The 144,179-nt window shown below is 39.0% G+C and overlaps 5 protein-coding genes across 23 annotated transcripts in view; 2 read left to right on the top strand and 3 right to left on the bottom strand.

The window, feature by feature from the left end:
• Nucleotides 1–64,565, top strand: part of MYPN (myopalladin) — a 73,427-nt gene extending 8,862 nt beyond the window's left edge. For 2 of the 4 annotated variants that reach the window (XM_031461205.2, XM_031461200.2), the window contains 18 exons: nt 18,069–18,244; nt 20,892–20,943; nt 24,046–24,160; nt 25,334–25,405; nt 31,560–31,701; nt 32,576–32,599; nt 35,223–35,339; nt 35,919–36,288; nt 42,538–43,128; nt 43,491–43,629; nt 51,564–51,785; nt 53,011–53,160; nt 54,062–54,144; nt 55,328–55,454; nt 56,655–56,862; nt 58,385–58,550; nt 59,809–59,942; nt 62,735–64,565. In XM_031461205.2, coding sequence (XP_031317065.1) covers nt 18,069–18,244; nt 20,892–20,943; nt 24,046–24,160; nt 25,334–25,405; nt 31,560–31,701; nt 32,576–32,599; nt 35,223–35,339; nt 35,919–36,288; nt 42,538–43,128; nt 43,491–43,629; nt 51,564–51,785; nt 53,011–53,160; nt 54,062–54,144; nt 55,328–55,454; nt 56,655–56,862; nt 58,385–58,550; nt 59,809–59,942; nt 62,735–62,904 — 3,058 coding nt within the window. In that variant the 3' untranslated portion in view covers nt 62,905–64,565. Of the gene's footprint in view, nt 1–2,662; nt 3,566–9,986; nt 10,041–18,068; nt 18,245–20,891; nt 20,944–24,045; nt 24,161–25,333; nt 25,406–31,559; nt 31,702–32,575; nt 32,600–35,222; nt 35,340–35,918; nt 36,289–42,537; nt 43,129–43,490; nt 43,630–51,563; nt 51,786–53,010; nt 53,161–54,061; nt 54,145–55,327; nt 55,455–56,654; nt 56,863–58,384; nt 58,551–59,808; nt 59,943–62,734 lie in introns of those variants that run through there. The other 2 variants (XM_010985799.3, XM_031461201.2) reach the window with 2 other exon arrangements.
• Nucleotides 64,566–72,604: 8,039 nt separating this feature from the next.
• ATOH7 (atonal bHLH transcription factor 7) lies at nt 72,605–95,353 on the bottom strand. Its single transcript, XM_031461215.2, has one exon. It carries the CDS (start codon nt 75,132–75,134, stop codon nt 74,676–74,678), a length of 459 nt encoding a protein of 152 aa, XP_031317075.1. The 5' UTR covers nt 75,135–95,353; the 3' UTR covers nt 72,605–74,675.
• A 516-nt stretch (nt 95,354–95,869) lies between these two features.
• Nucleotides 95,870–134,412, bottom strand: PBLD (phenazine biosynthesis like protein domain containing). 11 transcript variants are annotated; one of them, XM_064488119.1, is made up of 12 exons: nt 133,728–134,412; nt 129,231–129,269; nt 125,006–127,611; nt 121,329–121,457; nt 112,991–113,090; nt 112,529–112,627; nt 110,643–110,752; nt 110,526–110,555; nt 108,319–108,407; nt 107,874–108,052; nt 105,954–106,016; nt 95,870–104,544 (listed from the first exon to the last, which is right to left on the bottom strand). In XM_064488119.1, exons 4-12 carry the CDS (start codon nt 121,410–121,412, stop codon nt 104,432–104,434), a joined length of 867 nt encoding a protein of 288 aa, XP_064344189.1. In that variant the 5' UTR covers nt 121,413–121,457; nt 125,006–127,611; nt 129,231–129,269; nt 133,728–134,412; the 3' UTR covers nt 95,870–104,431. The 11 variants fall into 11 exon arrangements, 10 of the variants coding, with proteins under 10 accessions (XP_064344189.1, XP_064344190.1, XP_064344187.1 ...); XM_064488120.1 differs by having other exon boundaries at nt 134,091–134,412; XM_064488117.1 differs by lacking the exon at nt 133,728–134,412 and adding an exon at nt 133,077–133,287.
• Nucleotides 122,407–123,648, bottom strand: LOC105093877 (histone PARylation factor 1-like). Its single transcript, XM_010985807.3, is given in 3 exon segments — nt 122,407–122,928; nt 122,930–123,053; nt 123,056–123,648. Coding segments are annotated over 3 exon segments (1,029 nt in total). The 5' UTR covers nt 123,540–123,648; the 3' UTR covers nt 122,407–122,507.
• Nucleotides 133,379–143,483, top strand: HNRNPH3 (heterogeneous nuclear ribonucleoprotein H3). Of its 6 annotated transcripts, none has more exons than XM_010985803.3 (10): nt 133,379–133,538; nt 138,613–138,743; nt 139,257–139,395; nt 139,910–140,094; nt 140,552–140,638; nt 140,916–141,031; nt 142,050–142,185; nt 142,793–142,888; nt 142,966–143,058; nt 143,185–143,483. In XM_010985803.3, exons 2-10 carry the CDS (start codon nt 138,632–138,634, stop codon nt 143,259–143,261), a joined length of 1,041 nt encoding a protein of 346 aa, XP_010984105.1. In that variant the 5' UTR covers nt 133,379–133,538; nt 138,613–138,631; the 3' UTR covers nt 143,262–143,483. The 6 variants fall into 6 exon arrangements, with proteins under 6 accessions (XP_010984105.1, XP_010984107.1, XP_010984103.1 ...); XM_010985805.3 differs by having other exon boundaries at nt 133,389–133,538; nt 139,910–140,049; XM_010985801.3 differs by having other exon boundaries at nt 133,403–133,557.
• Nucleotides 143,484–144,179: the final 696 nt, after the last annotated feature.

Here is a 144,179-nt window from a genome sequence, read left to right as displayed (position 1 = left end):
CTTACTTTGGCCTGTAATTTTAAAAATAAATAAATAAACAACATTAGATTCAGTAGAAAATTCTAACGAACAAAAGAATTCAAAAGATATTTTTTGATCACTTTCTATGTGCTGTGTGTGTACAGAGATGACGGTGTACAAAACAACTGAGGTAGACAGAAAACTAAATAGCAAATACACTTTACTGTAAAAAATGCTGTGTTTAGGGGTTAGGACAGTGAGCCTTGGGAGCACATTGGAGAGGTACCCAACCCAGAGAAAAGAAGAAATCCCAGGGCCATGTCTGAGCTAAGAACTAAAGATCGTGGAAGACTTAGCTCAATAAGGTGGTGAAGGCAGATGGGGACAGGGAGCAGCCTGAGCAAACATACAAAGACCTGAAGGCAGCATGGTTTGTTCATGAGACTATGTATATTTCAATAAACTACAGATACACTGAATTAACTACAAATCTAGAGTTCAGTTTCTCTTCAAAGTGTATCCTTGGACCAAGTCATGTTACTATTTCTACTTCCAATTCTTACCATGTATGTGGCCATAGTTGTTAAACAATAATAATAATAGTAACTACCATATATTAAACCTTTACTAAACGCCAAGTACGTTTAATACCCTTCAACCTGAGATGGCTACTGTTATTATCCTTGTTTTACAAACAAGTAAACTGAGGCTTACAGAGATTAAGGAACTTTCTTGAGTTTATATAGCTAGGAAATGCCAGAACTAGGATTTGAACCAGATCTGTCTAACTCCAAAGTGTTAGGTAATAAATGCTACATTCAAACATTAAAGAAATCCGTAATTTTGAATACTTGAAATTTTTTATTATCATAATAATTTCACATGATCCTAAGCATCAGAACAGACACACATCTACCCTTAAGTTGGCTCCTTTTCTTTAAAAAAGAAAAAAAAATAGTTGTAGAGAGTAGTAATTACTTATATGAGTATTTTCTTCCCTATTTTCACCATAAATAAAAACTTTTTGACAGTTCTTCAACATTAACATCACCTTTACCTAAGCATTATTTCTTACTAACACCAGTTGAGTGCTTATTATAGTGGCTGGCCCTGTTTTAAGAGACTTGCATTCATAATGTTATTAATCCTCACTCCCCTGTAAAATAGATATTACTTGCATTTTATAAATGAGGAATCCAGAACTTAGAGAAGTAAAGTAATTTTCTCAAAGTCACACAACTGCTGGGATGAAGCCAAAATTTGAAAACAGATTTATCTGATTCTAAAGCTAATGCTCATCCCATGTTGCCTCAAGATAAAACTCATCTTAAAATAAAGAGAGACAAAGTTACATTAAACCACAAAATACAGTAATGTCCAACTAATAGAGAAAAGGCCATTCCGATTTATAAAGCACTTATTTGTGATATAAGTGAAGCTACATATAAAGAAAAGAAGAGGAGTAAACTGAAATAAATTTTGTCATAGGATGTTAAAAACAGAAATGATTTAGGAGATTACTTTCCTCTCTATCTTCCCAGCACAAGGCTCAGCTCACCACATAGTAGCCAAGAATGGCAAACAGTCTTCATTTTCATTACCATCTCTGATTGGCTGGTGGTGGCTGAAGGAGCAGGCAGTTAAAGTCAATGGGAAGAGTACTGTAATCAATTAGTTACATCTTTTAAGGAGGAGAGAGAAGAGTAATAGCCTATGTGTCACAAGTTTGCCATCCCTCTAGTAAATGTGTGAATGAACAAATGGGTATAATATTAATAAAATGAAACTGGTTTGTGTTACCAAAATTTCTAGTCTAGGAGACTTTGAACAAAAGTTACTGTACTATTTTTATGAGACTTTTAAAATTATTTATTTTGAATAAATACATTCTTATAATTATGCGTTAATATATAATTAATTATAATATATTATTATAATTACAATTTAAAAGAAAAGGGTATACAGTGAAAAAGATCCTGTCTTGCACCCCACTTCTTTGTCTCCCATATCCCCTATTCACCAATGTTAATTTAAGAGATTTTTTTTTTTTAAACCTAGGATCTAATTCACATCTTGGTAGAAATTAAAGTAATTATACTTTATTTGCAAAAGTGAAATCACTATAGTTTTCAAGAGTAGATTAAGCCTATAAGCAACACTGAATTTAAACAACTAATCTCTAGTCATAAAATAAAAGCATTATTTATTTTTATGAGGTAGATCAAGTTTATATTTTCAGTAAGTAGATGAGATTATGTTGTCAATATCTTTTAATTTCCATTATTTTCTTACATTCAAGATGAAGGGGAGAGGATGGAGAGCAAATCTCTGTGTATGAAAGCACTTTATAACTAAGAGCCTTTACAAAGTATTATCAAAATCACGTTTAGAGATTATATTTAATGGTACTATAGTTATAGCATAGCTTTCACAACTGAACTTGTATTTAACAAATTTAATAAAGTGATGATCACCCATGTTTCTATTTTCCATTTCAGGGAAACCTCATTCAGTTCCTCTCCACTCTATAATTTGAGAATAATCCTTAAATCTCTAAAGCAAATTTTGTGAAGTATCAAAACCAGGCATTTTTTATTTTAAGCTTTAAGTTCTTAAGTATCTATCATAGTGTAATAAACATAGATTTGTTATTCTGTAAAAATGATCCAAATTTTTTGTTATTATTGTTATTTTATGACAGCATGCAAGACGACAGCCTAGAAGCTTCTACTTCCATATCTCAGCTTCTAAGAGAGAGCTATTTAGCTGAAACTAGACATCAGGGAAATAATGAGAGGAGTCGAGCAGAGCCTTCCCCCAACCCTTTCCACTTTGGCAGTCCTTCTGGAGCTGCTGAAGGTGGAGGAGGCCATGATGACCTTCCAGACCTTTCAGCTTTTCTGAGCCAAGAAGAATTGGATGAAAGTGTCAATCTGGCAAGACTGGCAATCAGTTATGACTCTTTGGAGAGAGCAGATGAAGCTCAAGCTAGAAAACGTTTTTCTTCTGACCAGATGAAACACTCACCTAAATCAAGTTTTGACCCTAACTTCTGCCAGGATAACTCTCAAAGTTCTACCAACTCTAAAGAAAGCCTCCAGGAGGCAAAACGGCCACAGTATACTTCTGAAACCCAGTCCAAAAAAGTTTTCTTAAATAAGGCTGCCGACTTCATTGAAGAGCTGTCATCCCTTTTCAAAGCCCATAGCTCCAAAAAGATTAGACCTCGTGCCTGCAAAAACCACAAGAGTAAACTGGAATCTCAAAACAAAGTTATGCAGGAAAACAGCGCCAGTTTCTCAGAGCTATCAGAAAGAAGAGAAAGGTCTTCTGTTCCCATCCCTATCCCTACGGATACCAGGGATAATGAAGTGAATCATGCCCTTGAACAGCAGGAAGCCAAGAGGCGCGAGGCTGAGCAGGCTGCCAGTGAGGCAGCCGGTGGAGACACCTCGCCAGGGTCTTCTCCTTCATCTCTGTACTACGAAGAACCTCTGGGGCAACCTCCCCGGTTCACTCAAAAGTTACGAAGCAGAGAAGTTCCAGAAGGAACCAGAGTACAGTTGGATTGCATAGTGGTAGGAATTCCACCACCTCAAGTAAGGTAAAAATGTTCTGTTAGTAATCTTTGGTAATTACTTTCCATCTCCTGTGATTCTCCTAAGTTTATCTTTCAAGTATGTAGTTTCAAAAATTACATACTCCCTTTGAGAACAACAGAGTTTAAAGCAATATTGTCCAATAGAAATATAACAGTAGCCATACATGCAATTTAAAATTTTCTATGTGCTACATTTTTAAAAAATAAAAAGAACTGGGTAAAATTAATTTTTAGAGTATATTATTTAACCAGTATATTAAAATATTATTATTTCAACATATAATCAGTATAAACATTATTAATAAGATATTTTACATTTCTTTTGTCACACTAGAGCTTCAAAATCCAATATGAATCCTACACTTACAGCATATCTCAATGTGGATGCTAAATTTTCCTAGGAAATAGTTAATGTGCATTTGGATTTCAAAAAAAGTACAGTCAAAAAAATCAACTGGCATACCCGTTATTCCAAACATACCTAAAAGTTTCATAATAACTGAATTGAATATCAGATTTAAAATTTTAATTAGTTAAAATTAAATACAATTTAAAATTTAGCTCCTCAGTTGCACTAGCCAAATTTCAAGTGACCAATACCACATGTGGCTAAGGACCATGGTATTAGCACAGGTCTACAACCTGTCGTTTAAAAAAGAAAGTATTTATGATCTATATACGATGAATACCTGGGATATTTTTTATTTTTAAAGAAAGCCAAGTAATAGAATCAAATCTGATAGGACAAAGATAGAATAAAGCTGCAGCAAAGATCATTTTAAAGATTTATTTTATATTTATTATAAACTTTTTGATAACAACTTATTGAATACTATTCTCCCTAATGCCCAAGCCTTTCCCCAGTATGACTGATGAGTAAAGAGGATATTCATCCTTTATGTGCCTACCAGTAAGCTTTTCTGTGAAGCAAATAAAGCTTAAGCTTCAGGGCTCTTCACTTGCATAGGCTACCTCTGACTTTCGGTTCTAATTTTATCTTCTCTTCTGTGGGGCCTTTACACTTTTATGAGCTTCTGGCCTTAAAAAACCTGGATCCAACCTTAACCTCCAGGGTAACATTTGCTACCTCTTGTGTTACAATGTAGGAATATGTGAATAATGTGTTTGAAGTGCATTACTTTTGTAGAGAATTACCGGTATTTAGAGTCCTACACGAGCTATTTTCCCTTCCTAATCACCTAATTACTATTAGAATACTATTGAACATTTATTCTAGGTATATGAGCAGGGCCTCATCTTCTTTTTGCTAAATATTCATATTATAGGTCAGTAATAGTATTAGTATTAATAATAATATTTTTATTTATGTATACTTAATGATTCAAGGGATTCTAGTCCAGAAACGTACTCGTATATTGAATTTTGCTCTTTAGAGCCAACATAAGGCAGTATTAAACATTATTTCTACAATGGCATATACATTTTACTATCTAGTTATCCAATTGACCTCCTCAAGGACAGGGGTTCTACTATTCCACCTTTTTACCTTGAGCACCAAGCATAGCGTCTGGCCTATAGTAGTCATGCATAATATAGCAGTCACTAGATTATGAGTAAATAATACATAAAGAAACAGGAAAACAAGGAGGGAATGGGTATAGCTCAGTAGTAGAGCGCATGCTTAACATGCACAAGGTCCTGGGTTGTTCAATCCTCAGTACTTCCATTAAAAATAAAATTTTTTAAAAATTTTAAGTAAACAGAAGAAAAAAGAATACTTTTTTTCCCCTAAAGAATGAAACATGAAAACAAGAAACTCAACCTAGATTTAAATCAGGAGTGAGACAGTTGTCCTAAGATGTGGCAAAGGATTGGAACTGCACAACACAGGGCAGCATCTACCTTTCCATTCTATGCAGGCCTGATGACAGTCCCTAGGACTCTGGTCAGTAATGTTGGCAAGAAGGCATCGTAGCACCATGACAGATACCATTCAGTGGCATCTGGTCAGCCTAAATAAGCTGGTGAGCACTCAAGTTATGGCACATGTACAATTTAGTCAGATTAGTCCTGTCCATTCTATTAGTTTCTAAACAAAGACCGGACCCTTTCAAAAAAATTAGACCAGATCATACAAGACTTATCCTGTGCCTTCTTGACTGCAATCATCTCAAATATAAAAAAGACTTCGGTGCTCCCATGAGAAAAATCACACAGGAAGAACTACAAAATACCTATTCTCCAAAAAACAAAGTAATCTGGTGCTCATTCAAAAACTACTTAGCCAACCAATTAAATATTTACAGATTGACAAATTTAAAAGTGAAAGACATGTACACAGCTTCCATGTATCCATACTAATTTTATCTGGGAAGAATTTCTTTAGTGATAGAATTCATGTGTGTATCCCAACCATTGGTTTGGTGGCAGGAAATTAGCAGGTATTCACTAAGTATTTTCTGAATTTCCTGAGTGTAATCTTAATAAGGAAAACAGGATTTTCCAGATATACTATAAGCTGTCATTATTTTCCTAAGCACAGATTTATATATCTCTAATCATGAAGTAAATATTTATTTAGCTTTTACTCTGTGCTCAGCACTGTCATCAGTGCAGTGACAGAGACAATATAAAAATGTGTCCCTGCTCTCAAGGAGCTTGCAATCCAGGTAAAGAAATCATCTTAATTTTTATACTACAACCATAGGAAGTATGAGACTTCAGAGAAGGAATGGAGGACTAGAGAGGTCAAAAAAGACTTCAAAGAAAAAGAGGAGCTTTGGTTAATGCTTGAAGAGCAAGAAGAGTTTAGGTAGAAATATCATTCATTTATTCATTCAACAAATACCTACTAAAGTGATTCACTGAGAATACAAAACAATTGGTAGCTATTGGAGCTCAGGGACCTTGCTTCAACATCAAGTCTAAAACTATTTTAAGAGGGTGGCTCACAGTCTAATAGAGCCATCAGGCAGACATATAAGCAAAACATCACAATATTGTGTAATAAGGACTATAACAGAAGCATGTATAGGCTGCAACGGCAGCTCAAAGAAAGATGTGATTATTTTCCCTGAAGTTCAGGATGAAGGGATGAAGGAAGTGTTAACGCTGGAGATGCCACTTTAATTGAGGAAACTAAGAGTGGAAGAGGACAGCAAGTGGAAATGCCCAGAGACAAATGCTCTCAGGAAACTGCAGATACTTGGCTATATGAAGAACATGGTGAGGAAAGAGGAGAGAAAAGACATGAAATAGGCAGAAGGACGGGTCCTTTTAGGTCACGTCAACTCAACAAGTTTATATAAAAGTACAAATGCTGGAAAAGTAATAATATTTTTATATGACAGTGAGGAGACTGACCTAATTGGAAAGGAGAGTGGGGTCAGATGATTCTGAAGAGCCTTGAAAGCAAAGTAGAATAGTTTGGTTTCAAAACCAAGTGGAAAACATTCCGGCTGTGTGGAAGGTAGTGCCGATATGAAAGGGAACATTTAAAGCAGAGTTAGTCTGGAACAATGAGTTAGACCTAAACAGAATGGAGCCATGAGGCCATGGAAGGTATCCCAGGCATCAGATGCTCTGATCGGACTGGGGTCAAGGGCAGCGGGAAAGCAGAAAAAAGATATGAGACAGTAATATTTAAAAGAAAAGAAATGAAGCCGAACTTGGTGACTGACTAGATAGGAAGGATAAGTAAAAAAAAAAAAAAAAAAACCCACCCCACAAGTTTGAAGCTGGGTACGAGAGAGGACTCTGGGGTCACTGGCTAGGACCGAGAAAGTGGAGGAGGTAGATGATTTGATTCTGAGGAGATGGAGTGACCATATCCAATAGATAGTCAGAAATGCAGGACTGAAGGTCAAATGAAAGGCTAGTAGATCTGGAGACATTCCAAGGAATGCCCTGGACACTGGGCAATCTGGACACAATATCTCTGGAATTACAAAGGGACTATAAATACAGGTAACACTTGGAACTAATGTCTAGATGTCCTAGACTGGGGCAGGCTTTTCCAACCTTCTTTTGCCAGTAATTCCTCCTCCCACTTTTCTCCCCACAAAAAAAAATGTTAATGTTACCCCAATACATACTTTATACACACACACACACACACACACACACACACACACACACACACACATTTTTTAAAGTTAAAATTAGTGTTTTGGAGATTGAAGAGGGTTGGCGTGGATGGAGCCTGCAGGCCTGTTTGCTCACCACTGAAACTCCTAAGGCATCTTCATAGAACCCAGGAGCACAGATTTTGACTCAGAGAATTCCTTTAAAAATACAGTAAAGTAAAAATGAGACACTTTGGTTTGCCATATAGGAAACCAACAGTCAAAAATAAAAGTATCCTTTTTGCTATTTTTGCAAGAAAATGTAATAGGTATACCTGGCAACTGAGGTCTAATTTTTGTATCTGTGCCCTGTGCGTTCTCAGTGTTCTACCCATATTCTTGTAACCCTAGTTCAGCAAACTGAAAAATCCTTTTTGTGTACATTTCTTGCTTTCCAAGTTGATTGGGTAGAAAATGTTTTGTTTCGTAAGGATGGGATCCTATATCACTAAAGCTAGCGTTTCTGAAAGCTTGTTAATCTTGGACATAGCTTCATTGGAGGAGTTGAAGTACATTCATTCACGTGTTACCCACAGACGAAAGAGTCTGCAGGAATTCATAGCAAATGGTCATGATCCCTTTTTGTATCCTGACTCCAAATTCTTTTCCCAGGAATGTACAGCTGGGTCACACTAAGTATGTTTACTTATACACAACCCTCTGAAGCAGCAAAAATTTACCGTTAATAGATGTTGATGCCTGCTTTGGCTGTTAAGTTTTGCTATTGCTACTTCTGGACATTTGCCTGCAAGTGGTGTGTTGAGGAAATAAAAAGTAAATAAATTAATTATAAAGACAAAGGATATTTTAAATGATAGAGGGGAACTTTAAAATATTATAATTATATATAATATATAATGTAAATTTTTATATAAAGTTTAAAATATTATATTATTTAGGGGTTTTTTTCTTCTATCTTTTGGGAAAATCTAGATATCTTTATTTATTCATTCATACAACAAATACTAAGTGCCTCTTATGTGCAGTGTACTGTTAATAGGCAGTAAGATTAAAGCAGTCAACAAGAAAAATTCCCTGCCTTTAAAGATCTTAGAGTCTAGTAAAGAACACAAACAAAACTTCCACAATGATTACATAATTATAATTGTAATAAATGTTATAAAGCAGGATGCATAAAGTAAAGGGGCTAAACCTTGTGAATGAGTGTGGAAGGTTTTCCTGAAAAGTGGTATTTAAGCTGACACATAAAAGATGACTAGGAGTTAGCCCGGCAGAGCGAGGTTTAGGGAAAAGTGTTGCAGGGTGAGGGAATAGCAAATCTGAGATAGTAAGATAACTGTTGACTTTAAAGAACTGAAGGAACACCAGAACATAAAGAGTGAGGAGGAAATGGTTTGGGATAAGTCCAAGGATGGGGACAGAGTTCTAGATTTCAAGAGCCTTCTACAACAAGCTACTCAAAAAGGGTCCCTGGACCAACAGGTCAGCATCACCTGGAACTGCACATTCACAGGTTCTACCTTGGACCTACAGATATGGATCTCTGGTGAGGAGGCCCAGAAATGCGTATTTTAACAAACTTCTGTTTATTTCTGTGCTGAGAACTTTTGCAGTATCTTTGGAGACCTCACCCAGGGGAACTGTGACCCAGATGTCACAATCTCCAGTTAACATTCTAGCACCTGCTCCTCAGTCCTTCCTCCAACAGTACACCCCTCACAGCCTCTGTCTGTTGGCGTCACCTCACCCTAGCAGGCTCCTTTGAGGTGGAATCTGTTTTGAGGTGGAAAACCAGGCTAATTTCTGTACTGTCCAGTTGGCCCGTGGGAAAACCCACATTTCTGCCCTCACAAACTTTGGAAATGTAGGCTGCTTCCAATGCAGTCCTCCTTCCTTGCTCTTCTCTCTTTGGCAATGATAAATACCCTTTCAACCAAAAAATTCTGGAGGCAGGATTGGGTCTAAGCCTCTGTACCTCATCAAATTCAGGCGCTACAAGTCAAGATCCTGAAGGGATTCTGTCGAAGTCCCTGTCAGTTGCCTACCAACCTTCTCTAATCAGTCTCTCAACCTCCTCATATATACTACCAAAGTGGGCAAAGGATCACCAGACTGAATTTTCTAAATGCATTTTTATAAGTGCATTTTGAATAGATACTGAAGAATATTTATAAATATAGATATGGTATAAGAATAACAGCACAAACATCTGCAATGCTGATGTTACTATTATTTTTAAATCTAGTGTTTTCCTGATCTGTTCCTTCCTCCCTCCTCAGAGATAACTATTAGCTCAAATCTTGTGTTTCCTTTTTAAATTTTTCTTAACAATTTTTCTTCATAGTTTTACAACATGTCTTTATGTCCCTAAACAATATTGGTACAGAAGTATCTACTGGTGAAATGACACAAAATCCTGGATTTACATTAATGTAAGTCAAGGTGGGGAAAAGTAGAATATATAAAAGAAATACATTTGCCATTTGTTGATAATTTGTTGAAGTTAAGTGATGTGTGCATGGGGCTCATTATATAGTCTCTCTACTTTGTGTATGTTTCAAGTTTCCATAATAAATAGTTTTTTAAAATATTAGATTTTACATGTTACAAAATTTTTCTGAAAGTGGAATCATAATATACATATTTTTTCTGCTACTTGAATTTTTTTCTCTAAAAAGTATACCTATGATGTTGCATGTTAACTCTAATTCACTTATTTTCGTTGCTATATAGTATTTTACTGTAAGGCTAGAGGATTGTATTATTGATATACATTTGAGTTATTTTCAGGTTTTTTCCCTAATATGAACAATGTTATTATAAATGTCCTAATATATTCTCCTGGTACATGAGTAGGTCTAGGCATGGAATTGTTGGCAGAATATGTAGAACTTCAACTTTATCATAATACCAAATTATTTTCCAAAGGAACTGTTTTAATTTACATTCCCACCAACTCTGTATAAGGTTCTGGTTGTTCTACATTGTTGTCAATATGGATATTTTCAGATTTTAAAATTTTTGTTTATCTGCTGGGTATGAAAGTTTTTTTCTGTGTGTGATTTTACTTTTCATTTCCACAGTTACTAGTGAGGTTGAGAATTTTTTTAAATATGTTAATTGACCATTCAGGGTTCATTTTCTATGAAGGGCCTGCTTACATCTTTACTCATTTTTCTATCAGTCTGTTTTCTTATCGAATTGTAAGAGTTTTAAAAACATGATTAGGAGACTAATCACATGACACTGTATTATGAAAATATTCTCTCCCAGTTTGATTTGTCTTTCAATTTTCTTAATATTTTTTTAATTGAAGTATAGTTGATTTACAATGTTGTGTTAGTTTCAGGTGTACAGCATAGTGATTCAGCTTTATATATATATATTCTTTTTCAGATTCTATTTCATTATAGGTTATTATATAGTATCTTTTGATAATTACATATTTTTAACTTTAGTATCAAGTTGATTAAAGTTTCCTTTATGGTTTTGGTTTTTATAGTTTGTGTCTAGTTTATCAATAAGTTTCCACCTGGGAGAACTCAATAAATGTTAATAAAGTTTAAAGCATAGACATATCCTCCCTATTTGTACCCTCACACTCCCATGAGTGAAATATAGCCATTGGACGTGAAAACTTAAGTTTGTTAACTCAGTAGCAGTCAAACAGGACATACAAAACACTGAATTGTGTCACAAAGTCCAACAAAACTTTGAGTCCTGTTAGAAAATGTCTACCATTATCTTGCTGTCCAAAATACTCTAGTTGCATTCTGTATATGAAGAGTTACTCTGAACCTGAAGAGGTCAGTAAGTAAATATACTACCTTTTGGCTGTTTCAGGCCTCACACTCTTCACTTAAGACATCAGGCATCTAGTTAGTCCCCAAGCCTTCTTGAAAAATGAAAATGAAACAGACGAGGCTATAATAATCCTAATTTGAATTCATTCACTTAAAATCCATACAACAAACATTTTTTGGAATAGCTATGAATGTATCACACACTGTGCTAGGAACCAGATAAACAAGTGGTAATCTCTGCCCTGTGATGTTTATTGTCTAGTAGAGGAGAGAGATATTAAACAAGTAAACATATAAATAAACATACAATTAGAAGTGACATGTAGGTTCTGTGAAGTGAACAGGGTATTAGGAGAGGGAGTAACAGGAGGCAAGACAGGGACATTGGAAAGACTGGGGTAGGGTTAAAGAAAGGCTCTGAGTAATCACTGTCTTAATGAGCATTATTACTGATGAGTCAGAATAACACATTCAAATTACATTTAGAAGCTGTTAATGTGCTAAAACAATGACTCATAATATTTAGCCAAGTCATATTTTAGAAGAAATAGTAACCTAAGAGCAGAATGGTGATATGCAGCTGAAAAGTCCAGTTAAATCTGAAAAATGTGTCTCTTTAGTGTCTTCATTCCCAGGCTTGATAGCTAGCCAAATTAGCAGGTCTGGCGAGCTCTCCTTAGCACATTAAAGATGGGTCCTTCTTTATCATTTGGACCTGCCCATTTCCCCAGATCACTGACTCATTTCTGCTGAGCCATGAATCACGTCTGGCACCCACTGCCATTCTGTAAGCAGTTCTAAAAACATGCAGCTGAACAGGGTATTTCTGTGAAAGCATTCCCTAACATAGATGGAAGTTTGAGGAGAGTATGTTTTCTCCTTACCCTCAAAAGTCTTCAAAGTAGCTGGGTAAATTTTAATACCAGTGCATTATTTCTGAGTGGGTCATGGTGTTAAAGTAAGAGTGACGACGTTACTGGCTGTCCTTTGGGACTGGCTGAAGCCTCCTGGCCATCTGAGTAAGGACAAAAATGCTTTTGACAGAGAGTTTGGGCATTTGAAACATTTCACTTATCGCCTTCTGGCTGTCCAATTGCTCATAGATATTTCCACTCTCATTTTGGTAAGGAAGGGAAATGTTATCTAAAGAAATGAGATAACCTTATAATGTTTATATAAGGGAAGGTATTTGTTTTGAAATAGTTATTTATATTTGCCTTATCAAATTAATACAGGTACACTGTTTAAAAAGTCAAATAATATTAAAGAACAGCTCACTTTCAACTCTTTTTGCAGTTTCCTATTTATTTACCTCTAGATTTCTAAATAGCATGCCAGTGGTTCTCAAACTTCTTGCTCTCAGGACTCCTTTACAGTCTTAAAAGTTATTGAGGCCCAAAAGAGGTTTTGTCTATGTGAATCATACCTATAATTATCATCTTAAACTGAGAAATGCTTTATTTATTTACTTACTCATTTTAAAATAACAATAACAAACATGCTAACATAAATAATTTTATGAAAAATAACTGTATTTTCCCCAAAAAAATTTGAGTGAGAGGAATAGCATTGTTTTACATTTTTGCAAATCTCTTTAACGTCTGGCTTAACACAAGACAACTGGATTCTCATATCTGCTTCTGCATTTGGTTTGTTGTGATATGTTGTTTGGGTTGGAGTAAATTTTAAAAATCTGACATTACACAGATACATAGTTGGAAACAGGAGGAATATTTTAATAGCCTTTTCAAATAATGTGGCTATTCTTATCTGATACTACATCAAAATTCAGCTAGCAGTAGTTTCTTAAAGGTTAGTTGCAATGTGAAATCTGAGACCATACCAATGAACTGCTGTACCCTGCTATAATAAAATCCTTTGTCTTGAACTTTGAATGGATAGCATCACGTATCAGTCACCTGGAAAATAAGTAATACAGATCCTCCAAATGTTGACACATTTTACTACATAACATTTTAAAAATCGTATTTGTTAATATTGTTGATTTCATCAAAAATATCTCTTTAAGTATTGGGAAGCCCTAACCTCACTATGGGATCCACAAGTTTTCCCAAACTAATTTTTCCTTGAAAGCTCGAATTTTTTCATTGGCGACAAACGTTACCAGTTATTTTTACTTGAAACAACAGGCTTACCTCCTTCATGTTTGAGAAAACGTCTGCTGAATATATAAATCTGAATAACCATAATTTGTTCATTAAGTTAAGATTTCATGCATTAAGTGGCTAGCTCAACCTAAAAAAAAATCACACAACTGCTCCTCCATATTCAGTAGAAATGCTTTATGCTACTTCCCATTTCACTAACCCAGAATGTTTAAAAAAAGACATGAACTCAAGGCTGAGATTTAATAAAAGTAACAACTGTTACTGGTTCATCAAGGACCTTTTTAAATGACCCTGACTTTTTTTTTAACTGCTAGTGTGGTGGTGAAGAACACAATGACCACCAGTCAGTTTTATGCTGCAAAAGCACTAGCAATTTTACCCACTGTGGCTTTTGCACCATCAGTGCAAATGTTAACACAGTGAAAAGGCAAATAATATCTTACTATTATATGAAAAGTTTTGTCTTTACAGAAAGTGAAGAGAACTGCTGGAATATGCTTAATCCACTATTGGTGGTATGCTAATGTTAGCTATTTTCTATTGACTTCCTGTTCCAGAAGATGGTGGTTTAGCAACCCTTGGTTAAACTAGCACCTCTGTTGTCCCTTCATTGCCTCAGTATAGTCATATCACACTGTTGCTTAAAAAAATGTAATGTTTAAATTATTGCTGCTATGTACATATTATTTACTGCCAAGCCTAGTAGGGAAAAATGACTGTTGCCTTGCTTGTACAATTGTTTATTTTCACCTGGAGTTGATGACTGTCTTTTTGTTTGTTTTTGTGCTTGGTTCTGTGGTCCTATCATAAATTCATCTCAGGGCTCCAATACATTTGTAAAACATCTCCTAAATATTCTGTTCCGTGCAGTCAAACTATCAGGCCCCTTTGTTTTTCCCTGGAGAAATCCCTCAAGACCTTCTTCCTCTTGCTCCCATATGAAGCAACTGCTCATACAACCAGCAAATCAGCCTTCATCCTGGGGCATCTCCTAACTGCTCAGAAGGGAGGATAGGACCTGCTATGGGAATCTAAATGCTCATTTTCTAAACCTGAAGTTCTGTATCTCCTCCCCCATTGTTAGTTTCCATACCACCAAACATGTATCTCCAAATCCTGAAACTCGCTGGAGTTCAGCTGCACAAATTGCCTTCTCTCACTGACATCCCCAAGTAGGCATTTGATTTTCAGATTTTTCAGCTCTCCTGGCTTCTCCTTCTACTTTCCACCTTCCAAAAGTATTTGAGGTCTCAGGTCCCCCTTCCCATTCTTTTGGTCCTTGTGCTTATATACCTTTATAACCTTCCTTTATTCTCATTCTAGGGTCATTTCAGGAGGAGAGCAAAGATAAACACTTGTGTTCAATATGTCATGCTTGACTGGATGCTCAGTATTTGTAGTTGGAACCACACATGCTCTGAGTGTTTGTTGATACAGATCTTGGGGGTCTTGTTGAGATTTATGCTTTGGGAGATTTATGAACCCATTTCAGCAGCTGTATGTACTGCTGCTGCCATAACAGATCAAACACTGGCTTAGAATTTGATGAAGCAAATAATGAAATACTTACAAAATATTTACTAATTCTTTGCATCATTTGGTCTTTCAACAAATCCAACACATTTTCTGAGTACCTACTATGTGCCAGGGTGCTGTTGTAGGTGTGGGATTATATTGGTAAGATTGATAAGATCCTCTAATGGACTTTACAATACAGTATGGGGAACAAACAATAACAAAGTAAGCAAGTACATAAAATAATTTCAGATAATAACAAATGCTGTGAAGAGAACAAGAGGATAAGGTGATAGTGTCTGAGCATAAAGAAGTTACATTAGGAAGAGGACCAGGGATGGCCTCTCTGAGGAGGTGACATTTGAGCTAGGCCTGACTGATGAGAAGGGCCTATTTTTATAAAGACTGGGGGATGAGATGTCAGGAAGTACAAGAATCCTAATATAGAGAATAGCTTAATGTGTTCACAGAATAGAAAAAAAGACCAATGTGGTTGGAACATAGTGAAGGGAGAATGATGGGAGAAGGGATCCAGAAGTCAGAGCAGAACAGCAGGTTTGGATGTTAGCCCAAACAGAGGTGATAACTGAAACTATGGGATGAGATAAGATGCAGAGGAGTATGTGGAAGAGAGAATATAAGAGAACTGTACTAGGCAGTGTGGATGCTGCACGAGCTTGTAAGGCACCATCCCCATCTTCAAAGAACTTACAATTTAGTGAAATTGGTAAGACAAGACAGATTCCCCAAATAGAGACTAATAAAATACAGTGTATAATCAAGCCTTGCATGACATAATATAGGTTAAAAAAAAAAAAAAGTAAAGTAACAATCGTTGAGAATTGACGGTAAAAGGTGCTTCATGTAGGAGGTGGTATCTGAGCCAAACTGATGGATGAGTTGTATTTGCAGTAGCTGAAAGGCAAGGAAGAGAATCTCAGAGAATCTCACATGAGCAGAGGTTTGAATGTAGGGGTGAATATGACATATTTATGGAACAGCAGACAAAAGCCTGACTCTTCGGAAGTTGTTGAATAGGTGAGCATTCTTAAATGTGCTTTAGAATGTTGCTTTATAAATGGTGGGAGGGAGGGGTTAAAACACAGAGTGGTTAGATCTGAAATTATAAGAAAGATTAGCAATTGCCAGGACTCCTTAATTTTTGACATTGTATAATGGTAACAACTCCCCACCTAATTACTTTCTATTATGATGTTGATTAACAATTATTACTTTAAAAAAATGAAAACAATTATAAAAAGGGGTACACTGAGGCATCTCTTTTCTACCTGTCTTCTTCCATCTTATTTCCCCTCACCCCAATAGGTAGCCACTTTGATTTTCATTTCATTCTGTCCAGTTTTCTTTATGCAGACATGACTATATCTTGTTTCTCACCCTCTGTGTTAGTTTCCTAGGGCTACTATTACAAAGTACCATAAACTGGATGGCTTATAACAGAAATATACTGTCTCACAGTTCTGGAGTCTGGGTGTCCAGAACCAACGTGTCAGCAGGGTTGTGCTCCCTCTGAGATGCTGGGTAAACTCCTTCCTTGTGTCTTCCGGCTTCCAGTGGTGGCTGTCAGTCCTTGGCCCTCCTTGGCTTGCAGCTGCATCTCTCCAATCTCTGCCTGTGTTATCATGCCATTTTCCCTGTGTGTCTGTGTCTTCACATAAGGTTTTACTTTTCTTAAGGAACCTCATTCATATTGGACTAGGGCCCTCCCTAACAACTTCATCACAACTTGATTATATCTGCAAAGACCCTATTTCCAAATAAGGTCATATTCCCAAGTGCTGGGTGGAGGTTAGGACTTCCACATATCTTTTGGAGAGGAGGAAATTCAACCCATAGAACCCACATTTCTGATACAAAAGCTAACAATCTACAAGCACTATTTTGTGCCTTATTGTTAAAATTTTAACTATATATCTTGGGGTTCTTTCCATATTAGTACATAGTGATCTTTCACATGCTTTTCAGCACTGCATAGTGCTCTATTATGTGGCTGTACCACAGTTTATTCCATCAGTCTCCTAGTGATGGACACTGGGTTATTTTAAATCTTCTGCTCTTTGAATGAGTAACCTGTACTTTTGTCATTTTGTATTTATGCAAGTTTATCTACGTGATAGATTCCTACAACTGGGATTGTTGGGTCAAAGGACAAATGCATCTGTAATTTTGGCAGATAATGCCATATTCCTTTCACAGGGGTTGTACCATTTTACATTCCCACTAGCAATGTATGAGAATGGTAAACTTGAGACTTGCCAGTCTGTTACATGAGAGATCATATTTTCATTTAATTTTAATGTCTTTTTCTCTTATTATGCACCTTCACATTTAAAACATTATTTTAGGCATTATTTTGTGTAAACTTTTGGCAAAAAAACTGTATTGTAATGAAAATTTCTAATGTCAACCATATACGATTATAATAAAATACATAACCCATAAAAATATACTTAATCTAAGTTATTTGCCAGATTTGGGCCACTCTTGGGAAAACATGGCCCATCTCCTTTACTCTGATGACTCAAATAACAGAATAAAATAATTTTCATTTAGCTAGGTCCGAGGCAATTTATAGTAGGGAATGAGTGCTCAACTTCAACTTCACAAACCTTTAATATCCCTTAGATTATCTCCAAACAAGCTAAAGTAGCACTTACTTAAACGTAAACTATAGAAAGCAGTAAGTCTGTTTAGAAGAAGCCAAGTTCCACAGCAAAAAACCCTGCTCTCCGTGGCTGTATTTGCTGTCTCATCCATCTTCTCTCAGTCATACCAGTCTCAATAGGAGCTGCTTTCTAATTTCCTGAATAAAGCATCACTGTGATTTAAATACTGTCAGCTCCTCTCATTGTTACAATGAAATTACACCATAATATTGGCTTGTTTAATGTTTTGACTGTAAATTTGTCACAATTTTCTTCTTAGGAAACATCTGGAGCCATTTATGTTATCAATTCTCACATTTTAGTCATGCCAATATTCTTCCCTGTAGGTGGTACTGTGAAGGCAAGGAGCTTGAAAATTCCCCAGACATTCATATTGTCCAGGCAGGAAATCTGCACTCACTGACCATTGCTGAAGCCTTTGAAGAGGACACAGGACGCTATTCCTGCTTTGCTTCTAACATCTATGGGACAGATTCAACTTCTGCTGAGATTTACATAGAAGGTAAAGCAAAATACTCCTGGAGCACAGCACTTACTAGTAAGATATATAGTTATAATAAATAAATATTTATTGAGGGCCTATCTTCCACCTACTCTTCAGTGGGGATAATAGCAGTGAACCAAATAGGCAAAATTCCTAAGTTTATGGACAGAAGGAGTTTGCATCATAATTGGAGAGACAAAAAATAAATGAGGTAAATAAATAAAATATATAATGTGATAGGTACATGAAATGGTTCCGATCACCAATTTCAATCTGTGTGTGTGGTAGGGGAAGTGGTTCTCACACCACCAACAAGCAATTCTCCATGACACCAGTCTGGCGTCCTACAATTTAACTCTGTTCTGACCATCTACCAGGAGATAGTGTCAGATTCAACAAGTGACGGGCTCAGTCCTACAAGACTGCTCCCACCCCACTTCCGATGCCAATCACAAGTAATAGGTCCCAGATTACCCACAACTTCTGACTTGGCTACAAATTGGGAGGTTCTCACAAACCCCTCCTTGAATTCAATTAATTTGCTAGAGTTGCTCACAGAACTCAGGGAAACACTTATTTACATTTACCAGTTTACTAAAGGGTGTAATAACACAGATGAACAACCAGATGAAGAGATATATAGGGCGAGGTCTGGGAGGGTTCTGAGCACAGGAGTTCTGTCCCCACAGAGCTAGGGAGTGTCACCCTCGCCCCAGTGTGGCTGTGTTCATCAACCTAGAAGCTCTCAAATCCCCACACTATTGTGATTTTATGGAAGTGTCCTCACACAGCCATGATCAACTATTAACTCCATTTGTTGCCCTTCTCCCCTCTCTGGAGTATGAGGAGGTGGGGCTGAAAATTCCAAGCTTCTAGTCATGGCTTGGTCTTTTGAGTGACCAGCCCCTACCCAGGAGCCGTCCAGAGTCACCTCATTAGAACAAAGGATGCTCTTAGTGTTCTCATCACTTGGGAATTTACTAGCATTTTAGGAGCCCAGTGTCAGGGACAGGGTCAAAGACAAATATTTGAACAAGAGATGCTAATTATCAATCACTTAGTAAATCATAAGAGTTTTAGAAACTCTGTGCCAGGAACCAGGGGCAGAGACCAAAATATATGTTTTCTATTGTCTCACAGTATATATGAGCACTATAAAAAAGGCAGAAAGCAAGAAAAAGGGATAGAAGGTATGTGTATGCATGTGTATGTGTATGTGTGTGTGTGTGTGTGTGTGTGTGTGTGTGTATAGGCTACATTCTAGACAGGGTGGTCAGTGAAGATCTCACTCACCCAGTGACACTGAAATGAAGAACTGAAGGAAGTGAAGGAGTGAGCCACAAGATATTCAAGGGAAAACACTTTAGGCAGAGAATTCAGCAAGTGCAGTGGCCCTGAAGTAGAAGTGTGCCTGTCTTACGGTACAGAGATGAGCCAATGTGGCCATGTGGAGCAAACAAGGAAGAAAGTAACAGGTGAGGTCAGAAATTCAAGATGGGGTAGAGGTGGGAAGAGGTAGGTGAGCAGATCATGTAGGTCTTCGTAGGTCATTGCAAGCACCTGGCTTTTACTCTGAAAGAGAAGGTAAGCTTTGGAGGATTCTAAGCAGAGATGTGACATGATCTGCCTTAGCTTTTAACAAGGTCACTCTGGCTCTTGGCTGAAAATATACCACAGTTTTCAAGGGTAGAAGAAGGACAACCATTTGGGAGACTTGGAAAGGCATTTATATCAGCAACAAACGTATTTTGGGAAGAAATCAAATTATGTACCTTATATGTTGACCTAAGGTTTTGTTCCTATTTATCACATCCTCTTGAGATTTTTCTGTGAACCATTCTTTAGTACTTTTATTATCTATAATACTTTATGGATGCCTTGCTTTTAGCACTTAAATATTGTATTATTATGGTATAAAGACTGGAACTGTCTCCTTTATATCTCCAATACCTTATGTAGTACAAAGTACACAGTGGGTATTTAATAAACATTTATTGAATAGATGTATGGATAATGATAATAATAATGAATAATGAATGAATAGAAGTGTGTTACATGTTTTCATCCTCAAATTTTGGGGGTACAATAAATACTTCCAGATTTAGCTCTGTTATATCTTCCTGGAATTCACTATCTTGAGAAGTAAATCTGGGATCAAAACTCTGCTAACAGTGCTGAGATTGGATTGCTGATTTTTTTTTAGATTTGTGGCAACAGAGCCCCAAACACCCCCACTCCCAAGATGAAGTGTGACTTGTTAATATTAGGGCTGGGCGGAAGAGCATCCACCTACACCTACAATGTTTGGAATCCAATGTAATCCCTTCTTTTATTTAATGTGTGTAGGCCAAGAGCAAGAGGATTTATGGACACCACAAATTTCCATAAAGTCTCCTCTGTTAGTCTAAAGGCATCAGCAGGTGTTTTATGTACAAGAGCATTTGGAATTTGGGCCAGTTAATTTGAACTCTGTCACTAACTAGCCATGTGGCCTGAGCAAATACTTCAACTACTTGGGGTCTATTTTCTTATCTGTAAATTGGATGTTAGTTTAGGGAATCACTGAATTTATTTCTAGGTCTAAAATTCTATAGGTCCTCAAGCGCCTAGAAACCAGTTTAAGAAACTATCTTAAAAATTACATGTCTTGTTTTTATTTTTCCAGGGGTTTCTTCTTCTGACTCAGAAGGGGACCCTAATAAGGACGAGATGAATCGGTAATTCTAATTTTCTATCTTACAGCCTTAGCATCCTCAGAGTTGCTAACTGTTTAGGAGAACTTGAAGAGGGTGGCTCCAGGGCACAACCTCAAAAAAAAAAAAAAAATTGGGTGGAGCTGGACAAAAAACACTATGTCTTTTGCTTCTCTTGCTTAAAAGATTAATTTTAACATTCCCAACATTTGAAAAATGAAATATCACCCAAGAAATATCATACTTCAATCTACAGAGTAAAATCCTAATAACTCAGTGTTTCAAAAAAATTCATGTTTTCTGACTAAAAATAGTACCCACAATAACACACAATCTGGTGATCCTAAATTACATATACGAGTGACCTGGGCAAGTCATAACATCTTTTTGCTAAACAATTGTATTGAGTACTGAAAAAGTTACATCTATCCACTATTACTTTCCACAACCATTGGTTAAGCACCTACTCTACACCAGGCACTTCACTAGACACACGGGGTACTAAGAAAAATCAGATGCTTCCTGCCTTCCACAGCCTAGCAGAGGGAAACATATGCATAGCAAATATAGCAAAAGATGTATAGCATACATACAAACAGTGAGAGTAATAAAGTGTAATAGACTGTGATATAACCATGTGTAGGGTGTTAAGGACTTGGCACAAAGACTCTTTATTGGTTGAAAAGGGAAAGAGAGATCAGAAAAGGCTTAGCAGAGTTAGTGACCTTGAGCTGAGTCTTAAAACAACAGTAGGTAGACATCCCCAAACAAGGGGAAAAGGTATTTCAGGCAGAGAAGGCTGTGGACAGAAGGCATGGGAACTGGAAACAGACACAACAGCCATCCCTTGAGATTACTTGAAACAGATAGCAATATTTGGAAGTCTGGCTAAAGCGCTGTTAACTGTGTTTGCATATCCTGCCCTCCCCTACAGAGGCAACCTCTTTTAATGGCAGAAAAAACATCTTATTCAAAATCCTTTAGGTATGCCTACCTTAGAATGGTAATCTGCCTTTATCTTCTGTGCACATATGAAAATTCATAACCAGAGTAAACGATTTCTCTCTTTAACTCGCTTCCTTATCAACCTCATGTCTTCAGTTCTTTCCTACCTCTTTACACCAGTCTCCCCCTCACAGATGCTCCAACCTTTTTCTCTCTTTTCCAGTTTCCAGACTGCAACCAGTTACTCTCTAAAAGATAATTCTAATCTTATTTCCCTGACTTAAAAAAAAATCATTATTTACGGGAAAATAAAAATCAAACACAAAACCAACAACAACATTTTAAAAAATCCTAACATGGCACACAAAGCTTTATTCAATAGAGTGTCAACCGTGCTTTCCTGCCCTCTCCTTCTCCATCTCCTCATTCCACCTCAGGCTCTCTGCACTGCTGCCATCTCACTCAAACAATGTGCGGTTCACTTTCATTCCTTTGTTCAAGCTGTTCGCTTTGCTAGGAGTGCCCTATCTCTTCTACCTGGCAAACTCTTATTTATCCTTCAAAACCGAGTCAAGTTCTACACTAAACTCCTCCTCCACTGCACATTCATCACTCCTTCCTCAGAACTCTCATAACACAGATTGCAAACCTAATGGATATGAATTTGATATACAAACTTAAATAAGAAAGAAATAGCTCATTTGTAATCTACTTGTAGTAGTCAGGATTTAGCTCCACGTGTGTGTAACAGAGAACCAAAATAACAATAACTTAAATAAGACAAATATTTTTCTCATTTACATAAAAATATGAATTTGGCTGGTAAAACAGCTCCACATTCCACTGGGTTCCAGTCTGCTTTCAGCTTTCTGCTTCATCTCATTCTAAGATGTGACTTCATCTTCTTAGTCTAAAATTGGAGGGATAAAGGACATGCCCTACCCACCTTTTAAGGTCATCTCTCTTAAATCACATACATCACTATCCTTCATATCCCATGACCAGAAAATAGTCATTTGGCCACAGCTAGCTTAGATGACAGATGGGAAATGCAGTCTTTATTTGGAGCAGCCATGTAAAGAAATCAGGGATTCTGTTAACGTAGAAGAAGAAAACAGATGCTTCAGGAACACTGACAGCCTCTACATCATCACATAATTCTGCCCTGAGAACCTATCCTCCCTAGCTCTGGGGAAAAAATTCCATCAGTCATTACTGTGTGTCCCTTTTCCCCTCCACAGTTGTGCAAAGATCCCTGGGATACAAACATAAAGACAGAGACACAGATATAGATATAGCTTGATATTAAATACTGCTCTAAGCCTCTTACATGAATTATCTTATTTAACCCTCACAAAAACCCTATGAGGTGAGAATTATTAGTTTCGCATTTTAGAGATGAGGCAGGGGAGGTAACATCTAACACAAGAGAAGCCCATCCTGTCATGGGTCATCTATCCTCACAGGTTTAAGGGTAAGAGGCCCATGTCCCAGACTTCAAGGTCCCTTCAAATCTAGCGCTTTTTCCCTTCCTGACATGCTTGGATACTGATACCTTTAGCAAGAGTGGAAGCCTTTAACCAAAGGGTTGCCATCGCCTATGGACCCAGGTTCTCCCTCTTGTCAGGTTCTCCCTCTTGTCAGGTTCTCTGGCAAGACCCATGGACCGCTCTCTTCTCCAAAACAAAACTAAAATAAACTCCCTCCTGCAGCGTTTTCAAGAGTATTTCCTGGTTCTCCTGCCTGTCAAACAATCTCTCTAGTTTAATTTGCATAAACCTGAAGAGCTTGTTGACTCAGGCTATTTCTGCTTTTCGCCGTGCCAAAATCCCAGAAGCAAAGATTTATAAAGCCTGGCCCCTTACTTGAAATAGGGTAGGAGGAAAAATACAGAGGGCAACAACAAAACAAATCCCAAAAAATTTTTTGCACATACTCTGTCACAGCACTTGTCTTGAATCTCAATTAGCTGCAAACATGCAGGGAACTCAAGGACAGAACTGAGGTTTTATTTTCATGTTTACATTGCCTAACAAAGTGTGTAGCAAAGAAACCCTCAGTAAATGTTTGTGCAACATCAGTGAACAAAGATTTCTGTAAGCAGTGCTGAAAGCTTTGCTGAAAGAGTTTTCACGACAATGACAGGTCTGTTCTATAATGTGTATTTTAATCATTTCTCAGAATCCAGAAGCCAAAAGAGGTGTCATCCCCTCCCACTACTTCTGCAGCCATTCCTTCAGCAGCACCCCAAGCCCAGCATGTGGTGGCCCATCCCAGTGTGTCAACCATCCAGCAGGTACAAGAGTCAAAGTAAAACACAAGTGCTATGGACAGTGATAGGCAGGCACTGTGACCATGACTATCTTGTATGGCATGAGCGTGTTCTCCTCTGTTGCAGCTTCATAATGCTCTTGGGCAACATGCTTCTACAATCATGATAATCATTTTGTACTTCTGATGTATGATATCAGTGGTTCCCCTGGCTTTGGGAACATATTTTCTAACTTAATAGACAAATTTCACAGGAAAAAACACCCTACAAATTAGTCTCTGATATTCCAGCTTCATGAAGTGCATTGATTACATATACAATGAGCTGCCAGCTCTTACACTCGCCCAAGACACTGTATCATGATACTCAGTTTCATGGAACTATAAAAATTTTTTTACTTTCTAAGATAGAGCAACCATGAAATTAATTTTTAGAAAACATCAAAGGCTCTCATCCTTCAAGTTAACGATGATGATGATAATAATAATGATAATAGTACATGCTTGCTGTAAAAACATTTTAAAAATACAGAAAGTATATTAAGTAAAAACTTTAATCAAGGTTCTACTCCTCTGCCCCAACTCATTGGATGGAGGTACCTCCTGTTAGTTTCTAGCAGATAGTTCTGGACATCTTCTATGCATATATATATGTATGTATGTATGTATATATATACACATATACATATATTATGCATATACTTTAAAAATACAAAAATCATACTAATCTAAATATATTTGTAATGTGTCATTGATATACTTAAATACAAATATTGATATATATATAAAGATCTACAACCTCTTAAAAATTTAAGGAGAATTACTTACCTAATCATTTAGCAATGCAGAGGGGTCACATTTTAGTTCTAATTCAGTAGTTCTCAAACTGTGATCTGTAGAGCCTCAGGGCGTCTATGGAACCTCTTCTGGAAGTGAGGGTTCATTACATAGCTCTATGTGTGAGGGGGTGGGGATGGGCAGCACATATTTACAGCCACCATCACCTAGAAAGAAACACAATCAGTTCAGCACAAAATGTGAAGTCTGTGATTTATAGACTTAGAAAATGTCAGTCTTTGGTTAACTAATCTAAATTTCATACACCGAATTCTGTAGATTTGCTGTATCTATCTATCATCTATCTACCTACCTATTTGATCATCCTAGTGACAGTCTATTGTTGGTTCCTCTCTAACAGAGTCAGAGCCCTACCAACTATCTGCAAGGATTGGATGGAAAACCTATCATTGCAGCTCCTGTGTTTACAAAGGTAATCAAAATGTTACTTCTTTTTGTCATGGCATTAAACACACCACAATACTCAAAGTTGTAGGGTCCAAAATTTACTGACTTTATCTCAGGACTTGGATCTTTTATAAGTATAGTTTAGGGTTTCGGGGTTTTTTGGTAGTTGTTACCATGTCACTTCAGGTTCCAGATTTCTAATAACAGTTTGTGTAACAGACAAAGGAAATGCCATCCTCACTCACCACATTGATCTCTACGGCCACCCAACTGCTGTCAAATACAGCAGCCACACCGAGGGGTCAGGTGATACATTTCTAGGCACTTACAACTCCAAAGGTTTCTCCAGATGTCTTTGGTGCCCAAGGAGATGGAGTAAAATGCTCCTAGGAGGCTTAACATAAAGCCTCACTTGAGAACAAAGAGCTTTCTTTTTCTAATCCATGGTATCAACTATTGTGGTGGCATCAGATTCTGAGTTTCATAATCTTTGTATTTGGAACTGGAAATTTTCCTCAGGTACTGTCATTTACAAATAAAAACAAAACAAGGGAGGGCCAGAGAGATTAAGCAATTTACCCAACATCACAGAACTAGTTAGTGGCAGAATCAGGACTAGAAACAAGCTCTCCCAATCCTGTCTATTGTTCTTTCCCTTATATAATATAGATTTTGTTTATATAATGCCCAAGACAATAAATTCAAAGGGGAAAAACTGAGTCACATTGGATTTGTTTTGGTGTTATAAAGACCACATGGATGGAATCTACGCCTGCATTTACAGTTTATCCTTTGTATGAATACCAAACTTAAGCCCAAAGAGATTTTAGCCTCTCAGAAGTGTGCTTTAGTTTAAAGCAATGGCTCTCAATCAGGGTTAATTTTGTCCACCAAGGGACATTTGTCAATGTCTGGAGACATTTTTGATTGTCACAACTAGGGGTTATGCTGCTGGCATTCAGAGATACTGTTGAACATCCTGCAATACAAAGGATGACAGCCGCTGGCAACAAAGAATTATTCAGCCCAAACTGTCAATCAGTCCTGGGGCTAAAAAATTGTGGTTTAGCACAAAATGGCAAAAATGGTGTCTTTTCTGATGAGCACAGATCCTAAAGGAAGAGCTAAACCCACAATTTCCACAGAAACATCCATTTTAGGGAAGTTCCACCATTAGCTCAACCAAGATGGTTTTCCAAAATCAAGCAGAGTCTACAGTGAGACATGTTTATCCATAACCGTATCAGGTCAGCGAACATGTTTATGTGAAACAAGATGGCCTCTCAATTTTTCAGGTTTGTTGTTTCTTGTAACCTGCTTTTGGAATTTAAGTTTTGCTATTTTCAAAGACTCGAAGTAGGAAAGCAACATGTTTTGACTTGAATAACAGACTTTGATGAAGAGTTATAAGTGGACCTTTATGCGTGTATGCGTGTGTGTGTGTGTGTGTAACATAGCTAACAGAGCTACCTCTAATTGTCTCTTAGTTCACTGCTAAGTCACCTAGGCTTAAAACAGAGCTTTACGTGCCCAGAAATCAGGTACTTTGTCTTACCCATTTGTCACACTCTTTGTCAGACAGTGCTGACTCTTCAAAGGCAACTAAACCACAGAATAATTTATATCCAGTCCCCAACTGAAGTCTCCTCCTCTCTTCTCCAGACACCAGAGAGGTATCCTCATATCCCTCTACTCACTTTCAGATCTTTTTGGGTGCTCTGTCTTGCCTGCATCTGTATAGCCTGGCACATACCTTGGTACACAATTTAGCACAATGATAAAGCTGTTAACTTTTCTGTCTCTCCCAAGCACCTTGAAGGCTATCTCCAATATCTATATAGAAGTCCCTAAAGGTTATAATAGGTCCAAAGCCATTTTTATTATTCCAAAAAAGTCCAATAGAACTTTAACACTTATTCTTCACATTTAATTTTCGTGGACTTGGTTAGCAACAAGTTTAGCTGCTTCTGTGTGGTGACTGATTACTTCCTTCTAATTAGATGCTGTGATGTGCACATACATATATATATGCCTTTGATAAACAAAAATGGGGAAATGAATTAGTCATTAGTATATTTTGTTTGTTAGATAAATCTCCAAAAACATTAGATCCATGGTGGGAAAACAGTCCTAAGTACAAAGACCCAAACTATGATGAGGCTTTCTCATCAGAGAAGTGAAGTGTGTTTCTGCCTCCATAAATGGGATCGGAGTTGTTCAGACGCAGGGCACCAGGATAGGCTGTGGCTCAGATTCCAAAGGGACTTATCAGCAACGGTGTGCTTGCGTTAGTTTCCATGAGTGAGGGCAGGATTGAGGTCAAAGTCACTGCCAGTGTCATTAGAAAATTTCTGAGTCAGAGCCACTGATGATGGTAATCACGTGGCATGAGCCATGATAACTGATCATTGACATATGTTTGTTCAGGTTATTCCTGTCCATTTACCTCTTTAGGGACTTCTGGCATTCCAGTCCCTATGAATCACTTTCCATATTGCCCAACAAAACATTTCTTTGCCAATAATGGCAAGAAGCCGTTTTTTTAAAAAGCAATGATTAGAAAGCAGAGCTGTATTTAACTCCTTGTACTTCCTTTGGTGATAGGGAAGTACTGGTATTATCTTCCTTTTAAAGAAGGTTAAAATGAAAAGGAGGGTTGGCCAGCAAAACAGTGGTAGAGTTTGAGAGAAGCCTGGGGGTCCATATGCTAGTTCACCACTCTATTCATAGGTGATACTTTATGTTTTAAAATATTTTATGGAGATAAACTACCCTCCATCCTCTATACAGTATCAAAAACACTCTCACTCTGTTTAGGAGGGGTGGAGGGAATGGTACTCACACTTCTTGAGTGTGAAGGGAGGTAGATGATCAAATTAGAATCTTACTCCTATCACTGCTCCCACTCCAACAGCAGCTGCTCTGGCGGGCTTTCAAGGCTGCAGCAGGCCTGGCTCCAGCTGCTTCAGCAGTAATTTGAAGAGTGCAAGGGGGCAGGGGAAGTGAGAATTTGAAGAAAGGCACTTCATTATATAATAGCAGAGGCAGGAAACCCTGAAATAATCAAGCTGGTGGTCAGATTCAGATTTCTGAAGATTACATGGACCCCTCTTCCCAATCTGATAATTCCAGAGACTTTTCTGACTCAACTGTTGCACTGGGCACCCTGAACAATCTAGGGGTAAAAAAGGTCTTCAATCGAACAGTTCTTAATCAGGAAAAACTCCTCTGATCCAACTCCAGCTTAAAGCACTATACACATTCACTTTCAGCATCTCCCAAGGTGCAAAAATAATAACCAGATTTTAAAAAAAGAATTAAATGACAATATGAACCTTGTTGCTGACATCTTTTAACCAATAAGGGAGATAGATGCCTTTTCTCAAGGATGTCCCTGCATTATATTTGTGGGTATAGACCTACTAAACAAGAACTGTGTTATTCCAACTCACACAGCACCTGGCATAGTACTTTGTACAAGGCAGGCACATAGTAATATTTATTCTGTGGTGAATAACTTCTGTTTTAGCTAAGAAGGAATTATTAACTTTAATTGCTTTGTGGCTTCAGGGTGTCTTTAGGAGGAATAGAGGGGGAAAAATATCCAATATCAAATGGCCAGGGAAGACATGCTTCTCAAGACTCTGTGTTGTCAAGTCACCCTACAAAGAATATCTTCCCGGGTGATCAGTATGGTGATGACCATGACAAGAAAGATTTGCACTTGGGATACTGTTTACCTCAGGAGGTTGTAGGTTTTAGTTTTAGTAATTTTAGTTCAGATCCATAATTCCTAGTTAAGACTAACTTAATCTTTGCTAGCTGGGGAATGTTTCATGTCTTATTCATCTTCAAGAAAGTCTAGATGAGCATGATCAAGTCTGTATATAATGTGCCATTAGTAACAGCCTAAGACATACTGCTATGTTGACTATGGCCCCATCTATACCATGTGCATATGGTGTAACTGATTTGGACCTGACGTGGGCCAGTTTCTTCTCATGAGACTTTTGTAGGAAAGCACAGTTTTCAGCAACAACAACTATCATTGTTCTTCAAACTATAACTTTCAGCAAGCTTTTCTAAGTGGCTTGTACGATGACTCTTGGCAACTCCTTTACTGAGTATTGATGATATGTCGCACTGGAATGCCTCCATCTCATGTCACAGACAATTAGCAGGCATATTCTATAACTGTAGTATCTCAGGTATCTTGGCTGGACTCTCAAATACAACACAGGTCTCAGCCTTCAATGTCAAGCGAATAATTACAACCAACTAATGTTAATCTCAACTGTGAGTAACATATTCTCTCAAGAGGTCCTTTTGCAAGCAGGACCTTGGTGTAAGACTGAGAATTGGCGCATATATCTGAACTGCAAGCCATGTCAGAATGTATAGATTGACCTCATTCCCCTTATACCCATTTTAAAAATGTACCCATTAAAAAAATAAATATTTCATTTATTCAATCCCTTTGGCCACCACCACTTTTTTTTTTTTAAGTTTGCTTTGGTTTTCTAATTTGTTTGCCTCAAGAAGGAATAAAACTCCATTATGTATGAATCCCAGGGAGGTGTCTGACTGCCATTAAAGTTTTCAATAGGCCCCCAAACTGCCACTTTAGCAAAGAATTTGCTCAGATGTCAGGGTGGAGGGCATATTCACCAGTTTGCTGGGAACACCCAAGAGTCACTGATATTCCCTGCTTACTGAGAACATTCCATTCTTGTTACTGAAAGCTATTGTTTTGGTATAGACAAAGAATAAACAGGTTTTTAATCAAACAGTTTCTTATTACTTCAGAAACCACTCTGTGCAAGTCCCATTCTGAATTACTTCAGCAAAAAATTTGGGAATGCAAAAAAAAAAAAAAAGGATAAAACATTAACTTTGAACCATAGCGCCCCCTGGCTGTCACAATATCAACTTACACACCCTTCTGAGGTAAAAGTCTACCATAACTAAAGCCATGTGGTTATCCCCACCCCTGTATTCCTCAGACAAATGCCATAAACATGATAGGGCCATGCACAAAATACTGTAAATTGTTAAGACAAGAACTGTAAACAAGCACAAGATACATCTGTAAGAGTGAATGACAAAAGCAAAAAAACTATTGGCTTTCCCCTTCTCTGAAGCAAGAGCCAATATTTCCTAAATGTAGATCCCCAAACTGTAATAACACAAAGCCATGCAGGCTTGTTGCTAACAGTACTTATAAAGGAAGTTAATCATAACCTTTCCATGTTTATAATCTTTGGGCCAAAATAAAAAACAAAAATAAGCCTACACACATGCGAAAAGAGCATCTCATAATCAATTGAACTACCAACTACACAAATCAATGTGACTGACTTTAAGCTCACAAATCATGATGAGTGAAAGAAAAATGTGAGTTCCATTCTCTCATAGAGTCTATTATAGAACATACTGATATCTTACAATGGAAAGTGGTTTTTGTAAACTTTTGCGTGTGTGTGGAAGAGCATTTAACAATGCCTTCACAAAATTACAACATATTTTACCAGGACTTAAGACTTCACATGTGACTATGATTTTACAGAGACTGTCATTGTTTATCTCTCTCAACAGACCACTGAGGCTATACTGTAAAGAACACATAAGGAAAACAAAACAGCAAAATAAAAGTCAATTCCAGGACTACAGAATAGAGATAAGGCAAAGCCAAGAAAACAGTCAGTTACTTGGGCCACAGAGATGTTCCACCTTATGGAACACTCTTGTATGGAAAAAATAAATTACTCTTATGCTGAAAACACCTACTAGAATACTCACTGCAGATTTTTTAAATTGTTATTATTTCTGAAAACCAAATTCCACTTGGGAATCTTCTTAAATGAAGCAGAATTACTTTACCAAAAATTAGTATTTTTGCAACCTCAAAATGTTTTGGGCTAGTATTCAATAAATTTGTCTGGCACTGCAGCAGAGAAGAAAAGGAAGAAGACAGCGAGGAAAAAATTTCATATGGGCTCAGATAATTCTGTCTTCAAAAATAGATTCAATACATCCATAGAACTGAAGCTGCTGGAAATGGAAAAGATTTGGAGAAAATCCAAATATGGAGACAATGGTATCTTTTTCTAAAACTCAGCACTGGAAGTGGATTCCAACAATGTATACTTTTGGTTCTAACAATATTCTTCTCATTACAGATGTTACAGAATTTATCAGCCTCTGAGGGTCAGCTGGTTGTCTTTGAATGCAGAGTAAAAGGAGCTCCATCTCCTAAAGTTGAGTGGTATAGAGAAGGGACCTTGATAGAAGATTCCCCAGATTTTAGAATTTTACAGAAAAGTAAGTTGATGCTTTCAGATTATTTTCCTGATAATTAATTTTTATAAATTTATTTATTACACATTTATTTATTTTTATAACTTAACAACTGAAGTTGAAATTTATTTGCTTTTTTGTTAATTTGTTTCTGCCTATCACAAAATAGTAGTACTTGGATTGGTATGAAATATGAACCAATACTTATCAGGTCTAATAGCAGATCAGCAACAATAATATATTCCAAATACCATTCAAGTTGAGAAAAAAAATAGTTCTATCAGTGTAGAAGATTATAACTAAGTTTAACAACTACTTTCTGAGTGCCTGCAATTCCATAAACATTCACTGAGCACCTGTTTTCAGTCCCGTGAGGGCACTTTCAAGAATGCCAAAGAATTTTAAGATAAAGAACCTGCACCTGAGGAACCTGTCATCTATTCCTAGGACTCAATATTAGAAAACTTAGAGCAAGAGGTATATTCCGCATTATATTAGGATGTGAGAGCCTAGAGCCAAGAAGGATCTCTCAGTCTTCACAAACTTTTTTCCAAGTAGGCTGGATGGGTACAATAAAAATAAGTCATTCCTGAGTTCCAGCTAATTCAGTAACTTTTCCTCACCTAAGGTTTATGTCTCAAGTGGAATCCTGGTGTGTCCCAAGGTACAGCCACCTCATTTAGTCAACAGCGCTCTTGCTGCCCTTCTGTGACAACTATCCTGTTCCTGTCATAGTCACTGGTTCTTCAGTCATTTTACTTAACTTTTACAGATTAGCCTTGTCAAATCACTCATGAGTAAGCAAGAAACTATGAAACTCTACAGGAAGCTTCTGATGAAAATATCACCTCTCAGTAAAATAAATGCTCAGAATCTTTTAATTCTTTTTTTCTTTTAGAACCTCGGTCCATGGCAGAGCCAGGTAAAGATCATTTAAATTTAATTTCATTTGTATGTTAGCAGTGATTTGAAATATGTAATAAAACATATCAAAATTACACTGGTGTCAAGAAAGAGAAAAATTAAGTTTTGAAACGAAGATCCAAACCAACTCAAGCTATTACTGTAGGAGAAGGAAATGAGGGAAACATGTACAAATCTGAAATATATATTCAATATCTAATATGAGTGCAGGTAGTTCTGGGTTGTAGAGGAATATTTCATAGGGATATTTTCCCTCTTTCCTTGGCCCCTACTCATGACCTCCTTAAACTGGGCAGAGCAATTTCCATGATGCTAGATCAATTCCAATTCCACAGCCTGTGTCTCAAAACTTATGCATCAGATTTTTAAAATTCACATAATTAATAAAATGTCCATGGTGTTATTAGATTTGGTGGGGAGGATACTAAGATGACATGGAAGTGATGGTAGGTGAAGCTCTTACTTCTAGAAAATTCAGGTCACTCACAAACCACAGGATAAACACCTGAATTGCCTTTCTGTCATCACCCTGAAGAATCAGGTTGTATTTGTGCCCGTGGGTAAGAATGATGGTTTGGAATTTCACTATTATAATTCTTTCTTTTGAAAACTGAATGGAAAGGCATTCCAGATGTAGACATGAAACATCTATGTTACACAGCCCCACGTCAGGCCCTTGGGGATACAGTAAAGACCAGAGCAGTCTTACTCTAGCACTGCTTGTACTGGAGAAGCGTTTTTCCCATTGAAAATATTTCAGGCTTTTGCTACTTTCAACCAGAGCCGGCTTCTTCACTAGGCAGTCTCATACACAAAATAATTTCAGAAATAATTAAGAAATAATAATTTCAAAAGGGGCCCCGGCCCAAAACAAGCTCAAGCTTTATGATCTGAAATTTTAAATCCAGAGAGTTCTTCCTTCTGCCTATGATGTAAATACCCTTTGGAGACAGAATACTTTATCTTATCAGGCAGGTGTAGTGTAGTGTGAATGAACTGATCAGATCATTTTCTGACAGCAGACTGGTGAAAGATGTGCAAATGTTTGGGAAGAGGAACAGAGAGAAGGAAGCTTGGGCCAAGGGCTCAGAAAAAGGATAGAGGGGTACCAAAACCAAACTCTCCATCATTTAGGATTCTTTGGGAAGCAAATAAAGAAAATCTAACCAAAAGTGGCTTAAGCTCTAAGAAAAAATGTCTTTTGTCACATAGCAAGAGATGCTCTAAGAAATGGCAGTCTTGAGTTTGGTTAATTTAGCATCTCAGAGATCACCCCAGGGCCAACCTTCCCCCCCACCCCCACCCAATTCTGCCATCTTCAGAGTATCCTCTTAGGCTGGTTCTACTCATATAACCAAGACAGCTGCCAGAGTTTTGGGTATTACATGCAAATGACAATGTCCAGAGGCAAAAATAGGGATTAACACTCTTTTTTAATTCCCTTTAAAAAGTAAGGAAGACTTTCCCAAAAACTCCCCAGGAAACTTTCCCTAATATCTCATTGACCAGAATTGCACATCACATGCCACCACCGAGCAAAAATAGAGGTAGCATGACCAACCACGATTCACCACCTGAGGCTGGGAGAGGTCAGCTTGCCTTGGAGCTCATGACCACTCCATGCAGAGTGGACAAAGCCAGGATTCTATTAAGAAGGAGGGAGGTGGATGCAAATTTATTGAGCATGTACTCAACTCTGTCTGCCATGGCCTCCTGTCCAGTTTTCCTAGAAGTTATCCAGCGAATTCAGTTCAGTTATCATAAAACACCAGGATGCCAAGTTTCTCCTAAGAAACTATGCTTTTATTAGTTTTGTTTTTAATGTCAGGTATACTGAGTGATAGATGGAGGTTTACCCTACTGTCTTATACCTCTCTTCATTAGCTGTTGAGGAATATCTAACTACAATAATTTTAGGCTAGAATCATATGATTCTATCTGGGGAGTCACCTTTGTAGTGATTCAAAGGGGCTCATGCTATGTACCGGAGTGATCCATAAGAATTACCATAGTGTTACAAAAGAAAAAATGCACTTCACTCCTTTTTCACCCAGAATTTTAAGTTGCTCTTGCTCCGCCAATTACAATTAGCAAAGCAAAATATTTATTGTCCAGTTTTAAATTATGGCCTTCATTTAAAATTACCTCACTGCTAAAGTTCCCCATAGATATCAGTCACCAAAAAAAGATTTAAAAAGTTCCCCATGGAAATACTAAGAGATCTGAGTTTTAAAACTGTTTTATTAACCCCTTTTTATTTTACACAGACCTCCTTTTGCTTTAAATCCTAACTTATTTTTGTGATTTTTAAGCTCACTGTTTCTTGTTTCTATTTTTGTCATCTGTACTGATGACATAAAAAACAAATAATCTGCAAATCCGTAATATATAACATTATCATTAAATCCTCTTGTTGATTGTCTGCATGGAGTTGTTTTACATCCTTTGGCTCATTTAGTCTGCTAATCAGTCAATTCAATCAAATAATTATTTGGACTAATTATTCTCAAACAGTTAATACCATCAGCTTCTTAGATTGATTTTATAGAATCACCATCTAATATCAGAAAATTCCACTTCCAGAATTAAGTCAGTAACCATTCTGTTTTATTGGAATTTAGAAGAGATTTGTACTTTGGTCATTGCGGAGGTATTTGCAGAAGATTCTGGGTGCTTCACATGTACTGCAAGCAACAAATATGGCACCGTGTCAAGCATTGCACAGCTCGATGTAAGAGGTAAGGGCTCTTTAAATGCCAGAACAGTTTAGACTATGACTTTGAATATGAGTATGGAGAGTTTATATTATCCTTCTTTACTGCTTTTCATATGAAGCTAGCTTGGCTCTCCTAAAATTCTTTTAATTATTGAGGACAGCATTCTTGAACAGAATCCAATCTTCAATTTCTTTTTTAAAAAAAATTTTAATTTACATATAATTGATTTACGATGTGTTAGTTTCTGGTGTACAGCACCATGATTCAGTTTTTTATATATTCTTTTTCAATTTTTAATTTCTTATCACATTTATCACCACCACCTTAGTTATCCTGCTGTTTATTGTACTCCTTAAGAAAACATCTCCTTGGTCTTATATAAGCTTTTAATATTCTTTCCAAAATGGTCTTGGATTTTTTTTAGGTTTTTTTCCTGTATCCTTACCATCTTTTAATGTCCCCAGATTGTGTTTTCTGTTTTTGAGAAGCATTTCCCATGAGCACACTCACCTGGGTTGGATACAGGCCCCAACTCAGGGTTGCAAACATCTGTCTTGTTGAGTAAAGTTAACAGCTTAGGTCCTGGTATTGTCCTTTCAGGAAATGAAGACCTCAGAAATAATGGATCTCTTCACTCAGCCAACTCCACCACCAACCTAGCTATTACTGAGCAACAGCCAACCCCACCGAACCCAGAGCCTCCTTCTATGGAACCCCCTAAACCCAAACTGGAAGGGGTTCTGGTAAACCACAACGAGCCCCGGTCCAGCTCAAGGATTGGGCTCCGTGTGCACTTCAATCTGCCTGAAGATGACAAAGGAAGTGAAGCATCCTCTGAGGGTGGAATGGTGACCACCAACCAGACCAGGCCTGATTCTTTCCTGGAGAGATTCAATGGACAGTCAGCAAAAATCCCTGAGCCTTCCTCACCCATCAAAGAGCCACCTCCAGTTCTGGCCAAACCCAAACTGTAAGTAAAAATTGGAAGGGATAACCAAGAGTGCCTGTGACCTTCTCTGAGTCTGCCCTTCTTAAAAATGATGGAGCTGAAAAGGGAACTATAAAATGAGAAAATACACCTTAAATGCTTTGCAGATCACACATCCTTACATCAGTGTAAGTGCACTACGAATACCATCCTTACTATTCATAATCTACCTCCAAGAAATGTTTACACCTAAACTAGCTCAAAGAGATGTTTGTCTAACATTACAGGGCTCCAGGTAAAGCACTTCTACACTCTTCTTATAAAGCCCTTTCTTGTGTCTAATGAGCTTTACAGTCTGTAATTTCATCTTTCTGTTTCCCAGCTTCAACTTAAGTTTTGTAGTCATTATGGGAAAGATACTTAGCATTTTTTAGACAGTTCTTTGCTACGGCTAGATATGCTGCAGTAACCACAGTCGGTTGCATATAAATAGAATGGGATGAAAGAAGAAGGCAAAATATTAGCCTCACCTCAGGAGCCTGATGCAGTTGTCACCCTAATCCTCTGAAGAGTCATGTCGCCATATTTAATGTTCATCCACAGTAAAGCAAGCACAGAACATGATACTACTATTATGTTCTGTCTAATTCACACATCAAAGTGATAAAAATTACATGCATAATTACATAAACATTTAAATATCAACAATAAAATCTATGTTACTGGCATTCCCATCATGTGCTTCTCAGTGCTGACTATAAGATGTTTACTGGAAGCCATTCATGTTGTTTAGTATTATATTTTCCTCACTACTACATAAGGCAAGATTCTGGGCAGAAAATCAAAATGCTACAAAACATGCAAGTCACATCCAGAATACTTCTGTCCCCTTAAAGTTCTGCCAGTCACAGGAAACAGGAATCTACTTAAAGTAAAAATAAAGGAAGAGGTTATTGTAGGGATATAAGGAGGAATGGAAAATGAAATATAGCCAGGCCCTGCACAGAGAAGGAGGGCTAGGGGGTTGGGAGCTAGAACCACATACATGGTCAGTCTCGCCTCTGTCCACTGCTCATGCTCCATCTTGAGCACCTCCTTGCTTCCTCTTTGCATGTCCACTCCACTCTTCTTTCTTTGAAGACTCATCAGTTCATATCTGGCCCATCATGGCATGTCCTGTCACAATACGTGTCAGGTTCCACTGCTAACTAAATCAGTTCCCAACACCAATTAACCCAGCCTCGTCAGGTACGGAGGATTTATGTTTGGTGGGAAAAGAGTCAAATGGGTCAAATCAGAAATGTGTATGAAGGCAGTTCTCAGAGAAGGGAGTTGTGAAAACAGGTAACCTCAAATAATCAATTGCCTCCTCTGTAGGGCCTCCTCTTACCCAGGGGCTGTTTAGGGGCTAGTAGGTATGTCAGTTAGGATTAGGTTTAACTTCATATTGCAGACAGCACTAATGTGGATTAAACACGTGAGGGTTTATTTTTCTCTCAAATAATGGGCAGTCTGGGGCCATGATGATGGCTCCAAAGTCATCAAGTACCCAGTCTATCTTCTGCTCTGCCATCTTTAGCACTGGCTTCTGCTCCACCATCTTTAGCACTGGCTTCTGCTCCAGGTCCCCTCATGGTCCAAGACAGCTGATGGTGCCTAGTTATCACGTTTGTATTTCAAGCAGCAGAAAGGGCAAAGGGGTAGAAGCCCTGATATTTTTCTCCTTTACAGGAGCCTTCTTAGTACATACCCAAAATCTTCTTCTATTTCATTGGCCAGGACTTAGTCACATGCTATACTAACTACAAAGGAGGCTGGGAAATGTAGTCTTCAGCTGCATATGTTGCCTCCATGAATAAAATCGAGTTCCCTTACAAAGGGAAGAATTAAGTAGTCAGCCAGCAGTATCTACCAATGAACATAAAAATTCTTTCTACTAAATTATGTAGTGACACCCTCTAAAAATCCAGTCCTCAGCACTATATGAGTCTTTTTTTTTTTTTAACATGTTTTGCCTTTCTTAAATTTTTACTTAATTAGGTGAATATAGGTTTGTGTTAGCAGAGGTATGAATATGCAAGTATATGCTCCCCTCACCACACACACACATCCTTTGTGAATCCACATGCCTACTACCTTTTCTTACTGGTTTTAACCTTACTCGTTTTCACCTTTTAGGTTTTGCATTAAAATATACTGACTCTCTCAATAGTCTTGTCAAGGATACAGTTTTCTGCTTGTTCCTTTAACTTACCACTCATACGAAAAATAGATAAAATTCTTACAGATTTTAAAATTGCAACAGAAAGGGAAGCTGTCATTTTTAAACACTGTGCCATCAAAAAAATAATTGAGACTTCGAAATTTTCAACTTGAGTATTAAGCTTCCCAGAGAAGTGATTCTTCATCCTGGCTACACTCTAGAATAAAATGTGGAGATTTTACTGAAAAATATTTATGCCTTCCATCCCAACTGAACCAGAATCTCTCCACAGATTATTTTAATGTGCAGCCAGGTTGGAAACCACTGGTGTAAAGTTGGAGAAATTGAGTTACAAGCCTTTATCGCTCCACCCGGCCCCATACACACACTCCTCCACAGCCAGGGTGAAAAACAGAATTAACATTTAAAAAGAGGAAAGTATCAGACAAAAACCAGAATGTACTGGGAAAGCCTATGCTTTGGGGACAAGTGTTTAGAGCAGTGCTTCTCAGTCCTGGATGCACAAAAGAATCACCTAGAGCCTTGCTATTCAAAGCACTGGCATCACCTTGGAGGTTGATGGATCTGCTCTACTCCAGAGTACTGAATCAGAATCTCAGTGGGCTGGGCGGAGGGCAGAAATCTATGTTTTAACAAGCCCTCCAGAGGGTTCTGCGGCTCACTAAAGTTTAAGAATGACCTACATTTAAAAAGATAATAATAAGTATGCCTGGATCCTTTCTCAGGCCAATTGGCTCTCTGGCCAGCGGTACTTAAATGGGTGAGGTTTTTTGTCTCAAGCCCGCTGGGTGATCTAATGTGTAGCCAGCATGGTAATCACTGCAAAAAACACAACTGAAAGCTGATTGTAGAAACATATTTACCCAGAATTAGTTACTTTAATTCATGATGCGCTGGCAAATGTTTTAAACTACAGGCACAGGTGGGGAAGCCCTGATTTGTAGCATTTGCGAATTTCCTCCCACCATGGCTGACTTCAAACTACTAAAAAAAAAAAAAAAAAAAAAAGGCCATTGAACTGGGAATTGGGATGAGGTGTGCATAATCTGCTCTCTAGAGCCATCGAGAGCTGGCTCCAGCACACATTGCCCCAAACTGTTGTTGCCAAAACTGCTTTCAACAGTACTTGATACAGAATCCCAAATTGTCCTGCTGTGTTTGTCATTAAGCTTTAACATTTTACCTTGACCATTTAACATCACTAAGAAATTCTCCTGTATTCCAGAAACCACAACAAGAAACATCCTTAAAATTCTGAAACTCTAATTTTCATTCTTTCAAATCTCAAAATTGATATTTGTAGTTCAGAAACTGAAAAATGTAACAGCCACCATTTATTGATCACGTGTATGATTTAGGTGATTTATCTATCAATTCTCACAATGTTAAGAGATATTACTTATTCCTATTTTACTGATGAAGAAATTGGGGTCAGAAAAATCTAAAAACCACCCAAAACCACAAATAATACGATTGGCAGGATTAGGACCTAAGTCTGTCTGTCTGCAAAGCCCATATTCTTGAGCCTCGTGCTTAAGCTAAGTTGTGGCAAAAGAGAAGATATTTTCAGGTAACCTGATAGAGCTGATAATCTATAGAAAGAAAGCTTGGGTGTAAACCTGATTTCAGAAATCCTCACAGCAACAAGAAATAAGCAGCTAAGTTTATAGCATTTTACAACAGGCTGTTATTTTGAATGAGAGATGTTACTCAGGGTTTTATATGCTTTGTAATTAATCTTGCCTTCCTTTATTCTTTCACTGCACTTTGTACCTTCATTATTAAATAGTAAGTTTCACATGTTATCTGTAAATAACCACCGGTTATTTGTATTACATGTGTGTATAGTAAGATAGTTGAGCCCTGAATAGCTCATACTAACCCAGACATGTTTGTATCTCCTATACTACTTAGCAAGGTAAACACACAGAAGACTCAATAAAAGTTCACTGAATACTGGAATTGACACCTTATCCTGATGTAATGAATAAGCAAGCTGAAACAGCTGTTTTAAATCCCTTCTTAAACAAGAAACACTTTAATAAAAAAAAAAATTGTTTAACTGTCAAACAACGAGACATTATTCTCAAACGAATTCTTCCAGAATCTTAGGTAATCAAAACAAGTTGATGCTATACCTCATAAATCACTATGTTTAAGGTTTGTAACCCTCTACAATCCAATATACAGTATTGAATGATAAGGGCTAAGATGTCTTACTTGAAGTTAAAAGCCAGTTCTTAGTTTGCATTCAATGGGAACTAAAGGAAAACAGGACTCAATCAATACCAAGTGACCTCCTGGCCCCTTTTTTTCATCCTTATCTTTTTAAGAGTACTTAGCTTTCTTATATTACTTTCTTTACTTCCATAACCACAATAAAATACTTTTGCAATATTATCAGATTAAAATCTACTCAAACTACAATACAAACATGTCCTAAAAACCACATAGCATTGTTTTTATGCTACAGCAATCACAGAATGTGATCTACTAAATATGAGATCCATTAAAAACTTAAAGGTTTTGTATTTTCATGCCATTGAGAAAGTTAACACCTGCAGGAACAATGTTAATTAGATATGTTTTTCTAAGGGTAATCTAACAAAGGTATTTCTGCTTCTCTTGAATGCTGACCTTTTCATCTATGATGAAATGAAAGGGTTTAATTAATTTTTAATTATATTACTTTATTCTCTCAGTTTAAATACTTACTTCTAAAAAGAAGAAAGTTACTGTGTCAAGTAGCTAATAACCTCTAAATTCTCAGTTTAACTCAAGAGTTTTCAAAGCTGAACAAACGACTGCACATTATGTAGCATTTGACAGCAGTAATGAAAGTGGATATGGGCCTCTATTTTGTGAAGTTACTTTTCCATATTTTGTGTATCATAAATGTTAATGGAAGGAAGGAAAAAGGTCTTAAACTCCAAGAATTAAGAAAAATCAAGGTTTGAAGAAGCTTCTGGCTCAACTTTATTGCTGCTGGTGTTGATGTTCCTGATGACTGTGAAAACATAAAACTTTTCATTTTTAATAGATCTCATGTTCAGCAGATCACCTTCTATTTTTTCAAAGGACATGAAACCACGGTGGCCTTGAAGCACTGTGGTCTCACTTGTGGATCTTCCTAGGATTATTTATCCAAAAACAGTTTCTCCTACATAGCCAAGTTCGACAGCCCCGACAACTTTATGTACACATAACTTTTAGACATTTTCATTTTCTATTTTCTTTCTTAAAAAATAATTACCTGTTTTGTTAAGAAAAGTAAATAGACTGTGGGACTTAAGGCAAATCATATAATGCTTCTGTGACTCAGGTTTCTTGAAACAGAGAAAATGCTCCCAGTTTGATCTTTTTTAGGCACAAGAAAAGTCGAAGGCTATGTTTACAATTAGAGTTTCCATACAATCTATCATTCAAACCATGACATTTTCGAAAGTGAAAGACTATTAATAACTATGCCAGGAAAACAGGCAAAAGGCAGGACTGTCTAGAATGAATCGGGACACATGGTCACCTTATCTATAAAGCTTTGTTGTCAGAAGAGAATGAGAAACACCGAGACATATCCAGCTGTTTTTTTAAAGTTTGCTCTAAAATGAGGCAGAGTGAAGAATATAGCACATTCTTGGAGAACTCAGCCCCCTTCAGTAACTCACATCAGTATGTAGCTCAGTGCCTTCTGTCCCAAAGCATATACTATCTGCTCATCTCGGAACTCTGAGCACTTCCAACAAGAGGACCATAGTTTCTATTTCTTTTTTCTAACTTATAAACATTCTAAAATGGGGCTGCTACATTGCACAACTCCTGGGTCACAACACCTAGAACATGCCTCTTGGCATTGTGTACCATGGTGGCCTTTCCCTTCTTCCTGGCAATCAAACAGATTTAGAAAGGACAGACAACTCCCAAGGGACTGGCCGGCTGATTTCTGGAAACTCTGGTTTTGTGTTCTTAATCAGCATTTAGTTATAAACAGACTGTCTCTACATTTTCTGAAGGGTGAGGTGATGGTGATGAATTTCTCTTCTCTCTCCCTACTCTTGTTCCGTGCGCAGTGACTCCAGCCAGCTACAACAGCTTCACCACCAAGTCTTACTGGAACAACAGCAGCTGCACAACCCATCTCCTTCATCTCCTAAGGAGTTTCCTTTCAACATGAGTGTTTTGAACTCAACTGCTGCCCCAGCAGTGGCAATGTCTAGCAAGCAAGTGAAGGCCCCTTCATCACAGACATTCAGCTTGGCCCGGCCAAAGCATTTCTTCCCCTCCACGAGTACCACTGCAGCAACTGTGTCCCCTTCCAGCTCGCCAGTGTTCACCCTGAGCAACACTCCTCAAGCCATGCAGAGGACAATGAGCAAAGAAAGTCTCTTAATTTCTCATCCCTCTGCACAAACCAAATCTCTAGGAGGGGTTTCCATCCAAAATGAGCCACCCCCTCCAGGTCCCATAGAGCCAGCACAACCACCACTCACATTTTCCATCTCCAGCGGAAACCAGTTTCAGCCCCGCTGTGTGTCTCCAACTCCTGTCTCTCCCACCGGCCGGATTCAGAACCCAGTGGCTTTCCTCAGCTCCGTTCTGCCTTCTCTCCCTGCCATCCCACCCACCAATGCCATGGGGCTGCCGAGAAGTGCACCATCTGTGTAAGTGTCACTGAGATCTTCTTGATGTAAAAGATGCCATTTATGAAGGGACATAGGCATAGAATAGCTTGGTCGGGGACAGGACTCTCATTTAGTGCATTCCTAGAAAATCCTCTCTGTAATACAAAATAAATACTGAACACCTTAGGATAAAAGGGCATGATTCAATAGTTTAATTATTGAAAACACCTCTACAAACACAGATTCTCTGTGCAGTGCTCCATCTTTGCACAGAAGATGCCTTCCATAAATGCCTGATGATGCCTGGTGTCTGGTTGCCATTACACCCACTTTGATATCTAGGCCTCTGTACACTGGCCCGTGCTTTTCATGAGTAAGACAAGTGTGAATTTATTTTACAGGCCATCCCAGGGACTAATGAAGAAAAATACAAAGTCTTCCCAACCAGTAAATGATGATTACATTCGTGAAACTAAGAATGCAGTGATTCTAGATTTGGGGAAAAAGATGAATTTCAGCGATGTCAGATCAAACCAGCAGGTAAGGTTGTTGGGTTCAGAGGTTTACTGGAATTTCATTGTAAGGAATATAATTTTGCTTAATTCCATCCTCGGATGCCCAGGCCATCTGACCTCAGTGAAGCTGAAACTGCAGCCTTGGAAGGCAGAGTACAGACTGACCATGGGTCATGTAGGAAACTCGTCCACATGGATCCACAGTTCCTGATTAGCCCAGCAGTTAATTCAGCTTACTTGTTTACATGTGTTTACCTAGAATAGAGTATGTGAAAGGAGAGAGACTAAATAGTCTGTTTTCCATTCCAGCAATCCTCAGCTCAGTACTGGCAAACACCATCACATCTTTGAGCTATTTCAATATCTGAGACTTGAGGTGATCTAGACTTCAAGGAACTCTGGGTTTCCAAGCTGGCCTTTATCTGACTTCTTCAATCTAGTGTGCCTGGGGGTTTGCTCACCTCTCAATCCTTACATTAGGTTGAAGCATGTGAAACAGCCATTAGGCAATACCCTGTGATTCAACCTGTACAATGCCTTGCTTTCTAGTTAAGTGTTTACACTGAAGGAGAAAAAGGAAAGCCATAAGCATCACATAAAAGAATGACAGACTGAGTATTTGAGTCATTTATTTTTCTTTTCATAAGGTGGTTATTTTTTAAATGCAGATTTATATTTTACTAATCTAACTCTTGATTTATTTCCCAAGGTGGAACTGATAAAATATATTTTGAAATATAACATGAAATTTTAGTGAAAACTATATGCCAGGTATTGTGGATTTTGTGACATAAGTGATCCCTGGAAGCAAGGGTCCAGACTTCCCTGATCATTTGCTGTTTTCCTTCATGTTTCTGTCTCTTAATTCCAGTGGAGTCATTGATATACAGTATTGATATACAGATATATGTTGGACAATTTTTACTGAGTGGATTCTTTTGAATATGATGTTTAAAACCTTTTTAAAACTGATTTTAAGTTACTGACTTGAAGCAGGATATTTAAGCTTGCCATAATCAAGTATACTTTTCAGATATTATTTCATCAAATTACATATATTTCTGGGAGGCAAATACCCAGGCAACTACTCTTCTAGCGAAACTCAGGTACAGCTGGCAAACTGTCAGTGGTGGAACCAGATCTAGAGCCCAGGTCTCCAGGACACTTCCACATTTTCCCTGAAACTCTGCAGCCTTTTTCAGTTTTACGACAGTTACCTCCAAGCCCCATAAATGTTGCTCTGACTAGCACAGATTTATTTTCCTATAATACTGTCATCACAGTTGTGGTTGTTAATCCTTCTAAGTGTCACTGAAATCACAGCTGTATTCAGCCTATGTCCTTAACAACTCAGACAGGGAGCAATTAGAACCCTGTAAAAATGATACCAGGTCAGTACATAAGATGTTTGATTTTACTTTTATGCTTACCCTGTAAATAGATTCATGCTAATCCACTGATCAGCTCAGGGGAAAGTAGGGCTTTTCTCTTAATTACTGGAAGTGTAAGTACATATAAACATGAGCTTCCATGAGTGGAGTGCCATGAACCCAGTAGAAGTCTTTATTAAACCTCCATCGTGAATTAACTTCAGGGCTAAGAGTAGGAACTTGGAGTCTCAAAAAGCATCTCAGTCCTCTCCATCTGAGTATCTCTGACACTTGGCAGTGTTCTTTTGACAATTATCATTCTGGGAGTTACTATGGTATGTTAAAGACAGAATTGATCTTAGACAGCATTCTATGCCATGGATAATCAAAGCCAAGCTACATAAATGCAATTCAGGAAACTAAGGAGCAGGCTGGGATGGAATGCTTGCATTAGGTTGGCAGATGTTGACTCTGAGGAAGTTTTGAGAAAGAAATGATGACCACATTATAATACTGTTTTGTCCATTGCTGCCTTGGGAAATGACCGTGAAGAAGTCATGAAGAACTGCCTAGATGTATTGTGGCCTGTGGGTGAAGTTATAGAAGAAAATTTGCTTAGAAAAAGTGGGAAAACTTGTGTATTGACAGCTGGCTATATCTGCATTCTGGGGACACAGGAATCAAAGTAATCTGTTTCCTCACTCCCATATTAGCCTACGTATATGAAGGGGAAGCAAATGATTACTTCTGAAGAGTATGCATTTGTTTTGTTTTATTTTGCTTTGTCAACTTTTAGGTCCAGAAAGCTGGACTCTCTTGTCCCCAATTTAGTCCCAAGCAAATGAAGAGTAGGAACCATCCTAGAACATCTGTGTGGTTTAGCATTACCATACTATGCTGAGCATGAAAGTAAATCAAAGACCCTTGAACAATGAATATTACTGACTACAAACAATTCCCTCCCCAGAACTCAAACTTCTAAATTAATATTTTACTGGGTAGACTGCCCTAGGAGAACATTGCTAAGATTATGTTAGAGAATGTTTTGCCTTAAATGACTATTTTAGAAATGTATTTTCTTTGATATATATTTCTACCATTTTGTATTTGTTATATTTATATAGTGTTTAAGCTCTAATTCATTTTATATAACATTTCTAATTAGCAACTAACATTTGCTTATTGACTCAGAACTTTGTGTCATTCTTTCAGATGTTCGTATTTATTTTAAATGTTTAGCTTTCCAAACAGACAATGATTTCTAGACTTAAGGCTGCATCATTTCTTATCTTGAGGGGTATCATTCACCACCAATGGATCTTCATTGAACATCAATTGGTTTAGGTTATCAAGGTGAATCTGAGAGGTCAAAGGAGTCTAGGATCAAACAAAATGTAATAGAGCCTTTATAACCAATGATTCTAATTCACGTATGACTTAGCATGACATTTTGCACCCAGTAAATAGCTGGTAACTGTTAATGTCTAAATAAACACACACATATCTTTAAAGAAAAGAATTATATTTTCAAGTGGTATATTCTTCTGAAATAATTTTTTTAGCTTTTTGTTTTCTTTCACGGAACAACTGAAATTCTATGCAATTCATTTTCAAGTAAGGTCTTTAACTTAAGCCTGAAAAGGATGGGTCAAATGTCATTGATTTGCTTGCCATACTGGCCAGATTTACACAGAAAAATATTCTCTACTTTGAGCACAGACACCACCTACAAGTCACTGACAAAGAAATTCCTGCTTTCACTCACATGGGGACAAGGCAAGGGAAAATGGAGAACACAGCACAAATCCAGTCCTGGAAATTCAAAGTGCACAGACACCAACAGTGGACCAGTAGTACAACCTTTGTGCAGAACAGTGCAGAGAGCACCTTTAAATTTAACTTAAACATACTGCTTGTGTTTTGCAAATTTCCTTACAAAATCTGAATCCCATCAATCATAACTTGGAATGATAATCTTGATTTATGTGTAATAGGGGTAGCTATCCTTGGGATAACTCAACTCTTAGTTGCAAAACACTACAAACAACAACAACACATTAATTCCTGCTTTGGGGATGGTGTGCATCTTTGTTAACATCTCAGATGTAAAGATTCAGTGCTTTAGAAACAGGCCACATGCTCCTACCACACAGTTTTCATGGTTTCCTTGTTCCTGAGGTTCAGCTTCGCAAACATTTTCTGAAATCTTTCACGGAAACTCCTTGACCTACAGTATTCTTATTTTGTCGCTCATCTGCAATTTATACATCATATAACTGGTACATTAAACAATTATGTCTAAAAAGTAATCTTTTCTCCCTTTATCCCTTTAAATTTATCCAATGGGCCTTATTCTTCTCCTGTGCCTGGCAGTCTCAAATGTGAGGTAATCTCAAAACATTTTGACCACTTTTGGTTCGTATAAGGGTCTACGTTTACTTTGTTGCAAAATAAAATCTTGATCCATTAATACAAAACTTCTAGCCCTTGTAGTAACCAACACCCCAATCCTTATTCAAAAATAAGACACACACACACAAACACCCCCATTCACACCCTGTACCCACACCTCAGGGATGGCTGCAAATGGGAAACCTAAAGTCAGGAAGGAAGTATGGCCCAGCTTCTCTCTTTTTCACTTCCTCCTCCCCTACTTCACTAACTGCTGCTCCTTACTCCCTCCTTTCCCAGCCAGAGGGACAAAAACTGCCCCCCCCCACTGGCTTTGTCTCATATGTGGCCCATGTGTGCATGACAGGAACCATCACAGGTCCTCTTCCGACCTGACACATGCAGGAATGCAGGCTACTCAAGCAGCCTTCAGTGTGTCCACCAACAAAACCCACCCTGCTCCTCACTCTAGATTTCTTAGGTGGGAATCAAATACCAACCCACTGGAGGAACACAGTAAGCTCTACAAATGGGTCTATTTAATCTCCCTGAATAGACTGGAGGTGAAAGGCAGGTTCTCTGGGGCTAGAGGAGGAGGTAGGAGACTCACAGATATTAATGGCTCTCTCCAAAGTCACCTAACTAGATCTTCTCCTCTAAATCATCTAATCTGTTCTTAAGCATGTGCTTTGAAATTTCTGGAGGACACTTTGTCTCCCAACTCACTTGTCTTCTGATATCTAGCTCATCTTGGTAGAAACTTCCAGTTAAGATCTGGTTACAACTGTATCCTCAGTATGTAGTTACAAACAGTATATTTTAAATAACTCATTGAGTATCCTGTTTTCATCACCTCCCAATCTGTAGTATAGGTAAAACAATATATAACCGATAAGTGTACATTTGTAGCAAAATGAAATATACATATTTTCATCATATTGCTTCCACAGTTCCTTTGGTGAAGTCAATTCAAACATTTATGAATACCCTAAAATCAGGCCCCAACTTGGTAAAATCAAGTTCCTAAAATTAGTTGTTTGGAATACATGGAGACAACGTTTTATTTATATTCTTTGGTAAGCACTTAAAAGCCTTACATAGCACTCATTTGTTCCTGAAGTATAAATATAAGCCTAACTTACCACCATGTATAATAATACTTTTTCTGAAAAATTAGTTCATACTTCCAATATACAATTTCAGAATTTCATCTCCCCCCTATAAGAACTCTGCCAATGTAATTAGCCAGGAATTTGCCAGCCCTTGCTGGTCATGCAGTAGGAGAAGCTGAAGAAAAGGTGCCTTAGCTTGGAACAAGGACTCCACTAAAACAGTGGCTAGAAGAGGCATGGAATGGACTGGAATTTGGGGACTTAAATGAAAGAAGATGAGAAGTCATAGAAAGCTAAGACTTCCTACCACCCTCACAAAAAGCCTGGAGTGTCCTGAACTCTAGGATCTGTGTGTGAGGTTTGCAAACTACGTGAATTGTTCTTTCTAACTGTAACTTTAAAAATAATAAAGCTATTTAGCGCCTACCTCACATAGTAAAGGAATGAAATGACTCATTGGTTTTACTCCTAAGTGTCCAAAAGATAAACAAATTTGTTAAAACGAAAAATAATATCCATTTAGGAGCATGAATGCAATTCAATAAAGAAGACAAATATATTCCTTATGTGATTTTTTACTGTCAAGACTAGGAAACAGTTCAAATTTGTGCGACTATTTAACATATTTATGGAAAATACAGTCATTGTATAGCATTAGGCTGAATCACCTGAAATTGCTGGTATTCCACCATTTTTAACCCTCAAAAATGGCAATTGCATATAGTTCAACCTAATAGGTAGATAGTTGGAAGCTTTAAGTATTAACTTTTTTAAAACTCCTATAATGTAGAAAATAGTCTTAATATTTTCAAAACTAAATTAGGTTTCCAATTAGTGGAAGTGAACAATCTTTTACTTCAATTAGTTTGAATTATCTGATTAAAAACTAATAAGCTTCACTGGGGAGTAATCATATTTTCTACCCCAAAAGAGATGTTGGTTTATTTTGTTTGCCCAATCTGAGATGAGGCTGAGAGGGGAGATTTTAAATCGGTTCCAAGAAATTGAATCCAAAAAAATCTGGTTTCTGTGTTTCCTAAATTCCAGTTCTATACAAATTTAAGTGATAATATGTATAAGACAATAACTAGAGGATATGAGTAATATGATTTAGCAGCTTGTTAACATTTAAGTCCTGAACTCAATTATTATGCCTATGACTAGGGGCAGAAGCAAATCAGCCACGTGCTTCCAAATTCCATTTCAGGTGCATGTTAGTACTATCTCCATGGAGCCTACCTAAATTATAAAATTATGGTTAACTAGAGTCACAAGTTTAACTAATGGTCTCACCTTCACCCCAAAGCACATAGCTCCAGATTCCTCAAAGATGTAGCAGTGCTGGAACAAGTGATTGCCCCCAAGTCATTCATGTATTCTTTCATCCTTCAAATACTTATTGAGCACCTCCCATGAGACAGGTGCTCACTATTCCATGCACTGTAGATATAGTTGGAAGCAAGACAAATAAGATCTCTGCTCTTTTGATGCTAACATTCTAAGGCTTAGAGATATTCAATTATTCAATCAAAAAACAAGCAAACAAGAAAAGTACTAGATAGCAACCAGTGCTCTGTAGAGAATTAGACTGGGGAGCTACTCTAGATGAAGTGGCCTGGGAAGACTGCCGTGGGGAGGTGACATTTAAGCTTAAGAGAATAGGGCAGGAGGGGGAGTCAGAGGAATCCAGGATAAGTTCTAGATTTAGGTTAACTTAGTGTATTCAAAGTATGGTCTGAGACCTGCAAATTGTCATCTCTCCACATTGAGATAAGTACGTACAGAAATTGAAAGTAACCATTAAGACATTTCTATAGCATCTGACGGTGAAATTTTATGTCTATTGAATTTAGTAATTCTGCATGCCTTTTCTACTCATTTTTCTATCAATTCATTTTTATTTTATTTTACAAGAGTACAGGTTGGAAAACCTATTTTTAAAACCTGGTTTTCACCATAGGTAGTGTGAGAAATACTGGCTTAAGCACTTAACCAAGTGGATGAATAGTGGTGCCATTTCCTGAGATGAGGAAGAGCAGGGTAGGAGCAACTCCTCTGGGGGACAGAAATCAAGTGCATGCTGCTTGGACCATGCTAAGTTTGAGATGCCCATTAGATACCCAAGCCATGATGTAGATTAAGTTGTTTGTCATATGACTCTCGCGATGTCGAGCAGATCACTGGGTATATGAGTTGCAGGGAGAAATCAGGCTTAGAGACATGGATTTGGAGTCATCAGCATACAGAAAGTATCTGAAACTGTGAGATCAGATGATATCACCTAGAGCAGAGGAGCTAGCAAAGGAGACTGATAAGGATCGACTAGAGGAAGAGATCGAGAACCAGTATGGTGTCATGGAAACTAACAGAAGATAATGTTTCAAAAGGAGAAAGTAGCCACCTGTATCTAATGCTGCCTGAGAGGTCAGGTAAGGTAAGAACAGACAAGTGACAACTGGATTTGGCAAATCAGGAGACCCTGATTGTAGCAATCTCAGTGGAACAGTGAGAACACAAGCCTAACCAGAGTACACTAACAAGAGAATAGGCAACAAGGAAATGAGGCCATAACAATAGAAAGTTATTTCAAACAGTTTTGTTATGAGGGCAGCAGAGATACAGTGAAGTCACACATGGAGTCAAGGGAGATTTATTTAAGACAAGTTTTCCTCAAGTACGCAGATGGGAATGTCCAGTAGAGACAGGAAGTTGGTGATACAAGCATGTATCAGAATGCAGTTCAAAATAACTCTGCCAAAATACCACATAGGCAGTTCTACATTATTAGTAGCTATGGAAATTACATTCTGTTTTCATTCCATTCCCTACAAGATTGTCCTGGGGCTCCACGCGGAAGGTGAGGAATCAGGATTCACTAGGACAGTTTGGGATTATAGTACAGACACTGAAATCTCCTTTAGTGCTCCATGGTGAGGAACTGGAAATGAAACATGCCTGGTTTATTGAGGTTCCATCATGTAAATCTAACATTTGAATCTTAAAAAGTCTCATCCTCAAATTATACTGATGAACACATTCTTCCTCATCCATAGAAACTGAAACTGAAACATTTACCATTTTAACAGGAGTACAAAATTTCAAGCTTTGAGCAGAGGCTGATGAATGAAATAGAGTTTCGCTTGGAACGTACCCCTGTTGATGAATCAGACGATGAAATCCAACATGACGAGATCCCCACGGGCAAGTGTATTGCTCCCATCTTTGACAAAAGACTCAAGCACTTCCGGGTTACAGAAGGCTCTCCAGTCACATTCACCTGCAAAATTGTTGGGATACCTGTTCCAAAGGTAGGGGAAGATGACCAGCCAGTCAGCCAATCAACAGTGCAGAACTATAAAGAGCGCCTTCAAGAAAGTCTTATCAAAAAAAAAAAAAGAGAGAAAGAAAGTAAGAATGTCTTGTCAGACCTCTATGAAGTATCCACAGAGGGAATGAAAAACAATACCAAAAAACTAATTAAGCCCAGATAATTTGACTAAAAAGAGACAATCAGGAATAGGATCATGAAATAGTCAGGCAAGAAATAAATCAGACTACTTATGGGTAAGTTGACATTTTTATAAAAGTTTAAAATAAGTTTCTTAGTCATATCTTCTGTTTTGGGCTGTTGATTCTCTCAATCATCAAACTCACCAAACTGACATTTTTCTTCATATTTAACATTTACTGAATATCTACAGCACGCCTGTTGTACCAAGTCAGCTATATTTGTATCATTACTATCAGGTTGGTAAATGCCAAAAATGTCATATCGTTACCACTGGCTGCTGAAAAATCTTATGAGTCACCAGATTTTTTGGCAGTCAGCTGAGAGAAGGATTTACACCGGGTTTGTCTGCAGCAGGGAATCGCTCCACTCTTGTTTCACAGACATTAATGTGCTGTTAGCATGTATGATTAGGTAACCAGGAAATGTAGAGAAGGGCAGCTGCAACCAGTACTTTATCCCCCATCTTTGAGAGATCTCCTTGATACACACAGAAGTTAACATGAAAACTATGTATACTTAAATTTTAATCAGATGAGAAATTTATTAGCAAATGAATCTTGGCCTCGTTCTACTTGGTATAATAAACCATACTCTCCTTTCAAGTAAGGTGAGCTATTCTAGGCCCTGAGATCTGGGACTGCAGGAGACTTGAGCTTGTAAAAAAGGATAATGGGGAAAGTTCCAGACTCCTGGTTTTCATTAGTTTGCCTCTGAAAACACATCTGGTCCTTAGCGTGGCTTTTTAAGAAATTAAAAAGTACAGTAAAACTAGTCAAAAGCCTTATCTCAATCCTAAATTATATATCATTTTTTTACCTAAAAATTCTGTGTGTACTAGTAAGGAGCATATCACGCTGTCATTTATCATATGTTTTATAATTTTTTTCTAAGTGTTTTAGAAGGGATGGGTTCCTTGTTGTAGAGATGGCAATCCACCATTGCCTCTTCCTATTCTTCACATCTTTATACTCTAAAGATGTACAGAACGGTGTTAAATTCTCCTTGATTATTTTTCATCACAGGTTTACTGGTTCAAAGATGGAAAGCAGATTTCAAAGAGAAATGAGCGCTGCAAAATGAGGCGAGAAGGAGATGGGACATGTTCTCTGCACATCGACGCCACAACCAGTGATGATGATGGCAACTACACCATCATGGCTGCCAACCCCCAGGTGGAGATCAGGGCTCTGCGCTACACTGCACTCTGAGGAAGGAGCGGTTGATGTCATTGTGAATAAACCTTGAGAAGTGCGAGTTACTAAGGATAGCTGGGGAAAGTGAATGAGAAGCACTAAAATTGTGTGTAACTAGAGCACAGTATCACAACTTACAAGACCAGTCAGCTGCTGATGGGTCACTCAACCCTTCAGCCTTAGTCAGAGAACATCCGTAGTGTCTATACACTAAGTAAACGCCCCAGACCTATGAGACTAAATCTTGTGTTTATCAATTTACTGACTCTCTCAAAGAGCCTATAAATCATTCTGTCAAAGAATGATGTGTCATTTTCTGTTCTTTAAAGAATAAAATACTTCATAAAGACTTGTGACTACCCCCACTCACAAATTTTTATCAAAGCTGGAAAGCCATCATCTTTCGCTTTCCTTTTCTGAAGAGATGAAGACTTAAAATTCCCATTAAAGATATGACAGGATAAATGCCTTCAACTGCTATTAGAATAGGAGGTACAGAACTATAATTTCTACTCTCACCCACTCCTCCTATTAAAATGTTAATTTTGAAGATAATCTCTATAGAGGAAAGTATAAAAATACGTGGCCATGATCTCTGCATGTGCCTGCAGACATTAAGTGCACAAGAATTAAAATTTTTTACTTTTGTGCTCTGTTCATTCTCAGCTTAAAAATGAAAGTCATCACAATACTCTTAAAAATCCTTTCCCCTAGAATACTAAAAGTGGTTTAAGGAGTTTTATCATTTTCATTCTCCCCTCCAAAAAACCTCTCAATATTTAGCCAAAATTTCTCATAATGTTCCAATCCATAAAAATGTATATAAATGGGAAAATGTAGAATTCTTCTATTTTAATTTCATTCATTTTCTGTTTCTCAGGGGAGAATCAGCTGTTCTGGCCACTTGATGGTACAAGGTTTGCCCATTCGCAGTCGACTAACAGCTGCTGGTCCGTCTCACAGGTAAAGACAGTAAGAATCTCCTTTCTCTAGCCTCTCCCAAACATCCACCCACCACAATGAGCACTGAAGTACCGGATCAACAGACTGTTACTTAACATGTGGTCCTCCACCTGAAGCATCTGCATCACTTGGGAGCTTGTTGCAAATACAGAATTCCAAGCCCCACCCAGACCTACTGAATCAGAATCTACATTTTAATAAGATCTCCAGGTGACTCATAAGCACACTAAATTTAAGAAGCATTGGTCTACAGTACACTTTTAATGGTTCAAAATTTGTAACCATCAGTAGCACCTGTGCACAAAATATATAAATCTTTGAATTAAATTACCTTTACCTTTAAAAAAGAGAGACCATTAATGATTATATGTATACAAATCAAAAAAATATTTTTGCTGCTGTCGTCTACAACATAACAGTTGTCTCCAGCATAGCAAATGGCTTTCCTCTTCTGTGATTTTACTAATCACAGAAGAAAGAGCCTGGCTTTCTCTTGAGTCTTATGGTGCCACAAAGTCTTAGCAAAGCATTTTATAGTTGCTGACCTGGAAGAATTAAATGAGACTTAGCAAAGCAACAAAAATAGTGACCCATGTTTCAGATACAGCATTTCACCACCATTATAACTATACTTCTTAGTTTTTTTTCCCCTTCTTCAAGAACACCTGTTACTGTTGGTCAGTCTTAACCAGTCTAAGTTCATGATCATCTTTAATCGTCTGACATAATTTATTAGCCAGGTTAAATTTTATCACTCAGAGACACAGGGATTGCAGCTGCCTTGTTCTGGGTTATAAACAGGACTTCTCTTTTGGCTCTCATTTCAGGTTCAGATTGAATACTGATTTACTTGTTTATTTGGAAACTTTTGAACAACTGGTCAAACCCAAAGCAAGGGGAGCTGAACCACTTAACCCAGAATGACTTCAGAGAGAAAAAAACCTAAAGCCTGTTTATTTAATCACAGATCTCACAAGATAATCCTACAGTGTATGAGATGCTTAGTATTTTGTCTTTTACAACAGCTCCACATTATTATCTATTATTTCTTTATGGTCCAGCATACCCCTCCAAAAAAAAAAAAATCTTTTCTCCAAGCCCTATAGCCATGCCTAAATGCCTACTCCCATAAGTTTGGAAATTGGTTTCTATGTTTAATGCCCAAACATGCTTGCTGTTCTAGAGGAAGGTCCCGAGTGCAAGAAAGAGACAAAGAGCCCCTCCAGGAACGCTTTTTCCGACCACACTTCCTGCAGGCTCCTGGGGATATGGTAGCTCACGAGGGGCGCCTCTGTCGCCTGGATTGTAAGGTAGACTCTAGCACCCGTCCTTGGTTCCAGATTTGTTCATATTTTGTATTTGTTTGTTTGCACACACTTTCGTTTGTATTTGTTTTATGGGTTTTGTTTTGTTTGTTTTTCAGGGAAAGGGGGCTGGGGAAGAGAGAAAGATCACTATTTTTTTCACAAGGTTCTTTTGGACCATTTAATACCAAACAAAAGTATTTCATAAAAATTTTAAGTGTCAATAAAAATTACACTGCTATTGTATGAGGTTAACTCTGCACTGGTAAAGGACAACCAAAACGGTGATGAAATGTAGATGTTTTCCATATGATGCCTGGAAAGTCTTTATTATCATAAAGCCAAAAGGATGATTTTTGCATCCTTGAAGTGAACTGTGAAGTACAGCCTTTGAAAAAATTATAGTCTTGAAAAGATGGCTCCAAGGCACTTGATGAAAACAGAGGCTGGTTTCTCATAACTAATCAAATCTGTCACCTTTAGCTAGTCTACATTCTACTTCAGAATCTATGTTCAACTGAACAGCGTGGACATTTCTCAGTATGAACAGAAACTTAAGTTACCCCTTCTGCCCCAAAGATGTAGAATGCTATAGAAATTTAGATGCAAATTAGCAGCAGCTCCAGGTTAAGCATTTACAGAATCTGCTTCTCTAGGTGGTTTTTGCTCTCCCACCTGCTGTCTAATAACACTTGGGATTGATTGCTGACATATTCCACCCTAAACCCTAAAAGATACCAATGCCTGGGTCCCATCCACAAAGATTCTGATTCAATATAGTAAGTGGGCACCAGGATTGTCAAACACTCCTCTTGTAATTATGATACACAGCAAGCTTTGAGAACGCTGGTTTAATGTCTGTCCTTTTCTTGGCTCCCTCTTGCTTATTAGGCACGTAAGCAATGTATCATCTCTGAAACTGACACTGCAGGCCTATCTTATATAGTTAGCTTTTTAATTCTTATTTATTCTAATCCAGAATATAATCATGACCCAAATTGGAGTCAAAATACTATCTGATTTAAATTCATGCGGACATTCATCCAGATCCCTCTTACCCTGATGCTCCTGCAGAGAGGTTTGTCACCACTCCACATTCCCTCTCATTGTCCGTTTGGTGCCAGACCAGGATGAAGAATTCAGCCACCAGATAAATCTGCCTGTCATCAGTTTGTCATTTGCCTCAGCTGTCCTGTTGTTTATTAGGTGAGTGGCTTACCGCCCCCGGAGCTGACGTGGCTGCTCAATGGCCAGCCTGTGCTGCCAGACGCCTCCCACAAGATGCTGGTCAGGGAGACCGGAGTCCACTCTCTGCTCATTGACCCACTCACTCAACGTGATGCGGGGACCTACACCTGCGTTGCTACCAACAAAACCGGGCAGAATTCCTTTAGTCTGGAGCTCACTGTAGTAGGTAAGATTTGCTGCTGGGACCCCTAAACATAACTTCCTCCAAAGTTATTGCCCAAATATGCAGAGCCTGTGATATCACTCCTGAGTTCTTTGCCCCACCAAATCATACCTGTTTCTCCTACACGGTAGTAAGGGTCATGTTTCCTACATCGCTTTCAAAAACATATCAGTAAGCTAAAAACATAATATGGTACCTTGTGCATATCATGTATGCAATAAGTGGTGGTTATTGTAATAGTCAATTAATCAATTAATGAATCACTAACTAATTTACTATAGCTAATTCAGGTCACTTGCCATACAGCACACCACTCCTGGAACATACCAGGGTCTCCCCCATCCCAAGCATCCATGCCTTTGCATCAATGGTCCCTTTACCTGAAATGCCCTTCTTTGCCTAGCAACCTCCTACTCATTCTCTGAGGCTTACTTCAAATGTCACCACAAAGGCACAGTGAATCCACCAGGCACATCCTCTGCTGTCTCCACAGCACTTAGTAAAGAAGAGACTCTAAGAGCACTCACCGCCTTCTGTGTAAATATTTTCTTTTGCCTCCCTGAAGAGAGCTTCCCAGGTCAGAGATTCTGACTTGTTCTGTGTATCTCGGATGTCTGACTCAATGCCTGGAACACAGATGTTCAACAAATGTTGAATCGATAACTAAACAAATTAACCCTTACCCTATAAGATGATGTGCATAAAACACTGTTAATGCCTACAGATAAGGATGACAAGTCATCAGCACCTGGGAGGTGCCAGCTCCTCAGGGCAGTAGTTCAGCCAGAATTAGATTTCAGAACCTACAAAATCTAGTGCCAGGCTTTCTCCTGCTGTCTCCCTTGGATGGCCCCTGAACGAAGTCAGCGTGGCTTCAGAATGCTAATCCCCTCTCTAGGCTAGTAGCCGCTTTCTCATTCTATCTTTTTCTTTTTCTCACTCTTAATTCCTTCTCACTAACAGAACAGGAAAAGCCCATTCTGCAAGGACACTTTGATTGCAGCTTTTACTTTTTTCCCCTGCTATTTTGCTAAGTATTGACTCTGGAAACCCTGAGACATGAGGTATCTTTGCCTTAACTGGTTCTGTGGGGAAAAAAAGCCTTCTTAGGAAGCATAATTTTTTTTTAATAGTATACTTCTTTCAACTTTTCTGTAGCTATAAAAATTTTTCAAAATAAAAAGTTGAGGGGAAATGAACATATATTCTACAAAATGAACTCCTCTAAAAAACACAAAAAGATATACTTAGTATCTAAAATATATTATTTCTCAAAATTTACTGCTGAGCAATAAATAAAAACTCCCTTAATTCCACACCTATCATTTGCATCCCATGTGTGTCACCCAAATCCTTGAGTGTTGTTTCTCATAAAATAGGCAGAGACAGTTCCCTCATTTCTTTTTTAATCATTTCTGGAGCTTTTACCAAGGCAGTGATCTTCACTAAGAGAACTGTAATGAGTCTGAGGCACAGACCCCAAGGTATTTCCTACTCAAACTGTCACGGTCCTTCTCTTATTCAGCCAAAGAAGTGAAGAAAGCGCCTGTGATCCTGGAGAAACTGCAGAACAGTGGAGTTCCCGAAGGCCACCCAGTGAGACTGGAGTGCAGGGTGATAGGCATGCCTCCGCCCGTGTTCTACTGGAAGAAGGACAACGAGACCATCCCTTTCACCAGAGAGAGGATCAGGTACAGCCTCCACCCACGTCCAAGCTTGACGGGGAGGTGTGTGGGGCCGCGCAAATAAGTCTGCAGCCTTTTGAATCTGGCTTCCTTCACTTAACCTAACGTATTTGCGTTTCATCCATGTTACTGCGCGTATCAAAAATTTACTCCATTTTGTTGCTGAGTGGTAGTCCATTGCATAGATATCCCAGTTTTAAAACCTTAATTTTTAAGCTTGAAAAGCTACAAGGAATTTATAAAGATCGTGCATATTTTTTGGTCATGTGTCTTCAGTCATATTAGTACCCAGAAAACCTTCTGACAGTAAAAAGCTAAAATAAAATCAAGCAAAACAAAATTTTAAGGCAATACTCCTTCTCCATCCGTCACCATATGGCTGTTTTTCAAGTAACTTTAAGGATCCAGTTTCCTAAAGTGGGTGCCTTGCTTAATTTCTCGTAAACATCCTTAATTCTTTGCCATTTTGGTCTCATACCACAAAGGCAGCTTGTGTTCAGAAATTCCTACTGAGAATTATTTCTTCACAGTAAGCTGAATTTGTCCCAGAGGATGCTGGGGTTTGCAGAATTTTGGCATCTAAAAAGTCTATGTATATATAGGTCAGGATTTTTTTCTGGTAAAACATATACAAGAACAGAGAATATTCTTGAGTTAACACTTCAGTGTAAATTAATGAAATGTGTTAAACCCGGCCTGAAATTCTGGTGTAATTATCCAGGAGTGTAATATGCAGTCAAGGCTGAGAACTACTGATGTTGAGAAAACAGGAGAACATGCTGATTTGCCCCTGAGCTGCATTATGCTAAATGCTGCCATGCCCTGTTGTTTATATTAACAAATACCCTCTCCATGCTAACAGTTCATTTATCCCTGGACTCTTTTGGTCTACTCTCCCACAGCTTCTTAACAAAGTTCTTGTTGCAATGTCCAACCTGGTTTGGAAAAGAGATTCTTCTGGACTTTGGCTGTGACAAGTAGGGATGCCCTTGATAGAACAGTGGCAAAGGCAAGGTCTCAGCCACAGCTGTCAACTCTCATCTTGGCCTCACTACATTACCTGCTGTTCTTTTGTGATTTCTTTCCACCTTCAAGTTTGCCTCTGATGTGTGGTTAGAACTGAGTCCTCTTCCCTCCCCAACCAGGGTCTGGAAGGGAAGGGGGACGAGTGCACTGCTCAATTTGCCTGGGTTTCCCAGAGCCCTAAACTCAAGACTGTTTCTGCCCCCAGATACAATACAGATATATTCTTTCTTTCCTTCAGCATGCACCAGGACACAACTGGGTATGTCTGCCTCCTTATTCAGCCAGCAAAGAAATCAGATGCTGGATGGTACACATTGTCAGCCAAGAATGAAGCCGGCATCGTGTCGTGCACTGCCAGGTTGGATATATATGGTAGGTGTAATGGCATCAGTTGAACATCTGTGTGTGAGACGCAACTTAAAAATCTTTTTGAGGGGAAGGTGTAGCTCAAATGGTAGAGTGCATGCTTAGGATGCACGAGGTCCTAGGTTCAATCCACAGTACCTCCATTAAAAAAAAAAAAACAAACTAATAATAAATAAATAAATAAACCTAATGACCTATATCCCCCAATTTTTTTTTTTGAAGAATAGGTGTAGTATGTTTTCATAAATGAATTGATCAGATTATATTTTAGCACTTAAGAGATGGACTTTTAAAGTCATTTCATCCTAGTCACCTCAGGGCTTTTATATACTTTTCCATTTTACTATAAGGTTAATCGTCTTCCAAAAGAGGTCAATTTTTCTGGGCTTCTAATACTGGGAATTACAGCTAACTGCAGAGCGTTCCCAGGCTTGTACTTCTGATCACCCAGCATCTTCATGCCAACTCCTTACTGCCCTGGGTCACCCACTGGAACTCCCTCCCCACTGCCGGTCACTTCCTCAGCCATATAGCCACCCAGCAGAATTTTCCAGACCCTATTCATTTGTTAATTCATTCTACAAATATTTATTACCCCAATCCCAAAATCAGACTAATAATAGAAAGCTGTCCTAATAATAATATCAGATGATTTTAGTGACTTGTAATTTATGAAATGGTACCCTTAGATCCTCCCAAACCCAGGAGATTATGGTAATTGTTGTTACCCTCACTTAAATGCTGAAGAAACCTGGAGACTTAGGTTAATTGACCATAGCAGGAATGCAAATCCGGGTTTTTGCATGGCTCCGTTGAGCCATGTTTCTGATTTTCAAAAAGATTCACAAGTTAATCTTTACTAATGTATTTGTGTACTCTACTCCTCTCCCCTGTAATTTTGACATTAACTGGTATTTTTGGAGACATAGCCCCCAACCTGAAAGAGTAATCCTTTTTTTTTCTCCTTAAAAAAAAATATTGGTCAGCTTAATAAGTTTCTTATTCATTACTGGTTTAACACGATGCACCAGAATCACAAATAAGAGTAACTCTGCCTAGAATCTGAAGTCCCAGCTATCTCCAGGTGCACACCAGGTATCCCCTTTTCTGAGTACCGTAGAGAAGGGGCCTTCGCCTGACGTTTTCCCTAGGTAATATATTGCTTTCTGGTTATTTACCCTTATCCGTGGACTTGAAAAGAAACTGAGCTGTGAGAGAAGCTGACGCTAATGTACTTTCCCCTGGGAGAGTCCGAGGAGAGAGAGGCCGCTGACATGTTTTTTAATCTAGGCTAAACGCCTTAACTATTTCACTCACTTCACCATGTCAGAGGGAAATAGGTCTTCAACTAAGAAACTCAGGACCAATAAGCCCTGAAACGTCTTTCTAACTTCCAGTCTTGAGTGCCGGGTATGGCTGGTGCCGGGTATGGCTGGTCCCGGCTCACGCCCCGCTGGCTCCTGTCCCGATTCCGCAGCACGAACAACACGAGGCGGTGTTTCCTCAGCCGGGACAGGGCAGAGGGGGAGGGGACGGGGGCCTGGGGCTAAATTCAGCCATTTCCCCACCACCCCCCCCACCCGGCCCCTACTCCCACCCACCACCACCATTTCCTACTTGTCTGAGGAAGCGGGACGCTGGGCTCCCCTCTCTCCCCGAAAGGGGCGCTTCCAGCTGCACGAGGAGTCCGCGTCAGCCGTCGGAGCGCAGGGAAAGGTGAAGAGGCGGAGGGCCCCGGGGGGCGGGCGCGGGCGCGGGGAGGGGGGCTTGACGAGCTGCTCGCGGCTGCCTTGCTGAGTGCCTGTCTTTTGTGGAGTCCCTGGAAGGTGTGTCCCTTTCTGTAGCTTTCGAAATTTGACTTTATCAATTCACTCAGAGGTATTCAGACTCTGAAAAACTAAATCAAAATACTGAAATCAACAAAGGACCAATCCATAAATGGGAACGCTAACAGGATCCGTAGATCTTGAGGACCCAGAGCGTCAATGATCCCCACCTGGTGCTCCCTCTTCCCCACATCAAGGTCCTTGGAAACCTAAGGAGAAGACTGCTTGGTAATTTCTGAATCAGAGACAACACTCAGGACTGAGCAGTTTGGATGGGTATTTCATTCAGGTCATGTTCAAGCCTGAGGATCCTGTCTGCTAAAAACAGGATCTCCTTTGGACAGTGCTTGGTCAACATGGGCATCCTAATATCCTGAGATATTATAAAATCCTAAAATCCTGAAATATGGTTGATTGCACATAAGTTACTTTTCAGTCTTCTTGCTGTAACTCATTACAACGTGATTAGGGTGGTAGGTCAATAATGACTGTCTAGGGTGATTGGGGTGTGCGGTGGGTTCTGGTCAGAGGAATGAACTCATCTTTTAGCTTCCACTTCCACAGACTTTTTATCTCCACCTTTTGGGGTGCCCTCTCTTGAGAGCCTATCACCCTCTCTACAGTCCCCCTAGCAGACTCCATGCTAGGTCATAGAGGAGATAATTCTGAGAAATCACCCTAGCCACCCCACTCTTACTTCTTACAGTCCCAGATTTTACTGGATTAGAATCGTAGAGTTTAAAATTTGGGGTTAAATCACCAGCCCAATTTCTCTATTCCTGATAGGGAAGGAGAGACTTTATTGCCCTCTTCTACAAATGAGGCATTTCTTTTACAAATGACCCAGATATATTTCAATACTCTACCAAGACCCTGCAGAAAGTGTTGGAGTGAGGACAGAATGCAGCCCTGCGTGTACCTACCTACATTGTATTCCTTTTATCATAACACGTTATTTGGTCCATTTTCCAGCTCAGTGGCACCACCAGATCCCACCCCCCATGTCCCTCCGGCCCAGTGGCAGTCGCTACGGATCTCTCACCAGTAAAGGACTTGACATCTTCTCTGCTTTCTCCTCCATGGAAAGCACAATGGTGTATTCATGCTCTTCTCGGAGTGTAGTGGAGAGTGATGAACTTTAAAAATGTCTGGGTGCCTGCTGTGCAAGGGGGCGGACTGTGGAGGGGGAAGGAGGACGAGCCAGGTACCATAGTTTCCAAGCAGCTGGATTTGAGTACGTTCCCACACTGCTGGACCTGTGGCAAGGAGTGCTTTGCGTAAGTCAGCTGGGGACTCTTGCAGTCTCAGCAGGAGGAGAGATGTAGGGCTGTGCCTTTTAAAGATTCCAACAAAAATGTGAGAAGACGATATAGATGAACCAAATGTCATGCAGGTGACATCGACTGCTTTGGGGAAAAGCTAGCATGCTCCCCTGCCCCCTGCTGTGTTAGGGGTGTTTAGGCCACACTAGGAGCAATTAGGGGCCAGGTGCTTGGGTTGAGAGGAGTTAGATAGTAATGACCTTAGGTATCACTAACTCACCAAACAGTGCAAAGGAAAATGCAGGGTGGGGAGTAGAGGAGGTCTCCATCACATTTCACTGATGATTACAGCCATAGCAATAGTCTTGGTAGATTCATTAAATCAGCTTCTACTTAGCACTAGGAGAGCATGCCATAAACTCACGTATGTGGAGAAGCACTTTTGATTTGCTAATCCTGGGTGTACTGAGCCACATAAAAAGTATCCAAATGTCTTTGAGATAACAAAAAAAAAAAATCACTGAAACAATATTGCACAGTGTACTTATTCTATAGCCAAAACAGGGCCCCACTAGCCTGTCTGCACCATTTTCTTTTGGATACAATGGTGAGTGGTTTTTCTTTGTCTATCCCTAGATTCTAGAACTATAGGATTGTTAATAAACCAACCAGAAAGAAATTTTCTGCAGGGTCACTTTTAAAACTATTAGTTTCAATTGCCATTTGCAAAACACTCAGTCATCATCATCCTCTACCCACAGAATATTGACTCTCCCACTCCTCCCCTCTCCCCAGAAGTCTGGAAGTATATGAGGCAGTGAGGAAGGAAGAGATGCAAACATGGAAAGGAAGTGATGGGAGGGTGTTTTGTTTCGTTTTGTTTTGTTTTTTCATTTACCCGAGCAAAGCAGTGGTTGTGGAAGGAGAGATCTTTAATCGTTGTGAAATGCTTGGAGATCATTAGTCAAATTGCATTTTCTATACAGAAAATATTATGCTAACTGAGAAGGTGGGAGAAAGAGGGAATGTGCACCTTTATTCTAACCCACCCATTCAAAACCTCCCTCTCCACTTAAGGAGTTTTTAGACTTAAGTTCACTGTGCTATCCCAGTGCCTGGAAGAGTGCTTAGCACAAAGTAGACATTCAATAAATATTTGTTGGATAAATGAATCTTACATTAAAGAAATCTACAATGCATGCACCAGTCAAAAATTTGCCCTAGGAATGGTCAGCACAGCACAGTGAGCTCCAGATTTACCAGGGAAATGAATTGCAAAGTCTGTAACCAACTCCCTGTGCCCAAGTCTCTGGGGTTCTCTGAGCCAGGCACCCTCAGGTGGCATCTTACTCAAGTGAACAAATAGTAATTGCTTAGAAAGGCTTAAAATGTTCCCCACTTCAAGGCAAGGATTTCCAGGATAAAAATAAATGCATTCACTCAAAAAATCACTTGTGTGTCTACTCTGTATAAGATGCTACACTACAGTCTGTGGGCCATAGGCAGATTAAGACACAGTCCCTGCCTGCAGGGAGCTTACAATCTAGTGGGGGAAGTAAGATAAAAGACATGTCACATGCTGCTTCTTGGGGCAAAAAATCTATTATTTATCAAAGAGAAGTTTCTAGTGCTCCTCATCCTATATTTTTCATGACTCTAAAATTATCTTATTTTCAATCTTTATTTCTTAATTAAACAAAATATCATAGGTTACATCCTTAAAAAATAAAGATTTCAGGCAGTTATTTAGCAAAATTATTAGATTTTTTTCCTTTTGTGTGTATACAGGAACAATAGTAAAAGACTAGGCAATTGTAATGAAGTAGAATGCATTCCACATAGAATGTGTCCTGTAAAATGTTCTGTTTTCATATTGGCTTCTATTCACTAATCTCTTTATAACCAAAAACTCCAGGATTGCTTCCCCACAGTTGTACACCCAACCTCATCATTACATCTATTAATGTAAATTCTAGACCGTTCTCCCATGAAAGGATTTTCTTCATCTCGTTATGTCTTAGCTTTCTGAATACTTTTTAATCTTGAATGTTGTTTTACAGCATTCAACATAGAACTAGGATAAATATTTTATTTGGCCACTAGCTGGCACTGTCGAACCTAAACTATAGCAAGCTTCAAAATTCCTGGAATTTCAACTATTGGATTTTGTTAACAGCAGGGTTTCTCAACCTCAGCACTACTGACATTTGGGGCTGGATAACTCAATGTTGCGGCAGACTGTACTGAACACTATAGGATGTTTAGCAACATCCTTGGCTTGTGCCCACTGGGTGCCAGTAGCAGAGCAGCCCCTCCCCAAGTTGTGGCCACCCAAAATGTCCCCAGACATTGCCATATATTCCCTGGGAGGCAGGATTCCCTTTTGTTGAGAACTACTGTGTTGAATAAATCCAAATTCTATTGGAATTCAATTGCAGTGAGATATATGTATATAAGAAATTTTAGTTCCACTGGATATGTTTGGACTCAACATATCCAAAGTCAGATTCATCATCTTCACTTTCATAAACCACTCTTCATTCTAGTTTAATGATTCTATTAATGGCACCAATCACAGTCCTAATAATCCAAGTAAAGTGTATTCAAGTCGTTTTTTTGCTTTCTCTTTCCAGTCGATTGACAAATCATGTTATTTCTAACTCTATTATTTCTTTTATATTCAGGCGTTTCTTTCCATCCTCTTACAGTTCCCCAGTTCAGACTTTCAGTACTTTCTTAATTTCCCTCAATACTGCTGACTTCAACTATTATAAGAGACTTCTAACCAGTCTTTCTGCCTTTAGTCCTGCTTTTTCTCCCCACTAAAATCTAGCCTAGATCTCAGCATCAGATCATTCTTCCTGCTCCAATCATATCATTCCCCAATTTTCGAACCCCCAGTGGCTCCTTGGAGTCAACCCAGGTACCAGCTGTTCTGCTCTGTGGAATTCAAGGCTTGTTGCAATATGATCCCAAAGCTTTTCATCTGTTCCTCAGAAAACACACTCAGTTCACGAGCAAATTTAACACAGGCCTCTGCTTTCCAGCCACATGGCTCTGTTTTTGCCTCCACCTGAAAGGCTTTCTCCCCAATCTCCACCTATGGAAATCTTACCCATCCCTTAAAAGCCATCTCAAATGCTACTTTACTGCCTCTATGAAATATTTTCTGACCCCCACCCCCAGACCCTAATAAATATTCTATTTACTTTGAAACTTTATAGTAACATTTTTTAGTCTGGAAGAGAAGACTTTGTGTAATATTTCATATAAAACACAGCCTCTATATACCTGTGTCTCCCCTTGCACTAGCTCAGTCTTGTCTGCACTAGATTTTAGCTACTTGTTAGTATGGACTGTGTCAAAAGCTTGCCATGTGCCTTATACAGAGTAGGCATTCAATAAATATTTCTTGACCTAAATTGAAAATACTTTAAATTTCTAGGTAAGTCAGGATGTTTCTATATAAAGCAAATAGAGTCTAGTAGTGGCTCTTAACCTTGGCTGCACATAAGAATCTCCTAGGGGAGCTTTTAAAAATCCTGATGCCCAAGCCACAACCCCAAATCAGTAAGTCATAAGCTCTGGGGTTCCTTCATAGGCATCGGTATTTTCTTAAGCTTCCCAGGTAATCCCAATGAGCAATGAGATTAAGAGTCATTTTATTAACATGATTTGATCACAGAACTTACCCTAAAAGTTCCAAGGGATGCAGATAGCATAAGGCTGCAGCGTGGACATCGGTGAAGACTATCCTCCCTCCTTGTTGCACATGCAGTGCATGCCTGGAAAGTAGAAATCAACAAGCACTTTGGCCTTATTAGACCCTACTATTTTGCACTACACTCATTGGACATGTAGCATTCATGAAGCCCTCAGAGTTAGCTCAAAAACCTGCAAAAATTGACGGGGAAAGAGAGAAAGTTGGTGCAATTCTTCTGACTCTTTGCTTCAAAAAACCATACAGATCCCATAAGCACCCTTATTTTCAAACAAGTGAAGGGCTTTTTGTAACATGGTCAGTCATAGAAATGGGGATCAGAAGAAAAATGGAGAAAGAAAATGCACTATTAAAACCAAATTACCAAGCAGCCAATAGAAAGAAGCAAGACAACTTCCTCCTCCTCTTTCGTGTTTCTGATGTATCCCAGCTACACTGTCTATGGTCCTTTCTGCATCTTTCCCCTATTCCGTTTGTTTCTCCTGAGATGCCCTACGCTCCATGTTCTGTAATCCCCCGTGGAGTTACCCATCCCCTCTCACACCCCTCCCCACAGCCTGCCAGCACGCTTCATGCTCCAAATTGACCTAACTCCCATTTCATGCACCTTGGCTTGGTGTTCAGAAGAAAGCAGTCCAATTGAGCAAATCTGAATGCCTGTGAGTCTTTTAACTTCAGTTTAAAGCAGTTGCCTTCTTACTCCCATCAACTTCTAATTGATAGAATTGCTGGCAAGGAGGGAAAAATCAGGCTGTGAGGGGAGACCTAGAAAACTGACTGAGTCAGACACCCAAATTCTTTTTGTTGATCATAGCCTCCTCCTGTCCTCTTCCTCCCCACACACTCCTAAAGTACCTTCCAAGCTGAGATCTTGGCCTGAGTCTGTTTGTATATGGGCTATTTATAAGTTGGTTGTAAACTCAAAGGCAAATTTACTCATAATGACCTTTATTCAAGGTCCCTTCCAGGGTAACCTGGACTCAAAGTATTTCCATGATTGTTGAGTTGAAAAATCATTGTGCCTCCCTCACCAGTAAGATGAACAGTTCCTTAGATTGCAGCTGAGCTTTTTGAAGTCATTTTTACCACTAATTGCCTTTTCTTGTTTTAAGTGGATCAATATTTCAGAAAGTTAATTACTGAAGCATTGCTTGAAGAATGAGAAGCACCTTCTACACTTTGACAATGCAGTGGTCATCAGTATGCTAAAAAAAAAGTTGCTAATACCATGTTTTTTAAAAATCTGTGCGATGCAAAAAAAATTGCATATTTGTTAAAAATATGTTTGCCTCTTATTTCTGTGTAATTATATTAGTTAGCGTACTTGGTCTTATAGAATCATAAACAGGCTGCCTTTTACTATGTAAATAATGGGCACTTCAAACTCTGTAGAGCAATAGCCTTGAAATTGCAAGAAATAGAGAACAGACTTTTCAGTCCTCTGAGAGTTGAGCCATAAATGCTGAGAGTAAGCATAAAGAAAATGGCTGTACTGTGCAGGCATATAAACACTAATTTGCTAAAAGATTTAACATATAAGTGAATAGAAACTGTTGCCCTACTAATAAAAATTAAACTATTTTGACATTATTTGACAATAAATATTTTAAGGTTGAAATAAATGTGCACTTTTCTTTAAAATGCAGAAAACAGTGCTAGTTTCCAGGTTTAAAGATTGATTTCTGATAATGATTGAACCAATTTTTAATGTACAAATATGTATATGTGATACTTTAAAAGTGATTTTAAAAAATTATTCAAATTGTATAAATTACCACATGTTATAATCTGGTTAGATAAGATATCACTAGAGGAACAGAAAGATAACTGGGTTTTAGTCTTCCTAAAATATCCAGCAAATCCAATAAACTTCTCATAGTATGTTCTTTTACTTTCTAAGATAAAAGTTCATTCTGCCTCCTAACTGAAAACAGGGGCACATTAAAATGAGACTTTAAGATGGGAAAGATGAGGGAAAGGAGTCTTGACCAGTTTAGACTGTAAATTAATGGAGATACAAGTAAATTTTGCTACAATAGATAACAAAATAGTTTTAATACCCGCTAAAAAACATGAATTATTTTCATATAGTATGGTAAGAGTGAATTGCTTGATGTTCTAAAATTCCAAAGAACCTGATGTTTCTATACAGATTCAGTGAGTTACCTGCAAACTTGGCAGATTCTTATAGTTTCCCCACAATTAGTGGTGCAAAAATCCAGTGAACTATATATACTAGTATTGACAATAGCAATCACTACCAAAAGATTGATAAATGCACATGCACCTAGTATAAACGGTTTTACTGTGTATTTTAAGGAGAGTTAAAATGCTGAAATAATTCACATGAGATCATATGAGTGCATCTGCATTTTTTAAACACATATTGCATTTTTAAACACACTAACTTTTATTTCTTCAGTATTTTGATTTCAGAGATACCTTATCCTCTTTTCTGATTAGTTTGCTTACTTTTCCCAATCTTTAGCATCAAGTTTCATGACATATTCTTCTCTCTCACTATCTCCCTGTCAAGATAAAAATCTGTCAAATGTTTAATAGTATTTGGAGAGCTCCTTATTTCTAGGAATTCTCTGGTGAATTTCAATGGGGACTTTAATCATTCAGATGATTTTCAGACACGTTCTGTAATTTTTCTTAACTCTGGGATCTCTGTTTCTTTATCTGTAAAATAAGCAAAATATTTGAGACTTTCCCAGGATAGAAGGTAGGATAATTAAATATTTAAGAAGAGTTTACTATAGAGACCCTTTTAAAAAGTGGTAACAGAGTTTTTTTCATTCCAAAGAAAATATTAAAAATAAAAGTAAGTAGCTAATTTGTTTAAAAAGTTCACATTTCTTGCTTGTCCCACTACTTTGTGTTCCCTTAGAAGGGTAGTACACAATGGTGGAATTTCTTCTTCCAAGATGGTATATCGTTGGAAAAAACTTGGAGAAAAATCAAATAAATATCAAATAAATTCAAGAAATATCCTATCTGCTTTCTACAGGCAGATACCAAGGAAATTTATTTCAATATAAACAGAATAGCCTAAGGGAAATCTGACTCCCACATCTGTGACTGAAGCTAGTGGAAATAATGACTCCACAGTGCACAGAGAAATAGCAGGAGTTCCTGCGTTCCTTTCTGGCTTAAGCAGTTCAGGACAACTCCACTGTAATGTTCCAGGCTCTAATGAAGAAACGTTCCATGCTAGTATGTCAATGGCTTTATGTTGAAATGAATCAACCTTAGGATAACAGATAGACATGGGCCCTCAAAAATGAGCATATCCTTTGGTCTCTGTTTTCAAGTTCTTAGCTACATCAAGTCTGAATTTAACATCCATGATTCATTTCAGGCACAGGGACTGACAAAGGATGCATGTGTGCCCAAAGGCATTGCACTTACACACATACACACACGCACACACCCAAGCTAACTTAATTCAGTCAGAATCAAGTGACTTAAAGCTTTTCCTTTCTCTTCCTGCATGAGTTCTTTCCACTTGAAAACACACAAGGCCCCAGAAGCCTCACAAACATGATATGCTTCCATCTTAGGAAGCTTGAGTCAACTTATTTTCTTTTTCGGTTATTGAAATCCTAATGGAAAAATTATTATAGTAGCCATTTTGAAATGTGTGAACTATGTAAACTGTATATTTTGCCTCTATTACTAGAAAGCAATTACTGGATCTTGGCTTGTATTCCTTTTCTTCTGCATTGTGCATGTTAGATATTCTTTGGGACTGAAAACCAATGATTGCTTAAACCAAAATGTTTGTAAGCATTAACTGCGTCTTTCTTCAGAAAATATTTGGTACTGTATTCCAGTAGACCACATCATCTCCATGACACCTGATACTGTTTCCTAACTGTGCTTTCTTAAAGAGTTGTTGGTGGTTGTGTTTTGTTTTGAAACTTTGCAATTAGAAGATGAAAAATAAAAATTAAGAACCAGTATTTAATTCAACCTGGATGTTTTTAGAAAGCAATTTAGAGGATGTGATGGACTGTTTCTTTATGCATTAAATAAAATTTTATTTATTCTCAGTAAATTGTTGGATTTGTTTTTGTTTTGTGTTTTGGTCCCAGACTCTGTATGTGAGATGGGTAAGTTCTTGCTCTCAGTAGTTTTCTTTCAGCTTGGGTATTTTTTGGATACACTAGAAGTTCAAAATAGCAATCCAAAAACCCTGTGTCAATTCAATAAAACACTTGTTAAAACTTGCACCCTCTAGTAATTCATGACCAGAGAAGGAAATGGGTATACAGGTGAGAAACTTGGTCATATATTTATAGTCTTGTATGTGTTTTGAAATTCCTTTCACCACAAGCAGCAATAAGAGATACATTTAGTGACATCTAATCAGACAACAGAGCCAAATTCAGTCCAAAACAGCACTTTGCTTTTACTATAAGATGGCAAAATTTAAGTGAACTGAGCCTTAATTGTTGAATCCTAGACCACTATTAACCACAACCCAAAAACACTCCATCTGGCTTATATCCTGCATAAATTTTAGATCTTCGTTGTTATAAAGGTCACCTCATTAAGAAATTGGCAGTATTGGATATGAAGAAAGATAGCCTAGTCCTTCTTAAGATATGCAGATACAAAGAATGGAACATCAATATAATCAGCTTTTGGTAATGAGGTTAATGGTGTCATAATATATCTTATTTAAATAAGCAGTTCTCAACCCTAAGTTAGAATCACCAGGGGAGCATTTAAAAAATATCTATGTCTAGGCCTTACCTCAGCTCAGTTAAATCAATTCTTGAGCTGGAGGCCTCAGTTTTTTTGTTTGTTTGTTTTTTGTTTTTTGAGTAAAAGTAGATTTATTCAGAGAGATGTACACTCCACAGAGTCTCAGAAGGCAAGAGAAAGGCCACAAGGTGTGGAGTTGGGTGCTTAGTTTAAAGGAAAGGTAGATGAGTTTTAGTATATTTTACAGGACTCCCGATGTGTAAATTCTAATGAGCAGTCAGTGTCGAGAACCACTAGCTTAGATGGCATTTCTCCACCTTGATAGCCTGGTTCATTTGTATGCAGTTATTCAGACTTTTGACCCCAGGGTTTGGCCTCAACCTCCAGCTGGCACCTAGGAAGAGCCCACATATAGTAACTAATGGAACTCAAACCCTGCCTGGGATTGGGTCTTCTTTTATTATTAATGCCCCCTTAGTAGCCCTTATGGCACATATTTCTGATACTACACTGCTGAAGCATTCAGTTCTACGCTGCTCAGAATAACGTATTGATCAGTACATGTGTGTTCTTCCTGGCTGCCTCTGCAAGGACAATGATGATGTTGAGTAAGCCAGGCTATGCTTATGTACTTGATAATATTTGATGATTTACTGAGAAAAGGGAGCCCAGGTAAAAGAATATTTTTGAATTTCAACATGTCCTGTTGTCAAACTAGAAAGAACTCAGATTTTAAAAGGTGAACAATATAGAATATTGTTGCAACTTGTAGGTTGCTTGGTAATCTAAATTCTATTATGTAAAATAATATATGAATCTTAACTTCAAAATTATTTTACATTTGTATTATCCAAGTTCCTAATCTATAAACCATGATGGATTCCCTCAACATGCAGTTTGAGGAGTTTTATCAAAGACTGGATTTTATCGCTGACACCCATTTATTTTTCCCTCAAATATCTTTTAAGAAAAAAATAGTGCATCAAGTAGGGTGGAAAGCTTAGGAATTTGCTAAGAGCTAAATTGCTTCCAGAGATTTCCAAAACACAGAAATGGGCAGCTAAAGTGTAATATTTAATAGATTTCCACTCTTTTGGGGTAGTGGGGATGGGGAAAAGAGGCATGGAATTAGAATCCCATCACTGTAATTAAATTGTTTGTTTTATTAAGAAACTCCTGTTAATGACCAAAACAGAAATATTTATTTCATGTTTATCTCTGTTCTAGAAGCCACAGAGAAAAGTACAGTTCTCTTTTGCAAGGTATTTAGAGCCCAGAGAGAGGGATGCGCCCTACCTAAAGAAGGACTAACAATCTTAATGCATCTGTGAGACCTTCTCTAATTAACACAGCATTTAATTAAATTTTAGCACTGATTTCATTCATTCTACAAATTCTACAAACTTACTGGGGTTATTAATGAAGCATTTTAAGTCTAAGTAGACTATTGTTCTCCAAGAGTGAGGAAGACAGATACCCTGAGCATTGCCATAGCCCAAGCGCACACTGCAGAGTGGAGTGTGACCTGAAAGGGGTCTGGGCACAACATTGTGTCTTCTGAGAGCTGTTGATGTCAAGAGGTTAAACATTTTACTCTCTGATTTGCACTGAGGAAGCAAAGTCCTGAGTCCACCTCAGTTTCTTAATAACAGGTATCAGAAGGAAAGGGAAATTCAGCATTAGTCAGTCACTCAATGGATTTCCAGAGATACACTTGTGATTTTGTAAATTTTCGTTTATGGGTGGGGAAAGACACTGCCACTCACAAACCAAAAGGTTGTTGATAATTAGGGATAACAAAGAAATTAAAAATTTTAATGAGGACTCTACAGATAAATTGCAAAGTAGCTGTGTCTGATGTTAGGTGTTGGAATCATAACAAATGGGTGTGGGAAACATCACTGTTGTTTTTATTGACTCGTGAAAAGTTCCAAATGCACAGATAACTTAGGCCTCCTTTTTCTAATTATTAGCAAGACATTCTCCCAAATGCATGGAGTGCTGTTGACCACCAAGTAATTCTCTACATTACAGGCTTGGTGTATTCATTCAACAGCTAAGAAAATTTATAGAAGTAATTCAAACCAATACCATGTGTATTGTTTTGCTCCCTTCTTGATTAGCCTTGATGGTAGTGTAATCCCTATTGCTCAACTTGTACTGATTAAAAGAAAGTCACTTCCAAAAGTATTATTTTTTGTCTCAGTGTTAGTTCATATATATATAGGAACAAATATATATTTTGGGGGGTACTTGTAAAGATTGGTAGTTAGTAATCGGCTTAATAAGGAAAATAAAATCCTAAGGAACTGTGTATCTAGTTACTTAAAAGCAGAATATTCTTTCACTTAATTTAATCTTTTTTAGAAACCATGAAAAATATATCTATATTTCCACATTGATAGGGAAAACTTTCAGATTAATTACTTGTACTCTCATCAGCTTTTTTTGTTTGTTTGTTTGTTTTGTTTTTGATGAAGTAGTACAAAACAGTACATTTGCAAATTGGTGGGATTAAACACTCCGGTAAAAGTAAATACTTCACTATCATCACCCCCCACACAAATAGGCCTTTAGTGCCATCAGGAAACTAGCAGGGCACTTGGCATGAAATACAAACCTACATTTTAAATTACATTTTACAAAATCAATATTTTAATAATGTATACACAGTTTTGAAAAATACGGAGCACTCACGCCCATGTACACTCCAGAAAAAAGAAGTCTGACTACTTCATGCATGCACACACAATGCACTAAGCATAACTGCATTTACAAGACAGGAAAGCTGCTCGGTATAGAGCACACACAAGTAATAGATAACTGTTTAACTTCACCCTAGCAGGACAAACTTACAAAGTTTAAGAAAGCGATTATTTCTCTGAGGACTAAACCTGCAGTATAACCTAATCTTATTTTTCCTTAAGAATGTTTTCCCCCAAAGTAGTCCAGAAAAGGAGGATGGGACATTATTTTCAGCAATCAAAACCATTCCAAGAGCCCATCAATGAAATCTACAACATACTACAGAATTAAAAATAGAAAGCAATAAAATCATCCCCATAGGACTGGGGATGCGAATAAAAGTAAGCTGGAAATTTGCTAATTATACTCTAGGAATGCATCCTGGGCCACCGAAAGCCCAAGCGGCTACTTGGGAGAAGGCTCCCGAGCGCGATCTCTGGGCGTCCCATTCACGGCGGGGCCGCGCGCCCTAACTGGCCATCTGGAAAGGCTCGGGCTGGAAGCCGAAGAGCCTCTGGCCGTAGGGCTCGCTCTCTCCCGGCAGCTTCGCAACCGCGAAAGGAAGATAGTGGTCTCGGCCGAAGTGCTCACAGTGGAGACTGACCCAGTCCCGCTCGGAGCCGAATCGCTCGGCCTCAGCCAGGATGCGAGTCAGAGCCATGATGTAGCTCAGCGCCATCTGTAGGGTCTCGTACTTGGACAGCTTTTTATCCTGGCCCCACTGGGGAACCACCCTGCGGAGGCGGTCGAACGCCGTGTTGAGCCCCTGCATGCGGCGGCGTTCGCGCGCGTTGGCCGCGAGGCGCCTGCGCGCCGCGTTCTCCAACCGCCCCGCCCCGGCACACGTGCCCGCGCACTCGGCGCCGTCGGCACTCGGGGGCGCGGCACGCGCTCCCGCCTCCGGGTTGCTGGACTTGCAGGACTTCATCCCGGGCTGGAAGTAGGGAGGCGCCGAGCTCACTCGTCGGCTCAGGACCTGTGCGTGGTTTGGTGTATGCGCTGCTCTGCAACTTGGCTCTTCTTAGCAAATAAGTCATACACAAAGCAACCAGCGTGGAATCAAAGTTTCCAGTGGGGAGTGCGGGGCTCTGCCTTTTGTCCTACTGGATAACCAGATTGATGTTGCTTCACTTGCCAAAATTTAGGGGAAATAGAGACGCTGAAAAGAAAGTCATTTTCCAAACGTGAAGTTGAAAATGAAAAGGGAAACTTCTTGCAGCAGAATTGGTGTGGCTGGTTCGGGGAAGGTCTTTCAAGTCCTCTGGGAAAGCTGAGACTTCTTTCAGGAGGATGAAATCTTTCCCGAAGCTCAGATAGGCAAGGAGCGCTTTTTCCGCAGTAGCTGTCGGAGAGTGCTGGATGAATCTTTGAAGGAGGAGAATTTATAGCAGAGGGCTGAAGAAGGGAACAGGTGGTGGCAGGTGGGTGGGCGTCCCTCGGCTTCCATCTCAGCACCTTCCTACCCTGGGAACTGCAGGGGGGTAAGGGGGACGACGCACAGCAAAATCCTGACATTACAGCCTTCGTCTGTTGGAAGTTTCTCCAAAGCTATGCCCAACACTAACACACCATCTGGAGTGGCCTGGCTGTCCCCAAAAGAATAAAAAGGTGGGGGTGGAGGGAGGGCTTAGTCCATTTTTTCCCATATCAGCAGGCAGCTTACATATCAAAAACTGAACCAAGATTTTAAAGTTACTAGAAATCACTTGTGTGAATATGTTGGTCTTGAAATTATGACATACAGATGTTTAATGTTAGAAGATTTTGCTTTGTCACGATGTGTGACAATTTTGCATAATGCTGATTGAATATATTAGCATTTTATTTTAGCTATTAAGTTGGACAAATTAGCAGGTCCTAATATTATTTCAGACCTGGAATTTTTACTGTGCAAATAATTTGGGTGTTTTCTGCAGAATAATTTACTACAACTTGTCAAAAGATACTGTGTATATCAAAAATGTATATTATTTTCTACATAATTAGATTGCATGGTTTTGGAACTTAGGCAAATTCAGAATTTATACTCCAGTCCCCTGACACAGGTTCATAAATGTTTTCAGGACATATATTGAGATGACAATCTCTTAGTTATTTAATTTGACTTTTAAATTGAATAAAACTAATCATCATGCATATACATGTGCAAAATGGAAACATCTAAGTGATTTGTGAGGTTTTAAAGAATAATTCCTAACGAAAAAAATTTTCCCCACCTCATAAAGCTGTAAATATTTCATGCTACTTGGATGTTTCAGTTGTGTCAACTGTCCTCAGGAACAATAATGAAGCATGATTTCCACTACTGATAATGATGAGTTGATTTACAGAGAAACCGTTAACTTCTCCTCTCAACTTCTTTTCTAGCTCTTAAGGAAAAGTGGCAAAGAAACAAGCTCCAAAAAGATTCAAGCCAAAATCATTTCTGGATTCTTTAGGAAGGCTAATATGTTCTTTCTCCTTTTGAAATATGGATTATGTTGACATTATTCTCAGATATTTTTGTTTAATTCACTTATCAACACTCTCACAAATCAGGAGTCTTTTAACTGTCTTGCTTCCCTCACCATTGCTTTAGACTAAAACCCCATTGTGACTGCTCTGACTCCAAGTCCTGTCTTCCCATAAATAGTTGATTAATCCCCAGCTGAAGCAATGACAATGAAATGAAGTTGAGTAACACGAAGACAATAGAATGCAATTGAACATTAATGATCTCCAGCATGACAGATGTTGAACACAGACTTTTGCATGGAGCCATTCAGCTCTGTTACTCTGAACCTTAACAGTCTTGGTCAGGAAGAGCAGTCCTGTGATGGGAGGCACTATATTTAGTTATCAAAATGTCAAATACATTTTTGTGAGTTTTCATGGAAATCGGCCCTACTAATGCTATTATTTCTCATGTTCATTTATCTCATCCCTCCCCCCAAGGAGCCTCCTCTGTGCTACTCTTTGGAATGTTTCCCTACAAAACATAATGTTCTGGACACTGTTGACCAAAGTGCTAATGAGATGCATGATTTTGCTGGCCATGTATTCAAGACTGGTAAGATTATAGCCTGTGCACTAAGAGACTTGAAAGTACCACTTGAAGATAAAAAGGAAACCCAATAAAATGCACACAGCTCAGCTATATTAGAACATAAACTAGCAGATATGACATAAAATTGATCCAAGGATAGAGAGTATTGCTGCAATAAAGGGCCTTAAAGGTATGTAGTAATTCATTTTTCAAATGTATTCTGAAGGACAATTTATTAGTACTACAAAGATGCTTCTGGGGGAAAAGGATTTCACTGTCAAGTAAATCTGGGAAACCTACCTGCTAAGTCCTGCTTAGAGAGTTATGAAGCAAAATTGATAGAATAAAGTTTCAGAGAGGTCCTGGAGTTAAGAAACCTACTGACTCTGGACGTTCTCAGATCTTCTTGGACACAACCTTTTTTTCCTAGAAAGGATAAGAAACAAAGTTCCTTGGAATACATGCTTCCTAGCCTGCTCTAGTGCCTTCTGTGTATTTTACGGAGGAGGAGACTGAGATCCAGAGACTAAGTATTATGTTCAAAGGCACCGAGCAACTTAATGACTGAATTAAGAAGTTAAATCTCCTGTATCTTTTGATTTTAGATGCTTTAAAATTGATATCACTTAATACAAGCCCTTCAGCTGACAAATGGAGCAGCTGAGATTCACCAGTGACTTCCCAGAGTCAGCCAAGTCACTAATAAAAGTTTCAGGAATAAAATTAGAAATTTTATGCTAAAAGGATAGTGTCATTTACTTTATAACCCTACAGTCTAGCAGAGTGCCTAGAAAATAGTAGGTAATAAATAACCCAAAATGAATGTCTGGGAAAATGTTACATAAATGATAGTAATGCCAATCAAAATGAGTGCATTCCTAGTGAAGAACCCATACGAATAATTTACATTCCCTTACCTTGTAAAGAACACACACTAGATTCACATTTTGAACGCAGAATGGATTCTTTCTTATCAAAAAACACATCGATAGCCATTTGAGCCCAAATGCATGTCAGACTAATTCCCACAGTATTTCTATACTGAAGGCATGATCCTACCCGATGAATTGGCTATTACTCTATGTCTAGGGTTGGCCAGAAATCAAACTGGCAAATGGAGATAGGGGAGAGAGGAAGGTGAGGGGAGCTTACTAGAAAACTAGGAGAGGTATTATTTTAGAAGTAAAAGATCAATGGTTGAAAATTATTACATAAAATGTATAGAATAAAGGGTAAACATCCTCTATTATCCAAACCATATTTAATTTTTTAATGAAAACTCTCCAAAGAACCACACAATTAAAAGAAAGAGAAGAAAACACTTGTTCATTCTGAATTTGCAGAGAAATTATGAAAAATGAGGAATGGGGCTTCCTTCTGGAGGGCATGGCAGTTGGCGGATTCTGGGTCCCTGAAAGACTCAAAAGTAAGCCAGCAAAAGACAAAGGGACGATGAAGCTGAGTTCCACTTATATTTCATTAAAGACCAGAAGTGCAAGGTCTTAAAAGTTCCTGTAACTTTGTAATGTGCTACGTAGTTAGTAAGTGAGGAAAAACCTGCAGAAGGATTTATGTTTGGAGAAAGAAAGGGAAAAGCAAAGTATTGCCCCTCTCTCCCCTGCCCGTTGAAGATCCAGAAAAGAGAAAACCCAGTGTAGGGTAGAAACTAAGAACGGACAGACTAATAACAAGGCCAAGAGAAAGAAAACAAAGATGAGAAACCCTGTTCTAGGCCCCAAGAGTGATCACTCACCTCCGGAAAGCACAAGCTCACTAAAGGGCCCCAGGTGATTCTCCAACCCCCAATCACTTCACACACTGCTTGAGAATTACAGCTTGGCAGTTGGATTTAGTTTCTCATTGCCATGAGCCAGACTGACTTGCATGGTTTGTACTCTGCCATCACTCTTCTGGATGGAGCTTAGCCTCCTCTGAGCGTTTGGTCTAAGCTCTATCTTTGAAGTCAGTTTTGAATCCTGGCTCTCCTTTCAACTAGCTGTGTGCTCTTGCAAAAATCACTTCTCCTATTTCTCTATCTGCAAAGTGGAATCATAATACCTACCTAACCCAGCAAGAGTGAGCATTATTTTAGACAGTACCTGTAAAGGGCTCTGCCTGGTCCCTAAGAAAGCTACTCTTTAAATGACAGCTAATACTACACATTCTGAATAGATTTTATAAGTGATAATAAAAATAAACTCAGCTTTTGAACTTGATAATTTTTGAACCTTTTACACATAAAGGCATAGTTAATCATGATGTAAATTCCAGCTGTGTGACTTTGAGCAATTTACCTAACCTCTCTATACCTCTTACCTTATCTGTAAGGAGGGTTAATAATAGAAATGATCTTTAGAATTAGCATGAGGACTGAGCTAGTTACTCTTTGTAAAGCACTTAGACCCATGCCTGACACAGTTACACGCAATATAGGTGTCTCTTTAGATAAACAAAATGACCTGTTGCAATTATCCAGGATGCAGACTAGCCACCCCTCCTCTCATTTTTGCTTTATTTCCCTGCTTTTTAGTGCTTGACCCATAGAATGTACAGGAACAGTGAGAGGTGGGTAAATTCAAAGGAGTTCTGCCTTTGATATTGGAACAATCTAAGTTTGACATATCAGAGATAGAAGCAAAAAATACACTGCTCAGGGACTTACTGGGTAGCAGATTTGGTTGTCTCGTAGTTTAAGGTTCAATTTTATAATCACAGACATATTTCAAAGTGTTAATTTTCAGGAGAGGTTTCACTTTTCCAGTGACTGAAATATTTGCATTCACCACCAGGGCCCCTCCCTTTCTAGCACTGAGGTATTAAGGAAGACAGATCAATAATCATGATGTTTCTCTTCATGGACATTGAAGCAGAACAAAGGGAGTGAGTCTCAGGGATGTGCTGGATGGTTCCATGATAAACTGATGCTGGAGGCTATGTTTCTTCAGAATGCCTTTCCCTGTGTGGTTCTGGGTTTGAGTTAGGCAAAAGTGAAGCTGATACTCTGAAGATCCTTGTAGGTTAGAGGCCATGAGAGATAGAGGCAGAGGTACCCGTAGATTCCAGTCCATCCTTGCTTTTCCTCCTGGTGTACCCAGTGCTCCCTCCCTCTCTTCCAACCGCCGGCCCTGCTGACCAACAGTGGCCCCAGGGCCACTATCAGATGCTTCTTGTGAGCTCACAGAGATGGTCACAGCCACAAAGAAGCTGACTTCTGCACCAGCTTCCCCACCCAGTCTTACTCAAGCAGCTCGAGACTCGCTTCCAGACTCCCCTGCAAGCTCTGATTCATTCCCCCAGCCAGGGCTGCATAGTGACTGGTCTCTCATTCTTCAACAAACCTTTTTGGACCTTTACTTCCCTTGCTCCTTCCCCAATTGTATAAGGCCTCATCCTTATAACAAATTCCTTCTTCTGTAATACTCACAGTAGCTCTGCTTTCCTGGTTGAACCCTGACTGATACAAGGAATCTTTCATCTAGCCATAAAAAAGGCCATAGGACCTATCCCTATCTCCCTGCAGAAGCCCTCTACACTGGTGCCTCATTGTCTATGTGTCCACCAGAACTGGAGTCTTTTGTCTCTTGGACAGTAATTACTACTTCCATCTGTTCAGCCCTGTGCCAGGCAACATCAGGGATAAGTCAGAGTTTAGCCTAATGGAATTCATCATCTAGTTGTGGAAATAAACCCAACACACAACAAAAAACTACCCTGAGTAGTAAACCAGGGTCATGTTTTCCAAGAGGTGCACAAGACAGTCCATTAGAGTATGGGAAATGATTAGAAATTATTCTGGTATTTCTTTTATCTCATTCATTTCTAACTCAGAGTATGTTTTATAGTGTACAAAATATAAATACATATATTTATATGTGAGAATATACCAACATTTTTAACAATAGGAGCATGTCAGCAGAAGAGTGGGGACCACCATCCTAGGCATGAGGCCGGACATGATTGGTACAATTAGGAGTTCACAGAAGGGAGATTTTACTGAGCTCTGGAGGAAAAAGGATTTCAGCTGGTGGCCCCACCTCTCTGACATCACCACTTACTGCTGCCCCCTCAAAAGGCTGCTCCTCCTCCACTGCCCATGCTCACCCCACCCCCAACCCCTGCCTCAACTGCCATTTCCCTAGATTGTCCCTGGCTGGCTCTGGGGTGTCATTCAGCTCCTGTTCTACCTGATGCTGTATGTCCTTGGTTGTTTGGAGACTCCAGGAATACGGAGGCTTCCTCTGTATTGTTCCTAGGTGTATCTCCAGTACCTAGAATTGTGTCTGGCACATACAGATGCTCAAGAAATACTAGTTGAAGGAAAGAAGGGGAGGGAGGAGGAAAAGGGAGACAGAAGGACCCCACACACAAAGGGAGAGTCCACACTGTTCCCCTAGCAACACAGCTCTTTTTCCTCCTGCTAATATGGACTCTATGGGGGGAAACTGTGCCCTCCAAACTCAGTTGCCACTGGCCTGCTGCTTTTCTGCCTGCTCTGAAATTGTGGTCTCTGCTGTTTCATAGTGAGCAGGTGGCTTACTCCCCCAAAGGGTGGCTGTCATTACAATCCAGGTTTCAGGCAGTTCCTGAGTCAGCACAGAGTAAAAGCCCAGAGGCCTTGCCTGCCCAGGCTAGCTGCTGATACCGGCTCCCGGCCCCAGTAGGGAAGCAGTTTTCTGTTGATTTTAGTTGCTGTTGCTTTTTTGTTTCCTTGTGCAATTTTAGCAGCTTAGCTGAACAAGTTATTCTAAATATCCAAACAGCTAGGTCTATTAATTCTGAGACTGTGTTCCTGTCCCTCCTCACCATTAGGTTTGAGTCCTACTGCCCTGCCTCTTACTGAATCCACTCAGTGGGGAGCAAAAAGATATCATGCCTATCCGACCAGACGTCTCAACCAGTCAGATTCCTAGGCCGTGTCTAAGCAGAATCCAATGGTAGCCGTGTGAGTATGTAATTTTTCCTATTTCTTTGGCAACCATATAACACTTGTTTCATTCCTTCAAGCTGATTTTCATTCATTCATTTGACAAATATTTATTTTACTTACCATGTGCCAGGTACTGTGGTAGGCACTAAAAATAGAGTTGACCACACTGCAAAAATCCCTACCCGTGTGGATATTTGAAACTGGTAGTGTTGGTATCTAATTATGAATTTATTTCCTGTTTCTCCAAGTAGGTTATACATTTTTTAAGGGAAGGGGCAATTTTAGGTATCTGGGTCTACAGTGTTCAATAAAGAAGTATTTGCTTCTTGGTTGATTGAAATTCTTGCTCAGGCTGACCTTAAGTTAAGGAAACCAAAATCATCACCACAAAAAAAAAAAAAAAAAAATTAACACCTCCAGGAAATACCAAATGCTTACTGATGTTAGTTCCTATTTCCACAATACATTTTGAGTAGGGAAGGACTGTTAAAATCTTCATTTTGTGCCCAAGAAAACCAAGGGTTCTGGCTAAACTGAGCTACACAGTGAGTGACTAGATTTGAAAACCACTTCTTTCTCCCTAGAGCCCATGCTCTGTGCTGCACTGAGTCTTGTCAGGAAGAGTTTTGATTTCAAGAAAAGAGTCGTTCATCACTGTGACCTCAGTGCCTAGAATGATGCCTGGCACATAGTAGATGCTCATTAACTGTGCTATATGACATGTGCACAGTGCTCTGTCAGTCCCAGCCTGTCCCAGCCCTGCTAAACAGCAGGCAGTGGGGCCAGCTACCTGCAGGCACAGATTAGTCTATTTTGTGAACCAAGTCTGAGGTTTCCTTGGAACATCATCTGTTCACACAACCTCAGATCCTTGGAACTCAGTGCCAAAGGAGAAGGAAACTAAGTCTGCAATACGCATCTGACACTGGGCTTCTGACCATCCTCCTCATAGGCCAGTTTCACCACTGAGTCCATTCTCCCTATGCCAGCCTTCCATTGCTTGCAATGATCACCTCCCCGCCACTGCCTGTTCTTGAGGCGTCAGTGGACCAGTCAACTGAACACCCCACATTTTGCCAGTCACACAACCACTGCTGACTACAATGCTCAGATGACAATGCTCAGAAGCCCACAACCTCCTCCTTTTAGCTCACTTGTCCTGTTCCCCAGTGGCTAATGCCCAGTTGCCATATAATTTGTCACTCTAGGTCACTTGATTCACGCCAGCAAATTTGCTTTGCTGCTAACTGAGGAATACTGGACTGAGGCCCAGGTAACACTAGTTCACGCCTCTATGCTCCCTGGTGTCACGCAGGATGCATGTAAGTCATCTCGGAAGGAAGACAAAAGTTTACTTAAATACTTGATGAGTTTAGGCCAAGAAACAACCAGGAACATAAGCTTTCTGCAGAAGCCCATTATAAGAACCTCTTACCAATTCAATCCCCCAAGTGTCTCCAGACTCAAGTGGGTCAGAGAAATTCCAGAGTGCTGGTTCTAATCGCTAATGCCCCGTTTCTCCCATGCCTCACTTTACCCAGAAGATTAGCTTTATGGTTCTTCCAAAGCATATTTCCCAAACTGTGTCCTGGAAATTTTACCCTTTAACAAAGAAAAGGAAATTCTGCCTTAAACAAAGCTATACAGGCTTTACTATGGTCATGGTCCTTCTTAAGATGGGATATACAGAGTTTCCCAAATTATGTGGCCATAGAAACTCTTTGTCTCAGAGGATATCCAGAGAGCAGTATCCACAGAAAATTCAAGCTGAATCCATACTCTTACATCAAGGAGAAGGCCATCTGAAAGCATTTTAGTGACTGATTAAAAAAAAAGTCTGTATAACTTTCCTCTCAAAAGGTTTTTAACTTGTTATGCTGAAATTAATGAACAAACTCCTTCTCTTCTGCATTCTAGTCATTCTTTTGCATCCTGAATATTTCTCTTATAAAGTGTGACTCGTGAGCATGCAAACTCTCTGGGCAGGGCTGAGGGTGAGGTGGGTGTACTGGGAGAAGCATGTCGGGGCTGGGAAAACTTCCAGGGCAAATGGCTGGCAAGAAGGGCGGTCAAGAGGTTCACTGTTCAGCTGGCAGCCAGCCCAGAGCTTGATGGTTTAAAAAGGGACCCAGGAAAGGAAGGAAGTGCCAACCAAGAAAAGGGCATTGGTGACACAGGCAGATTCAAACTCTAGCCTAACCCAAAATCTGTTGCCCAAGGTCTGGTGGTAACACATGTCTGCGAATAACCTACCACTGTTATTTGAATGCTTCTAATTATCGTCCAGTTAATCCACTAAAAAGAGATACAAACATACAGAATCAGACACTGTATGTCTCCTGATGGAAAAACAGAGCATCTAGTGTACCTACGAAAAAACTGAACCTGAATCTTATTAGGCCTCCATATCTAACAATCAATTCGCATGACATTCAGGTGACAGAGAATCATGTTAAGAGATACACTATGGAGAGGCAATCAGCAAAATCCAGAATTAAGAATCTCAATAGGTAACAGGTAACTATATTTTCCAACAAATGGATTGTATGAGGTGGGGGGAAAGGTGAAGAAGGAACCTATAAAGTTAGAATCAGAGACTAGAACCATTTCAACCAAATGCAATCTGTGGCTCTTGTTTGGATTCTGACTCAAATAAACCAACTCTAAAAACATTTATGAGGCAATGAGAGAAAATCTGGACATGGATTGCACATTTGATAATAAGGAATTATCGTTAATTATTTTAGGTTTAATAAAGATAGCATGGTTACATTGTTTAAGTCCTTTTATTTTAGAGATACATACTGAAATATTTACAAATAAATTATATAATGTGTGGGATTTGCTTCAAAATAATCTAGGGAAAAGGGAAACGGGGGGAGGTATAGGTAAAACAAGATTGCCTATTAGTTAAATAGTTGTTGAAGCTGAGTGATGGAGATATCATGATTCATTATAACTGGCCTGAAATTAGCAAGAAATTAGCCAGTAGAAAATTTCCTTTTCCAGGTTGTATTTAGTGGTACTTTGGAAATGCGGACGTAATGTGCAACAATAGCGGTAAGTGTCTTCAGGTGCTGGTGAACAGCATCAGTGCCTTGGGGTCAAGGAGGTGACCCAGTTCAGTCAAACCAGAATTTACTTCTGGGTTTCCAGAAGTTAATCCAACTCTTTTCTGGTTTTATTCAAGACCTGCCTGAAGGTACATCTACCTGCTTCCCCCGGTCTGATCCTAGTCCCTTTATCTACCGTGTGGGGAGGAGAGGGAGAGTGGAGACTTTAGACAAATGGAAGGCACAAGAGTCCTCAAGCAGGAAGCTCCATATGAGAAGTAACTGCGAATTCATGACATGGAGACATGAAACCTCCAGGAAGCTTGGAGGAAGTTTTGGTGAATTATGTGAAGTCTACCACAAGCTAAAGGAATTCCACTGATGCTCCAAGTGGTTTTTGCAGAAGTGAGGATGGGTTGTGCCAAGGCAGCTCTCTGGGAGGAGGCTGGTCATATCCCTGGGGGGATGATGCACTCCATGGCCAGAGAAGAGGATGAATTGAACTGGCCCTAACAGGGACTTGTGTCTTTAGCTCTGTTACAAAGTGACCCACCCATTGGTGACATCATATGAAAATCTCCCTATTGGAGGGAGCTGGGGGAGAGAATTGGATCTCTTGCTCAGGGATTTTGCACAGTGTCGGAGTTGTCACTGATAAATAGACCCAACCTCACATTTCGATCTTCAGAGGAAGCCCTTTGCAGAAGATGAGGCTAAAGCAATCCCAGTATGAATCAGTGCCCAAATGTGGATCCTCTGGAAGAAGCCATTTCCAGTAATAATTGTAAGAAACCCATGGCCTGTTTCACTAGATGATTGGCTGCTGCAATTAATCCCTGAAGGCAATAATGTAGTTTTTAAAGAAAAAGATATATGTAGCTGTACGAATTTGTGCTGCTTAGATGAGCCTGGAGCTTTTTCAGAGACCTTTAGCATTCGAAAAATTAATGTTCCAGTGTCATCTATTCTTGAGGAAGCACACTTGGTCATTTTGTGTAGGCAGAAATTTAAATCCCAGGTTATAAGACATGGATGTAAATCACTTAGCCAAGGAACAGACCCAGCTGGCTAACCACCTGGCACATGCACCTCCATGCAGCCTTATAGCTCTCATGGTTGAAGATGCTTTTTATGGGGGAAATTTTAGGTTACGAATCTATTCTCAAGGTTGGAGAACCCAGAGATTTTGGTTTAGACCCTTGCAAACATCACAAGCTTACTATTCAAAAACCATCCTTCTCTACTTTTTATTTTTCTCAAGTTCCAGTAGGAAACATGTCATATCAAGATTCTTGCAGAAGAAAAAAAGAAAACAGAATCAGTCCTTAAGCAGAAAGGAGATATGGAATGATGAGGGGTAGCTCACTAAGTCAAAGGAAGTTTAAATAACTGGTTTTCTGGTAGGACATGAATGAAGGTGACTTGGACCTTAGCAGCCATTGCTTTTGGCCCTGAAATACTACTATGAGGTGACTCTGCTCCAACTCACTTGTCTATTTCAGCCAAGTTTTCAAAAACTCGGGAGAGAGAATTGGACTGGCCAGCTTGTCAGGTGTCTCTAGCTATGGCTAAGAAACAGTAACACAGTCACTGGGGGGTTGGTTGCGAGACTGCAGATTGTGTCTGTTAGAGAAAGGGGGACCTTTTCATCCTGCCCTAATGATGGGGATCCAGCTGAAGCTATAGATAAAGGAAGAAAGTAATCAGGCATCTTACGGAAACTGCAATTCTGGCCAGAACACAGTTCTCCACCAATGACTGCTCTCTATTCATCCGGGAGAAATGGCCCTTCCTCTCCTGTTCTCCTTTCCCTGACCCACTTGGAAGCAGGGCTCCTCACCCCTGTCCCTTTGTAGTCTAGTGCAGTGAAACTGTCTCTGATGGAGGAAAGGAGAGTTTGGGGTACATTTCCCCAGGTAGGCTCACACTCCATCCGAGTTTCTGACCCCAAAAAAAGCAACCCTATCCTCAGCTACACAAAAGTTTTTCTCCCATATGAGTCATCACTTGATCTTGATTATCCAAGTATCTCCTGGAAATGATCCACCTGAGAAACACAACAGATGTTTTTGCCATGACTACCGCTGGGTTCCCTGGAGTTCTGATTCTGATGGGACCAAGGACTGACATGAGATGCTTCTAAAGCAACAACCCATTCATTGCAGGATGAATCAAAATATAGTATTATGTCTGGATCTTTATCTTTTTGTTGAAAAATAAGAAAGATGATGGGTCATAACAAGGGGAAAATGAGCAAGTTAAAGAATTTGCATACAAGACTATGGAGTTCAATGTTAAAATTTAAGGTTTTAAAACCAGCACTGCTCATTCAAGCCTTCTGTTCCTGCCTATTTTAACATGACTATCTTGTTCATATTTGGCTGGAATTATCATTATTATCCTTATTGTCATTTTAATCCATACTAACCAGTTTCAACATACTATCTTATTCCATCCTCTCAGCAGCTCAGTGAGGTGGGTGAAACTATTATCCCCATTTTACAGATGAGGAAAGTGAGATCCAGAGAGGTTAAGAAACTTGCCCCAAAGTTCTTCTGCTGGTGAGTGTTGGAACCTGAATTTGTCTGATTGCAGAACATAACTTCTTAACCACTATAGAATCTTATGTCAGTCCAAAGGAAGCTGGTCTACTTAACATGGAGTTGGAACACTGAACATAGTGATTCAACATTGCCTCATGCAGAGGAACCCACATGTCTCCCTCAGGCTAGAAAGAGTGTGGTAAGGCTTTGGGGGCTTAAGTGTATTGCATCTGTGGTCAAACCTCCCGGTCTTGGATAAATAGTGGCTAAGCCCACCACTAGTTTAGCTTAGCATGACAGCCAGGCTCTAACACTAGCCTCTAGTCAACAGATTCTTTACTTTAACTTATGGATGGGCTGAAAAGACATCACACTCCCTCGAAACAATCCTGGGAGGATGCTCTGAGCTCTGCCCTGCCATTAGGGGCTGTAAGTTTGTGCAAACAACCATAAAATTAAACCCACCCAGGGAGGGACATTGATTTCCAATTGGCATAGTTTGCCAGATGCTGTTTGGTCTAAGAACTGCTTGACCTCTACTAGTGACGCCACCTGCCCTTGGCTTTGCGGGGTGTGTTCCCAGCAGGGAAGGCTCCTCCACTCCTGCTTGTTGCTGGAACTTGGGCTGAAGGCGTGGCAGGCTCCCCATATGTTGCAGGGAGAGGCCAGCCATGCCCCAAGTTGGATTCACCCTCTTATCCAGTTCTGGGGCTAAAGCTGCCCCCAAGAGATTATAGACGCTCCCATCCCCAACTAATTAAATAGATGGCCTCCTGCTGCTAAAAGGGAATGAGGGCGGAAAAACAGAAGATGCCTGATTTAACTAGGACCTGGGTAAGTAGCTCACCAGCCAGACCCAGAAACCATTGATGCATGCCTAAACAGTGTCTAATGGGTCAGGGAGGTTCTATGCCGGAGACCTGGAGTTCTGTATTCTCAGCCCACTTTGTAGTTTTCAAATCTTATAGTTCAAAACATGTGTCTTAGAAGCTTTACATATTATTTAAATTAATATTACTTATTGAGTATATCTTACAATCATTATTATTATACACTAATCCTTATGTTAAGACACTGGAATGAAAGTAACTGTTCAAAGACAGTACTTTTTCCCATGGGACAACCTGACCATGATTCTACCACCTTATATATAACACACACACACACTCACATAAAGAGGAGGCTTCTAGATTCAAAGCGAAGTGTCTGCCTAAATTATCTAAATCTAAATATCCATGCAATTATAAGTTTAGATGAAAACTAAAATCATGGTTTGGATTAAGGAAAGAAAGCTTTTAGTTTTTTAGGAGTTCTGCCTACAACTGAGTTATTATTACCTCTGTTTTCCATTCTGTTTTTGCTACAAATCGTTCAGAAGGAAAGAGGACCTGAGATGCAAAGAGGAAGACAGTTGTAATAATAGGAAATTGGTCTAAATTAAAATGATACTAAGTCACAGCACAACTTGGCCTCTTTGCCACCAACTTTTGACATTCTAATTAGTGTAAATAGTTATGCAAATCTAGTCAGTCACTCATTTCTCCCCTAGCCTGAGTGCCTGTGATTGTTTAAGTGAGGACTGTTGATGGCATAATTAAAGCTCTCCTAAAAATTAATTAGGAATTGGAGGACAGCCTCCAAAGATGCCCTAATTTGCGGGCAGCCTGGCACAGCTGTCCTTTTGTCCTGCCCGCCACCAGGACGCCTCGAGTTTCCCCATCAAGTATAACAGAATGTGACACTGGAAGTGTTCTCAAGCCTCAGGCCACAGGATGGAGTGGAGGACACAGACCGGCAGGAGTCTGCTGCACCCAGGATTGTCTCCTGGGCAAGTTCAGCTGAGGAGACAGGGTTTCAGGTGAACCCAAAGCTGGAGCACAGGACAGCTGGGTTTGGCAGGGCATAAATGAAACAGAATTGGTCATGAGTTGATAAATGTTGAAGATGCGTGATGACTGCAAGGGGTGGGGAGTGGCAGGGAAGAAGGCCTAGAAGTATCTATAGTATTTGCTTTGCTTTTGTGCATGCTTTGTCCATCATAAAAAAAAAAATTACTATATCACTACTGTTAAATTAATTAAAGGAGGCGGCCATTAGACATCTACATAAGCAAACCAAAACCTAAGCCCACAAATGCTTCAAGGCTAAGAAATCAAAACCTAAGGACAACCAGTCACAAACAGCCAAGGAGACTTACCCAAACAATGCAGCTGCTTGAGCTGTAGCCACTCAAATCATTTCCTTACTCTGCTTCAAAGTCTTCTTCATAATAAAGTCTTTCCTATAACTGCTGCTGGTGAAGGGCTCCTAACCCCTTATGGTTTGGCACTGCCTGATTCGAATAGATTTTTGCTCAAATAAACTCCTAAAAATTTCTACATATGCCTCAGTTTATCTTTTAACACTGCCAAAAAATAACATCTGTTATGGAGAGGAAGTTCTTAGTAGCAAAAGTCAACTTGGGCTAACCTCTTAAGGAGAAGAGTCAGGGAGTACCTGATCTTTAAAATGAGTAGACTGTTTTACTTCTTATCACATTAACCACACAACCCCACATCCAGCCCTGACTCTTCCCAGTTATGCCCTAGCTTGGGATGAAGAGCAAAGACTGAGGAGAGACCAGGAGAGAAATGGGTCCAGGTGAGACACAGAAGAAGGGGAACTGGCTAAGTGGGTGAGAGGAGTGAGATCCCCAGATATCTGTCTAGAGGATAATTGAGAGATGATTTTTTTCTTTTTTAAACATTTTTTTTTTACTGAGTTATAGTCATTTTACAATGTTGTGTCAAATTCCAGTGTAGAGCACAATTTTTCAGTTATACATGAACATACATATATTCATTGTCACATTTTTTTTTCATTGTGAGCTACCACAAGATCTTGTATATATTTCCCTGTGCTATACAGTATAATCTTGTTTATCTATTCTACATATGACTGTCAAGAGTTGATTTTGAATTAATTCTATGTCATTTAAAAAACCAATACAATCCCATTTGACTTAAAAATAACTTAAGTACACACTCCTAAACTTAAAAAATAAAAAGTGCCTGAGAGTCAAGTGGTAAGTTTGCTTATGCTTGACAGGCTCCCTCTGGCAGCTGAGTTAAGATGCAATGGGAGAAGCAATTGGTAGTTTCAGTTCTATGGGTGGAGAGTTTTTAAAGACAAGGAGCCCCTTGGCTATAGGAATCATGATTCTTATGTTATGATTCTTAACACGAGATAGCTGCAGACCTTGGAGACCACCAATCTTCACCGGTGCAGAATGACCCTTGTTGCTTTATCTTTTAGGATTACCCATGTCTAAGGTGACAGTAATTAACAAGCTAGTAAAAAGCCTCCACAGCCAGGCTGTGCTCAGTGTTTCCTAGCTTTGTTAGGAAAACTTGAGAGAATCAGTGTGGACTAATTAATTGGTCTTCAGGTAGTAACTAAATCAAAGGTGTCTTGAGTATCCTGGGAAACCAGTCTCCTCTTTCCTGAGAATCAATCAGCTCAAGATTGATGAAGGGCTGCTAAGGTCAGCCTTAGAAACACAAAACCATCTGCCAACTCTCTAGGGCTGGTACCTGCAGTAGAGCAGTTTTAGAAGAACAGGTGTTCACTTTTAACTTACCTCTTCTTTTCTCTTTTGCTGAAATCATGATTTTTAGGTAGGAAGAGCCTCCAGTTGGTTGAGAAACTCACGAACTGTCTATTGTAACTTAAAATAACCTGGCCCAAAGGTATTGGGATAACCTCAGCCGGCTCCTACACAAAGTCATAAACCGCTTATCCCTGACAGTGGCCACTCTGGCCTCTCCAGACGCATTTGGCAGCATTAGGAAACAATAACTACAAGGCATTGCCCGAGAAGGGCTGCCATAGACTGAAAGTTTGTGTCTCCCCAAAATTTGTATGTTGAACTCTAATCTCCAATGTGATGGTACTTCAAGGGGAGGCCTTTGGGAGGTGATGAGGTCATAAGGGTAGAGCCCTCATGAATCAGATAAGTGCCCTTATAACAGAGACCTTAAAGATTTCTTTCACCCCAATCACAAGAGGCCAAAGAGTTGGTGGTGGCCCAATTCCTGGGAATCCCAGCCCCTTCCCCAGGGTAGTTGGAATAGTCCTCCTACTTGCAGGCACATGAAGCTACCTAGCCCATAAAAACTGGCAACACCACGCCACGTGGCTGCCTCTCTCGCTCCCTCCTCTTCGGGAACAGCCTGCACTCTGTCTATGGAGTGTGTATCTACTTTTACTTTAACCTGAGCACCCATCCCCACACTTCATGGCCTTTCCCCTGCCTTTTGAAACAGCCTACACTCTATGCAGTATGTATCTCTCTAAATAAATCTAACTTTACTCAAAAAAAAAAAAAAAAAAGATTTCTTTAACCCCTTCCACCATGTGAGGACACAGCAAGAAGACTGCCATCTACGAACCAGGAAGCAGGCTCTCACCAGACATCAAATCTGCCAGCACCTTGATCTTGGACCCCCAACCTCCATAACTATGAGAACTAAATGTTGTTTATAAACCACTTGGTCTTATAAGCCACCTGGTCTACAGTATTTTTGTTATAACAGCCCAAACAGATGAAGACAAATAAAAGCCCTGAGATAAGAAGGTAGAATATGCCTATTGTAAGGCACACAGACACAGAAACTACAGAATTCCTGCGGGGAGAGAAGGGTATCCACGTAGGGAATGTGGTAGCCTGGAGTGAGAGTCAAGAGTCCAAGCAGGAAGAAGAGGGCTTCCCTGCAAGATACGTGGTGGAGAGATGGTAGATGGTCACACACAGGGAAACTGATCAAATAAGTAAATATATTAAGGATAATGGAAGTGACATTTCTCACTCTTGGTTAAAGGAGTTACAAATACAGAAAAGGCAGGAAATGTTGGATTAGAATTGGAGGTATTCATTTGAATTCATGGTTTCAATTTTTATAGATAGATATAGAAATAAATGTGTGTATAAAACATATATTCCCCAATAATTTCACAATATATAGAAATCAAACCATCATGCTGTATGCCTTAAATTTATACAATGACGTATGTCAATAATTTCTCAGTAAAACTTGGGGGAAAAATATATTCCTTAATTCTGTCCTCCTAGAGAGGCTGGAGCAGCAACACCCAATAAACCTAACAACTAGACTGTAGCTTCTAAATGTCACTTAGGACTAGAAGGAATCAGGGCTCCTTGGAGAAATGAGTGGTTCCAGGCCTGGGGCATAGAAAATACAAGATGAGCTGGACTTTCTTATTGTGCCCCAAAGCAAGGAAGTGCTCAGAGAATGATATGGACAAAAGCTGGTCTGAATGTACACTCTCTGGCCAAATTTAGGACAATGTGAGCATCAAAACAAATACCGATGGTAATAAATTATAGTCCATTATATAATACAGAAAACCATGAATCCACAGAAATAGAAATAAATGAATGAATAAATTGAGCTTTTTTTGAGAAATGGGATATTTAAATTGTCTCAAAGTACTTCCCCACAAAATGCCTATTAATTACAAAGGAGAAAAGAGTAACATTACAGTGAATAAATCGAGCAGACACTGCCTTAATCAAATAAGCAGAGTGAAAGTCCTCAGTCCCAGGCTGATCAAAATCATGTGTCACCCAAAAGGGTGCAAAAGCACAGTATCACCTCTATGATAGTCCTACCAACGATGCCTGTCCTGAATCTAACCACAAAGAGGCATCACACAAACACAAACTGAGGGACATTCCACACAAAAAACTGAACCGGCATAGTCTTCAAAAGTGTCAGTGTCATGAACGGCAAGGAAAGACTGAACAACTATTCAGACTGGAGACTGAAGAGACATGAAAAACTAAGTAGAACAAGTGATTTAAGACTGGATCCTTTTGCTGTAAAGAGCATACTGCTATAAAAAACAAAAAACAACACTACTGGCGAAACATGAATCAGGTCTGAGGATGAATGAGCAGTAATGCATCCAAGTTGGCTTCCAGATTTTGAAGGTTTTATTGCATACATTTATGAGAATGTCTTTGTTCATGGGAAATACAAACTGAAGTATTTGGATAATGGGGCATCAGGTTAGCAATTTAACTCCTGATAGCTCAGAGGGGATTTTTTTGTATTGTACTACAGACTTGTCCTTGAGTTTATTTTGACAGAAAAAAGGAATACCAGAGAGGGATAAACACAGGCATCTAACTTAGCTCAATTCCAAAACCCACTAAAATCTGAATAAAGGTTTTTTTAAAATAATTATAATTTGTGGTAACATATAAATATATAACATAAAACCTGCCATTTAACCCTTTTTTTTTTCTAAAGAACATTTATTTTGTGCACTTCATTGGCACTTTCCCATTTAACCCATTTAATTGTACAACTCAATAGCACTGAATTCACTCACAATGTTGTGCAATTGTTGTGGACTGGATGTTTGTGTCCCTCCCCCAAATTCATATAATGAAGCCCTAATCTGGAATGTGGAATGTGGTGGTATTTGGTAGGTGAAGCATAATTAGGATCAGATTTGGTCATGAGGGTGTGGGCCCTCGTGATGGGATTAATGCTTCTGTAGGAAGAGGAGGACAGAGAGATTTCTCTGTCCATGTGTGTACATGGAAGAAAGGCCATATGAGTACACGAGAAGGCAGCTGTCTACAAGCCAGGGACAGAGCTTTCATCAGAACCGAATTTGCAGCACCTCGAACTTGGATTTCCCAGCATCCAGAACTGTGAGAGAAGTAAATGGCTGTTCTTTAAGCTACCAGTCTATGGCATTTTGTTATAGCAGCCCCAGCTGACAACGGTTGCAACCATTACTATTACCTACTTTGAAAACTCTTGTCACCCTCAAACAGAGACTCTCACCATGAAGCAATAACCTGCCATTCTCCCCTTACCCCAGCTCCTAGCAACTTCTGATCTACTTTCTGTCTCTATGAATTTTCCTATTCTAGATATTTCATGTAAGTGGAATCATACAATATTTGTCCTTTTATTTTTGGCTTATTTCACTTAGCATAATATTTTCAAGGTCCATCCATTTTGTAGCACATATTAGAACTTCATTCCTTTTCTATGGCTGAATGATATTCCAATGTATGTATATACCAATTCTGTTGATGGAAAATTGGGTTGTTTCCACCTTTTGGTTATTGTGAATAAAGCTGCTTTGATCATTGGTGTACAAGTACACGTTTGAGTCACTGTTTTCAATTCTTTGGTGTACATACCTTGGAATCAAATTATTGAGTCATATGGTACAGGTATTTTTTTAAAAGGCATAGTTCACAAGGATCAAGTAAACAGTGAGGACTAATGATGATACAATTTTAGAAGCTAAAGGCATATGAAAAGTGGTCATTGACTTGGCTGAACTGTAATTCAGGTTCTGCACTGGGAGTAGGAAAAGAAAAAAATCCGTCTAATTCACATGACTGGATCCTCAAAAGGCTCAGGAACTGGCAGCACTAGGTACCCCTGTGATGAAAGATGCATAAGACTTCTACACTTAAAAATTACAAACTATTGCTAAAAGAAATTTTAGAAAAAAAGAAGGAAAAAAATTTAAGAAGACTTAAATATACAGAAGGATAATCCATGTTCATTGACTGGAAGGCTCAATATTGTTAAGACATCAGTTGCACTGATCTATAGATTTGATGCAATCCCAATCAAATTCCCAGTAGGATTTTGAAGATATCATCCTCAAGAGTTGGCCAACTTACATTTCCAGATATTAAGACTGACTAAGGTTATGGTAATTAAGAGAGTGTGTTGATGCAAAGATAGAGAAATAAGCCAATGGAACAGAAAAGAAAGTCCAGAAAAAGACTCACACATACCATCAGTTGATTTAAGGATATTACTGTAATCAGTGGGGAAGGTGTTTTTTGGTTTTTGGTTTTTTTAGTACATAGTACTAGAGCAATTGGTTATCTGTAAAAGAATGAACATTGATCTCTACCTTACACCATATATAAATATTAATTCAAGGTGGATCATGGATCTATATATGAAAAATAAAATAGCCAATTGTCTAAAATAAAACATAGGAGAAAAACCTTCATATTCTTGGGGTTGATTTCTTAAACTGGATGTAAAAAGTACTAACCATGAAAGATAAAATTGATAAATTTGGCTTTATTAAAATTTTTTCAATGAAAATATCATTAAGAAAGTGAATATATGCCATATATTTGGAAAAGATGGTCACAATACATACATATGACAAAGGATTCACATCTAAAATATACCAAGAACCCCACAAATCAATAAAAAAGACAAACAACCCAATTACAAAGTGGAAAAAGATTAAATGGCACTTTCACAAAAGATCTCAAAATATTCAATAAGCCTGTAAAGAAATATTCAACACCAGTTCTCACCAGGATATGTAATTTAAAACCACAATGAGATATCACAATGCACTCCCCAAGAATGGCTAAAATTTAAAGGACTGACACCCTCAAGGATAGTAAGGATGTGAAGTACAACTCTCGCACATTACTGGTAAATGTGTAAATTGTAAATTCATTCAACTAGATTAGAAAATGATTTAGCAATATTTATTAAAACAGATGCTAAACCTATTACTCAGCAACTATACTCCTAGGTATACTATCCAAGGTAAATGAGTGTCTAAGTCTACCAAAAGGCATGTACCAGAATGTTCACACCACTTTCCCAAATAGCCCCAAATTAGAAACAACCCCAAATGATCATCAAATACAGATGGTATAAACAAATTGTAGTGTAATTATATAATGGAATATTATATAGCAAAAAAGAATGAACTCAACAACAGGTATAAATCTCAAAAATATTACATTGAATGAATGAAGCCAAATACCAAACAGTACATACTGTATGATTCCATTTATAAAAGCTCAAGAATAGACAACAAATTTATGGTGATAGATCTCTCAGAGCTGTAATTCTCTTAGGAATTGAAGATAGAGAATTGGGTTTTTTGTTTGTTTTTTGGTTTTTGTTTTGTTTAGTCTGTTTGCTTTTACTGAAAAGGGGAATAAAGGAACCTTCTGGGGTGCTGGAAATATTCTGTACCTTGATCTATATGGTAGATATATATTGTATACATATGTTAAAATACACAATATATATATGCCCAATTCCACACATTGAGCAATTCCCTCTCCCCACTGTGAGAGAAACTGGTATGTTTTCTTTGGAGGATATAAAACAGAAGACCACTTGACTCAGAGGTACTAAGCACCAATGAGAGAGTAATTACATATCAAAAGTTGGGAGATTAAGTAAACCTATGTGCCAAATGCTAGTTCACCCCACTCCAGGTTCTTTTCCTCTCTTGGCTTCCTGAACTGAGAATCTACCTTCATTTCTCATTACCCAGAGTTATATCACATGCTCAATCCTAATCCAATGAATAGGCTAGGTAATGTGCAGGATGGGGGACTCACCCAAAATCAAGACAATCTTGAAGTCTGTCATCACCATTCTCATCATCACACATTTATGATACGCTCATACTATACACCCTTGACCATATTACCTACTGCACCAAAATTACCAAATATCCCTACAGCCATTATCCTGAGCAGCTTCTCCAATGGCCAGATCCTTACGGGGTGGCCTCTGCAGGGACCAGGACCTCTAGTCACCTCTACAGTACTGCTTTCCTTGCTCAGGATCCAAATTTTCAGGAAATAGTTTCTGATTTGGCTGAGCCTGAATAGCATGCCTGTCCCATGATGTGCAGGGAGGGGCCACTTTGGTTTCCCTGGAGGAAGTTGGCCACTACCTCCTTGACTACTCACAATGAGAACTTCCCAACTAAGGTGCTAGGACAAACTTGGAGGTTGGTGTTTGGATGCTGCATAACTCCAAACAAATATTCATAACAACAAAAAGTCAGGAAACAGCTTTAATCTATCTTGAGCTAAAAATTGTTCTATTATTTAGCTATCCTTGAGTTTACCTGATTCCCCTTCGACTGGACAGTCTCATTTCTTTCTCTGCTCCAACAGCACAAGGCTGTGAATCCTTTCACTGTGATTCAATACACAGGGTGTTCCTGGTCTCTAAGAGTTCACAACCTCAGACTCACCTCATGCTCTCTAGTATAGAGGACTGGTTTGTGGTTTTTACTTTCTCCTCTGTAAGGCCCATCCCATCAATCGATGGTCTCTGCTTAGCAAAGACCATTTGTATGTGTATAAAAGAGAAAAGAGGATTGAACAATCTTCCCTTTACCTAGAGCCTCACTGGACTGTTATATACTTTTTGACATAGGGAAAAGATTACAATATTAATTTGCAAAGAATGATTAACATTGCCAAGCCAACTCCCTAATACTGCCTAAAATAAAATTTGTTTTGGCTCCCCTAAAAATCAGGGTTTCTTATTCTTGCAGGTCTCAGCAGTCCACAACTTTTTCTGCATATGGTTGCATGTTTAATTAGTGATCCTTCTGTAAGTGTCTGCAATTAGCACCATGATGATTAATAAAATAACTCCTTTAAAGCTCCATTTAGCTAGCAGAACTGCACAATCAGGTATAATTAATTCATCATTAATAAATCATGGCTGATTAACTAATCTGTACATTACCAACACATTACTGAACAGCTCCCACCTGAGCACAGCTAATTTTTCTATGCTGAACAGAACTAGAAGCTAAAAAGGAATTAAAAAAAAAAAAAAAACCACAAAAAACCAAAAAAAAAAAAACAACCCAGCTCCTCCAAAACTGCACTAAACAGCAAGTACACTGGCATGGCCAGGGAGATTTTGAGACAATGCACATTTAAAAGTTACTGAGCTACACAGGCAATTGTCACTCAGGAAGGAAGAAAACACGGCTGAACACCAGTGGTTCTCAAACTGAAGTGTACACCAGAATAACCTGGAGAGCTTGTTAAAAACCAGATTTCTGGTCCCCATCTCCAGAGCTTCTGATTCAGTGGTCTGGGATGGGGCCTGAAAATTTGCATTCCTAATAAGCTCCCAGGTGGTGCAGATACTGCTTGTCCGGGGACCGCACTTAGAGAACCACAGTTCCTTTCTCATACACTGAGAGTGACTCACAATTGCCATGGTTCCTATGTCCTTTCTATAGATTTTAATAGTTTAAAAAGACAACAGTTAGAACAGCTTTCAGTATTATTTATCTGTGTTTGTGTTTACATATTCTCTCTCCAGTTTCGTTGTTAGTTTAATAATTACTTTCTTTTATTTCTCTCTGCCCCTATAGAACCTAACTACTTTCAAGACATAGAAACTCTAGACAAAACGCAAACAGACATGACTTGAGCCTTCACCTCTGAAGCTTTGTTCATGCCCCAGTCCTTCTAAGCCTTGTCCTTCAACACTCTGCTGACTCTGCCTTTGCACCAGTGTCTGTGCTTAATGACAGACCAGTGCAAGTGCTCATTATCTTTTCATGAAAGGATGAGCCTGGTCTCCCCAGTTAGGGTCCCTTGAGAGGTCTGTAAGCTCCCTCTCTAATCTCCTTTGCCGTCTGTCCCCCCAGCTCTCCAGCCTGCCAGCTTCTAGCACTTCTAGTATCTGATGTACAGGAGACAGAAAATCGCTTTTTTACCAACAATGTCAGATTGTTGAGCAGCAAATCTGACCCCTGGCCTGGGAATACAGGTCCCAGCTGAGCACCTAACTTACAGAATACATAAGAGCGATAGCAAGAAGGATTCCCACCCCAAAAAGAACTTGGAAAGAGGCAAATAATCTACCCTCTAAGAGTTAAACCATTAAAAAATAATAATAAAATCAGAAAAGAGAAAAATAAGGGCAACTTACAGTAGAGGTTCTCAGCCAGGGTGATGGATCTTGCCTCTGCCCCACCTCAGGAGTATTTGGCAATGTCTGACGACATCAGTGGAACAGAACTGCTTGACTATAAGCTGATCGAAGTGAAAATACAGGGCTGGCCGGCAATGGAGGCCCTGGGTAAGGCTGCTCAGGGAGGCAAGCATTCAGGGCCCAGGTAGGCTGGATCTGGGAGAGAGGCTGAGCTGTGCTTTGAGGCAGGTTATGTACAAGAGACTCTCACTCAAAGGCAGGCTAAAGTTAGTTCTTACAAAAATACTATAAAAAATTTTATCAGGCAATCAGGAAAATAGAAATATTACCTGGATACTCAATAGTATTCAGTAATTATTTCTAATTTTTTAATGTTGTAATAGTTTTCCTTTGCCGCATACCAATTACCATAAACCTAGCAGCTTAAAACAGTTGTTATTTCACAGTCTCTGTGGGTCGGGAGTCCAGGTGTGGCTTAGCTGGGTCCTTCACAAGGCTGCAATCAAGATATGAGGCAGGGCTGGGGTCTCCATCTCACACAAACACTCAACTGAGGGGAAAGATCTGCTTCCAAGCTCACTTGGGTTGTTGGCAGAATTTAGTTCCTTGTTATTGCAGGACTGAGGGCCTCCTTTTCGCGCTGGCTCTTGGCAAGAGGCTGCCCTTGGCTTCTAGAGGCTACTGGAAGTGATTTTTAGAATTCCCCGACATGGTACCTCACTTCCTCTGAGCCAACAAGGGAGAGAGACTCCGGCAAGATTAATGCTACAGTCTTATGTAACATAATCTTGTGATCATATACATGTAATCACATATAACCCATCACCTTCGTCCTAATTCATTGGTTAGAAGGAAGTCACCTTCAATGGGAGGTGATTACACAAGAGCATGAACACAAGAAGGCGGGAATCATGCAGTGACATTAAGAGTCTGTCCTACCATAGACAATATCACATAGATGTTATATTGGTATTGTGGTTACTTTTTTTAAGAGCCCTTATATTTTAGAGCTAAATATTGAAACATTTGCCAATGAAAGTATATGATTCTGGGATCTGCTTCAGTATAATCCAGAGGGGAGGGAGAGTGGGTAGAGGTATAAATAATTGGCCATGAGTTAAAAATGGTTGAATATGGGTGATTGGTTCATGGGAGCTCATAACTATTCTCTTTACTTTTGCATATGTTTGAAATTTCCATAATATAATTAAAAATAAAAAGACAGCATGTATATTAGTTATCTATTGCTGCAAAGTTAATTACCTCACAACTTAAACCAATAAACATTATCTGAGTTTCGGTGGGTCAGGAATCTGGCACAGGTTAGCTGGGTCCTCTGGCTCAGGGCCTCACAAGGCAGCAGGCAAGGAATCAGCAGGACTGCAGACACCTGAGCCTAGAGGAGATGCTTCCAAGCTCATTCACGTGGCTGTTGATCAAAGGCCTCAGTTCCTTGCTCCATGGGCCTCTCCGTTCCTTGCTCCATGGGCCTCTCCTTAAGGCTGCTCACAAAGGGCAGCTGGTTTCCCATAGAGCAGGTGATGAGAGAGAAGGGGAGAGAGAGAGAGAGAGAGAGAGAGGGAGGGAAAGAGAAAGAAACAGACAGACCGACACAAAAATGGACCAAAACAGAAGATGTGATCTTTTATACCTTAATCTCAAAAGTGACATACTCTCACTTCTGAATATTCTATGGGTCACACAGACCAACCCTGGTGCAATGTGGGAAAGGGTCTGAACAGCAGAAGGTGGGGATCATGGAAGGCTATGTTAGGGGCATGTTCACAAGGCAAACATCAAGTGTTGCCAAAATAATCCTTGGAAATTCTGTAAAGACCCTACAACATACAGTAGGCAGATACACAAGCCCACTGCTGCCAGTTTTTCCTCCAGTGCTGGAACACATCATTGTTTCGTTGAGTGCTAGAAGTTGTTGGTTTGAATTAGGGACTATGGTTGTTCTAAAAAGAAGTATATTTAAACACTAAAATCACATTTGGCCCTGCCCTGGACACGTATAGTCAAATTCAAGTAAATTAAATGTGATATAATGGGATCCCAATGCATGGTTAAAGTGGAGAGGCTTATCAAAGTGGCTTGATGACCATCTGCCATTTTGGTTTGTTTTGCTAACTCTCCTTGTTTCATCTTTGTAGACACCACGCTGCTTTCTGACTATAATTTGGCTTTCCAAACAGATATGCAAATGGGGAGAAAACGCTCTGATTTAACTCATTCCAAGCTTACATTTCTCGTTGTAAAATTTTAAAATAGTACTCTAGCTTTACACATCAGTCTCTATGTGTTAGGTTAATGTGAATCTGCACCTGAGAGAGATTCGCTCTAAATTTACATAATAGACTTCTGAGCCCCTGGACTGTGATGAATTTACACAAGCGATACTATCCTAGGGGGAACCATCTGAGGAGCCTAAAAATCTTCCCCAGGTGTGGCAGCAATATTTACAGTATACAGAATATATCCATGAGCTCCTCCATATTTCTCAGCTCCCTTGCTATTAAGTGAGGTTATATGACCAGTTCCAGCTGTGAGTAGAACTGACACCTATAACTTCTGAGACAAAACATAGTGAAATTTCCACACACTCTTTCTTCCTGCCACAGTAACCATGGAGGCCACATGTTGAGATGGCACAACACAAAATCAGCTTGGGCGCCTACATGATCATGAGGAACAGAGACCCTCCTCCTGACTGGTATGAGACAACTAGTACAAGTACAAATAAAAGCTTGTTATATTAAGCCACTGTGATTTTGTGGATATGTCAAACATTAGCATAACCCAGTCTAACTCAATACACCAGGGGATGCTGATGTTAGCTAGGAGCACTTTTTTCAATCAACAGCAACACTATATTTGAGTGTTGGGATACACCTCTAATAATCCCCCCTTGACATCCCCCTATGTCCACTTTAGTAAGATCAGGTGGGCAAGAGGTGGGCAGAAGCAGAAGAGGCAGTGGAAAATCTAGCTGGAATTAGAGTTTTTAAAGCACCCTCAAACCTGCCCTACTCATATCAGCAGAAAACTCACTCTATACAGCATGCTAATTCTAGAGGCTCTTTTTCCTGCTACCCAAAGATGTCATTTCATTTCTTCTTATTTATCTCGTCGGGTATGCCTGTCCTACCCCCACTCCTGCTTCCCTGACTGTCACTTCTGGAGCACTGTGCCCACCATGGCCACTAGATCAATCTTCAGCAGGCTGACCGAGCAAACACAGTAAATATAATCAGTTGCCCTGACTATTCTGACTCAACTGTCCATTGCTAAATGGATAATTTTTTTAAAGTCACTTACAAAAGTGAACAAAGAATATGAAAACGAATATATGCATGTATATGCTTGACTGGGACATTGTGCTATACACCAGAAACTGACACACTGTAACTGACTATACTTCAATCAAGAACCAAAAAAACAAAAAAGTATTATAATAAATGATACCACTGCCCAAGATTTAAAAAAAAAGTGAACATAGGGTCTGAAAATAGGATGAAAATTCAGATGCTTCATATGGCAACTTTCATGCACAGAAGAATTCAGAATCATCTCAGGGACTTGCTTCCTCCAAAAATATCTGTTAAGAATTTAGCATACATTTGAGAGATAAAAATTCAGAACCTTTCAACTATGCATTTGTATAAAATCATTCATACAATTCAGTTCCAGGTTGGGAAAATCTTACACTTTGTGAAAACCCTCAAGTGAGTCTCACCCTGGTGTAGTAACCCTCCTGAGTTGTGATGAGCTGCGAGGTGTGTGGCAGGTCCTGGTTACTCATTAAGGTAAAGCACAAAGATGGTGAATTACTTCCTTGCAAACTAGGAGAAACACAAGATTACTGCTATAGTAAGTTAACTCTCATATGCCTTAGCAAAACTAAATAAAAACAGAACACATGGTAGCATGAAGGTGAAAAAAAATTAGGACATTACAGGAATTTCTAACTGATTAGCTTGCAGTTTTTTGAGATGGCTGAGAATTGCCATCAGTGAGATCACTTTAAACACTCTTAATGACTTGGAAAAGTCCCCATCCCAAGATCAACTATGAGTATTCAATATTATAGATTTAATTGAATTTAATGTTATGTTAAAACCCATTTTACTAAGGTAAGAGAAGAATCCCTTTCAAGTTATAGCCCTAAAGCTATATATCAAGATAAAGATATGTGTTTAATTTTACCACTGAAAGTCACACACCTTTTTAAAAAAATTTCTGGGCTTTTTAGTCATTTAGTTATATATCCTGATTTTTAGTTATTGAACATGAATGTGTTCCAATAAAGGAAATAATTTAAGATACATTAAAATTACTCCCAATCTTAACCCCCACATAAAAACTTCTCACTTTTCTATCTTCATGATCCATCCTTGTCCTTGTAAATTTGTATTCTCCATAGACATAGCATAACATTGCTAACATTTTATAGTCTACTGTAATTTTCTTTCTTAGTATTATATCATGAAAGTTCTTTGTACATTTCCACAGTTATTGGGTCTTTTTAATGGTGCAAAATATTCTATCAGGTACTTATACCTAAGTTTTAAATGGCTTGATCTTACTCCTCATAAATTTGTTCCTCACTCTGTGCCTGGTAGTCATAATCAGAGATGACAATGTTATTCTTTGTTACTGGTTACTTACATTTCCAATACACTCACAGGTAGAGCCAGAACTCCATTAGTTAATTAGTCAGGAAGCACTATTAAATATCCATGAATAAATCTTCATTGTTCTATTTCTAACAGGAGGATTAAGTGGACTATCTTGTAGGCTTGCTCAAGGCAGCCCCTAACATTTCCTTTCATGCAGAAAATACTTAGTGATTCAAGACAGAGGCATCTCAGCACAAGCATCTCTAGGCTGTCAGCGTGCCTTCCAACACAAGAGCAGCACCCCCCTCAATGTCAACTCGTCCATCAGGACGCAGTGAAATCTTCAGTTCTCCTCCTCGGTGGGAACACTGAAAGGCTAAAGAACACATAAAAGAATCATGAATTAAGATCATTTTCACCCTCTTTAATTAGGAGAACATAGTGAGAAATCTCTTATTACAAGCTCTAGAATCCTCCCAGGTAAGTTTTAAGAAGATATTCCTTCAAACAAACAAAAACAAAATAACTAAACAAAGCAAACCCAACAAAGTCAAATGTGTAGATACAGAGAACAGAGTAGTGTTTACCAGAGGAGAAGGAGTGGGGAGGGGTAGGGGAGACTGAAATGGATAAAGGGGACCAACTGTACGTGATGGATGGAAAATAAACTTTTGGTGGTGAGTGTGTTGTAGGGTATACAGAAGTAGAAATATAATGCTGTACACATGAAACTTATATAATGTCACAAATCAATGTTACCTCAATAAAAAATAATTTCTTAATTTAATTTAAAAAATACATTCCTTTATTTGTCCATGTTACTGCCTGGCCCACCCGTGGACTGTGGGGGCCACATGTTCAATTTGATTCACAAAACACACAGCTCCACATCTTCCCTTCCTGAGCCACTTTTTATCACTTTTCGTCATGCCTCAGACACACCCCACCCATCGCTTTCTCCCTGGCTCTGTCTAGGAGTAAACAAGGATGCGTGAAAAGATAGAGGCTAGGACTAAACGTCTAAGAAAATAAAAAGTGGTGTTCTTGGCACTTCTGAGAGGGCTCCATCTTCCCAGGTCTGAGTGGGACAAAGGGAGTTCATTCACTAATTGTGGTTATCAAGAAACCTAATGTGTCAGGCAAACAAGAGGCACAGCCTCAGCCTTCCTGGAACTGAAGGGAGTAACTAAGCTCACAAAAGAAAGAGAATAGCCACACTGCTATTCCCAAATCAGAGTCACAGAGGCTTAACCATCCCACTAAGTATGACTTCCATCCTCTGAGGTCAAACTCCTACTTAGTTATGCAGCCTGTACTACATGAGGCTACTAGCTGTGTAGCCTCCACCAGCTGCCATCTATTTTCTCTGCCCCTGAGCAACATATTAATCACTAGCAGACTTGGTTCCAAAGCAATTTGTTTGACTTAACCCCATGACTAGCAATGTCAGTAAGGAACCTTGGTAATCATGGAATCTCAACTTGTCACATTATAAATATCCTTTCTGTGCCAAAGTTAGACAGCTAGTTAACTTTATTAAACAAACATTTATTGGGCACTTACTGTATTAGAAGTGTGTCTGTGTGCTGGGAGAGACAGAGGTGGCAGATGTTTGGGGTGGAGGGTGTTTTGAACAGAAGGTTCAGGGTGAAGAAATTTAAAGCCTTTCATTTTCATGTGGGTGGTATTTATCATTTCATACATCTTCAAGTGGATAGTACATATGAGAAGGAATCCTAGCTTAAAGTTAAGCAAACTAAAAAAACTGAAAAAGAGCTGTCCTACCGTGCATGTCTTTCTTCCCCAGCTGCTGGGACCAGTAGCTGCTGAGAACAGTGTGTGCAGACCCTTAAAAGAAGTGGAAAATTATGGTACAATCCCAAAGAAAACAGCAACAACTTTGTGGTAAATTCATAAACAATCAACCATCCAGTTTGGTTAAACATTAGATGACTTAGTCATTACGTGGGCCATGGCTACAGAAGAGTGTGGAATTATGAGTGTAGATAGAAAGGAAGACACAGAATTTAGGGATAAGTTCCTCCAGGTGATGTATCTGCCATGTCTTACACTTTCTGAAGGTTGAATTAAACTGCAAGTTTTAATTATTATCTTGTCTACTCATTGTCAGCCCACGACAGGAAAATCAAGGCCTTCATCTAAATATGTCTGCATCTTTCAAGAGAAAACATCTCCTTCCTCCTAGGACACATACGCAAGGAAAGGTGGGAACTCAAACAAAAGGCCAACTTTTCTAACATTCCCAGGCTTTTGGTGCCAAAAGAACTTCTTTAACTGAAGTATTTTTTTCACATGATTATGCCCTAGGTTTAAATCAGAGATGATATTAAAATGAAGAAAAAAAATATAAAGTAATACCCGAGAGAAAAGTCTTTGGGAGAGAAAAGGATGGTTTGGGAAAAGCCCCTACTTCAGGAAAACTTGCTCAATATTATGGGGGGCTCACGTAGGGTGCCCAAGCATCCCAGTGTGTCTGACACTGTCCTGGTTTTAGCAAAGAAGTATGCTGAGAAATCAGTCTGTCTCAAGCAAACTGAGATGGTTGGTCATCACTGTCCAAAGACCTTCCCACTCTAGAAAAGCATTATTACAGGGGGGAAAAAAACTTGCTCTCTGTGCTAATTAAGATCTTTGTGAAGCAGCTGTGCATGTTTAAATCCACTCAGAACTTCTTTTCCACAGGGAAGGTTGAGTTGGACTGTTGGGATGGCATTGGGCATTTTCCTGAGTCTTTAAAAAAAGTGCTTGCTTGCTGAGCTTTGAATTTCTTATGTTTTGTTCCTCAGGGGGTAACTAAGTCAAGGCCCTGAAACTAACCCAGCTCCTGCCATCTAACCAGACCAGGAGCCTCGAAGTCTCTGCACAGCCTCCTTCTGCACTGGCCACCTTCTCATGCGTAAGTGTCCTCCGTGAACATCCCCCCTTTTCCTGCCCAGTCCACTCTTCTCAAGAGGCTGAAAGTAGGTGGCTTCCCTTTTTTGCCCATCTTTAATTTCATCTCTCTGCTTCTGGCTGGTAGAAGATCCTAAATACCCATGTTTCTGAACCTATCCCACCTACTTTGTGGGCAGGTCTGGGAAAGGAGGAGGGGAGGAAAAAACACTATTTCTATTTCCCACACGCAGCCCACGACTTTATCCCTCAAAAACCAGATCTTATGTAGATGTCAATGATCCTACAGGCTGGTCACTGAAAAGGACAAAAGGCTTTGGGGGTGTAGTGGACATTGGTCACTGGATTTTGCAAATGACAGACCTGGAAGTGGAGGCTTGGGGAGACAGTTTTGCTGTTATTATTAAAAAATACCTAACAGTTATTGGCAATTATCCTGTGCCAGGCCCTGTGCTAACCACTTAACATGGACATAACCCTATGAGGCATTATCCATATTTTATAGACAGGGAACAAGCTTTAAAAAGTTAAGTCCTTTGCCCAAGGTCAACAGCCAGGAAGCTCGGATGCAAACCAGGGCTGTCTGACACTGAAGTCTAACCCTGCTATACTGCCTCCTTCATTCTGTGTTTCACATGAGATTTCAGTGAAGGGATGGGGTAGGGGGAGACCAAGAAACAAAGGCAGCTCAAGACCCAAACAACCTGAAAGGTCATGTGAAGGGCACTTCATCAGCTGTTTGTTATCCTCCTCCACTGTTGAGCCCTCCTCAGGACTCAAGTCGAAAAGTACCTGTTACGGGGTCTTCAGCCACACCAACCCACGGCGCGAAGTATCTGGAGTAAAAGTCAAACTCTTGGGTCTGCCCACCATGCTCTCCCTTGAGGGTGAGAATGAGTCCTTTCACCTTCCCTGTGTTTTCCACTTGCGGCAGATTCTGTGTGTTCACTTTCAGGCTCTCCAGAAATGACCTTGTTCATAAAGGGGATGGATTAGGACAAACTCATTCCACAGACCACCCGCTACCCAGTTAGACGGGCGAGGGTGCAGCTTGCCAGAACTGCTCGGCAGCAGGGGATGGAAGAGCAAGGACGGTATCTTCCTACCTGGGAACAAAACTCTCTGGCTGCGTAAATCATGGTTTGACCAGACGTAGCACAGGCAGACCAAGCCAGAGCTATAAATCTGTGTGCTCTGCCCTCCCCAAAGTGCTGACGAAGCCAGATATCTTGTTTACCTGTTATAAGTATCACTGAGCCGGACAAGGAGCTTCCGGGTATCTGGAGAATAGCGGATGTCCTGAACCAAGGTGTCACCTATGGCAGTCTGTGGAGACAGACCAAAATCTCCTCAGGAGTATGCCCTGGGTCAAGTCCTTGACCCTGCAATAGAGAACGACCTCTCACTAGCATCTGCTCTGTGCCAGGCACACCCAACATCTCCAGTCCCAAAAGTTCAGTTCAGTTTTGGGATTTAAGATGTTGCTCAAAGAAGAGGCCTTTAAGGGAGCTGAGTTAACCCTCTGAGAGCCAAAGATGGACGTTGCTCACAAGTGTTACTACGTGCCTCTACACACACACACACACACACACACACACACACACACACACACAGCACATACCTCGCCCAGGTCTGAGGGGCCCTGGAATCAAAGTTTTGAATCACTACTGTCTACTACCTGTAGAGGTGGGGGCCTTGTGCCCACCTTTAGAAGTGTCGTAAGGATTAATGAAATATTTGTGGAGGTCTGCAGCAGTTAACTAGAAGATTGTACATGGCAGGGATGCAGGACCAGCAGTCTGATGGGAGGTGGGGACTAGAGCACTTGTCTCAGCACTGCTCTGCTTGGCAAGCACGCTGTGCTCATTCACTGTGTGCTACAGATCACCAACATAGCAACATTTTCTAAAGGTACCTTGATTCACCCTTTACCTAAGACTGCATATAACCTTACTCATACCCAAGACATAGTTTGTCTGTTTGTTGGCTTGGGGTGCTGAGGGAGATTATGAGGGGACAGAAGCCCCTCCGAGTAATCCTTTGGCACGACCGCTGGCTGCCGGCTAAACATATGAGAATTACATGGTAGTTGTCTGGCTGTCATTAGGTGGCTTCAGGGCTCTAATCTTCCTTAAGGGACTGAGATGCTCTAGGTCCCAAGGCCAAGACTCTCTCTGCTATGTGTTGTGCCTGGAATGTCTGCCTCTGTGAGCACTGCTGCCCTTCCCTCCAGACATGGGAACTCTGCAGCCAGATCCCAGGTGCTCTCCAGGGCCTTTCAATCTCTCTGAAGGGTCATCCAACCCTTCTCTGCACGGATTCTCATGTCAATTTGAAAGTTTCATTCTCAGCTGAGAATCTTATTGCCAGTTTCTAGGAACACAAAATGACAATACTCGTGATAATGCTTCATCATCCCCATTTTACAAATGTTGACCCTGAGGCTTAGAGAGAGTAGTTTAAGTTCTTTCTTCCATGAACAAGGCCTACCACAATGAATATTTTCCATTTTCTTGCCAACATGCTTCAAGAACATCATTTATGAATTTGGCTTGTCTCCCAAAACCCAAGTCATAGGTGGAGCTGAGGGTAAAACCAGAATCCATGATACTTATATTCTTTAAAAACTTAGATAAAGCAAAATACTAAATAGATTATAAATGCTGTAGTTAAAAATTCACTGAGAAGTATCAGTACTATCCATAATAGGTCATTTTACAGAATCATTTTTTCCTCATGGCAGCCCTTGGTCTGGCCAGACCTGGGCCCTTCCTTCTCTACCAACTAAGCACCTGGCCATCCAGGGGTGCTCTGGACCCCTGGAATCTGCATGAGACAACTGTAGTGCCTACTGCACTGGGTGAGTGAGAATGAAATGAGGTAATGCACTAAAATGCTTAATGCATGCTACTATACAAGGGAGACACTCAAAAGTGTTCTTTATTATCATTACCACCACCACCACCACCATCATCATTATTAAGCCCCACCCCTACAGAGACCCCGTGAGGAGGCCAGGCTGTGTATCTGGTCTTCTCTACCGAGGTACCTACCTGTGCTTTCCTGCTCCCTTCCATCAAAGCATGGCCCCCTCATCTCAACCTCATTCTCCACTGAAGAGATCAGGACACCGACAGCTGCCAGGCAGTTTCCATTCTTTCCTTTCACTCTCCGCCTGCCACGCCACAGTCTCCCCTCCCCATCCTTCAGTGGAGTCTAATCTGATAATGACGAGTCAAGGAAAACCGTTCAACCTTCTCATCAAATAGATTCAATATGAAAATTCGAACCTCAGACGCACCACATAGTATTCATCCAAGCTTAGACTGGAACACTTATACTGGCAGAAGGCTAATCTTTGGAGACCAAATACTACCGAAATTTTGTTCAGGTAGTGACAGATGATCAAATCACATGAGCTCACGTTGGAGTCTTTTCACCAACCTTTATCAAGTCCTCCACTTCAAGGAAGTCCTAGATTGGGGAAAAAGACAAAACCATTGTAAAACAGGCAAGCTGTCAGGTGTACACAGTTTATGGCAATAATTAGGAACAACTGACCTGGGGATGAGCTGGATAAAGAGGCAGGTCCAAGACGATACCATCCTCTGCTCTTCTGGCCTTTAGTTCCCCACTCAGAGTGACAAAGGTTATAGTGCTATTCGCGTTTTCTGGACCAAAAAAAAAAAAAGAAAGAAAGAAAAGAAACTTACTTTGTTAATTAGAAAGCTCTTTGAAAGGAATCAAGAAATAGGAAAATAAACTTTGTTATAGAGTTACACATCTGTTTTGATCACTATATGTTGTCTTAGACTCCCTGGTGGTGCTGTTCCTGTAAAGGGGACCCAGGTTTGAATTACTAGGGTTCCAAGTGGTAAAAACTCTCATTGGATTCTAATTTGAGAACCAAGAACATAACTGATTGGACTTGACATCATACTGTGCCCTTGAGAAAACTATTTAACCTCCTTAAACCTCAATTTCCTCACCAATAATATGGGGTAATAATTAAACCTATACTAATTTCATTTTACCAATAAAATGGGGATAATAATTAAACCTAGCTCATAGGGAAACTATAATGCTTTCTAATGCAGATTTTTAAATACCCCCTAAAACTATAGTTATAAACTCTACAGGTCTAAGATATTCCAAGGGGATGACAAATAGAACATATACATTATGAACAAGTCTTGATATGAACAAACCAGGCTTACCATAAACAAACCAAGCTATACTGAAAACTTTGATTTAAAGATTGGATCACAACCCCTGATACAATATCTCTTCATGTTACTGATACAACTTGGACCACTTATCTCCAGGTAGGTAACGTTTTTAGTGAAAAACAAAGATTTGTGACTTAGTTCTATCCCCTTCCCTAGTATTTCTGAAAAACTTAACCATATCACAAAGGTGAGGAAATTAGTATTGCTGATTAACTTCCACAGAATAAAATTCATACTCTGAAACCCAAAGTTTGATTCTTTCACTATAATTAGTGTAAGACATCATAATTTACAAAGCATTTTTTCATGCTTTTTCTTATCTAACCTGAGGCCCACCCTATGGAGGACTATCAGGCCTTTCTTTGTTGCTACCACTTCGCAGTTCAACTTCTCCGTGCATTCAATCCTGCTTTCTTTACTCCCCTACCAATACTGATCCCAGGAAGACTGCCCCCAGTCCTTCCATCATGCCAGTGTCTCAGAGGCTGCTTCCTGGGGAAACTCATCCTGTCACACCTTCCTTTACTCTCCCCATCTAAGTAACTCCACAAAGAACTTCCTTTTCCGACCCCCTCCCTCCCGTCGTATCATCTTGTTTATTTCCTCGTTAAGCTTTCTGTTTGTTGTTTACACTTGTCATGGCTGCTTCCATCTCCACTTTTAGGGCATTTCCAGGCATCTCTCCTCTACCCTATTCCCACAAAGCCTGGATCTTTCTCTCTTACGCTAAGTGCAGCTGAGATGGAAATTGGTAGGGTTAAGGTGCTGTATCCTCTCTTCATTAGGTAAACTGTGTATGTTTGGGGCTCATGAATCCTTAAAATTCAGAGTAAAGAAGCTCTTGTAAAATGAAAAATGAATTTCACATACTGGGGGCAAAGTGTGCCTTTTGGTACTCCAACATCGCATCATGTGAGACACCTTTCCTGTCTTGTAAACTCTCCTGTGTTAGTCACAGAGACCAAAGAGCTTCTATCTAAAATAAAAAGGACTTCTAGAGAATAAGGACCATAGCTTGCCAATGTGCCTGGCACATACTTAGAAAGATCAAAGTGTTACTGAAAGTTGCTGTTTTTATTTCAGCATAATGAATCGCATGAAATAAACGTTGCAATATCTTTGTATCAGTCACTTTGGCTCATTGGAAAGAATGTGTGAGAGTTTATTTTAAAATATTTGCTATTTAATAAATAGGATCATAAAAGAAAATCACATTACTCATTTTGTGAAAGAGCACAGCTGCAGAAGCCAGGGTAGCATGGCCACAGAGAGGAACCTCACTCGCTGGTGTAAACCACCTTAATCCAAAGCAGGAACCTTCGGAGGAGAAAAGCCAAAGAGAGACAAGATCATTGTCATGTACGGGGGTTGCAAAGTCTTCATTTTCTTCTTCTTTTCTAAATACTTCAATAACATGATTAACCACTGAAACATGTGAAAGGAGGAGTAAAGTCTAGGCAAGGCTCCTAAGGCTCCCCGGTGCTAGATCTAGAGCTGAAACATCCAAATTCACCAACACCTGCTCCCCTAGATGAACTGAAAACCAAATCAGAATCTCCCCCTCTCTCTCCTACCTGCATGCAAATAATAAATGGGCACTTCCCTTAAGTACCATTCCTCCACTGGAAAAGTAGCTTCTGGTGCCATTCAAGAATGGTTAAAAAAAAAAAAAAAGCATACTTTGTGTAAAGTTGTCAGTTGGGTGTAGTTTTCGGATGAAAGCAGTTTCAGAAAGGTTCATTTCCCTTGCAATTTTTTGATGCATGTCTTCATCCAATTTCTAAATTAGAAACAAAAGGTTATTGAGACTCCAGAAACACAAGTCAGACTTCCTTGGACAGCAACTGCCACAAGTTAATAATAGTTTATTAATATTAAAAGTTATATGCTTAAAAGGAAAGAATTGCAAGGGAATTCAAGGCACTTTAATAATAGCTGTTTTTCAGAAATCTCAGAAATTATTTTGCAGCACCATGTGAAAAGCTGTAGATGTAAAAAGCTAGAACAGATTCTGAAAGGCGTACTGGCCTGGGCTACCCTTTGTCAGATTATTTTCTAGTCTATCCCGGAGAGCATGTGTTCCCTTCTAAAAACAATTTCTAAAAATAGAAACTCCACAATCTCCCTTTCTTGTTGGATGAAGAGATGTGAGGCACCCACTCTGGACAAGCTGGACCATTCTGCCCGTTTATGCATGGTTCACTCCCTTTCATGAGTCAGGCCTTGAGGTCACCTCCTCCAGGAAGCCTGTCTCTTCCCCAGTGCTTAAACCACCTGAAATTACCTACTTTGCCCTTTGCTGCCTGTTCCCCCCACCTCTGACTCTGAGCTCCATGAGGGCACTGACTGTGCTACTTTGCTTTTTTCCGATTTAGAACAATGCTCATATTCATCCTGGAATGGTAGGAACTCAATAAATATTTGCTGAAAGGATACATTGTTCACTTAATCTTCATTTTTAAACCTCTCAATAAAGATATTTTTATCCACTTACAGATAAAGAAATTAAACACAGAAAAGTTGTATAATATACTAAAAACACGACATGCCTAATAAATGGTAGAATGATTAAGAATGTGGGCTTTGCAAATGTTAAGAATCAGTGAATCTAGAGAAGTATATGGATGTTCATTGCACCATTCTTGAAATTTTAAGTTTTTAAAATTTTTCAAAACAAAAACATTTTTAAAGTTAGCTTTGGAAACAGACATAGTGGGATTCATATCCTGGGTCAGCTCCCAGCAGCAGTTCCAGAGTGAGCAAGCCGTTTCATCTCATGGAGCCTCAGCTTCCACACTGTTAAAATGAGGATGATAGTCCTCAAGTCAAAGGATTATTGTGAAAATACATACATACATCTACATGAACACACACACACACACACAACAGTCCTCAATGCTAGGGGAAAAATGAGTCAGAAACATGAATTTTCCTTTTGAGCATGAAAATCAAGTTTTTAATTAACAAAATGTTCACTAGTTAGATTTTGATTTTTAGAGAAGTCTGGAGACAAATGCATTTTTGCTCTGGCCAAACTTACTATTCCTGAGCTCCTGAAACCCAGAAATAAGAATTACAACTTTATTTTAATAAGTTCAAAATTCACTTATCTGAGTTATGCAAGTTAAACGCCCTTGTCTTTTAGTTGATTCAAATTCTTTTGAAACACTTTCCATAGACTCATAGAAGGCATAAAACAGTGGTTACTGTGAAAAATCAGTAATGATTTTTAAATCAGCTGATATAAAAATCTTAACAGGAGACCGACTAAGGTTTTCTTCAAGGAGAACTGTATTCAGAATCTGTAGAAATTCTGTAGTCCTACGGAAAGAGAAATCACTTAAGAAATTGATACTTATTTTCTGAAAACCTAAACATAACACAACGGGGTTTTTTGTTTGTTTTTCACTTAATGTTTTTTTTCCCTAAAGATTAAGTCTAATAATGCATAAAAAGTGCTCATCACATAAGTACTTGATAAATGTTACCTTTTTATTTGAGTGGATCAAAGCCGGGGTGTTAACCTCCCACACTGCACTGCCTCCTCAAAACCAACTATTATTATCCCTTTAGTACACTGCAGGCAGGAAAACCAATGTCTATCAATGCTTGTGAGGGAAAGCAACAATCAATCAGCTACCAAGTGCCATGCTGGGCCAGCAGCATCAGCACCACTCCTAGGGGAATTTGTTAGAAGTGCAGTCTCAGGTCCAATCCCAGACCTTCTGAACCAGAATCTCCAGCTTAACCAGATAACCAGGTGATCTTTGTACACATTAAATTTGAGAAGCCCCAGTATATAAGATATGGTCATATGTTCAAGGGGCTTAGTGTCTTGGTGGGGAGTCAAGACAGACACAGAAAGCAGCAGCAAGCAACAACGGAGAGCATGTAATGGAGATACATGGATTTTGATGTTAAATACGCTAGGACTTTAAAGATGGGGACTTGAGGTGGACGTAGAAAAAGGGCAGATTTTGGCGAGTTGGACAGGAAAATGTGGACAAAAAGCTTTGTATTGGGGACACTTCTTGGGCAAGTGCCTTGACCTCATTTCGTTTTCCTTCTGTTAAATCTTTGACACCCTAGGATTCTGTAAGCTCAGGTAAGAAGACATAGGATGGTAGGAATGAAGTAGAATGAGCACCTGTCACACCTGTGGGCACCTCTGGACCTGAGGAGTGAGAAGTCTCACCTCAGGAGTGGAGGAGGAACTGCTGGGGCCAACAAAGCAACAACGTTAAGTGAACTCAAACGCTTCCCATGGCCTGTTGAATATTCTCCATGGAAACCAGCCCACGTGCCGGTACATACAACACCTGAGAGAGACTGGGAGCCATTTAATTCCCTAGTGCTCAGTCTACAATATCAGGCCTCAGTGGCAACTGAAGTGGTGATAAAGAGAAGCCTGTGTGGTCTTCCTGGATTTCCTCCTTGGTGGCAGAAATCTGCAGTGACTGCCAGTCCTTTCTCTATCTCATCTGGCCAAAATTCCTATCCTTGTCCTTCCTTTTTTGTCTATTGCTTCCTCTGACCTTTTGGACAAGAGTCTCTAAAAGCATTAAAGCATTTCTCATTGTAGCCAAGCTCATCATCTATTGGAAATAATTTCCTTTGCAAATGGGCTATTTTGCATGTCAGCTAAAACACACACTTCACTGACCATCAGCTCTTTAATCCTCTCTACTTTGGTATACTGTATCCATTGCAATTTGAGTTTCTGTAACTGTAATTTCTGTCCCAGGACAGTGAAAATGCACCTGCTATTTGCCTGAAGGACCAGAGACAATATAGAAAGTTTGATAGTAGCAGCCCTCAACTTCCTGCAGGCAGCTGAATTTCTACACTGGAACCAAAGATCAAGATAATGGAGAATCATGAGAAGGTCAATATTGCTTTAATTTTGAGAGCTTTAGAAACAAAAGAATGAGACTGCATTCATTCAAAATACTGAATTTTGGTTCCAATAATTTTTCCATTTTATACTACAAGCTTATTTTCAAATGCAGGACATAACAGTTACAAACCAACAGCTATTGATTCTCTTGCTTTAATATCCATTTTCCTTTGCCAGTCTCACAAGAATCAAATTTCCAACAGCAAAAAGAGAGCCATGTTTGTTTTTCTGAGCTCCAAAGTACTGTATTGGGACACAGAATTTCTATCACCATATGGCTCACAAAAGATTAACGACCAGAAAATCAAGAGAGTAAAGTTTTAAAATACTCCCATCTTGTGGCAGTCTAGAAATATGACAGCCTAAAAACAGCTCCTGCTCTCAGTCTGTTCATTTGTCCTTCTGCTATAGCTTCAAGCAAAGGAACAGCACTTAGATGTAGAAAGTTCTAAATCATCAAGGAAGAAATGGGAGACTCCTTCTGAGGCACTTGGATTTCCAATTGTAAAGTTATGTCCACGCAGTGTATCACTCAAACGGCAGGTCATCTTCAGTTGCTCCGAATGAATCTTACAGATGCCTAGTCTCTCCGGCTCCAACATAGACTCCAAAGCTCATACTTGCTTTGTAGGCCCTGCCCACCCTACCCCATCAATGAGAACAAAAGATCAATATTTGTTGGTTAACTAGAATTCTTAGGAGATTTTGCCATACTTTAGTTGACTATAAATGTTTTCACTTTCTCTCAACAGACCTATTTAGTGCCTCCCATGTGCTAGGCCTTATATGCTGGAACAAGTCAGAATAGATTAAGATCTCATAGAACATAGTCTAGTGAGGAAGACAGGCATTGAGTGAATGACAGCAAGAGGAAAGCACACTAACCAAATGGGAAGGGGCACCATAGGAGCACATGTCAGGGGAGGACATTAATATTGTGGTGAGTATGGTAGGTTAAAAGCACAGGCCCTGGAGTCAGGCAGACCTGGGGTGGGAGTCTGAAGTCCGCCACTTAGGTAAATTCCTTAACCTTCTTTGCCTCTGTTTTCTCATCCGTAAAATGGGGATAACAATAATAAGACCTAATCACAGAGTGATAGGTCACCCAATTATGTGAGGGTGAAATGAAATAACATATGAAAAGCAACTAGCACAGTATGTAACTGGCTGAACCTGCCTGAAGTCACTGCTCCTGAAGTTGAGGGTTATGTTCCAGAAGCCAGTGTAGATATTTGGGAAGTAGAAATTCCCACATTAATATTTCCTCTTTCTTTGCGTTGCTCTCTTCCCTCAAATCCTTGGCAAAGGAAAACCCTCAACATCCTAAAAGAATCTCCTTTGTACTCCATATCCTTTTGTGGGCCATAAAAATGAAACAAGAGGTTATAACTCTCTAAAAACCCAAGGAGCCTCTGATCTAGTATGGTCACACTGAGCCAGTGATCTCTAAGGGCACCAAGTTTGGAAATGGCCACTGCATATGAGTTGAAGCATAGATTGAACACGACATTGCTACATACCTGTTTTTCCTTAAATACATTTCCCACCAACCTGTAAAAGGAGCTTTTGGTAGCCCCTAAATTTGACCAGGAGTACTGGAACAGTTAGTAGTTTAGGAACTAAAACTAAGCACTCCTCTTTAAAAACGTGAAGCCAGTCCACCTTCTGTCACTGGAAATGATTATTACTGTTTAAAAGGATAAGAATGTACATCTACGAATATTAATTTAATCCTAGCACAGTGTACAGCATATGGCAGACAGCCAGTAAATGCCGACTAAATCAGAATAAATGGATACACTGAGCAAGCAACAAAGTTGTTTTCATGGATAATTTTAAGAAGAAAACTCCAGAATAAACGTCTCTTAGAAAAAGTATCTTCTGAAACAATGGTTCTCAACTAGGGGCGAGTTTTGATTGCTGTGACTGGTAGGATGAACAGAGGCATCTGTCATCTAGTAGGCAGGGGCCCAGGACCGGCCAAACATTTTACCATGCACATGACAGCCTCACGCAACAAAGAACTTCCCAGTCCAAAATGTCAATAACACCACTATTGAGAAGCCCTGCCCTAAACACACAAATACACAAACAGGAACAACCACCACCAAAAAACCTTAAGGCTTTGTTACAATATAAAGGAGAATAAATATGGCCTCCCTACCCCTGTTATGTCGTTTTCACTAAATACTAAAGCTGGTTCACAGAATAATACAGCACTACTCTTATGATTACCATAGCCCTCTGACCTATTCCAATAGTTGGTCAGTTCCTTCAGTTTTTTACACAGCTATCACTGTAATATATCTATTTTACTGTTTAAAATATTATTTCTATGCATTTTCCACGTCTGTACATAGTCTTTATTGTCCAATTGTCAGGCATTTGAGGACAATCATCAGTTTTTTTAAGGTTTAAAATATTTTTTCAAATATCTGTCTCATGTTCCATTTAGCGCTTTATCTGTTTTTGTTTTCACCTAACATACTGGGTTAAAAGTCCCTTATGTGAAAATTTTTTAAATGAACTTGTTTAGAAAGGAAACCAAAACAAAACTTTAGAATATTATAGAAGCTCTGGGAATATGGTTTCACCTTCTGTCCAGCGCTCTTTTATCAAGATTCAAAAAGCTCAAAGTGCAATTACCTAGTCTTTCGTCTGTCCACCCAGTTTTTCTGTGGTTAGCCTCATCTCAGTCAAATTTTAAATAAATTTAAACAAAACAAAATGAAAAAGGGGAGGAGGGTATAGCTCAAGAGGTAGAGCACATGCTTAGTGTGCACAAGGTCCTGGGTTCCATACCCAGTACCTCTTCTAAAAGTAAACAAATAAATTACCCTCCCCCGAAAATAAATTTTTTAAATGAAAAAGAAGGCCTGCACTTAAAATCTGAAGTATTTTCTCCCCCATAAAATCCAGTGTTGTTCCGTGCTCTGAGTCCCCATGGTACCTGGCACTTTTGGGTCTTTCAGCCTCTGTGGTGACTAGAGGACAAGGATCAGGTTTACATGTCTACTTACACCGCTAGACTCTGAGCACCTCAAGGACAGGCAAACTTACTAATCTCTGTACCTCCCGTTCTTACCCTGGAGCCAGATGCATGTGAGATGTCAACAAATATTTGTAGAATGCATAATGACAGGCTAAATGCCTACTGAGTTGGGGTCGGCATTTTAAGGTCTAGCACTTATTTGTCTCTGACATTTTCCTGAGTTCACTTGTGTTCTCTGTAGGTGTTTAAAGAGTCCACTGTCTCCAACCATGGGTAAAAGAATCCAAGGGCAGAAACAAAACAGTTTAAACTTCCATTATAATTTTTCTTGATTATACACTGGGGAAAGTGCTAAATGAACCTCTAGGAGAGCAGGATTCTCATGTCCACAGAACAGAAAACTAGCAAACTTATCTTTAGATATCTATTCATCTAGGCCATTAAATGAGCCTGGTCTCACAGGTCCAAGTCCCAAAGAAGTGAATTGAGAGACTCTGTAAAGAGCATCCCTGGGTCATGGATTTCCTCATCTTTTTCTCTTTTCCAGTCATACTCAAGTATATTGCTTTGAACTATACTAAGTTTTTGCTTAAAATTTTATTTTCTAGTTTTGCCAAACATTTAAATCACATGCAAAATATATTTAATGGAGATATACACACACACACACACACACACACATATACACACACATATACAGAGAGAAAGAGGTATCCTAAGTCTGGAGTATAGCAAGTGTTCTGGAGGTAAAAAGGAGTAAACTGAGGAATAATACTAATTCTTGTCATCTGGTGAAAACCGAGTACATAAATCACTCAAAACTTTTTTCAAAATTCATGAGGCAAGTATACTGATTCTCGACAGGCAGGTTTAGTCAATTCCACAATTCCTTCACGTGAGGTTATATTTGCCAGATTGTTTCCTAAGAAAGTTCACAATTTAGAATCTGGCTGTTAAATACTCTCTCACTAATACTACCAAGCTCTTATAAATAAAGCCTTTTAGCTTTATTTCTGTCTGCGTTTTGTGGTTAGAAAATGCCAGCTACAAGGCTGCATAATCAATTCATCACCAAGGTAAGATGAGGACTCTGGGTCACCATCTTGCTGCCCCATCTGAGGGAGAAAATAAGTAGACCAAAGACTCGATTAACAATACTCACCTGTCTCAGTAAAATCTCAGCCATTCTCCATCTTGATTGCATACTCAAATCACTTGGGGAGATTTTAAAACAGCACTGCCTGGGTCCCACCCCCATAGACTCTGTTGTGGTTGGTCAGGACGCAGCCTGGGCGTAAGAATTTTTAAGCACCTCAGGTGGTTTTAATATACAGCCAGCTTGGCATTCACTGCACTCCAAGGCCCCAGTGCACACCTGGCCCAACTCAATAAGACTTAGTCAAGAGCATCAATTGCTTACAGTGTTCCTGAAGTAATTCTCAGATAATCTACTCTTATAGTAACTGCTCTGAGTGGAAATGTACCTTGGCTTTGTTTCCTAATATCCAGGTAACAGCACAAACCAGCTAAGGTCAAGGAATATTTAACTATTCTGTTAATACTTATCTAATCGAAAGCCATTCTTAAAATGAGACTTTCAGTAAACTGGGTTCTCCCTATCTTAGAGCTTAATTCCTCCTTTCTCCTAAATTACTTAATCCCTTGCAAAATATATTATTTCCTTGGTCCTGAAAAGAATTTCTAATTGTCTGAACTATAGGCAAGGTTAAAGTTATTCAGCTAGAATTTTTTATGCTAAACGTAGTATCAGCCACTTCCTGTCCCATAAAACTCATCTAATTTCATTTTCCTCTGCATTTGGTGCTAACTAAATAAAAACCCAATGGCGACTAAGGGAGTTCTAGTTCTTTTTTTTTTTTTAATTGACTTTAGTTCTTCTTTACATGAATCTTCATTTCTAAAACTAAGCATCTAGGTGTAACAGTCTCATCATATAATTTGGTCAAAATCAACTTGCAGAGATGAACATTGCTGATGTCATCGACAAAGAACATAAACCCAAGAGCTAAACAAACAAGTGGGTCTGATTTTTTTTTTTTTAAGAAATACTTGGTTCTACAGGAATCTAAAATTTCAGCCACTGTACTTCAAAACTAAATACTACTTACATTTTCTAGGAGGCAAACAGCAGCAGGATTCCCACGAAAGGCTTTTGCCGTGAATGCATCTGCTATGAAAATAGGGAGCTTCATTTTCCTTGCAAGCTCTCAAAATGCCAGCAGTCTGCCTCAATTCTGCTGCAAAAAATCAAAAAGTTAATGTTTTACTTGATGTACAGAAGCAACTAGCATTTCCCAGATCCAAAGTCAAGCAATTATTCTAACACACCCACATTTAAAGGTAAGTGATCCTGATTTATTAAGCCTCTAAATTAAATTTTTTTAAATACTGGAAAAATAGACTATTTTCTTTTCATACTATACATATATACTTTACAACATAATCATATTCTTAGAGTAGCCAAAACTAGATTAGGCTATGTTTTTAATGAAGTGAACGAAACTTCCAACTGGCATATATGTTGCTGATAGTTTCCCAATGAACACTACTGCCCTTTTAAAAGAATGCATTTTTTTCTAATTATAAAAAAATGCTCATTATAAAAAACTTGGAAAATCAAAAAGTGACCCACAACCATGCAAATGAACAATGATTTTTTTCCTCTATTTGCACTTAACGTAGTCAAAGGAGCCTCATGCTTTAATTAATTTTGTGTTATTTTATAAATCTGCAGATGGAGACTCTTTTGAGCTCATGATATAGAAATGTTTAAATAAAGCTTTGCATTATAAGAATAATACTTTCTCTTTACTGACAATCTATAACATACAGAAAAGCGGGGAAGTGGGGAATAATCTCTATTTCCACTCCCTAGAGATAAATTCTGTTAACATTTCAAGTGTTTCCTCTGCTTTTAGAAAGCAAAAGTTTTGTCATAGACCTGGAGGGGTTCCTCCCTCCCAAAATTACAATTTTTTTTTAAGTCCAGCAAATTGGGAGGTGATTTGTTTAAATCTAAAAGAAATTAACCCATTCTAACATGTATTTCTTATTCTCAAGGAGATTAAGATAAACATACTGATGGGAATCTTTGCTGGCTGCCACACCTCTAGGCAGCTCCCAGGCCTACAAATTGGTTTCTTTTTCTTTTCTTTTTCTTTTTTTTTCTTAATAAAAATTTTAAGCAAGTGTTTCCATCGATTTATTTTCTGTATTTCTTAAAAACAAAAAATCACATCTAATACTAATGCTTTGAAGTACTGTACACCAAAGAAAGGCCACTGCACTCATGCTGCGAGCTTGTCCACGTCCTCTGTACTTCTGTGTGCCAGATGGTCTTCAATAATTTCTGCAAAGAGATTCCTCTTCAACAGATTATATGCAAGAGGTAAAAGCTGTCCAGCAACTTCATGAAAATACTGGGAACCATGACAGAAGAGGTCGGTCCCCAGCTTTAGCCGCACCCCATAATCGCATTCATCCTTAGCAAACTGCATGAACGTCACCATTTCCCGAACAGGAGCAAACGCCCTGAGCCTCTTGTCATCACTGGGCGCACTGGCGATGGTCCTGCAGATCCTCCTGAGGCTGGCATCTGTTTCAGGGAGCTCTCGGTACCCAACATCATTCTTATCCACTGGGACAACCAAGCCTGCCCGGTGAAAGGTCTTTGCCACAACCCTCTTATCTCTCTGTCGCATCTTCGTGCTTCTGTTTCAGGGAGAACCGCAGTTCTTGGGCTGCTTCTGTGAGCTTCTCATCTATGTTTTTCAGAAGACTAGTTTTCTTCTTATTTGTTACTTCTTTAAGTTTTTTCATCAAAAATAATTTGCAGCAAACATGTTATCTCCATTTTGAACAATTGTACAGCTTTTCTTTGCTTCATTTCTACCAACAAGTACTGGAAGTTCATCAGGAGAATCCCTGAAATACCCCATGTGGAACTGAGTTTTATTATCTTCAACAAAAATGGTCTGGAACTCGGGAGGATCATAGTAAAATCTCCAGTGGAGATTACAATTCAGGCTTGCTGACTTCCTCATTTTCTGTTTCCCGGCCAGGATATCATAAGGGCCTACTAACCGAAGTCCAAGGTTTGCAGAAAGTGAATCAGCTGGCTTCTCAGGACCAAGACCTTCACAGAACCTCCAGAAGTGATAGAAATCTTCAGGCAGAGAAAGCCTGTAATGACGTTCTACTTTTTCTCGCAGGTCACTGGGGACATCAGCTGCACAGGATTTACTCTTCTGCACGGCAGCTGCTTTTTCACACTGCGGCCCCTCCCCGCCAGGCTTGCGTTTCCCGCCGCCACCCACCATCCTGCCGCTGCCTCTTTTTCTTTTTGCTTAATTTATTATACAAGCATTTTGCTTAACTTTCTTGCCAAATGTCTGCTTTTCTTCTGCTTTTTTTTTTTTTTTTTTTTTTGAGGGCTAAGTGATATATTTGTTTCAGGTATACAACGTAATGATTCGATGTTTGTATATATTGGGAAATGATCATCACAATAAATCTTGTTAACCCATCACTATACACAGTTACAAAAAAAAAGGTTTGAGTGTGATATAACTTTTAAGATCCACTCTCTTAGTAACTTTCAAATATGCAGAACACTATTACTAACCATAGCCACCATGCTGTACATGACATTCCCCTTGAACTAAAAGAACTCTGACTTTGTCTGGGGAGGCAAGGTGCCCAGCCCCATAAATGTATCATAAATGGTCTAAGCCCATCAGGATGATCTCATTCTCCTTTGCCAGATGCTCACTCTTTCAGATCCTCTTGCAGACAGAGATGGACACATGACCTAGTTAGAGCAAGATTGCTGGAGGGATTCTGGGAAAATCTTTTTGCTTTTTGATAAAAGGGACAGACCAGAGAAAAGAATGGACAGCCTCTTTTTCCTGTCTTGAACATGTGGCTGATGCCTGGAAATGCAAAAAGTCATCTTTTGACCATGAGATGACAAATATGAAGATAAAAAGCTAACAAACTAGGTAAGAAAGAGTATAGGTTCTTGACAATATAGTTAACCAGATAAATAAACATAAGACCCTCCTACTTTCAGACAAGTAAACAGCAAATGTTCTTAAAGTTCGAACAATTGTCAGTCCATGAAGTAGCCAAAATAATGCCCAAAGTAGCCAAAGATGTCCACCATCCTAATTCTAAAGAACCTGTGAACATGTTATGTTACATGGCAGGGGGGAATTAAGGTTGCAGATGGGATTAAGGTTGCTAATCAACAGAATTTTTAAAATAAGATTATTCTGGATTACCCAGGTGGACCCAATGCCACAGGGACCTTTAAAAGTGGAAGAAAGAGGCAGAAAAGTTTAAGTTTTGTGATTTGAACATGCTATGGAGCTGGTCTGAAGATGAAGGAGGCACAAACCAAGGAATGTAGGTAGCCTTCAGAAATTGATTAAGGCAAGGGAACAAATTCTCCCTTAGAATCTCTAGAAGGAACAAATCTGGATTAGTCCGTTCAGGACGCCACAACAAACCACAGACTTAAATGGCTTAAACAACAGAAATTTATTTTCTCACAATTTGGAGGCTGAGAAGTCTCAGATCAAGGTTGATTTTAGCTCAGTGAGACCTGTTTTGGACTTTGACCTCTAGAAGTATAAAATAAGATGTTTGCATTATTTTTACCCATTAAATTTGTGATAATTTTTTACAGCAGAAATACAAAATGAATATAATGCAATATTGATACTGGCAGCCCTCAAAATCCTAACTGCTGCACAAGTTTCCAAGAACAATAGTTAATACTTACTGAGCACTTATTACGTGTTAGACATTGTTCTGTGAACAATTCATCCTCAAAGCACCTGCACGAAATAGATACTTATTATAATTTCCATCTCCATTTTACAGATGAATAAACAGAGGCTCAGAAATTTTAAGTAATTGCCCAAGGTCACACACGTAGGCAAGGCCCAAATTTGACCCCAAATAGTCTAACTCCAGAGTCCACATTCTTAACGTTATGCCTTCGGACCAGAATTTGAGGCGCTCTTACTTAAGGAACTAAAATCTTAGTTCTATGAAATTGTAAACTATCACTGCATAAGAGAAATTTTGTCTTCAGCATTAAAAAACTTCAGACTATTTTTGAAATGAAAACTCAGAGTTTAATAATTTCTTAGTTAGAACTTTTAATACAAAGGACCCAGGTACAAGAAAGACTAAATAACTGTATTATCTTATGTATGAAAACAAAACAAGATTTATTTCTGATTAAGTAAAAAGAGTTCTTTGTCAAGTGTGGAAGTTTCTTAAGCATTTTTGTTCTACAACAGTGGTTCTCAGATTTTAGCATGCATCAGAATCACCTGTGGGGACTTGTTAACACACGGATTGCTTTACTCCATGCCCAGAATTTCTGATTTCATAAGTCTGAGGTGGGGCCCAAAAATTTACATTCCTAGCAAATTCCCAGGTGATGCTGATGCTGCACTTAGAGAATCACTACAAAAAGAGGATGAAGTTTCTAACACCATAAATATATACAAAATATCTAAAGTGTATTTTATCATTTTTATTTTTATTCTTGGTCAAAAGGTAGAAAAGGGAAGTATTTTTTACTCACTTAATCAATTACTATCCCTGTTTGTATTCTATGGTGACAGATTATGCTTAAGGTAGGGTTCACATTAACATATTAAGAATTTAATTTTCAAAAACTACTGTGTTATTTCCTCAATCCCAGGCACATGCTAGATTTTGGGGGATAAAGTGATGAACAATTCACTAGCTGTCAAGAAATTCTCAGCCAGTGAGGAGACTGATGTAAAAATTATACAATATGAAAGAAAAAAATAGTAGATAAAATGCTAAGGAACACAATGAGAGAGAAATAACTGCCCAGGAGATAGTGAGAAGGAGCACCAGAGAGGTGACATTTGAATGGGTACAAAAACACACACGAAATTATCTGACAGTTCCAGAAGGTGGGAACAGGCATCTTGGGCAGATTAATTCCAGGGCAAACAACTGGATATGGAAATAGATGGGGGAAGAGGATAGGAGAGGGTGGGGATAAGGCTATATAAAGACTTGCTGGAGCCAGTGTTCATGATTTGGTCTTCATCTTTGTGGGCTGGGAAATCTAAAGTTCAGTTCAACAGCTACTGTGTGTCAGGCAGACTCCAATGCTAGGCACCCAGGAAGAGGGGAGAGGCTCATAAATGAGCCATACTTCTCTACCCTGAGGATTTAACCTAGAATTTATTTTTGAAGATCTTTTTTTCTCTTTCTCTGTCCTTAAAACTAATTTTTATTTCTATAAGGAAAAGGCAGCCTTAATCTCCCCCGCCTGAATTGCTGAGAGAAAATTTGAGGCAGGTAAAGTTTGAAGAACTTGCCTTTCTATACCCAGTAAGTGGGCTTGCACACATTTTGGCATCCTGGTCAATCTAATGGCTGCTCCTGAGGTGCAGCTCTCAGGCAGGGCTCTGCAGCTATCCCGCAGGGTGTTTTACAAAGGAAACAAGTAATTTAAATTCTCTCTCTCTAGTTTCACATACCATCTTGACCCCTATAGTGGCTTTATATGCCCCTCAATAATGCCAAGCAAGTATGCTGTTTAAATCAGTTAACCCCAGAGGGCGTACAAGCTCATAAATCTAAATTTATATGATTTCTCAACTATTCATATCTCTTTTTAAGGTTAGTTTTTAATCATCAGATTAGTATATGAACATAATTTTTTTTTTAATGGACCACCAGGCCAGAGCCGCCTGGGGATGCCTGACACTGTTGCCCACCAGCAGGACTTTCTCCCACTCTAGGTCACAGAAGCCAGGCTGAATATAATCTTTTTATAAACAATAAGAGTACAATAAAATCTAAAATCCCATTTGGCAATTCCCTGTCCCACCAACCTTCCCCAGAGGTCCATCAGGTTAGTTTTTGAGAACACCTAGACACTTCTCTGAATTCTAACCTTATTTCCATTTACCATGTAAATGTAGGGAAATCATAAACCTCCCTTGTTTAAATAGCTTAGTCATTAAAACTGAGCATGGGTGTGTCTGGGAATACAGATGCTTATTTGTCCCTCTGTAACAGTCTTAGTTTGTTTACAGTCTCCTGTGGCTACAGACAACAGAAAGTTGATTCCTGTTATTCTGTAGCCATTAGTATAAAATAACCCACTTAACTTTTGCTTATGACTACTGCCTCAAAACATGGCTACTCATTAATAAATGCCAGTTCTTTGAAAATGTGAATACTCAAAGGGTATACGAGTAGCTGCGTTCCCCTGCTAGAACCGCCAAACAAGCTCTCAAGGTCCATTTGTAGGAGTACGTAGGGTAGTCAAGTTTCCAAGACTCCAGACACATCCAAAGGAGGCGCTGCATGTGGCAGTTTGCCTTTCTTTAAAAAAAAAAAAAAAGAAATGTGAATACTCAGTAATGGCGTTGACTAACATTCAAAGTGTACATGAACAGTATCTACTTGCTGGTGAAAAGAAAGTAAGTAAAAAAAGAATTACAAATTATAAGTAAAAAAAGTTTTAAATCAAAATTTGGAACAATATTTATTTTTTAATTAGTTTCATTTAGCTACTAAGATTTTATACATATGGCACTCAACTACTTTGTGTTTACTTTTATTCATGTTTCCTAGATTTAATAGAAGCTCTGAAACACTACCGTTGTTAAAATACTTATAGACTAGTTCTGAATTCAACTACATTTATGTTCAAATACGCAGTTTTGGAAATTTTTAACTTTTCTATTGATGTTTAGAGTTCTCATCTTACCATCATGACTTACCATTTATCAACCATTTTTTTTCCTGTTTCAGTTTTATTAGGTAGAATTATTACAGTTTGACTGCACATACACATTATATTGCATGTAAATACATATATTACCAACCAAATTAAAAAAAATACTTTGACTACCTGAAAATAAACCCCACATTCTTGCCCTCTAAGAAGTTCAAGGAACTAGAGTGGATTGCAGAAAATAGATTTTAAGTTGATGTTATGATCCTTTCTAAGTAAGAAAAGCATGATTCAGAACTCTGCAGCGGTAAAACCCTTTCACATGTCAAAAACTGGTTAGGCTTTTTCTTCTGTTCTATAATGGAGATGTATTTGACTATCCAACTGTATTACGTATTTTGAATTTTGAATTTTTGGACAGACTCACAACAGACACTTATCAATCTTTTTGTAAAGCACTGGTAGAGTCTTGCTCTATCTTGAAATTAATAGGGAAAACTGGGTTTACAGAACTTTAGAGAAAAAGACTATCTCTCTACACACATACTATTTGGATTTCTAGTACCAGAAAGTAAGGCTGTCTCAAAAATAAAAAGGATAGGTACATGTCAAAGGATACAGGAGCCAGCCTGAAAGTGCTCTCAGTAGCCTAAGCAAGAACAATTTGAGTCACAAAATAAGTAATGCAGTAGTGAACTGTAACTATTCTGAAATTTTTTAATCATTCAAAAAAAAAAAAGGGGAGGGGGTCTGAAGCCTGTCAATAACCACGTAAGGGAGCTTGGAAGTAGCTCCTCCAGCAGTTGAGCCTTGAGAAAAGACCTCTGATTGCAACTTTGTAAGAGACCCTGAACCAGAGCTCAACTAAGCTGCTCCTAGATTTCAGATCCATACAAACTATGAAATAATTAAAATTTGTTGTTTTAAGCTGCTAAATTTTAGGGTAATTTGTTAGCAGCAATAATAGCTAATACAATATAATTTTCCCCCTAGTTTTATTGAGATATAATTGACATATGTTATTGTGTAAGTTTAAGGTATACAGCATAATGGTTTGACTTACATATATTCTGAAATGATTACTGCAGTAAGTTTAGTTAGCATCCATCACCTCTTATAAATACAATAAAAAGAGAAAGCAAAAAAAGAAAATTTTCCTTGTGATAAGAACTCTAAGGATTTACTCTCTTAACATCTTTCATGTATATAATATACTAATATTAACTATAGTCATCATGCTGTATATTACATCCCTAGTACTTACCTCGTAAAGTATACTTTTTGTAATACTTGGAAGCACCCCCTGGAAAACACAGGGACAAGTTGTAGTTCATCTGTTTGATAGTTTTATTCCTCATTGTAAGTTAATAAATTCTCATTCCAGTTTTTACAGCAAATATACCTAGCCTGAGACTATCTCCCCAAATTTCCACAGTGTCTTCATTGGAGAAATATGTTTAGGTTTCCTGCCCAGTTTTTGATTGGGTTGTTTGGTTTTTTGCTATTGACTTGCATGAGTAATGCCTTTCTATCTTTCATAGCCCAGCTAAATTTTACTTATCCTTCAACTTTTAGCTCAGGAATTATCTCCTTGAGAGAGCATTCCCTGAACCCCAGGTAGTGCTAATGGTTCTATTCTTGTTCCACCAAATGCCCTCTGCTCACCCTATTTGATCACTTGCTATGGTTTAATATAATTTGTCTATTTAATGGAATGTATCTATATGCTTCTGAAAGTCAGGGACAACTTCACTTTATGTACTTTATTTTCTGTGGACTGAAACATATACTGAATTGCTAGGAATTCAGTAATGCCCTCAAATCAATTTCCATTTTATTAACAGCAACCATATCTGCCTATATATACTGGGAAAACAATAGTATATTACTATTCTGTCCACAGATGATACTTGGTATTCATATGATTTCACATATTTCCCTGGAATAATTTTCTGTCCCCCAACACAGTGCTTAGGACATTGTACTTACCAAAAAAAAAAATTCTATTAAATTCACTGTTGAAATTGAGTTTAACAGCAGGAACCATATTTATTAATGACATGACAAACATACATGGAACAGGATGGGACTGGAATTATTATTTCAACTGCTAGTCTCTACCCTATATAACGATACAACCCATTTTAGAGATTAAGAAACTGAGGTTCAGGAAAGTTAATTGCCTTAGGATCAGAAAACTGGTACGTAAGTGTCAAAACAGGTTGAAAAAAAATTTACAAAAGTGAGCCATTACCCTTCAGAAAGAGGAATAAGGCTAAATGAATCAAATTTAGAAAGAGTTATTTGAAAAATTTGTGTAAGTACATTAGTCATTTAAATAATCAATAAAATGTGTGCTTGGTGAATAAACCTCTACTGTATTTTTAGTAAGGAGAAAAATTTTTAAATAAAATGAAAACTTCATTAAACTTCACAAAACTTAAGACAGATTGTGTTCAAAAGGTATTAACTACCCTAGTTACACACAGTCCTAGAAACTTATTTGTAGATTTGTTACATTTTTAGCTTATTTGCTTTTCCTGTAGACAGTAAGATTATGATAATCCAGTTTTTATGTTACTTCAGAATGCCATTGTGGGTATGTGAGCAACTATCTTAACCAATTTTTAGTGAATCTGCCTTCCCTCCCCCAGAAGAGTGCAATGTCTTTCAATTTCCCTTTCTTTCTCTTTCTGGCTCTGCATGGAATTTTCCTTTTCTCTTCATCCTGGTGGTGTAATACAGGATCACGTGTTCATTGTCTTGTTTTCTTCTGGGTGGTGTGGGTACTTCTATTTCCTTCTCCTTTTTTATCTTTTCTCTCATTATGGCCTCTAACAAGATTCTCTCCAAGGACCCTTTGATCTCTATACTAAAAGGAAAGCACTGAAATGACTGAAAGGAAGACAAAGAGAAATGAAAATCCCCAAAGCAGCTGGGGGTCCTTAGTTCCAACCATCTCTATGGAAACAATTTCAAAGAAACCAATCTGGAAACAATTCTGTAGGGATCAATGGAGCAGTGGTGAACCAATCTCACCAAGCCTTACAGTATTCAACTTGTAAATGGAAATAGTTGATAGACGGTTTTTTGCAGGGGTAAAAAAGTAATAAAATAGAAAGCCAAATAAAAATTAGGTTTGCCCCTAGATAATGATATAGCGTACTTTTTTAAACTCAAAACTTCCTACTTGCTGTAACAATAAAAAAGCAAAAGGAATGCATGTGCTAATCTCAAGTTCCTTCCAAGCATTCATACTGGCAAACAGCAGAGTGCCCAATACAAGGAAATTGTGGCCAAAAAAAGAAAAAAAGAGAAAAGAAAGAAAACATTGCAGTTTGGTGGTGAAAAGTCACTAGAATGATTTTAGGATTGTGGCCCATAACCATAAAAAGCATGTGGAGTGAATGCCAAACTCAATCAGGCAGTAAACAGATTGTTTGAATTCAGGCAAGGGGTGAAAGGGATTACAGAATTCCACCTACCAAATCAGGTTGAAAGACTGAAAGGGTAAAGTAGTAATGTAATTTGAATCCAGGGAAGAACTCCATCTGAAGCGTGGGAGCTTGGAGTCCTACTAACACAGCAATTATTTAAAAAAAAGAAAAGGGGGTTGAGGGGGTGGAGCTCACAGTGTCAGTGACACCAAGACATCACGTTTCAGGCCTGTTCTAAAGTTTCCAGTAGATAAACTGTTAACTTGCAGGTCTCCGGAGAAGGCAACTCCAGTGTTACGGGACGTTAACTTCAATTTGCCTAAAATGATGTTTGTTCCGTTAAATTATTTACAATCCCAGGTAGGTCCTTAGCGCTTTAAGACCCCAGCTAGCCCCTAGAGTAAAACCATTTGGGTTTAAATCCTAGCTTTTGCCACTAGGTGTGTGACCTTGGGCAACTTTTTTCATTTCTCTAGAACTCAGGCATCCCATCTGTAAAACGGGGCTAGTAACAATTATTTTTCAGGGTTAGTAAGAGTCAGTGAATTGAGCACAGCACTTAGCTCAGGAAAGCTCTAGACTGTGAGCTGTTACTACATTATCCTTTTGTTTTTCTGTGTCTTGTAATGATGACCACACTATGCCTTCTACCCACTTTGAGGCGTATTTTGAGGGAGTGGGCTCAAGAAAGACAGTAGGGCACGATGACCTAGCCCATTCTTACTGTTCTACACTTGTCTTAAACAGGTCTGAGGATGAATTAAAGCCACGAAATGGAAGTTTCCATTATATGATGGAAAACTGGCCTCCTGTCTCCACTCTACAAAATGAAGACCTCATGGAGGAAAAATTATTCGTTTTTCCACTACTAATATCTCTTGCGTCCCCTCATCTCACCTTCGATGGGCTTTTCAGTGTCTGGAGTAAAGTCTTTGGCTGAGCATTAAAGGTGTACAGATTTCGTTCACATTTACAACCTACGGGAACAGCCGTGTGTTCAAACTCATCCCTCGCTCTCCACTTGATACACGTTCCTACCTTTGCACTTTAACTTGCATTTATGTCTGAACCACGACTGCCTGCCACCCTTTTTACAGAAATTCGGTTTGCTTGTTTTTTTCCCCCAAAAGGTGCCACTAGGAACCGTGGTGGTATGACAGCAGAACCAAAAAGTACTAGGTGTCACTTGTACGCACAAGGATGCATACACTACTTTGAAAACAACCCGAAGTTGGCCGCGAGCGGCTGATGGTTAACTAAGATTACAAAGTGGGAGAGATTAAACCCAAGAGAGAACGCGAAGGCGAGAGGAGGAAGCCAGGAGCGACTTACAAGGAAACTTAATCATGAGCCCCAGGCCCCCGCCCCCAACGAAGCCCACTGTGGGGCAGCTAGGCCAGCGGCGCCAAGGCCTGGGAAAAGAGCCCCAACCCAGGGCCTGGCTGGCACTTTTCTATCGTTCCAGTCGAGAAACACTATTATTTTTACTTCATAATGCAAACATGGTGGACAAGAAAAATCCTCCCCGAGTCCGGCGGCCGAACCACGTGGCGCCCTTACCACGCAGGTGACACCAGGGTGAGGGCGGGGCCTTTACGGAACTGGTTCTTGGTGCAGCAGTGCACTGAGGAACTTTTTCCAAACCCCGACACCACAGTGTCTGCAACACTCACAGGCAGGACTACTACTGCTACTTCACGTCCTCCCCGAGAGCAGAAAGGTGGGTTCTGAGAACCTGGCGGTTTTCTGGTAAGCAAGAAAGGCGGAGTTCGCAGCTTTTTTCTCTAACTGGACTAGACCCGGCTTTTCTCCACCTCTCCCCAACAACGGGGTATCCCACCAACGCGCAAGCGCACTTCTTGCCGCCTGCGCCAAGGCGGGACTGACTCTCTTGTCTCGCGAGAGTGGGTGGGGCCGGCTAGTCTTCCTTGCTCTCGCTCCACCCCCCCCCTTCTCGTTCGCTCTCTCCCATCCCCCCAAGTCAGTCGTTCTGCTGCGCAGCTCCCTTAGCGGTTGCCACCGCCGGAGACGGTTGGGAGAACCGTTGTGGGAGCGCTACACGAGGCGGGCGACTTCTCTTTCCTCACGGCCGGACCCCGCGAGCATCGGAGTCGGCGTTTCTGTCGCCCGACAGGGTATCTGAAGTAAAAGGGGGTAGGTTGGGCTGGTGGTTTTGAAAGCGGAGTCGGGAGAAGGACGAAAAAGAGACTGGGAGGGGGTGGGGTGAGGGGAAGTGTGGAGGTCGCCGCTCGGAGGCGGCCAGGCTGCGCCTCCTAGGCGATCTCCCACTTCAAGGAGGGCGGCCTGCCCGGGGGAGGACTTACTCAGGTGGAATTCAGAGGACGAAGCCGAGGCCCGAAGTGGGAGTATCCAGCACTTCCCCTCTTTTCCCTTCTGGTTTGGCCTCCGCCATTTTGGGTACGGTAGCGCGGCCACCTCGGCTTCCCGCCCTTCTCCTCTCTTGCTACTTTTTGCCCTTCAGCTTCCAAAAACTGATTCAGAAGATGGGGGGTTGGTTGAAGCGCCGTGGAAGGGATGAGGGTGGGGAAGGAAGCGACCAGGGAAAGGCTGGGCACTTGGGTTGGGGGAGGATCTGGGCCGTCGGGCGCGCTCCCGATGGAAATGGCGCCGGATGGTCCTGGTCTCCCACCGCGGCCTCCCTTCCTCCGCAGTCTCGGCTGGGCTACCTGGGCTGGCGGGACTGCGAGTGACTTCTGACGCAGATTCCCAAGATGAGAGAGGCTGGAGCTGGGGGAGGAAAGCCAATGGCGACGAAGGCGCTGAACTCCCAAATCCAGGACAAAGGAGGCAGGCGGCCTCCTTTGTAATTCCGCCGCCCGGTGGCGAAGGTTTTTAAGCCAGTCTCGGCTGCTGGACGGGGAGGGGGGAAGGGGCGTACTCTCCCCTAGCTTTCTGGTCTCTAGGGCAGCTAGATAAACGAAAGTCTGCGGGGAGGAATAAAGGACGCTTAGCCGGCCCTTATATTCCAGATTTGGAACTTCGAAAAGAGTACGTACTCATTTTCCAAGGGGTTTTTTTCCACTTACCTTAAACGTATTGAAAGAGTTTGTGGGTAATTGCTTTGTGAGCAGAGAAGCATGTGACATCAACTAGGAATGTGTAATGGGCTTAGTTCAAATAGGTCGTCTGGGTCCAGTGAACTATGATACGGCTTTTTGAACCTTTGGGTGGGGGTGGGGTGATTTAGCAATCGTTCTGTGTGGTTTGACAGATACTGGGTTAGAATTTAAGTATGAGTTTTACTCTTTGGGAAAGTTTTTAAAACACAACCAGTGATGACAAATATGTGTGTATAGGAATTGAATTACTGTCTTTCAGCAGTTAATCTCCAAGAGTTTTGGCGATAAGACTGTAGAAGTACTTCAAAATAGACTTGATGTTTATTTTCTTTTGGTAGCTAAGCATGTTTTTTATTTGGTATAGGACCGTAGTAACATTTTGACCAAAAAAATAAGCCTACTCAACAGAAAGACTAACTACAAGCCCAGTCATGTGATGGAGTGGTGATTTTTGGTCCTTAGAACATTGGGGAACTGGGTCTGTAATTTTCTCTGAAGACCATACAAAAGGGACGGGCAAGTCAGGAGAAAATTTTCAACAATGCATATGAATTTTTGTAACAAGTCTATTATCTATTTTTCCAGCTTTACAAACAAAAAACTTTCTATTCTTGTTGAAGATGTTCTGTGATTCTAGTGGACTTTGAAAGACAGGCCAGTTTCCTATATACGATATGATGTAAACTCTTCCCTGATTAGATTACCCTGGAAACCTTTTTTCCTGCCCTCTTTCATCTCCATTATAATCTGGAAAGCAATCTAATTGCCTTTGTTTTTATTAAACTTTTGGAGGGGGGCGGTGTCCTTACTTTGGTAAACAAGTGGCTGGTCTGCAGTGGGTGGTAACTTATTCTAGAAAAAGAACAAATAATTTGAGACCTCAGCTCTTAGGTAGTGGTGGTGTGTTTACATTGTTTTTATTTAAAATTAAGGGGCAAGCACAATGAAAGGGGAGTGATGTAAAATTTCCATTTTAATTAAACATCTCAGCATCACTTTGGGGCCAGAATTTCAAGTTCGTTTTTTTTTTTGTTTGTTTGTTTTTTTGAGCAGCAATGGGCCATCATTTAGAAAGTTAGTTATTAATGTATCAAGCCCTTTATGTATTATACTTCAGGAGATAGCATGTGCCTCTGTTACAAAGAAATTTTATCTCATTTGGCCTTCATTAGATGCTTTTTCTTAACAGCTTTGAGATAAAGGTAGAAGTTCACATACTGTAAACTTGATCCATTTAAAATGATAAAATATTTGGTCTTTTGTGACTGGCTTCTTTCACTTAGCATGTTTAGGAAATTATATTTAAAATCTCATAGAACTGACTAAAATTACCTAATATTTCAACTGCTGGTGTTTTAATTGGTGCTAACACTAGGAATTCTTAAAGCATACTTTTGATTAGCCATGACATTTAAAGAAAGATTGAGATGGATTATCCTGAATAATTAGTAAATGCTATTTAGGTAGTTTCTGAGACCGCTTTATTAAGATATTAGGGAAAATTGTATTTTTTATGCCTTTAGTTTGTCTTGGTTTTGTTTTGTAAATAAAATTCTAGGCTCAAATTGAGTTTTGAAGAGGTAAGAGAGTGGCTTGTCTTTATTTTGTACTCTTCATACACATGCGATGGAGAGTCACCCCATAAAATAGTTTGTCTTCTGAATCTGGTTAACTTTTCCCCAATTTAAATTTGTATTAACAATTTGATATTTTTTTTTATAAACTGCACAGGTCTTATTGGTACAGGCTGACCCCAAAATCAAAATAGTTTGCTTGCAAATATTTCTTGGAAAGTGCTAAGATTTATAGTGAAGATAAGTTAATTTCCATCTTTTTCTGGTATTTGTTCCTAATGGTGTCTTTATATTGAAAAATGCTCTAAATGACACGAAGCACCACATCTAAGGTCTTCACAACAGATCAGATTGACTTTGCAAAGTTCTTAAATTTTTCATGAGGAAGTTAACATTTGAGGTTAAATCCTCTGCACTTTTTCCTCTTCTGTTCCTAAGTCACCCATTATAGAAAACAGTTATTTCTTAAGTTGGTGCTATGATTTAAAAAAAATTTTTTTATTTTTGTTTTTTGGGAGGAGGTAATTAGGTTTACTTATATATTTATTTTTAGAGGAGGTACTGGGGATTGAACCCAGAACCTTGTGTATGCTAAGCATGCACTCTACCACTTGAGCTATACCCTCCCCCTAAAAAAAATTTTTTTAAGAAAGTGATAAAGATGTTAACCTCTTTCCCAAAGCCTACTTTCCAGGCTACTCTAGAACTTTTTTAAAAAAATTGTCTAGCTACTATGTATCCTAGTAAACATTTTTCAGACCCTTTTTTTCCCCTCTGTGCTTTAGAGAATTTCTAAGGACACTTGAAAACTTAAGCCTTTGTTGACTTTGAAAAAGACTTGTTATAACAGTCCTTACTTTCTTTCAAGATTCAGAATAGTTTCCTGTCCTTTAAGGTTCTGTTAGTTTGTAGTTTATTTCATTAGTTTTACAGGGCCCCTTAAAATCCAGTGAGAGTGGCTGCCATTGAATGAATACCATGTTGCAGACCAAGTACTGTGAACCATTCTTAAACAGTCCAGTGCTACTAAGTACCACTGCTACATTTTACAGTTGAATGCACAGTTTAAGTAGTTTGCCTAAACTAAGTAGCCGGTGAGTAGCAGACTAGAAATTCAGACTCAATTTCCTTTCTCTTAAAAGTTCATATTAGTTATTTGTGTGCATAAGGATTAATTGTTAATGTCAGATAAGAATTTGCTTTCTTACTATTTTGAACATATATGTCTAGAGTGGCACTTAGGGTTGCTTTAAAAAAACGGCAAGACAAATACCAAAGGTGATTCATATGCAGAGGTAATTGATTAATAACCAGATTTGTATAACTTCTACATTAGCTTATTTTAAACGCATGGGTTCTAGGAAAAAATTTTACTCTTTGCAGATGCTACCCATAAGTTACGCTGATAGGTAGATTGCATGAAGTTAAACATTAGTGAATATTGTTTATATGAAATACAATCCTCAAGCTTTAAAGGAGTCAAGTGAACAATTGTTTTGTTTACAGCGGAGGAAGTGGTGAGGGAAAGGTTTGAAATATTCAGGTGAGTAGGATTCCTACAGCTGCATAGAGAAATTTGTATGGTCTGGTAAGTTTCTGCAGCTGAAGGACTTCTGCATTAACCTCTTGAAAACGTTATGGAATTTTAAAAGAAACGGTGGTTGTTCTTTGGAAGGAGGTTTGGTGAATGGTTCTTTTTGGAGGGAAAGGAGGGCTTGTACTCTTTAATACTTTAATGTGAAAATGCATTACCTTTTTTAAAAAAGTGTTTAAAATTAAAGTAATAATGGTTAGTATACTATCTTCAATAACTTCCAGATGGGTAGATTAAAAAAAAACACACACTGATACTTAAATTAGAAGGCATTCACTTTTGAATGCCCTTTTATCTCAGTTTTAAGATTCAATCTAATTAACTTTGTAATTTTAAAACTTGCTTTTTTGAGATTGTTTAAATCAGATTTAAAATAAATAGGAACTTTTCTCCCTTCAAAAACAATTTAATGTGTTCAGAATAATAGTGCATCTGAAAACTTTAGACTTGTAATACCACTCTTCCAACATCAAAGACGTACACGTTGTACTTTTGACTTAGGTTCTTGCTGTGAATGTGTGGTGGTATCATGTGCAACTGTTGAGTAATTAAGTTTTAAAGGATTTGCATAACCGTTCAAGTGAGTTATAAAACCTGAAAAATGTGAGTGGAAACTTGAGGAAGAGGTTAGAGTGGACATTAAGATCGACAGGGTCAAGAAATAAGAATTTGAATACTGATAGTGGGATTATGTAAGTTTTCTTAAAATTAGACAATATATAGTATTTGATCCTTAGAAATTCAGTACTCTAGGTGGGGAGGGGGTCAGATTTCACTGCCTTTTCCCAGTTTTTTGCCTATTCCAAAATAGAAAGTTATCATTGTGTTGTGGCATTGTTACCAGAGTCACTGAACCATATGTTACATTTCCTGTTGTGCACCACTGAGAGGTGTTTCTTCAGTACCTCTGACAAGAGTGTATTTTGATTGACTGCTTTATGTGCTTGTTTATTTTTTATAGCATTTAAATCGGTATTGAGATGGATTGGGTTATGAAACATAATGGTCCAAATGACGCTAGTGATGGGACAGTACGACTTCGTGGACTACCATTTGGTTGCAGCAAAGAGGAAATAGTTCAGTTCTTTCAAGGTACCTCTAGTATTAGTCAAAGTTTAGTAGTATTTTAATTTTATATTTACTTGGTTTTTAATTTGTAAAACTCATTTGTTTGGGGGACTTTCTGATTTGAGTATATCTTGGTTAATGTATTAAGTTATACGATATGCTCCAGTTAATATTCAGTACAGAATGTGTAGAATGTGTAAAAACCTAATATATGATAAACTTAATTGAGAGTAATTATGTGTGATGAAGTCATTTATTAGCATATGGAGCATAGTTAAATTTGATTTTTTTTCCATGTATTATTAGGTGGGTTTTTAGAGTGTGTAATTTTAAAAGACATTGGTTGCAAAAAAAAAATTATGTAATCCAATAATATTTGAAAAAAATCTTCCTTTTGTATGATGGGGTGTTGGGAAAACTAAGCTTTTTTTTTTGTTTTGTTTTGTTTAGACTTGTTTTAAATATTTGATTCAGATGGGAATGTTTCAGCCTTTAACACTGTTCCCCTTGATGGGGTTATTTGTCCTTGGGTTAAAGGGTTGGAAATCGTGCCAAATGGGATAACATTGACGATGGACTACCAGGGGAGAAGCACAGGGGAGGCCTTCGTGCAGTTTGCTTCAAAGGAGATAGCAGAAAATGCTCTGGGGAAACACAAGGAAAGAATAGGGCACAGGTGGGGATGGAGAGTTTGGGATGGTGTTAAATTTTTATTTTTGGGGGTTGTGGGTCACTATTGCTTAAATGGGGGGGTAACAATAACATTTTTCTGGGGTAGTTTAAAAGAATTGATAATTATCTAAATTTAACTTGGAAACTACAGATTTGGGTGGGGAATTAATGCTAATAGTTTGCTTAAATTAAAATTAGATTGTTTCCATTTTTCTGTAGGATGTTGTTGATAAATGCTTTTGTATAATCAACTATTTTCTCTAAACACCTATCATGTACTAAAGGAAACAAGCTAAAATTATGTATTTTGTGAATTGTTTTCAAATGACTAATTTGTCTATGCAAAACTTAAATATTAATTATTTAAGTTTGTAGGTGTAAACAATGTTAAATTACAGTGTATTTAGGCAATTTAAATTGGGTTATATCTAGATGTAGAAAAACTGCATTTTGCCCAGTATTTTATTTACTCTAGTACATTTATGCTGAAACCTGTACCTTAAACCATTTTCAAATAGGTATATTGAGATCTTCAGAAGTAGCAGGAGTGAAATCAAAGGATTTTATGATCCACCAAGAAGATTGCTGGGCCAGCGACCAGGACCATATGATAGACCAATAGGAGGAAGAGGGGGTTATTATGGAGCTGGGCGTGGAAGTATGTATGACAGAATGCGACGAGGAGGTGATGGATATGATGGTGGTATGTGTATCTAATGAACAAAGGTTCTGTTGTCATTTTCTTAATGTTTCTGACACTTTGTCAAGAAATACAGAAATGGCAGTAATTTCAGTACCTACTAGGTTTTAAAACCTGTTCATGAAAATATGGATTCCCATGGCCAGCTATGGGACTTGACTGATGCACATATTGTCACCTAGATGACTTGACACTGAAATTTTTAAAAGATACTGGCAAATTTTGACCTTTTATTTGGCACCAGGATGAAAATTAGTTTTGATGTCTAAATGTATACTTGTCAGATTTTTTATTTCCACCAAGTGTTAACTGCTTTTTTCTATATACACTAAGTTGGGAGTTACAAACTTGTAATAATAAGTTTAACCAGATTACTTGCCTCAAAACGTGCTTTTGTAAACTACATTATAAAATTTGTCTCCTAAGAGTGTATTCTTGTATTTCTCCTTAAATTCTACAGGTTATGGAGGTTTTGATGACTATGGTGGCTATAATAATTACGGCTATGGAAATGATGGCTTTGATGACAGAATGAGAGATGGAAGAGGTAAAATAAATATTAAAGACATAGTCATTTTAAGGTGAATTTTAGTACTTTACATGCACTTAGTGGTAATATGGGTGACTTGTATACAGAAGTCAACTCAGGCATATTTCAGTGCATTCCTACATAGGGCTTTACACAGTTGTATACTTAAAGGGAAATTCTCCATTTGATGTTTAGAACAACTGTAAGTATTAAGATTTCTTAGCTGTCAGAGAAAAGGTAAATAGGAAAAGGTGCGTATAGGGAAGAAATAATCTGTGGAAATTTTATACTCTAGGTATGGGAGGACATGGCTATGGTGGAGCTGGCGATGCAAGTTCAGGTTTTCATGGTGGTCATTTTGTACATATGAGAGGACTACCTTTTCGGGCAACTGAAAATGACATTGCTAATGTAAGTAATTTTAGTAATTTATTACTGGTATCATGTAATCCTGGTACCTAAATTTTGAGGCACTGTTAATGTACTCATCCTTTTCTTTTTAGTTTTAATGTCAAAAGTCCTTTTAATTTGAAAATACATGTCCTTATCAGTAGTTGATGAATTTGTGTCCATTGTGTGCCAACCTACATAGGATTCAAGCAAGTAAAACTCTATTCATAAAGTCTAGTTAATAATTCGGTGAATGACTGAACAGCAGGAAGTGGTGATGACTGGAAGATTATTTCCCTTGTGTCAAGTTCTGAAAATGTTGTAAATGTGTAACAAGTCAGTAAGTTTTAGTGGTTTGATTTTTCTAGGCCATGTGATTAGAAACTGAAGAACTGCAAATAATGGGAGTAGATGCTCCTATCACTCATTTAAAATTGGTTTCAAATTGGTTAAAGAATCAGCAGATTTCAGCCCAAATCAGTCACATTTATCATTCACTGAGTAGTTGTGGTACAGACCCACTGGCCTACAAAGCTTGAGAGTATTTACTATCTAGCTCTTAAAATTTTTGCTCTGGATCACACTGGGACTCAATTAGATTAAGTTCCAGGTACATTTTAGGATCACTTAAGTCTGGTTAACTTGTGATTAGAACTAAATGATATATTTTGAGAGCTGTCCATATACAGTTGGTAGGCTTATCAGACTCCATTGTTCTGAGTCATAACACCCAGTTTCTTTGCACATGTAAGTCTCAGGTGACTTATTTATGTTTCAAACAATAATTTTGAAATACCTTTCTTGGGAATGGGGTGAGGGAGCTTACTCTTGGCAGTAAGTAAAATGAGACTTTTTTCATCTGTAAACGGGGTAAACTATTCTCTAACTTAGAAATACTTTTTAAATTTAATACCACCTACCTTATTTTAAAAGCAATCACTTTACATTTGTTTTAATAGATGAGATAAAACCAAGGTGTATGGTAATTGGCTTTCAATAATCTAAATAGAAAATTAAGTAAATGTTTTGTTTTACTTAGTTCTTCTCACCACTAAATCCGATCCGAGTGCATATTGATATTGGAGCTGATGGCAGAGCAACCGGGGAAGCAGATGTAGAGTTTGTGACACATGAAGATGCAGTAGCTGCCATGTCTAAAGACAAGAATAACATGCGTAAGTGGTATTACTTTCTCATTTTTAATTCCTCTAGTATAAGAGGTTCTAGGATCTATAGGTAATTCTTGGCAGTCTGGGACCTGAAACCATGAGCCTCTAATAAGTGTAGGTTTTTAATGGCTTTCTATGGGGCTTTCTACGGGGCTTTCTACTGAGGAGTTAACTCATACTCTTAATACTCGACAGATTGTTAGATCTTGAATTATTAAAGAGGAAAAATTCTTTTGTATTTGCAAATTAATACTGTCTTAACCTATACATTTGATCAACTTGGGTAAGTTATTCCTGCATGTCATCAAATCCATTTTTAAACCATTGAGTTTAACCTTGACCTAAATCTGGTCTCACATCGGTCACTTGGTACTTAAGTTTTCCTGGACACTACTCTCAAGATTCTAATTGAGTTCTGTGATAGGGCCTGGAAAATATTTTTTAAAAGTATACCAAAAGCAGGTTTTCTATCTGAGTCAGCCCTTTTATAAATATGGAAACTGAGGTCCCAAACACTTGTTACTTGTTCAGTATTAGCTAGTCACCCTTTTTATACTTTTATTGGTAAATTTGATCCATCATTTCTTTCTCCCCATTACTTTTTTTCCTAAAGAACATCGATACATTGAACTCTTCTTGAATTCTACCCCTGGAGGCGGCTCTGGAATGGGAGGTTCTGGAATGGGAGGCTACGGCAGAGATGGAATGGGTATGTAAAGTTTTTAAAATAAGCTGAGTATCTACTTTAGCAATCAATCTCAAACTTTTTTTTTTTTTTTAATAAAGATAATCAAGGAGGCTATGGATCTGTTGGAAGAATGGGAATGGGGAACAATTACAGCGGAGGTTACGGTACTCCTGATGGCTTGGGTGGTTATGGTAAGTGTCTTTGATTACTCTGGTTCATTGTGTTAGTCCCCTTATGTGGAACAATTTAAAAGTTTATACTATTTTTAATGTCTTTTTAATCTCCTGTTAAATAGTTCTTAATTTTTTTTTTCTAAGGCCGTGGTGGTGGAGGCAGTGGAGGTTACTATGGGCAAGGTGGCATGAGTGGAGGTGGATGGCGTGGGATGTATTAAAGCATAACCACCAACATAGAAGTCCTGACAACAGCATCTGGTCTACTAGACTTTCTTACAGATTTAATTTCTTTTGTATTTTAAGAACTTTATAATGACTGAAGGAATGTGTTTTCAAAATATTATTTGGTAAAGCAACAGATTGTGATGGGAAAATCTGTTTTCTGTAGGTTTTATTTGTTGCATACTTTGACTTTAAAAAAATAAATTTTTATATTCAAACCACTGATGTTGATACTTTTTATATACTAGTTACTCCTAAGGATGTGCTGCTTTCATAAGATTTGGGTTGATGTATTTTACTATTAGCTCTACAAGTAGTATAGTGTAATCTTAGAGGACAGTGGTTCACCTCTTGCGTAAACTACAGTTCTTAAGCAGACATCTGGAATAGAGCTTAGAAAACAGTGTAACTCTTTAATTTCTCCTGGACAATACTGTAAATATAAAACCTAAAGATGAGTTTAGTGGCTTCAGGAGTATAAATTCAGCTAATTCTATATTATTTTTCAAATGTCATTTATCAGGCAATATAGCTCTGAAATGTTGATGATCTAAGATGTATCTGGATTTCTCAATATTCATAATTGTGTTACCTGCAGATAGGAGTGTTTGTTGGAAGTTGAAAGGAAGTTTAAATTCTAGCCCTGGATTTTAGAATAAATCCCCTCAGCACTTGACTGAAGTACCAAAAAATATTTCCAAAAAAGTGATAGTTGTAAAGTTATCTCAAAGTGTCTTAGACTAGGTTAAGATTCTCAGTGACATAAGAATTCAGTGCAAATACAAGGGTATTTACTGTGGAGTATAATCCTCACAGATGTATTTTCAGTTTCTGGCCCAATAGTTAAAGCATATGGTTTTTAAATAATTGTATAGATTAAAAAAAATTTAAGACAAGTCTATGTCATAGTCTTA

Source organism: Camelus dromedarius, chromosome 8, assembly GCF_036321535.1.
Source record: "Camelus dromedarius isolate mCamDro1 chromosome 8, mCamDro1.pat, whole genome shotgun sequence".
Classification (NCBI taxonomy): Eukaryota; Metazoa; Chordata; class Mammalia; order Artiodactyla; family Camelidae; genus Camelus; species Camelus dromedarius.
Note: the sequence above shows the minus strand (reverse complement) of the source record. Positions and strands in the feature narration are given on the sequence as shown.

Bases quoted from the DNA above. Each gene is read 5' to 3' on its own strand.
- ATOH7 (XM_031461215.2), bottom strand. From the start codon at position 75,134: ATGAAGTCCTGCAAGTCCAGCAACCCGGAGGCGGGAGCGCGTGCCGCG.
- PBLD (XM_010985808.3), bottom strand. From the start codon at position 120,457: ATGGGGGTGGGACCCAGGCAGTGCTGTTTTAAAATCTCCCCAAGTGAT. The intron at 113,091-120,361 runs GTGAGTATTGTT...TTTCTAATTTAG, and splicing joins CTGAGATTTTACTGAGACAG to AAATTGGATGAAGACATGCA. The intron at 106,017-107,873 runs GTACTTTTCGAC...ACTTCTTTTAAG, and splicing joins GGCTGAAGACCCCGTAACAG to GGTCTGCACACACTGTTCTC.
- HNRNPH3 (XM_010985803.3), top strand. From the start codon at position 138,632: ATGGATTGGGTTATGAAACATAATGGTCCAAATGACGCTAGTGATGGG. The intron at 139,396-139,909 runs GTGGGGATGGAG...ATTTTCAAATAG, and splicing joins AAGGAAAGAATAGGGCACAG to GTATATTGAGATCTTCAGAA. The intron at 140,095-140,551 runs GTATGTGTATCT...TAAATTCTACAG, and splicing joins AGGTGATGGATATGATGGTG to GTTATGGAGGTTTTGATGAC.